The following is a 143846-nucleotide window of genomic DNA, read 5'->3' as shown; positions in this document are numbered from 1 at the left end:
TATGTTCACGTTGAAAAAAGAAAAGCCGTTTGCTTAATTTGATCGGAAAGTTTTGCTGTATTAAAGGAATAAAATCTGAATCATTCTATGAAATGATATTTGAAAGGGCCCAGGTAGGAAACGCATTACTAATCACAAGAGGTTATGGGCGACTCACGAAGAGAAACAGTTCACGGAATAGTTCCGTTTTCCGGGATTGGGTATGAAAATTAGAAATTTCGGATGGAGCGTTATTTAAAATCCGTTGAGCTGTTAGATGCGATAATCCAGGATGCACCAGCAGCTGCGGAAGACCAAACAAAATTTGAAAAATGGACAATAAGGCTGCGAACGTAATTATTTCCTTCATTCACGACGACCTCCTGGATCTGATACGCGAGAAGACTACAGCAAAGGAAATTTGGACCGTTTTGGAAAACGTTTATGCGAAGAAGTCGGTGTCGTCTCAAACATTTGTTCGGAAGCAACTCGCAAGGCTCAAGATGGCAGAAGGATCGTTGATCAAGGATCATTTGAAGGTGTTCGACGAGCCGGTGAGACAACTCAAGTCAGCTGGCGCAAAGTTGGAGGAAGGATGTTGAGCTCGGCCCCGACATGGCGCAGTCGGGGCCGAGCGAATATCCTTAGGACATCCGTCGAATATCTGCATTATCATGGGCTGTGTGCTCACAAGTATGCTCTGACAGAACGAGTAGCTCTAGTGATACATAGAAGATGTACACAATATTCGAATCAGTATCGTCTCGTTCTTTGATTCGTTCTGTCAATCGAGTTCATATTCGTGTGCTAATGGGCTCCTACTAGTCGAACGCCGATTGCTTCGATTTATAAATTCAAATCTCATTCAAATAACTCATGCTTTCATTTCGTATCTCCGATTATTATTTTAACACAATCCGCTACTACCACAATGGTGTCGCAGTTATTTGTAACATTGCCTGAATCCCATGACCCACTTGTAACGGCGTTGGAGAACCTAGGAGAAAAGCAGTTAACTCTGGATGTTGTACGCGAACGATTGATGGCTGAAGAACTGAAAAAGTCCGATAGAATGGTGGATACGGGTAAAGAGAAACCTGCAGCCTTCGCTGGATTTAAGCAGAAGCCACGGAAGTTCAACGGAAAATGCAACAGGTGCCAGAAGAAGGGCCATATGGCGAAAGATTGTCGTGTCAAGTTGCAAGCGGAAGCTAACGTAATTACGAATAACAAGGCTGTTGCATTCATGGTTGGAGTAAATGGAGCTGAGGATACCCGACGTAGTATGGTGACATTCAAGCTAGATTCCGGGGCGAGTCATCATCTTGCAAACGAAAAGAAAGTGTTCAAGTCATTAAAGAAGTTAGATGAACCTGTCGTAATCGGTGTGGCGAAGAATGACCAGTCAATGACCGCATGGTATAAAGGTACTATTTGTGGAGTTAATCGTAAAGGTGTGAAAATGATCATTTACGACGTGCTGTTTGTACCGAATCTTCGAGCTAATTTGTTATCAGTCAAGCGGATGACCAAGGCCGGTGTGATGGTAAATTTTGGACCTAAAGTAGGAGAAATTAAGCATGAAAACTCGGTGATCGCAAGATGTCCGCTTAGAGGTGATTCCTACGAACTCGATGTGTTCTACTCGGTTGACGGATTTGCAAACTTGTGTGCTGTGCAAGACATCAATCTTTGGCATCGTCGGTTAGGCCACATTGGAAGTGGTAATTTAGAAGCGCTGGTGAAATTCGATATGGTTATAGGCATTTCAATGCTGAATGGTAAACTGGAAATGTGTGATGCTTGTGTTTTTGGGAAGCAATGCCGTGAACCGTTTTATGGCACCCGACCTCGCACTTTTCGTCCGCTAGAAAGAATCCATTCGGATGTTTGCGGTCCAATCACTCCTGTAGCCATGGATGGATCGCGATATTTTGTGTCATTTGTAGACGATTTTACGCATTTTGCAGTTGTTTACCTAGTCAAGGCAAAGTCTGAAGTCTTTGAGAAATTTCGTTGTTACGAGGCAATGGCAACTGCAGCAATGGGTCATGCTATTTCCAAACTCACCGTTGATCAAGGCCGTGAATATTGTTCTAATAATCAAAAACGATACTACGAAGAAAAAGGCATACAACTTGAAACTACAGCCGCTTATACACCTCAGCAGAATGGAGTAGCCGAAAGATTAAATAGGACCATAATTGAGAAAGTGCGTTCGATGTTGGTGGAATCAAGTGTTCCTAAATCTATGTGGGGCGAAGCGGTACTTGCTTCAGTTTACCTAATTAACAGAAGTCCAACACGTGCTATCGTTGACCGAAAATCCCCTGCCGAGCTTTGGATGAGTGAAAAACCGGATTTGACGAAGCTTCGAGTGTTTGGATGCAAAGCTTATGCATGGATACCGTCGCAACAAAGGAGAAAGCTTGATCCGAAGAGCAAAGTTGCAGTAATGGTCGGCTATGCACCAAATGGCTACCGACTATGGAACATTGAATCAAGGCAGCTGTTCATATCCAGGGATGTTAAATTCGATGAATTCTCTTTTCCGTACGCTGATAAGAAACAATCGAAGACTCCTTTAATTGTGGTTCCATACGATCTGAATTTAGAAATCAATGATCAAATCCAAAACGAAATTCCAACTGCACCAAGGCCCGAGCAAGAGGGGGAGAACGCTGATCATGCCGGCTCCGGTGCGATGCTTTTGACCGATGATGAATCCGAAAAGATGAATTCAACCCTGGACCTTCAATACCAGCAGCGCTCCCTTCGCAACAAGAACTTGGTTCAAACCTTGATATGGAAACCACGAGGCACAGCGAACGGGAGCGCAGATTCCCTGGTAAGTTTAAAGATTTCTTGACTGGACGTATATTTTCTGCCGTACAATATTCACCTACAGACATTGGAACAATATCCACGTATCCTATCGATGTTCCCGAATCGTATGATGAAATCTTCGGACGTCCGGATGAAACGTTTTGGCTTCTAGCTGTGAAGGAAAAATTGGAATCACTTAAGAAAAACAATGTTTGGAGTCTGGAAGAGTGTCCCAAAGGAATAAAGCCTATCAAAACCAAATGGATTTTTCGTATCAAGGAAAACGAAGACGGAAACCCTGTCCGCTACAAAGCCCGTCTCGTAGCCAAGGGGTTCCAACAAAAGGCTGGCTTGGACTATGGTGAAACCTACGCAAGACTGGCAACAATTCGGACCGTCCTATCAGTAGCTGTTCAACGGAAGATGTACATTCAACAACTGGATGTCAAGACTGCCTTCCTGTATGGCGATCTCGAAGAAGATGTTTATTTAGCAGTTCCAGATGGTGTAAAAGCAGAGTCAAACTTGGTGTGCAAGCTTAAAAAACCGCTTTATGGGTTGAAGCAAAGTCCCCGTTGCTGGAATAATAAGCTCAACGAAATACTGCTGGCAAATGGATTTCTACGATCGCAACATGATTATTGTCTATATACCAAGTCAAACAAGCAAGACAACATTTATATAATAATATATGTCGATGACGTGTTAATTTTCGGAGATGAACTCAAATTTGTATTGGAAGCTAAGAACCACACATCCTTATAGGGAGCTGCTGCTGGGGAGTATGATGTACACGATGCTATGTGTCAGACCGGATATCAGCTATGCTGTCGGATACCTTGGAAGATATCAACAGAATCCAGAAGATCCCCATTTTCAAGCTCTGAAAAGGATTGCTCGTTACCTGAAAGGCACGAAAAACATCAAGCTTGAATATACGAGTAACAGGACCTCAAAAGCTTTAATAGGATTTGCCGACGCGGACTGGGCATCTGATACTGTGGACAGGAAATCAGTAAGCGGGTACGTTTTTCAAGTTTTCGGAAATACGGTTTCTTGGGCCAGCAGGAAACAACAAACAGTGGCCTTATCTTCAAGCGAAGCGGAATATGGTGCTTTAAGTCTGGCTGTTTCTGAAGGCATCTGGCTGAAAGGAATTCTTACAGATTTGAAGATTATATCATCGAATGAACCATTCACAATATATGAAGATAACCACGGATGTATAGCTATGGCAAAGAACATTGAATGGAAAAGGGCTAAACACATTGATGTGAAGCACCACTTCCTGCGAGATCATGTTGTCAAAGGAAATATCAAAATTCAATCGGTTCCATCAAACAAACAATTAGCAGACGTTTTTACTAAAGCACTCGATAATAGCCGGTTTCAAGAACTTCGAAAATCGCTCGGGTTGACCGATTGAGAGGGGGTGTTGATATTGTAATCGGAGTCCAAGCTACCATTGGTTCTCTTCAACACTACCTTAGCAACCTATTGATTAAAACTAAATAGAAAATTCTGTTCATTCTATTTTGCACTCTCCACATGACTAGTCCAATAAATATTTTGTTCTCTGTTAAACCACTGTGCATTACTAATCACAAGAGATTCAAATGGACCTCTAATGCAACGACGAAAACAAAATATACAATAAATATTGCTTTAACGCAATTAAATTGTGTTTAGTTTTTCTAGAAAATAGAAAAAAAAATTGAAAATATTTAGAAAGCTATGTACATAATATTTTCTGGCCCGCCAGCAAGTGTGAATTCTAAAAATTGACCCGTGGCTTGAAAAGGTTGGGCAGGCCTGAGCTACATCATTGTAGATGTAGACCATGTTTTACCTAATCTAAATGTTCAAGAATGTTGTGAGAAATCCAAAAGATTATTTAACTTGACATGATTAAATATGTTGTAGAAAAATGTTTCATTTCATTATTTTACTTTTACCATCAAAGGATCCAATTACAGAGTAGAGTGATCTTTATTAGATTGAAATAAAAGTGCGACAACTTAACAAAAGATCGACTACACTTAACAAAAGAAGACTACAGATCGACTGCTTATTGCTGCATTTAGCTATTTCTACTTATAGGTATAAGAAACGTAGTGAGTAAAATAATTTGTGTTTCTGCACACGCGTATCAAAAAGCCAGAATTAAAAAAATATAATAATACCCAGCTTACAGTGCTTTTGTATCAACCGATTTGGTAGTAAGTTTTTCCTATGCACCAACACGGCATTTAACAATCGTTACATAGGCTGCCTTAAAACGTTTAAAGAACGTCAGAATAAACTATTAAAATAAAAATTAAACGGAATTTCATTGAAAAAACGAATTAGGCTCACATATTACTTGGGCAATGATGTCAACACCAGGATGACATCCTACGCTGCTGAGTATGTGACCTAGCCGGCGGCACGCTAGCAACGGACTGGGAATTTCTACCTGAAACGTAAAACCGAATGTCTAAAACAGAAGAAATCTTTATCACAGAGAAACAGACGTCTTACTTAGAACAAAATGCAATTAAAATCATCGTCGAGGAAACATTATCGCCCAATGCTAAATTCACTGTAATTGGACAATCGGCAACCAGATGGCGGTAGTGTGGAAACGCCAAACACAAGCAAAATCGATGGAAGCGCCATCGGTGGCCGATTAACCACCTACAAAAAATTGAATCTACCGTTACGATGGAACTTATTTTGAGTGAGACGTCTGTTTATCTGTGTCTTTATTGTTTGTGGTACCCTACCTTGACGCGGTGGCTGTCTGGGCTTCGTTGGATTCAGCCTGCTCAGTATCTTCAGAGCATCTGACGTCGGAAGATAGTTGTCCAAGTCAACAACATGATCCTCCGATGGTCCATGATTGTGGTCGACGTACTGAGCTAGATACTCCAACTGCCATCCACTGCGCACCTTGGCCTCACAGTTTGAGGTCTTACACTGCCATGTAATATATCTATTGGTTGGTTGGAAACTGTAAAGAAATTGCCTGTAGACCAGAATGATTCCCCCGGAGATGTTCGGACATCGATAAAACTCGATTTGCGACAAAATAACAGGCGTTTTAGCCGCCGAGGTTGGCGTCTTCAATAACTTGTCCGGTCTCGGCGAAGCAGTCGATATCTCTCTGCGTTTCAGCGTATTCGCTGAATGGCAACGTATGGCAACTTGTCCCGCAGAATTGCCTAACGAGGAATTCGAGCTTGATGACCTCAAAGCTTCTGCCGTAGTCGGTTGCTGAACTGTTGACATTGAATGAGACGATCCGATAGTTGGAATCTGATTCGAAGATGTGATCTGTCGCATCTCAGAAATAAGCTGGGAAGAATTATCGATAAGATCAATCCTAGGCATAACAGTCACAGGTGGAGTGGGAAGTTTGATAATCGCGATGCCAAATGAACTGCTGTTCCCCGGAATATCAACTGATACAGGCGGCGACGTTACACCCAACAAGGGAGCAGTCGTTACCTTCACACAATTATTGCTTTCAGTCGGCACAAATGACTCATTCAATAGAGGCGCATGGTTGTGATCTTTATGCATTTTGGAATTTCGAAGATCAGCAGTAGTCAAAATCATACCCAGGCAATTCTTGGCACTGCACCTCCAGTAGATCTGCGTGGGGATGACACCATTAGACGTTGCTTCCTTGTGATAACGATGGCCATCGACGAGTATCGTAGGCCGATTACCTCCATTATTGAAGTAGTAGATGATTGATTGGTACGTGCTTGAAGAAGCCTGTTCCTGCTCATTTTCGGCGGAGCTTTGCTGTACACTTGTCGATTTGCTTTGCTCCGAAATATTATTATTGATTGTTCCATCTATTTTATCACGTAGCTTATTGAGATACGCACAGATTTGTTGGTTCATTTTCTTGAACACCCTACAATATTAAAAACACAAATAGATATTCTTTACGTTACAGTAGTTCAAAAATGCAAATGGATTTACCGCTTGTCGCCATCACCGGAAAGTTTTTCATGATTGTGGGTGCCATAAACCCAGAATTTAGCGTTGTCATGTTGGACCAGCAGCTGGCATGGGCATATCGGAACCTCGCAACGCCAGACAAGCAAACTTTCCGACTGATAAACGAACCCATCGAAAAACATTAGATGCTCTCCGGGCGTCACTTCGCAGTATGCCATCACATCGAATATTCCTCCGTATCGATCGCTTGTAGACACGGTGCTCTCTCTTGGACGCTCTTGGCTAACCAACGGAGGATTGGAGTTCCGCTCTGACGCAACCGTCTGCTGCTGGCGGAAAGTCCGGATTTGGCGAATCTGGTTATCGCTATCTCTGCATCGTCGCCGAAACGTCTCAAACTCCTCCAGCTGCTTGAAACAGCGAGAGCAAATGCGAGCATTTAGTTCTTCCGAAGGAACAATCTGTAACGGTAAAGAATGTTCTTAAAATATGTTTCAGGTACCTAATAGCTTTTTTTTTAATAGGAATGATTGGTTTGAGCGGTCACATAAAAAATAAAGTGGCCAATAGTTCTAGTAAGTAGAGCAAAGTGCTTTATATGTAGCTAATAGATTTCCTTATGACCTAATTAATAAATAACTTATAACTTAATTAATTTTATTAATCTGAGCTTATAGGGTAAAATGCCCAATAGTGGACCCCCTAGTAGCGAAATTTTGCTCTTGCGGGCATAATGAGTGGAAATTTTCAAAATATTAATTTTGCGTGATATCTAATATCAAGCTCTGCATCTCCTCTTCACGATACATACATAAAACACTCAAATACTCGACGTTATTCTTCGAAATTAACATTTTAAAGTCGGACTGAATTCGCCCTATAGTAGACCCCCTGGGGGTCCATAATAGGAAATTGCTTCCCTATAGGCCTTTTCATGTGACACTGCCGAGACTGCACTTGTTTACAACCGCTGAACAGGCCTGCAAGTCCGAAGCTGTCACTTTCATAGAAGAACTGTCAATTGACGGTAAAATCAGCTGATTTTAAACGTCTCGTGAAAAGGCCTATAGTCGACACTTCATTTGATTTTCATGTTTCGTTTCGGGACGTTCTTCTTCCCTATTATGGACCCCCCAAAATATTCCTATAATGGACACTCTCGTGTTTATTTTTTATAGAATTGTAAAAAATCATCTAAATTTACTTTTCATAGCATTTTCAATGCATGTGATCAAATCATTGGACTGTAAGGTAGGTTCTCCCGATGGAATTTCATAGTAAAATGTTTCCATTGTGCTGTAATAATGAAAAAATGGCTGGAGGGTCCACTATTGGTTGAGGGTCCACTATTGGGTACTTTACCCTAACAAAAGTGCTGTCCAATGAGAGCTTGAAGTAGCTCGAAGTTTCTCCCTGTCCTGCTCATGCCCATTTGTTGACAAGAAAGAACGAGCAGGACGGGAACAACTTCGAGCTGCTCATTGGACAGCATTAAACATAATCTACCATACGATTCATTTTGGATCACCCTATTGATTATGTACTTACAATGATCTCAGCCAGCAAGCTTATCTTCGTGACCATCATCATGTTGGTAGATTCATTTGCCTCCCGGGGGAACAGCGTGCGCAGTTCATAGATACTAGACAAACACAAACGGCAAAAGTCCTCTTCAAGGAAACGGGAAGATAATTCGAGATCCATTTTTGCTATAATAAAGGGAAGTATGAATAAAATTCGTTGCACACGCACCGGATTCACGTGATATTTACAAACAAGAAAATCTTCGTAAATTTGCTTTGCACTCAAACTTTAGGCCTACCTACGCGGAGCAAAGAAGAAGCCTGCCTGCGGACTCATGAGTGTCGGGAGAAATTTCAAATGGCATGCACTGTGCGAAAAATGTATTTAGATTTTTCTCGATATCAAAAATATTCGGTAAGCTCGGTGGTAAGTAAATATTCTAGCAATTATTATCCAACAATACGATTAATATATCCCTATCATACTTACAGCACCTGGTCCACCTGTCGTAGAGGAATTGGAGGTGGATGACCAAATTCCTCGGCCGATACTGCCAGTAAAGTAAGTATTCTAGCAATTGTTATCCAACAATGCGATTAATCAATCCCTATCATACTTACAGCACCTGGTCCAACTATCGTGGAGGAATTGGAGGTGGATGACCAGATTCCTCGGCCGATACTACCAGTAAATATTGACCCGCTATTCAACATTCTTTCACGGAACCAATCCCGAGTTTGAACTTTGAATATTGAGAAAGTTTTAAATCAGTTGTTCCGTTGTCCGTTGTTTTTCTCAGGGAACTAAAATGTACAGCATTTTGAATTTTAGGTAATTTTGAATGAAAATGATAATAAAATTAAAATGTATAGAAACTATTTATAATTGTTCACTATTTTTACTGAGATAAATTATGGATAAAAACAAGGATGAAAATATATAATGATATTGTAAGAATTTCATAATAACAAACTTATGAAATTGCATGAAGCAGCCTTATGAAATCAGTAAGGAAAACATAAGATAAACATATATGTTTATTATAGGCCTGGTTCATCCGAAGTTCATGCAGGTTCATAAGGCTACCTTACGTTTTCCAAACCGATTCCTTGTGGCTAATTTTCATAAGGTAAACTAATAAACTTCGGAAGGCTTTTTACGTGAGTGTAATGGGCCTTTTCACGAGACGTTTAAAAACAGCTGATTTTATCGTCAATTGACAGTTATTCTATGAAAGTGACAGCTTCGGACTAGCAGGCCTGTTCAGGTTGTAAACAAGTGCAGTCTCGGCAGTGTCACATGAAAAGTCCTAGAGGCCTGAATAAGAGAAACGCGGATAGGTATGTGCCGCCAATCGAACCGTCAAAAAACAGCAGCCAATCGAGCAGGAGACCTGTCAAGCAGCCAAAATGTTGGCTCAAATACTGGAAACGGCCAAATTCGATTTTATGTCATTTTTAGATAAACAAAATTGAATGTATTTTAATATAATATATGCAAGTCTTTTATAGATTATGAAATGAAATTACATTGTTTATTGGATTCTATTGTTATGTGATGTGGACATATAAAATAGCGGATTGTGAGATTTTATCTACATAAACCATTTCTTTCTTTTCATGTGTTATTCTTTGATGAAGAAGATTGGATGCAGTGTTGGCAGAGTCATATTTTCTATCCGCGTTTCTCTTATTCAGGCCTCTAAAAAGTCCTATATGGGGCACACACTTGTGGCAGGAACTAATATTAGTTCCTGGTAAGGGCACCTGTGATGCAGTGAACACTTTGCTCACCCCGACAAGCAACATGTCCAACCAACGACAACCAACATGTCTCAGAATGTATAGATATAGAGGTCATTGCGGTTCATGCGCGGTGGTTGTTGTCGGGGTGCTCGTCTCCATAACGTGAGATTATGATACGGACCGTTAGGTAACTATCATAACTTGCGATCGACGGGTGGGAGGTAGCCACCCTTGAAGTCGATGTTGTGTGTATTAACGTCAAGTGCGTTAGCATAGGCGTGAGCGTTCTCAATAGTCCTCCCTGGTGTATTGCTTAATGGCGGGCCGGGGGTACGGACTGGCGAAAGGGTTTTGGTTTTAGTGGGTCGGGTAAGAGTTACATGACATACCCATCCCCACACTACCTGATTTACCTCCTCAGGTGTCTGGTTGCAGATTTCCGTTTACCCTTGCTCAAGGAAAAAATCAGAAGGGTTATATACAAGACACGACCGCCCGACGTAAACTACGTAAAACAGATCATAAGATAAGTATTTTGGTTCCTCGTTTGTCGGGTGAAGATCACTGCGTCCAGATTTTAGGACTATTGTGATATACCCTTTTACTATGAAATACGCAAGTTATCTCAGTAACATGTTTGTCACTGAGATACCTTGGTATCGACTGAACTCAAGACCATCTATTATTGATGAATAGAGATCCTGAGTTACAGTATGTGACTCCCCCATTCTGGCGAGACTAGCTTTATGAAGCCAACCACGTCATTGGGGATAAGATCCATATGTCAGCAGGCCCTAAAAGGGCTTGCTGAGAACTTTGAACCTACGTTGGGTGAGTGCACTGCAATAGCAGAGGATGTGTTCTGATGTTTCTCTCTCCTCGTCACAGAAGCGGCAATTTGAGGTTTGGATTGCTCCGATCTTTTGTAGATGGTATCTGCAGGGGCAGTGTCCAGTTATTAGACCGGTGTAGATGTTGAGATCCCTTTGTTGAGACCTAATAGTTGTTGGGTTTTCTTGGGGTTAATCGTTACGAGCCTTTTGGATTGGCTCGTATGGGGAAGTGCATTCCAGTTTGATGTGATTTGACTGACCATATATTTGTTCAGTTCCATTTTACAGAGCAGTCTGAGATCCCGCAGAAGGGCTCAGGGCCAATGAACCTTTCATTAGATCCATTCCTGGCTAGCTCATCAGCAATCTCGTTTCCCTCTAGACCCGTATTTCCTGGGCTCCAATATAGGCACACTCGATAGCGTACGGATAAGTTTTTCGAAGCCCGAATTCATTCCCACACTAGCTTTGAGTTACAAGTGTAGTTATTAAGCGACTTATGTTGCTTGGCTGTCAGAGAAAATACATATTTTTGCAAATCTATACTTTCTCCTCAGGCATAATAACACGCATTCTAATATTGCATATATTTCCGCCTGAAATACTGTGGGCCACTGTCCTAAGTGGACAGAAATTTTTGTTGTAGGGCCATAGATTCCGGATCCTGTCAGATTATTCATTTTCGAACCATCTGTGAAGAAATTTATAGAGCCTGTTGGAACGTGGGTCCACCTCCTTCCCACTCCTGGCGGGAAGGAATGAACACATCGTAAGGTAAGTCATAATTGACTACCGTTTCCATCCAGTCACTACAAATTCCTATTGCGGGATTTATGGCAAACTCATTTAATATGCTGAGGTGACCCGTAAGGTCTCCCGACAGCAGTGTTTTTGTTCTCTTTAACCTTAGAGCACTTTTTTCCGCTTCCAGCTTTATGAATTGATCTAACCGGGGCAGGTGAAGCATTGCGTCTAGGGCCAAAGTGGGTGTACTACGAACTGCACCAGTGATGGCTATGCAAGCGGTGCGTTGGATTTTGTTGAGCTTAGCCCTTGCAGCAGCCTCATTAGTTTTAGGCCACCAGACAAGGGAAGCGTAAGTTGTCCTGGGACGGACAATGGTTTTATATATCCACATGATCATACTTGGTTTTAGGCCCCATCTTTTACCAAGGGTTTTTGAACAAACCCAAAGTGTATTGAGACCTTTCTGCACAACTGATTGGAGATGAGAGTTCCAATTAAGCTTTGCGTCGAGTATGACACCTAGATATTTTACTTCACTTGAATAAACTAATTGTGTTTGATTCAAGAAAAGGGTTTCAGTTGTACCTTTCTCCGTTTGGTGAAAGGGATAATGGAAGGTTTTGTGGGATTTATGCCTAGTTGATACTTTTGACACCAGGAAAAAGTGTGATTTAGGGCAGATTGCATTCTTTCCACAATAACACTTTCGAATTTGCCTCGTACAATAATGACAACGACATCAGCATATCCAACCACTTCGAAGCCTCTTCTCTCTAAGCTGTCTAGAAGCTCATGCACCACCAGTTACCACAACAAAGGAGAAAGCACTCCGCCTTGCGGACGCCCCGTTGTTGCTTTAACAGTGATGTATGAACCGCTAAGCTCATAGGAGTTTTTCCGTTTAGCTAGCATAGCATGTACCCAGGTAACAATGCATGGGTCGAATTTTCTCCTCAACATTGCTGACCCTATAGACGATTTTTGGTTAGAGTCTAGAGTGATTGAAATTTTGACTTTTGCGCTCCCTTGTGCTTGAACGATAACATTTGCTGTTTTGGTTAACCTCCTAAATTTTCAACTGAATTGGTTATAATATAACTGAGTACGAGCAGTTTGAAGTTTGTATGGAAATTACTATAGAAAACGTGAGAGATCGTTACGTGAGGCGGATCACTAACTATTTAGGGGAAGATCTCCCATCGCCGGACACCTCCCAATACCGGACACTTCTTAAAACGACACTACTTGCAGGAGTCCCTCCTTCATCTTATTAAGTACAAAAGGAAGCTATTGAACAGGCTTCTAACGGCAAGGAATATCAGATCTTCATGTGATTAACTTTGTACAAAACTACACTTACTTCAATTCAATTGTTTCTTCTGGCTGAGAAAGCCACAGAAATTAGCAGAAACAAAAATTGAAGAGGACATTGAAAAAGGTGCACTCAGCGAACTGGACTCTCAAAATTCATAACTGGCGCCTTATGAATCTTCGACTGATTATTCCACCAACAGTGATTCTTATACGCAGTTACCTTCCTGAGTAATCAAGCGTCGGTGGGCGTGTGGTCTACATACCGGCCTCCCGACCCCGACGTCCATGGTTCGAACCCAGTCTGCCGCACTTCACTTTTTTCAAATGAAAATCATCATTCATAAGGCAACTTATTGAAATCCATACCGATTCCTTGTGGCAAATTTTCATAAGGCATTTGATTGAAAATCATACGTCCATTTTCCTCAGTGTGGGAATTTGGATTAGGATGTAAAAAAATTAGCTGAAGAGTCAAATAAGCTCCACTAACAATTTTTAATATTTACAACTTAAAGCACGTGAATAATATTACTATTCTGAATCATGTCTTTACTCGTGTAACAGGAACTTAGTCACATTTAAACATGATGCAATAGTGTCCGGTACTAGGAGACATTTTTCTGAATCGTAAAATTTTTCACCAAAATTCATCGTCGAAAAACGTTAGTTTGTATGAATCATCAATGGTCAATAGGGGAGGAGAAGACCACCAGCTGTCATCGAGAGAAAAAGTAGAATCATTGAAATTTCACACGGTGTGGTATAGGAAATGAAGTATATTTTTGTTATAAAACAAAAATTAAGGACGTTTCTCGAGAAAATCTTTGTTTACGGGGTTAGAATTTCAAAAGCACACAAATTAGACATGATATCTCGATTTTTATATTGTTTTTCGAATAAGCAGTTAATGCTTAAGATTGTTGAATTTCTAACCCCAAAAACTAAAAATTGTTTGACAAAAAAAATTCTATAACGTTCTAGAGACATTTTAATTCTCATTTTCTATATCATGCCATGTCAATTTTCCATGGTTCTACTTTTTCTCTAAACTTTTCCAGGTGGCAGCACTGATGAAGGAACCTCCCCCATAGTCATATTTTGTGTTTCTTTCTTCTATCTATTCTTCCTTTGAGGTAATATAACTCACGAAGAGGATGACCGATTTGCGAGATTTTCTCACTAATCGATTCGTATTGGGATCAGCCTGTGTTTCTATATGCAAAAGGTTAGTAAATTTTAAAGGGAAAAGTTGGGAAAATTGTCAAAATACAATATTAGGGCGAGTTTGAAGAAAACCTAATGCGATCGCTTGAAAAATGATCTAGACTGCGGCGTCGTCGCAATCAACGCAGAAAATGACATCTCGAACGTTATTGATGTTATTCTTTCACGTGCTCAATTGAATTTCCCACGATTTAGTATTTCCTTAATAATTTTTCTTGCAAGCAGCGAATTGTTTCGCAATACAGACGATTTATTCACTTGCTAAGTTTCCTATGTTGCCAACGTACTCATATATTTTTAGATATTAATGTCCAACGTTGCAAAACGGTTTTCCGAAAAATTTACTGTTATCATAGTAATTCTCATACAAGCTTCAAACTGCTCGTGCGTGCTTAGTCAAATTACAACCATTGGGATGTTGGATATATGGGGTCGGGAGGTAGCGAGGTTTGTATATGTAAACGGTTTGCCGCGTGTAATGTGTAGTTTTTCCGCAAATCATGTTCAATCGCACACCAATCCACTTATGTTTCGAACAAAATTGGCGTAACTCACAATATATGAAAATGGTTGGATATGGCAATTTAAAATTTTCTTTTAAAAACCCCAAATTTATTATTCCGCAGGGTGATAATACCTTTCTCCGATTGTAATTCGACTTAAAGTGATTAATGCATTTCATAGTTAATTGCCTATTAAATAGCGATTAAATGCTTTTGAAGTGTTTTTTTTAAAGGGATGCTGCCTACACTGAAAATAATGTTGAAGTAATATTAACCATGGAATAACGTTTAAAACTACTATTTACGTCTGTTTTCGATTTAAACGAATGCATATTTGAAATAACAACACTGTTGTAAATTTTACCACACGCATGGTTCAATTAACAACAATGTATGGTGAAGAAAATTAACAAAACAGAGAACATTCGCAGGCCAACATCAAGAACGATCGGTGTACTAAGAGGGAAATTAAATTCACTGTGATTAATTGAGCACGAATTTCTTCATTTAATGGTAAGTTTTTATTGCAATTTAATATTTTGGTCGATGGTAAATACTTGTCGGTGGAAAAAAATACACATTTCTTGCATTTTTATCTTACAGGCCATCGGTACCATGCCAGCTTCAGAGTATTCCCAATCTTCAAAATGGTTTCCATCGATTCATACCGGCTCGATATATTTGTCAAAGATCTGCAAGTTATCCGGTACTCACAGCATCGAGAAAGCGGTCGCCAACGTTATCCAGCGGAGGTGCTGCCGGAAACAAAGAGAACCGGTGAAATCCTTTATGAAGAAGTGAGATTTTTGTTCATGTTTGAGATTTTTGTAGCCTACCATTTATTTTATTTCGTGTGTTTAATGCCAAAATAATGAAATCTAATAAATAAACCAAAAGGAATCTTTTATTATAATATGAATGACAATATCAATTGTTAATATTACTATGGATCCATAATGCGCCTGGTAAAAACTACTGCAATGTTTACAGATGCACATAGTAGTTTCAACAGAAAATATAGTAGAATTCGACAACAAATGTCAAAAAGGCACCATAGTAAATTCAACTGCACTCATGGTTAATACAAGTGTAACATGTAGTCTGCACAAATCAAGTGGTAAAATGTTTTTAATTTTACCCTCGATTTGGTAGATATTACCATGCCGCTTCTTTCAGTGTAAATAGTAGGATACACGCTAACTTTCACCTACTCAGTGACTGAGTAAAATTGCATTGCTCTCTCTTTCTATCCCACAGAAATTTTACTCAATTTCCTTCAAAAAGTTAGAGTGTTTGTTTAAAATTGATCAATTTTAATATCCACTTCTTGCTTACATGAACATGTCCAGCATCTGTAGCACTTTTCAAATACACTACTTTTTTGCTCCGACCGCGGTCATTGCTCTGGTTCTATTTTGTACTTTTGTGCGAATCATCGCACAAAAGTAGAGCGCAAAACCAACCGCAGACGGCGGTCGTAACGAAACTGTGAAATTTTACTGGGTTGGTGAAGATTTGGAATTTTTAATGTTTTTCGTTGACAATCAATAATTCCAATAGGCTTAAAAATTGCTGGAGAGTTGCCGATTCGATTGATAATAAAATCTCGAAAATCCATTGAAAGATAGGAGCTAATAGCGTTTGAAATCTATCCTAATTTCGTGACGGTCTCGAATTTGGAAATTTCCGTTTTACACCCTGTATCAGAGTCTTCCCCTTAGACGTAGTTTACGTCAAAAAACATCTGTTCGATATTGGACTTCCACATCGAGTGGCGTTTTTGTTTTGTCGACGCCCGATCCGCTCGACGCAAACGGTGCAAAATCGTTGGATATGAGGCGGATCGTTCAACCCTTGGAAGCCCCATATTGGGCTCAGTCGGACAAATCGTCAGTCTTCTAATCCGACTTATGCGTCCGATTTTTTCTTAGAGGGATGGGGCTTCCAAGGGTTGGACGATCCGCCTCATATCCAACGATTTTGCATCGTTTGCGTCGAGCGGATCGGGCGTCGACAAAACAAAAACGCCACTCGTGGAAGTCCGATATCGGACTGATGTGGAGCTATAGAGCTTGCTGACGTTTGATCATCTTTCTCCTGTACGCGCACAAAATGGATAGGATTTGTTTTCATCGGGAAACGCTTCGGAAGCGTTTCGTGATGAAAATAAAACCTATCCTTTCTGTGCGCTTGAAAGAGAAGGATGAGTAAACGTCAGCAAGCTCTATGAAAAACCGAACCGACGAATAACCGCAATTTACACCTCCCGGATCCGATGAACCGGATGAAACTAATATTGTACGTGGATTTCCCTATATTGGACCCGACCGTTTGAAATAGTCGCTCATTAAACAGTCGTTGAAATCGCCGTTTTCACACACCCGTTTTCGTAGTAAAATCTGTCAAAACTGACAAGTCTGCCACGTGCTTTTTGCTGTTTTCCTCGCACTTCTTTTCCTTTTTCCGATGTTTTGACATCTGTCTTGACAGACAAGGAGCAAAAAACAAGGCAATCTTTCAAACATTAATTAAGTTTGGCAAACCTAGGACAAACATTGCTGCCAAAGGGAACCTTTGGAATAGGCAAGTGAACCGACCTTCGAATCCATTGGTCAAATAAATCCAAAATAAAAAAAAGCGGAATTAATTGGAATTGTTTGATATAATCATAGATAGAATAAGTGGATCTACTCATTTAAATGAGTAAATCCACCTATTCTCCCGAATGGGTAAATTTTTCAGTAGAGAGAAAGAGATAGCAGAGAAAAGTGCCCATTAATGAGTATTTTTACCGGGCATGGAACTCTGGGAACTCGCAGGCCGCCATTACGGAGCAAAATATTGTCTGATTTTGTCAAAATTTCACGCGGCGAACCCTTCAGGAAAGGTACCACCGAGGGTACTGTCGTAGCCGAACTAAACCATCAGCCGAATCCACTCGCGTTGGACGCAAAAGATATTTTAGTTACTAGATAAAGATTGTCGCTACTGTTCCCTTTGTTCTGCTGTCCGAAACATGTGTGGTACATACCTGTCAAATCGTATGGATTTTCCATCTTTGACATTTAGCTCCCCTATCCTCGCCAGCAAAAGATGTTCCGGACAGCGACGACAGCGACAATCTTTATCTAGTAACTAAAATATCTTTTATACCAACCCAAGTAACCATGAAGCTATATATGCATGTAAAAAACACAGCCCTAAAAGTTGACTTAAAGTGGAAAAGGGCAATTATAAGATCGAATTAATGGTTCATTACTTTGGCATGTTGAAATAAAGCACCAGTAATGCATCGCTGCATTCGTACTGCTGATTTAGAGTATCGTTGTCTGACAGTTGATAAATAAATGCAACAACACATCGTTAAAACAGATCTAATGCAATTAGACGATCCCCACCGATGTGTATCCAAATGAGTGTCTAGTATAGGAACGAAATGCGTTCATATTTTATTTATGCACTTGTTCTCGCACCGGTTGTTTCTATCAAGGTTGTTGAAGTGCAATCATGCTTCGCACCGGTGGTGAATATCCGGTTGCTATTGAGGCAAACACGGAAATACATAAAATCGGGAAAAAATTATTATTTATTTTCAAATCTTTCAGAACGCGCTCCAACTTTTGTAATGTAAATATGTGCGTAATGCATTTTGTGATTATCAGATTAGCTAGACACACATCTGCTAGGTGGCGCTAGCTTATATGCAATAATTTAGTGAGGTGGATATCTCGAGATCTATAAGACTTAGAAAGATTTTGTCTTCTATAAAGTTGTTCGGGTAGCCATAACATTCATGATGGAGACTAGTTTAGTTTGGAATTCAACTAACTTCAACTAACGAACAACTTTGTAGAAGGCGGCAATATTCTAAAATTACATATTTTGAGATACCTGACGTTTCAGGTTATTTCCAATACACTAGCGCCGCCAAGCGGTCGTATTATTAACTAAACTTGCTTTCGTCATGATGGTTTTAATCATCCGAACAATTTTGTAGAAGACGGCAATATTCTTAAGATTTCAACTATCGAAATATCTAACCTTTTAGGTTATTTCCAATTCACTAGCGCCGCCAAGCGGTTGTATTTCAAATTAAACTTGTCTTCGTCATGATGGTTTTGACCACCCGAACACCTTTGTAGACCACACCAATATTCTAAAAATTCCAGATTTCGAGATATCTAACCTATCAGGTTATTTCATATGCCCTAGCGCCGCCAATCAGTTGAAATCCAAACTAAACTGACCTCCATCACAATGGTTTTGATGATGAGTACCCGAACAATTTTTCAGCAGACGGCAGATTTTTTATTTATGGGTTACTTTATATTTCCGTGTGATGGTTTGGCAACGGTTGGAGCGGGTCGCCAAATTTGCCAACTCGCAATTCACCGAAGGTTGCGTTTACATTTCCCAAACCCGTTTACCAACGGCCGGTGCGAGTTTGCGTCATGATTGAGGTTGCTATTTTGGCTTTATTTACGCACTGGTGGGGATCGTCTAATGAGTATTTTTACCGGGCATGGAACTCTGGGAACTCGCAGGCCGCCATTACGGAGCAAAATAAATACTATGGCTGTGAACCATTCCACCGATTCGTTTAACTTTTAGTTAAAATTTGACAGTTCAATGGTTATTTCGTAGTGGTTAAAAATAACCCTGCTCCGGAGCATGGTTAGATTTGACAGTTCGATAGTTAAACTTTGTTCGCGAGAAAATTGGCGCCAAATCTATTTCGTTTCGAATAACTATCAATCTGTCAAAACTCAAATGGGTCGGCTTCGGAGTAAAATTTTAACCACGATGGGAAAATAACCATCAAAGTGTCAAATTTTAACTAAAAGTTAAACGAATCGGTGGAATGGTTCACAGCCTATGGATAGATTCATTTCAGTGTAGAGTAGGCCTGAATGAATTCGCCTACCCCCGTTGGCAACGCATGCTCATCCACAGGGGTTTGACACAGATGCACTTTCGTGTTGTTATTAGTGCTGTCCAATGAGCAGCTCGAAGTAGCTCGAAGTTGTTCCTGTCACGCTCATGCCCGTTTGTTGACAAAAAAGAACGAGCAGGACGGGAACAACTTCGAGCTACTTCAAGCTGCTCATTGGACAGCATTATTCTTTTCTCGACTCGTCACTCGCCCTTGCATCGTTCGTGCATCCATTTTTCATTCGTACTCCATTCTTCGCCGTGAGCAGTTTGTTAGGACGTCAATTTTGTGGACTGTTTTAATCATTTAATTCCCTTTTAATTTCAATTTACGGTTCAGTTTAACAATCAAGAAGTTTCACCATGGCGTACCAGCTGACCAAGATCGGAACAGCCCTATCGGGGAACCTGTCCAAAACTGGTAAGCAATGATTGATTAGAATTTTGGGAGTGATTTCACATTGGCTGATCCCTTCACGTCACCGTACGAACTGGACTTTGGATCCGCTTGGGTTGAGCTTGAGTCACATAATTATTGAGTTGAACTTCGTGGATTGTAGACGCTCACTGTCCAATATCTTAGAGGTCTTAGGATTTCTGAATCTAAATCCTACAAAATCTAATTTCGTAATAAAGAAAACAAATTCAGCCGCAGCAGACATACACACAGAAATGGAACTGCAGCGGCGGGTCCAAAGTCCAAACTTCATTGTCGTTTTGCTATAACTTGTTTTGATCAGACGAACGACTGTAAAAAGATTCATTATCAGTCGGAATGCTCGTGATGAGTCTTTCTTTTTTATGCTATGCGTCTGTCTCTCGTTATTTAACAGGGCTGTTACAGTCGATGTTGGTTTACGTGTTTAGCTCGTTTTTTCGAAAATACAGAATTTTTGATACGTTAAAATATGATCGCGTCCAAATATAAACAAGTCTGATAAATGTTTGTCAATAATTACAAATTTTGCATATTACCTAATAGGATTATTATGGATAGTCGATCAAATTATTCAATTAAAACTTGTCGCAATATATTTTTGCTAGTTATTTTTGGGAGATCAAATGACCTCGAATGTAATTCGAAAGAAAAAACTTTACATAAAATAATTAGATTGGTATACCTACACTCTAAATCATATGAATCTATCTCGTAATCAGCCGGCTGATAACGATCGTCACGTTTTCCACCTGATAAGATTTGATAACTACCGTTGTTGCTCTGATTTTAGCTCTGCGAAGCATCAGCACTACCGCTGCCGTGTACGAACCCAGAAAGCTCCCCGATAAGACCGGCAAAAATGTTGTATTGGTGGATGGTGTCCGAACGCCGTTCCTTTTGTCTGGCACCGATTACTCGAAACTGATGCCACACGAGTTGGCTCGTCATTCGCTGCTGTAAGTATCCGATTTAGAAGCTCCTTCGCTTGTATAAAAATTCAAACCCATTTTTTTCTACAATTAATTTTTGTCTTGGGTCCTCTTTATTTCCTTAATTTATTCGTTTTATTATTACGATCACTAAAGAGAAGTGAAAAAAATATCTCAAAACTCGTTTCTGTTTCATTCGTCATCAGGAGCCTGTTGCGCAAAACAAAGCTGGATAAAGAACTGGTTGACTACATCGTCTATGGAACCGTCATTCAGGAAGTCAAAACATCTAATATTGCACGCGAGGCGGCCCTGTCCGCTGGATTCAGCAACAAAACACCCGCACACACTGTGACCATGGCTTGCATCAGTTCTAACCAGGCCATCACCACCGGAATGGGACTGATCGCCACCGGAACGTACGACGCGATCGTTGCCGGGGGCGTCGAATTCATGTCCGATGTGCCAATCCGCCACAGCCGAAAGATGCGTTCTCTGATGCTGAAGGCCAACAAGGCCAAAACACCCGTCCAGCGACTACAGCTCCTCGCTTCCATTCGACCGGACTTTTTCGTTCCGGAACTGCCAGCTGTGGCAGAATTCTCGTCCGGCGAAACCATGGGCCACTCGGCTGATCGGTTGGCCGCATCATTCAACGCTTCTCGTCAGGAGCAAGATGACTACGCTCTCCGCTCTCATACTTTGGCCAAGGAAGCCCAAGATAAGGGCTACTTTACAGATCTGGTCCCATACAAGGTGTCTGGTGTGGACAAAACCGTTGCAAAGGACAACGGCATTCGTGTCTCGAGCAAGGAAGCTCTGGCCAAGTTGCGGCCAGCTTTCGTTAAGCCATACGGCACTGTTACTGCGGCGAATGCTTCCTTCCTAACCGATGGTGCTTCCGCGTGTCTAATCATGACCGAGGAAAAGGCAAAGGCCCTTGGATTGCGTCCAAAGGCTTATCTGCGCGATTTCCTGTACGTTTCGCAAGATCCGATCGACCAGCTGCTGCTGGGACCTGCATACGGCATCCCGAAGCTGCTGAAGAAAGCCGGCCTTACTCTCAAGGATATCGACTCATGGGAAATTCACGAAGCTTTCGCCGTAAGTAGTCGCTTCTACCGATAGAACCTCATCAGATTCTCACATTTCAAACCTTATTCATAGGGACAAATCATCGCCAACCTGAAAGCCCTCGACTCGGACTATTTCTGCAAGAATTATCTCGGCCTTAGTGAGAAGTTCGGTTCGCCAGATCTGAGCAAGTGGAACAACTGGGGCGGATCACTTTCGATTGGGCACCCGTTCGCGGCCACCGGTGTGCGGCTTTGCATGCACACGGCTAACCGATTGGTGCGCGAAAATGGACAGCTGGGCCTGGTAGCTGCGTGCGCGGCTGGTGGCCAGGGCGTGGCCATGTTGCTCGAACGGCACCCGGATGCCAACGCCGAGTAAAAGGTAAGAGACATTTTTTTGGTTTTGGTTGAGGATTGTATTTTGATTTACATCGTTTTTGTAGAGGGGGATCGTCACTACCTAAAGGATGTTTATGTGATATCCGTTCTCGATAAGACTAGGGTCGGTCCCGTTTTGGCACGACAATCCGAATGTTGTTTGTTTAGGTTTCACAAAGTGCTAGATTATTTAATTAATATCAAGTATCCTGTTTATTTTTTATATGTTTTTGGTATCCCATTATATATGTATGTTTAAAAAATCATTGTATAAGTCATTTATCCGAACAACCTTGTTAATTTGCAGCTCTTATCTTCTTTACAAATCAAAATTATTATATGATTTTATGTCGATACATATTTGATATGTTGAGACTTATTTTCTCGCCACTGCGTGCGTTTGTCAATGCGATTGTTTTCTTAGTGAGTGAGCACTCTTAGAAGCACACCAATGCAGACTGTCTAATGAAAATCAGAGTGTAAAACAATCGAAATTTTTTAGTGAAGTCCATTTTTCTTCATTTGTCAGTTCACTTCCGACACATTCATAGTCGGCTCTGGACACTCAATATTGAGTTGAATATTAGTTATTGAATATGTATGCATATTTTACAAATTGATAAATTATCTGAAATCTGAACACGTTTCAAATGAGTAAAGTGATTTATCACACAGGACTGAATCCGATTTTCATCCGCGAGGCACTTTCAGCGGTAAACATCAACACAAACAATGCTAATTATGTTTTTTTTCTGCACATAGTAATCTGCCGTTCTACGCATAATTGTCCCATGTTACCTTTGATGAAAAATCTCAAACTCGAGTCAATTTGTCCCACTGAAAAAATAAAGTTGTTGTTTGATGATAATTGAGACTGAAAACCGTTTAAATAAGTAACGATTCGTTTTATGTCCTGAAATAGTATTGCCTACGCTCATAACATCCCAAAAATATTTGTTAAATATCAAGATCCAATCGTATCTGAAATTAGTGGGACAAATTGACTCGAGTTTGGATTTTTTCAGCAAAGTTAACATGGGACAATTATGCGTAGAACGGCAGTAAATCACATTCAGTGACAGTCGGATGATTTCGTGGAGTAGTCATCTGACTATGTCATTCTATGTTTTGAATATTCATGCGATGTTTGTCAAAATTTGGACCGAAGTTGCTTCGTGAAGATGAATATTTTAAGCTCTGAATGAAATACAATAAAACAAAATAGAGTTAGTAAAACGCCAATATTTCTTCAGGAAAACTTACAGAACCATCACACGGGAAAATAAAGTAGCTCATAAGTAAAAAAAATGTGTCGTCTAATGTAAAATTATTCTAGGTGGGCTACGATCTTAGCCCAACGAGCGAAAGTTGACTGTAATGCTGTCCAATGAGCAGCTCGAAGTAGCTCGAAGTTGTTCCCGTCCTGCTCGTTCTTTTTTGTCAACAAATGGGCATGAGCAGGACAGGGAGAAACTTCGAGCTACTTCAAGCTCTCATTGGACAGCACTTGTATTTAACGTATTCAATCTACCAGGTTCTCATACACTAGCGCCGCAATGTGTCTGAATTTCAAACTAAACACGAAAAATGAGAAAAACGCATTTTATGTTTCAAAATGTATTCATGCTGATGCTATCATCGCTAAATTTCACTTTTTTATTGACTTTAACGCAATAAACTATAGAAGAATATATTCAAAATCGTTGGGCCGGACTCAAACATTGGCAAAAACAACTATTTTTTCCACGTTTTTTCAATCAAAACCCGAATGTGACAATTATGCCGCCAAATTCACTGGCCAGCCGAAAAATGTACGCATATTTATCACAGTTCGAGAGATAGTTGTTGTTGAATGTTAATTTGTTTAAAATTTCGCGAGCGACGATTGTATTTCTTTGGTGTGATTTTTCTCTGTCGATCGAAGTGGCGCCGGAAATGCAATAACCAATACGGACAATCCAGTGGCGCGGAATCGGTAGAGGACTTCCTCGGGTTCGATTTAAAAAATGACACAAGTGATTGTTTTCCGTTCGCGGAGCCGGCAAACGTTCCATTACCGGTCCCAGAGGTTGACCAGCGGCAGTGGCGTAGTTTCCTTGCCCGGACAAGGACATGCATTACATCTTCAACGTCCAAAGGAATCACGACTGTTTTATCGAGATAATGGTGACAAAGTGCTACAGTGGAGCAGTTTTTTTTCTGGGGATTTGCAAAAAGTTCTCAATTATTTATAAGTTATAAACTTATTGTCTAGGTCATACGGCTTCCACGGTTGGATTGTTTCAAGAGCATTATTTTCTCGTAAAGGCTGCTGGTCTTTAATGAGAGCTTTGCGCTTGTTGGCCCCTACATACGTGCATTCACATTGCACACTGGGCCACGGGGCGGAGCTAGCCCGACAAAATACCTTGGAGCTTCAGGTATCAGGTATCAGAACGTCGGCTCCAGGGGCACGTTCACCTCAATTCGGGAGATTTGTGCCATCGCATTCACAGCCTTTCTCATCACGCACCTGACGGAAAAGGAAGTGAACAAAAAGGAAAGGAATATGGATGGGAGAAAAGTGGGAAGTTTGGGTAAGGGAACCTTGAAGAGGGCATACAACGTATAGAACACGTACAAAAGCTCATAGCTCCTTACCACAATGGGTTATGAACAACAGAATACTTTGAAGGTTCAGGTTTCTGTAGTCAATTTCACTTAGTAAGTGTACCAAATATTTGGAAACGCAGTTGCGCATAAACTGGGCAGTTACATATCAGATGAAGAAGTTCCATAATCGGATTCACAACCATCACAGACAAAGGATTCAACACGTTGAATATTTGCCATGTGGTAGTCCAGTCGGCAGTGACCTGTCAAGGCCTTGATTAAGACACTGCAATTCTGTTTAGACAGATTAGCTAAATAGTTAGCTACTACCGGAGATGGCTCTCGGATATACAATTTTGTTTGTCGACATGAATCCAAACTACTCCAATACCGTTTGTGCTGAGTGGAACCCCAAGAGCTAGTCAAACGCCTCACCCAACACTTAGATATTGGAGCCTGAGCCAGATATCAGGACCAAAAAAGTCTTGTGATGCTCCAGTGCGAGCTAACTCATCAGCCAATTCGTTTCCAGCTATGGAAGAATGGCCAGGTACCCATGTAAGGTGCAATGTATTAACTGAATTCAGTTCCTCTATCTGAGTTCGACATGCGATTACTAACTTCGACCTTGAGTTGGCCGAAGCGAGGGCTTTGATAGCTGCTTGACTATCTGAACAGAAGTATATTACTTTGCCCATTATGTGTTTCTGCAGTGCGGATTGCACTCCACACATAATGGCAAATATTTCCGCTTGAAAGACAGTGCAGTGTCTACCCAATGAGTGGGACTGTTCCAATCTCAGCTCACGTGAGTAGACACCTGCACCCGCTCTACCTTCGAAGAGGGAGCCGTCAGTATAACAAACAATGCTGTCCGACATACTTCTCTCCAAATAGTCAGATGTCCACTCATCCCGCGAGGGGAATTGTGTTGAAAATGTCCTATAAGGGAAACTACTAGCGAGTGTGAGATCACTTGGAGCAAGGACTGTTCTGTCCCAATCAACCATGAGTTGTAACAACGAAGTGTGTGTAGAACTGCAGTTTACAGGATTCTCTTCCATGAAACCGAGAACCCATAATCGGTAAGTACAAGAAAGTGCTTCTTGTTTGAGATGTATGTGTAGTGGGACAACGTCGAGAAGAACCTCGAGAGCAGCCGTGGGAGTCCAAGAGAACGCACCAGTCATTGCCATTAGGCACATCCTTTGAAGATGGCCTAATTTAGACTGAATTGTCCTCACTTCACCCTTTTGCCACCACACAAGACATCCATAAGCCAAAATTGGTCGTACAACTGTAGTGTAAATCCATTTGATATATTTAGGTTTAAGACCCCAAGTTTTACCAAAAGTTCGTCGGCATTGGCCGAAATCCATACACGCCTTTTTGACTCTGAACTCAATGTTAGGAGTCCAGGAGAGCTTGGAATCAAGAATTAGTCCCACATACTTTACCTGATCCGTTACATTGATTTCAGAGTCAAAAAGATGTAATGGGCGAATACCATTACGGTTACGTTTTTCCGTGAAAAGTACAATACTCGCGTAACATATGTTTACGGCTTATAAACCAAAACTATGATTTTTCATTTTCTAGCATAAACGATTGCTTTGTAAATTATTCTTTATCGTAGGTAAAACTCCGTACTTAATATCTCTTAAGAAACACATTTATTGCTATTTTTAGTGAACGTCTCATGAACCATTTGCACCATAGTGGTTTTTAAGTCCTTTGTTGGCGCCCTTAACTACCATGCGGAATGTTTGCTTTGGTTTTTAGGCCGTTCACTTTATATTGTTTATTTAGAAAAACTAGCTTCAAGTTATTTCAAAATGTATATTCTTACTAGGTTTTTGATATATCGCATAGCAGAACTACTCTGGCTAACAAATCTAAACAAATCCGATGATGTTACTAGCTTTGAGCAAACGGCTTAAAAACCAGACGTGTTGCCGGTAATGCGAGTAAACGGCGCAATTTTTGTTTTAGCTGAAATTTTGGAGATTTCGAATGGTTTTTCAATTAATCTTAATCTGCTGTTATAATATAACTATTTACGTATAGTATTGACATGGTTTTGGCCATGAAATGAGTTTCAAATTCAATAAATGAATTAAATTAGTCATAGAAAACTTGAACCTCATTTTTCTCGGTTCAGCATAGTTGGTTTTTCGGCCGTAATCATATGTTGCTCGAGAATAGATGTTTTATTCGGATTAACCGAAAGGCCATATTGGCGACACCAACTTTCAACTGCCTGAAGAGCGTTTTGCATCAGGTCGAATAGAGTAGTAATACACAAACCGACTATCAATATTAGATAGTCGTCGGCAAATCCATAGGTAGGAAAACCGCCATTATTGAGTAATCTCAAAAGCGTATATGCAACGATGTTCCACAAAAGTGGAGATAATACTCCCCTGCCACAGACACTTAATTTCCTAATCGCTGCTTGACGTAATGTCGAGTAGAGATGTCGGTTTTTAAGCATCTGATGAATCCATTTGGTAATTATATTAGGTAGCCCATGACAACGTGCGGCATCCAATATTGCATCGAAAGACACGTTGTCAAAAGCACCCTCAATATCTAAGAACGAACCCAAGCATGATTGCTTTTGAGCAAATGCGTTTTCGATTTCGTAGACAACCTTGTGTAGAAGAGTCTCGGTGGACTTTCCAGATTGGTAAGCATGTTGATTAACATGAAGAGGCATGTTTGCCAAACAGTCATCACGAATGTGATGATCGATAATGTGTTCTAAGCATTTCAGAAGAAATGAGGTCAGACTGATGGGTCTAAAACTCTTTGCTTTGCTCTTTGCACTTCCTCCTTTTGGGATAAACTTTACAGTGACATCCCGCCAGGATATGGAAATATACCCAGTAGCAAAACTGCATACTAAAAGTTTTTTCAAAACATGTTTGATATGCTCAAAACCATTCAGAAGAAGAACGGGATAGATCCCATCTTCCCCTGGAGATTTGTAAGGAGCAAAACTATTAAGAGCCCATTGAATCGATTCAATAGTTATGATTCTACGAGCCTGAGCCCAAGACCCATAACTACATGAAAAGACATCAGGAACATCCGAAGATGCAATATCTACACATCCAGGGAAGTGTGTATCAAATAAGTGCTCTAACGCTTCTTCGTCAGAAGAACATCTGACACATGACAATTCGTCAACTCGTGACTGATTATATTGGAGCAGAGAGTTATGTCTAATACTTCTGCTCTATTAGATACCATAAAGGTTGGGCGATTGCCTATGTTAAGTAAACCAAGTTCGGTACTACTTAAGTATTCCATCAAGCTGGAGCCTCTCAGATTGATATCCGAGCTACTCCAGATGATGTGATGAGCATTAGCATCACTACCGACAATTAGCGGAAGGCCTTTTGACGTGCAATAACTGACCACTTGTTTGAAAGCATCCGTAGGCAGTGACGGGAAATGTCAAAAAAATGTCGTGGGATTGCAATTACTAATTTGCTAATAACTTTTTTCAGAATCAGAAAAATATATTAAGCTCGAAATACGTATCTGCAAAGATAACGAAAATTAACTGGTGGAATTAAATGGACAGTACTTAATTCGTCTTAGACGGTTTTTTTCAGAAGTAATTAACAAATCGGATTTTTTTATTTACATTTAATGCAAGATTCCAGAGCTTTGTCGAACAGATCATTGCCTAAATACAAAGTCTAAGCCATGAAAGCGAAATTTAAAAAAATATCACGGAATGTCATGACATTAATGTCATTTGACACTAATTCGGCTCTCACGTCGCCAATATCCAATTTAGGGAAATGACCTATTAGAAAAAGTTATAGGGTCCTTTGAGGGCTACATGTTTATCTAAAAAAACATGATTGTAAATAATATGTGAAAAAAGTTATTAGCAAATTAGTCCCATGACATCGAAATGACATTTCCCGTCACTGTCCGTAGGGGATGGTTCATCATGTGGTTAATATTGTCGGCGTAGCACCAAGTTAGAATTCGGAAGTCGGGACTTCCGAACCGAACTTTCTTCCGAAGTTTTATTTGTCAAACAAATTTATGCGTTGTTTAGCGCATCTTTAGGCGAATCCAGCGCACTACTTCCGAAGTTGGGAAAGTTGCCTGCATCTGGAGAAAAATCCAACTTCGGTATAAAAAGCGGTATAAATTTATTCCGGATAGACAATAAACCGAACAATAGACGTTGTACGCCGTTAATGTAGAGCCAACAACATTGTATCGATACCTGTTTAAAAACTGTATTTCCCAAGACAACTTATTGATTAAATATACTATAGTTTCTGTGCAGTTGACGGTAGAAGAAACACGCGTTTTTCTTTCGCTACCGAATCCGAATATCGTCTATACAGTCCACTTGCCTTGTTGGACATAATTTGTGGTCCTTCTAGGCCGGATATTGTGATTACATCGCGCAGTGACCAATTGACGTGATTTTTGACGCGAAAATCGCGATCTTTCTCGGAAAAGATTATTCCAGAGCATTTGGCTGACGCAACAGCCGAATGTAGTGGGGCTCGGCCTCGTCGGCGCGGCTCGTAGCACTCGCTCGTATTAGTGTATGAAGTGCGTCAACCGGAGCAAACACCAGTTGTTACTGCTATGCTGCCAACACCATATTCCTCCACACCCATGCCAACAGTGTCCCAAAGCTTCCCTCAGTTGAAAGCACCACTTCCAACGTTTGACGGAACTTATGAATCGTGGTTTTCGTTCAAGTGCATGTTTCAAACGATTATGGCACGGTACGATAACGAATCGCCCGCAATTAAATTGTACCATCTGCGCAATTCCCTCATCGGCAAAGCAGCCGGCATAATTGACCAAGACATTATTAATAATAATGATTATGCAGCGGCGTGGGCGATTCTGACTGAGCGGTTTGAGGATAAACGTCTGATCGAAGATAAACACATCGAGGCGCTGTTCACCCTACCGAAAGTTCAGAAGGAAAACTCGGTAGATCTCCGAAAGCTTGTGGACACGTGTGTGAAAAATGTTGAAGCGTTGAAGAAACTAGGTCTGCCAATATCCGGTTTAGGGAAACGCATGGTATTGAATCTCCTGTCGTCTAAAATGGACACGAAAGCGTGGAAAGGAGAACAGAAGTCCGGTATTTTTCTGGATTACCTCGGAACCATAGAGTTCCTGAAAAACAGTGTCGGATCCTGGAGAAAATGGAAGCCAACTCTAAAACAGTGGACAATATGAAGCCGATTCGACCGGCAGTGAAATCGAGAACTCTAGCTATGACAAGTGAACAGAAGTGTACCATGTGTGACTACAAACACGAACTGTATAAGTGCGAACAATTTAAAAAGAACAGTGTTAATGAAAAGTACAACCATCTCCGAAAGTTTGGATTGTGTTTTAACTGTATGCAGAAAGGGCATCGTACGACCGATTGCTCTTCTTCGAACTCTTGCCGGAAATGCAGTAAGAGGCACCATACCTTGCTGCACCCAGAAGAGAAGAAGCATGATGAAACGCAGGTGAAAACGTCCCCGGATGATTCGAGTTCCCATTTGACAGACGAGCGTAGAGCTCGTTCTGAGCTGCCCTCTGCTGGCACGCCCGAAACCGACCGTAGTGAACAGAATATCACAATGTGCACAACGGTGGTTACTTCGAAGAAACAGACTCTTCTTTCGACGGCTGTGGTACTAGTTTACGGTCGAAGCAGTGTGCCATTTCTGTGTCGAACGCTAATCGATTCGTGTTCGCAGAATAATTTCGTCACCGAAAAGTTCGCCAATTTGTTGGCATTGAAGAAGCACGCTACGGATTATCAAGTTAGCAGCTTGAATGGTGGATCCACTAGAATCCGTCATGTTCTACGAACTACGATCAAGTCTCGCCAATCGGAGTATTCGGCGGAGCTTGAATTTCTAATCGCACCGAAGATCACTGATCACTCGTTCGACATTTCGCACTGGAATTTGCCTGCACATCTCGCACTGGCCGACCCAACTTTCAATAAGAAGAGTCGTGTGGATATGCTATTGGGTGCGGAAACATTCTGGGATTTGATGAAAGAAGGACGAATGAAGCTGGCTGAAAATCTTCCATTGCTCTCTGCTACCGAACTTGGATGGGTAGTCGGAGGTGTGCTATCCGAAAAGAAATCAATCATAGCAAGAATGTTCTGTAACGTAATCGAAGAAGAAGATTTAAATGCCACTTTGCGGCGTTTCTGGAGTATTGAAGGAGCAGACAACTTTCGTACTGTGACGACAAAGATACCAAATGACTGCATTGAACATTTCTTGCGTACCCACGAGCGAGATTCCGAAGGCAGATTTACTGTACGGTTGCCTTTCAATGAACGAAAGGATGAACTAGGCGAATCATTCGACATGGCGAAAAGGCGCTTCCTTGGTTTGGAACGTAGGTTAGACCATCATCCGGAATTGAAAGAGGAATATTCTGCGTTTATCAAGGAATACGAAGATCTCGGCCATATGCGAGAAATTGAAGCAAACGTGAATGAAATTCCAGGGTCCAATTATTATTTGCCACACCACTGCGTGCTACGACCAGGTAGCCTTACGACCAAATTAAGAGTCGTCTTCGATGGGTCAGCGCCAACATCCACAGGTGTTTCGATAAACGATGTGTTGCAAGTTGGACCTGCCATGCAAAACGATCTGGAATCTATAATATTGAATTTTCGAGTCTTTCGGTATGTCTTCACTGTAGATATTCTAAAAATGTTCCGACAGGTTTCGGTCCATGCTAGCGATACTCCATATCAACGTATACTGTACCGAACGAAGCGCACTTCTCCACTTAAGATTTTCCAGTTGCAAACTGTTACATACGGTTTAGCTTCATCGCCGTTTCTTGCCACCATGTCACTATTTAAACTTGCGGAAGACGGACAACAAGAGTTTCCAGCGGCTGCAGCAGTTATCAAGCGGTCGTGTTACATCGATGATGCTTTAAGCGGTGGCCATACAATTGAAGACACGGTAAAGCTATGCACAGAACTCGAGAAGCTGCTATATTCTGGTGGATTTGAAGCGCACAAATGGTGCTCTAACACACAGAAGGTCCTACAGCATATTCCAACTGATTTGAGAGGAAACGATTTTAATGTGAAGGATGGAAACACCTCTTATGTCATCAAAACACTCGGCATTTCATGGAATCCGGAAGAGGACTGGTTTACTATGCAGGTGGAGCCAGCAAGGAACGAAAGCGAAGGTATTTCCCGTAAGAAGATTTTGAGCGACATAGCGAAAATTTTTGATCCGCTGGGATTTGTGGGTCCAGTAATTACTGCAGCCAAGTTGATATTTCGGGAAGTTGGAATGCTGAACATCAATTGGGATGACGAAGTGCCCGAACATCTTGCAAAACGATGGCGTAATTTTCGAGAGGAGCTCTACGTACTGAACAATCTGAAAATACAACGGTGGATCATCTGCGAAAACATGGATCGTCTGGAGCTGCACGGATTCGGAGATTCATCTGACGATGCGTATGGGGCCTGTCTCTATACGCGCCTTGTGCAAAACAACGGTGCTGTTACCATGAAGCTTGTGTACAGTAAATCCCGACTTCTACCAAAAAAGGCTGGTAAGGCCAAAGCTATAACTACCCCTAGAGCGGAGCTAATGGCAGCTGTCCTATTATCTCGTATGGTAGCCAAAGTTATTGATGCCATCGATCTTCATTTCTCCTCGATAACTTTGTGGAGCGATTCTACGATCGTTCTTAGCTGGATTCAGAAATCTCCTGCTACACTTCAGCAGTTTGCATCGAACAGAGTCAGTGAGAAACAGCAGCTCACGAAGCAATACAATTGGCGGTACATACCTACAAACCACAATCCAGCGGATCTAATATCGCGAGGTGAGCGTCCTAGAAAGTTGATCGACCAATGCGTGTGGTGGAACGGTCCTGTAATTTTGCAAAGTCATGATGATATTATTGTTCAACCACTCGTGCTGCCTGAAAATGAATTACCTGAGATACGACCAAGTTACTGTTTGGCAGTAACAACTTCTGTAGAAAGGCTACAAATGTTTGGGAGGTTGAGCAACTTTATGAAGATGCAGCGTTGTATGGTTCACGTCGTGCGCTTTGCTTACTACATCATTTCGAAAAGGCGTAAAATAGTGACAGGGCTACCGACTGTTCAGGAAACAACTCAAGCTCTGAAACTTATTGTGCGACTGGTTCAATGTGAAGCTTTCCGACCAGAAATGTTGGCGCTACAGAATGATTCAGAAACTAAACCACGCTTACGAAGTCTGAACCCGTTCATGGACCCTGAGGATGGAATTTTGCGAGTTGGCGGTCGCATTAAGCGGGCGTTTATACCGTTTGAAAGTCGTCACCAGATCTTGTTACCTGCGAAACATCCTTTCACTGAAGCGTTGATTCGACACCAACACAAAGAAAACCTACACGCGGGCCAGAAGGCTTTGTTAGCAGTAGTCCGTCAACGATACTGGCCGCTCAACAAAATCCACCATCCGGAAGGTTATTAGAGAATGCATCACCTGCTTCAAGGTCAATCCAGTAAAAACTACTCAACTGATGGGTGACCTACCATCATATCGAGTTCAGCCTGCTCCTGTGTTCGCTCATACTGGAGTCGACTTTGCTGGCCCTTTCCACATTAAGTCACACACCGGGTTGAGAAAAGCGGTCATCACGAAGGGATACGTCTGCCTCTTTGTGTGTATGAGCACCCGCGCTATACACGTCGAAGTGGTGTCAAACCTTACAACAGAAGCTTTTCTTGCGGCGCTGAAAAGATTTATCGGTCGTAGAGGTTTGGTGATCAAAATCTATTCCGATAATGCCACTAATTTTGTTGGTTCGCAAACTGAGTTGGAGCAGCTTGCAAAGCTATTTGCCGAGGAGCAACATGCAAGGAAGGTGAACGAGTTTTGCTGCAGCAAGGGGATAGATTGGAGCTTTATTCCGCCGAGGAGCCCCCACTTCGGTGGGATATGGGAAGCAGGTGTGAAATCTGTTAAATTTCACTTGAAGCGTATTGTGGGTTCTCGCAACTTGACATTCGAGGAATTGACAACTGTGATGGTGCAGATCGAGGCTCAACTTAACTCTCGACCGCTGACGCAATGTAGTGATGACCCCAATGATCTAACAGCAATCACTCCCGCGCACTTCATCATTGGTAGAGAAATGCAGTGTATCCCAGAACCATCTTACATCAACTTGAAGGAATCTACATTATCACGATGGCAACTTCTACAAGCGATGCAGCAGCAGTTTTGGAAACGATGGACCTCCGAGTACTTACCAGAACTACAAAATCGTCAAAAATGGTTTAAGGTTACCAAGATACGACTCGGTGCACTAGTGCTAATCATCGAGCCAAATACTCCACCTATGTACTGGCAGCTCGGCAGAATCACCGCTCTTCATCCGGGCCAGGATAATGTTATTCGAGTGGTTACATTGAGAACGATGAAGGGAGAATGTAAGAGAGCAGTAACTGAAATATGCCTACTGCCATTGGATGGAGATTAGGGATTAAAATATTACATTTCAACGGAGGGAAGAAAAAGATATTTTAGTTACTAGATAAAGATTGTCGCTGTCCGGAACATCTTTTGCTGGCGAGGATAGGGGAGCTAAATGTCAAAGAAGGAAAATCCATACGATTTGACAGGTATGTACCACACATGTTTCGGACAGCAGAACAAAGGGAACCGAAGCGACAATCTTTATCTAGTAACTAAAATATCTTTTGGAAGATGTACGCCGTTAATGTAGAGCCAACAACATTGTATCGATACCTGTTTAAAAACTGTATTTCCCAAGACAACTTATTGATTAAATATACTATAGTTTCTGTGCAGTTGACGGTAGAAGAAACACGCGTTTTTCTTTCGCTACCGAATCCGAATATCGTCTATACAGTCCACTTGCCTTGTTGGACAGACGTATTTCCTGACGGGGGATCCGCCAGTTACATCAATTGTGACAGTACATACATCTCTGGTTGTTAGTTCAGAGATAAGCGTAGCAACGATAGCGTTGTTAACAAGTACACATGCACGCGGCATTGATCGAGAGTTTGCCATTTCATTACTGAAAGCAGCAAAAACCGGGTTCACTAGGTTACCTAGGTAAAAGCTACCCTTGCGAAAATAGGGTTCCTGCACCAAAGCCACTTGGGATTTGCCATTTTGCATAAGTCTACAAAGATTAATCGTTGCTGTTCTTTTGTGCTGAAGATTGATTTGAGCTATCCTAACTGTAGCCATTGGGAATTACGATAATACACTCCACAACTTCAACATTTATGTGGACAGCAACGATGAAACCAAGTCGGTATCGTATCAAGAACGTCAAAGACGAAACATAGAATACACTGTGAAAAACGCATAAAGCGAATCCATTTATTTAACCTCAAGTTGAGATTGAATAAGAGTAGCCGATTATTCCGGAGATGCAAAAAGTCAACTACGCCATAGCTCCGGTTAGCGCAATAAGGGCTCAATACTGTGAAGGGTGCCCTGGTGCTTCACAGGCTCCGTTAGCGGTTAGGTTCTTTTTAGACCCCCCTAACCATTCATTCATAGGCACGGTAAACATAAAGCCGCATCACACCAAGAATTAGGCGTCACCTGTATGGTGAACTTTTACCACTGGAACAGGCAATCCGTAGCGTTATATTTAGCCAGACACCACACGGCTATCTAGGCTGTTCGTGGAGAGAAGTTGACATTGACTTTACGTCAACTCTCAATGTGGCCGAACAGCCTTCAAGCGCTGTCTGCGTGCACTTGGTCCGAGTCAAGCCAACGATATCCTTACATAGCTGTTTTTTCAAAGTTATTATGAAGTACGCTGACCTGAAGACAATTATCTTTTGGTTGGATAATTGTTGTTCGCAAAATAAGAACTGGTATTTATCCCATCACATTACTCTACTGATAAACAATAATGAAATTCAGGTCAAGCGCATACTGTTGGAGAACTTTCAATCGGGACATACGTTTATGACCGATGACTCTTTCCATGCGGCGTTTGATTCCAAAATGCGCCATGAACATGTCGTCAGTTATGAAAACTTCAAGTCTGTGGTTGGCAATGCAAAGAACAATGTTGACGTACTTGATATGCAAGCAACTGACTTCTTCAAAGCTCACCGTTTTGGAGTATACGATAAACCACTGCAAGCCACGCCCGTATGTGGATTCCATGCAAATAGTGGAGTTTAAAAAAGGCCGTTATGAAATTGGATACGCAAACAATGTCAACAGTAAAGACCTTAAATACTGCAAGTTGTTTTCCAAGAAGTAATTTAAGTTGGTTGTAAAGAATTCATCCTCTTTTGATACAAATGTACGTTGGCAAAATGCTCCTCTAGGAATTGAAGAAGAAAAAAAAATTCTCTAATAAAAGTGGTTCAATCTGTTGTTACCGAAAAGGAAACATCGTTTTTTATTGATCTTGGGACGAAGCAAGAAGCGTCTGATTAATCTTTGTACTCGTTTCATACTTTGAATAAATTTTATCGCCATAACATGTCAAAAAAAGTTATGAGTTTTCGAAAAAAACAAGTTTGCTAAAGGGTTCCTCTTTATCACTTTTTTACAGGCCTTGAAAATTTAAATTATGTCACAGTTTCATATCGTCTACTCCCAAGAGGCCGTTCACGTTATACTTGGAGAGGTTCTAGACAATATAATACCTCCCTATTCTTTCATGGACAACCCTTCATATAAATTTTGAAAGTAGGGAAAGACCTTGCATGCTTACCAGCCACCCTCCTAAACTATCCACGTGGATTGTAGATGACCCTAAATGCATGGTATATTTTATGGACGGTCATCACGCATCACGCAGTGCTATGTGTCTTTTTGTGTGATTGTTATAATTATATGGGAACGTCCACAAATTACGTAACGCTTAGAGGGGGAGGGAGGTTCCATGAAGTGTGACGACCCATACAAAAATTTCAGATGCTTCATACAAAAAGTGTGACATAGGGGGGAGGTCGAAAATGCCCAATTTTTGCGTTACGTAATTAATGGATCTTCGCTATTATAGATATTATTATGTTATAGATATTATCTCCTTTTTTCAGTGTGACAAATATGCGTCCATTTATCCCGGTTTGACAAGTATGCGTGCATTTGTTCGAATGTGACAAATTACCTTCACATTTTTTTCGTGTTTCTTCTGTTTTGACAAAATATTTCGAAAATACGTATCAAATTATGACGTTGAACATCAAAACCTCAAAAATGTTAACATGTAACATGTGGCATTTATGCGTCCAACGGCAGTACATTGTTCTGTAACGTCTCCCTGCAAGGAACGCATGGGCTGCTACCGACAAAGAATTTTGAACGTCACAAAGTGATTATGATTTGCATTTTTTGCCATTTTTTTGTTTCGGCTCAACCTTCTCTCGTGTAAAATGATGATTTTGTTTCCAATAACGCGCCTGTCCAATAATAAACAGCAAGAATAACAAAATCAGAATCTTGGGAAAATCGCATTTGACTGCTAACGCATCTCAATGATGTGAGACGTCATCATTGTTTACTTCCCATACTTTTACTGTTACCTATTCCAATTTTCTACCGTCGCCAAGCGGTTATGATTTGCACTTTGAAGAAAATATTTCGGCTCTACAATGGTAGATTTGACAATGATCGATTTTGATCCATCCACAATGCGCCTTTCTAATCATTCATAGCAAACAAACGATAGTCCGTATCTTGCGTAAAAAATTCACTTTTCTGCTAAGTAGCCACTATTGCGAAAACATTTTCATTGGCGCCACTGGTATCCGGGGACCGTAATAGATGCCATTTTTGCAATCAACCCTTTCTTCTTATAAAATGTTGGTCCTAAGGAGAACCGATTTCCCACAACAGTAACAAAACGATAGTCCAAAGATTGTTGCTTTTGGCGAGGGCCTCTCGATGTTCCGCTTTCTGCTGAGACTGCTGTTACGGGCGTCATCGTTGTGTCCGCTCTCCAAGAAAACTTAATTGAACTGAGGATTGCCCGTAAGTTGCACGATTTTGATGTCTGTGCTTGCGATGCACATACGCGATTGGTTTCACCGATTTTACAGTGCCAAGTAAAATTCATTTTTTCAATAGTTCAGTACCTTGAATGCATTTTTTCGATACACACTTAGGGTCTGTCTCATTTGGAGAATTAAACTGAAATTAAACTTAAAAGTGACATTTCAATAATTATCGAATAACCCTGCTCGCAGAGCAAGATTACTTTTGACAGATATCGAATCATTTTCCATCGATGTCCTATTGGAATTGCTGGGTAGCACCAGCCATTCTTATAACGGGGTGATATTTTAATTTTCGAACTGTCACTTTTAAGTTTAATTCTCCAAATGAGACAGACCCTTAATTTATTTTAACGGGCTCGGTAGACGAATTACCGATTTCTCAACAGCTGAGCTCTCGGTAGTCCGCTCAGTAAAAAAGATCAGCATTTTACCGAGTCCTCGGTTTGCTTTTCAGATGGTGAAATGTCAAACATTACTGATAAGATCTGTAAAAACTACTGAGCGCTCAGTAAAAATAAACTGAAGAATCTGTAAAAAGAATACAGACCTCGGTTATGAATATTACCGATTTTTTTTTTAATATTTGTAAAAGAAGTAAAAAAAACGTTTTGGATCGAAATGTGTATATTTATTTTCAAAAATGGTAAATGTAGATATACAGCGTATAGAAACAAATTCGACCAAGCCGGATACAAAAACATCTTTAATGTATACAGGATTTGAGAGTTGGGCCATAGAGTTCATTCCAAATCCTGCCGCTACCAATGCCGTTCCGTTTCATTACGTTCGGTGTGGGTGGTCCAGCAGATACAACGGTGAGCATCAAAGCAAGTGGATAGATCAAAAGGAAGATCATTTGCAGAACTTCCGTTGACAGCTTGATTGGCCGCTTTGGACCGAACAATATACTGACGGCAACAATATACAACATTCTGTTCTTGGTCCCCGGCCTGGCGCTTAACGGATACAGCAAACTTCCTGAAAGTATGTTTATATTATATTTTATGTAAGCTGCTAGTTGGATCGGTTCTACTTACCGAATTACTCTCAAGAAAATAGTATTTGTTTGATTAAAACCTCGTGCACAAAGTAACAGTTTAAAACCCAGAAAAGTTTCAATATACAATATGGCGTCACATCAAAGTGTCATGTGAGTCCTGAACGGACCTCGGTAAAAGTATAACCGAAAGGTCAGCAAAGCCTATTTTTTTACTGTTTGCTCGGTATTTTGTTTTGACAACTACAAACAGAGTTTGTTGAACTGAGCAACTCGGTTATCTATTTTACCGATGGTCTACAAATTGCATTACATTGCTGAGAGGTTGGTATAATTTATTACAAAAATCAGTAAACTTTTAAAAATTAACTGACCTCTCGGTTCATTTTCATGTTTACCGGGTAAAACCAGTAAAAAATTTTACCGAGGTGAAATTATCGATTTAAGTGTGTAGTTGAGCAAAATCTTAAAGAGTTCGTCGATCGATTAATACCAAAATCTCTAAAATCGATTGAAAGGTAGCTGAGATACTAGCCCATACTTCCTGACAATTTTTCTTGACGGTTTTAAATTTGAATCTGCAGAAGGACCCCCTATCTTCCCGAAGGACGTGATCCTACGTTAAAAGGCAACACGAAGAGAGTGTGATAGCTGAAGCGCAGAAGAACATGGATAGAAACGATATGCGGAGGTTTTATGCAACGGTCAATGGCGCGCGGCATAAGACTGCGCTAGTGCCCGCCATGTGCAATGACCGAGAGGGGAATTTGGTGACAGACAAGACTTTGGTGGCAGCCAGGTGGAAGGAGCACTTCGAAGATTTGTTGAACGGTGAAAATGAAGGTGTATTAAGGAGCAGGATGGACATAGTCGACGATGGTCAAGCTGTGGAACCAACCAACAAACCAACGCTGGATGAGATTACGAAGGCTCTGAATGAGCTGAAAACCAGTAAAGCTGCTGGGAAGGACGAGATCCCGGTCGAGCTGAAGTGAGCAGCTGCATCAATCAATCCACCACATTATCCAGAACATATGGGAGGATGAAAAACTGCCTGCCGGCTGGTTGGATGGTCTCATATCCCCAATCTATAAGAAAGGGGCAGGCTAGAGTGTGCCAATTACAGAGGAATCACCCTTCTGAACTCGGCATACAAAATCCTGTCGCGTATCCTGTTTAACAGACTGAGACCGCTTGAGGAGTCCTTCGTCGGTGAATACCAGGCAGGTTTTCGTGAGGGCCGATCAACGACGGATCAGATGTTTAGCCTGCGGATGATCCTTGATAAATTCCGGGAGTACAACTTACAGACTCACCATCTGTTCATTGATTTAAAAGAGTGAATTTCAGTGAAGAGAAATGAGCTGTGGCAGATAATGTCCGAACATGTTTTTTTCGGCGAAACTGACCTTCAGCGTCAATGAAGCAATGAGTTAACTCCACCAAAAAATTCACAAAAAATCAAAGAAAATTCAGGGGGTATTTGAGAAGCTGTAAAACTTCAAGTTAATCGAGAAATTCGGATTGCAGACGAAGTGTCAACCTCGTTTGTGACCTTAAATGGATTGAAACAGGGTGATGCACTTTCGAATTTATTGTTTAACATTGAACTCGAAGGCGCTATTAGGAGATCTGGCGTGCTGTTCTGAAATGACCTCTCCGTATCAAAAGGGGGATTAGTCGGTCCGGCTAGCAACAATAAACGCCACAAAACATAATTCAGTGTGCAAACATATTTTTATTTTAACCCATCCATACGATACCTCATTCCTCTTCTACTTCCTTATTCTCCTGCTCACTGTGCATGCTCTTCTTCTTCTTTCTTCTTCCCTTCTCATCTTCTTAGTGTTATAACTCACGTCCGCCGCTCCCGTCTCTACCTCCCGCCTGCCAACAGCAAGAACAGTTCCCGTCGCGTGGGATTCAATGACCTTTGCTCTCCTCAAGAAGTAGGTGATCGATGTGCACCTTGATCGCTGTCCGCTGGAAAGGGGATTCGGGCTGGCCACGTCACGACTGCCAGATCCTCACGGGGTCAGATTCACTGTCACCGTCTTTTCCTTTCCGTTCCGTGGTTCCCGCGATTCTGAATCATTCAGATCCGCGTCTTGAGCGCGATCCCGCCGGCGCTTCTTCTCGGTCCGTCTTTCGGAGTGTTCGTTTTGCGGCTTCTGCCACACAGGGGGTTGGTTGATCCCGGTCTTCACGCAGTACACTCAAACTGCAAAAAAAAAAAGACAAAAGAAGAGCCCTGAGGCACGTTTCGGGTCAGAATGAATACGCCCAAAGATTGTTATTCGTTCTTACTTCCTGGGAAGGCTCTTCTCGTTCTCGAATGCGACAGAGACCAAGGAATTCAGTACCGGTAGCGAACCTGTGTCGAAGGTTTTTTCTTATTAAAAACGTGTTTTTGATGGCTTCTCGATGTTCCTTACCTTTCTGTGAACTTTTCGATTGGCAAACACTTGGTGTGACCAACGTATTTGTCGCCACCGTTTGAGTCTGAATGCCACTCTCGAGGATCGTGAGTCATTTTTCATTTATTTAGTCTACATCTATACAGATAACACTGAATCAACAATTTGACGCCACAATACACGGTTCGAGGCCGCATCTCTCCATCCTCGAATACGCCCCACGCTCGCCAAGTCGTTCTGCACCTGGTCTGCCCATCTCGCTCGCTGCGCTCCACGTCGTCTCGTACCTGCCGGATCGGAAGCGAACACCATCTTTGCAGGATTGTTGTCCGGCATTCTTGCAACATGCCCTGCCCATCGTACCCTTCCGGCTTTAGCTACCTTCTGGATACTGGGTTCGCCGTAGAGCTGGGCGAGCTCATGGTTCATTCTTCGCCGCCACACACCGTCTTCTTGTACACCGCCAAAGATGGTCCTAAGCACCCGTCTCTCGAATACTCCGAGTGCTTGCAAGTCCTCCTCGAGCATTGTCCATGTTTCATGTCCGTAGAGGACTACCGGTCTTATTAACGTCTTGTACATGACACATTTGGTGCGGTGGCGAATCTTTTCGACCGCAGTTTCTTCTGGAGCCCGTAGTAGGCCCGACTTCCACAGATGATGCGCCTTCGTATTTCACGACTAACGTTGTTGTCAGCCGTTAGCAAGGATCCGAGGTAGACAAATTCCTCGACCACCTCGAAGGTATCCCCGTCTATCGTAACACTGCTTCCCAGGCGGACCCTGTCGCGCTCGGTTCCACCCACAAGCATGTACTTTGTCTTTGACGCATTCACCACCAGTCCAACTTTTGTTGCTTCACGTTTCAGGCGGGTGTACAGTTCTGCCACCTTTGCAAATGTTCGGCCGACAATGTCCATGTCATCCGCGAAGCAAATAAATTGACTGGATCTGTTGAAAATCGTACCCCGGCTGTTACACCCGGCTCTCCGCATGACACCTTCTAGCGCAATGTTGAACAACAGGCACGAAAGTCCATCACCTTGTCTTAGTCCCCGGCGCGATTCGAACGGACTGGAGTGTTCGCCCGAGATCTTCACACAGTTTTGCACACCATCCACCGTTGCTTTGATCAGTCTGGTAAGCTTTCCAGGGAAGCTGTTCTCGTCCATAATTTTCCATAGCTCTACGCGGTCTATACTGTCGTATGCCGCCTTGAAATCAACGAACAGATGGTGCGTTGGGACCTGGTATTTACGGCATTTTTGAAGGATTTGCCGTACAGTAAAGATCTGGTCCGTTGTCGAGCGGCCGTCAACGAAGCCGGCTTGATAACTTCCCACGAACTCGTTCACTAATGGTGACAGACGACGGAAGATGATCTGGGATATCACTTTGTAGGCGGCATTAAGGATAGTGATCGCTCGAAAGTTCTCACACTCCAGTTTGTCGCCTTTCTTGTAGATGGGGCATATAACCCCTTTCTTCCACTCCTCCGGTAGCTGTTCGTTTTCCCAGATTCTGACTATCAGTTTGTGCAGGCAAGTGGCCAGCTTTTCCGGGCCCATCTTGATGAGCTCAGCTCCGATACCATCCTTACCAGCTGCTTTATTGGTCTTTAGCTGTTGAATGGCATCCTTAACTTCCCTCAAGGTGGGGGCTGCTTGGCTTCCATCGTCCGCTGAACTGACGTAGTCATCTCCTCCGCTGCCTTGACTTTCATTGCCTGTACTCTCAGCGCCATTCAGATGTTCCTCGTAGTGCTGCTTCCACCTTTCGATCACCACACGTTCGTCCGTCAAGATGCTCCCATCCTTATCCCGGCACATTTCGGCTCGCGGCACGAAGCCTTTGCGGGATGCGTTGAGCTTCTGATAGAACTTGCGTGTATCTTGAGAACGGCACAGCTGTTCCATCTCCTCGCACTCCGCTTCTTCCAGGCGGCGTTTCTTCTCCTGAAAAAGGCGGGTCTGCTGTCTCCGCTTCCGTCTATAACGTTCCACGTTCTGCCTGGTACCTTGCTGCAGCGCGACCGCCCGCGCTGCGTCCTTCTCCTCCAGAATCTGTCTGCACTCTTCGTCGAACCAATCGTTCCGTCGACTTCGACCCATATACCCGACGTTGTTCTCCGCTGCGTCGTTAATGGCTGCTTTGACTGTATTCCAGCAGTCCTCAAGAGGGGCCCCATCGAGCTCATCCTCTTCCGGCAACGCTGCCTCGAGATGCTGCGCGTATGCAGTGGCGACATCAGGTTGCTTCAGTCGCTCTAGGTCGTACCGCGGCGGTCGTCGGTACCGAACATTGTTGATGACGGATAGTTTTGGGCGCAGTTTAACCATCACCAGATAGTGGTCAGAGTCGATGTTAGCGCCACGATATGTCCTGACGTCGATAATGTCAGAGAAATGCCGTCCATCAATCAGAACGTGGTCGATTTGTGATTCTGTCTGCAGTGGCGATCTCCAGGTGTACCGATACGGGAGGCTGTGTTGGAAGTAGGTGCTGCGAATGGCCATATTCTTGGAGGCGGCGAAATCAATTAGTCGTAGGCCGTTTTCGTTCGTCAGCCGGTGAGCGCTGAACTTTCCAATAGTCGGTCTAAACTCCTCCTCTTGGCCAACCTGAGCGTTCACATCTCCTATGATGATTTTGACGTCGTGGCTTGGGCAACTGTCGTACTCACGTTCCAGCTGCGCGTAGAATGCGTCCTTATCATCATCAGTGCTTCCGGAGTGTGGGCTATGGACGTTGATTATGCTGAAGTTGAAGAACCGGCCTTTGATCCTCAACCTGCACATTCTCTCGTTGATCGGCCACCACCCGATCACGCGCCTTTGCATGTCGCCCATCACTATGAAAGCTGTTCCCAGCTCGTGTGTGTTGCCGCAGCTCTGGTAGATGGTATGATTACCTCTAAACGTTCGCACCATTGATCCCTTCCAACAAACCTCCTGCAGCGCTACGATGCCGAATCCACGGTCCTTGAGCACATCGGCGAGTATGCGTGTGCTCCCGATGAAGTTGAGAGATTTGCAGTTCCACGAACCGAGTTTCCAATCGCTAGTCCCTTTCGTCGCCGTGGTCTTCGCCGATGGTTCCGGTCCGTACTCTCCTGTTGATTGTTCCTTGCTTATGACTTTCTAAAGGCTGGATTGCCGGGCCTGACACCAAACCCCTAAATTTCCGGAGGACCATTCCTCCTTATTTCCGGTGGACCATGGTGCACAGTTTCACTTAGAGTCCCTCGCTGGCACTCGGACGATGATCAGCCGCCCCTAACATGGAGAACAGACGCTGTTGTGAGCCGATCCTGACATGGAGAACAGACGCTCAATAAGATTTGCACCTCCGGAGAGGAGCAAACCCCCTTCCCTGTCAGCATACGACCATAGTTCCCACCGGGGTTGGTTACCCGATCTTCCCTAAGGTTGCTCGTATCCCGGCCAGCACCGCGGGAGGTAGGGATAGGAGTTGCTGGGTAAGAGGCTAAGGACCGCGAGATGGGGTCTATTTTATTCCTTCAGGTACGCGAAGTACCAATGGTACGCTTTACCCAGCATTTGCCGTGCCGAGGATCGTGAGTCGTTCTGACCGAAAAGCTGGACACTCGGGGATTTAAAATTCCACCTGCATGAATTGTCATGTTAGCACATTTCACTGGTATGTCTGCTAAAATTGCTTACCGGGTAAAATCCTGTCGTGACTTTTGTCCACAGCCTTCCCAGATTATCTGCTTCCGATTTTCTCGTGAGATGGGCTGATTGCTGACGGTGGCAATTTTGACGATTCTCGGGTTTCTTGCCTTTTCAGCGGTCTTGTCAAGCCGATGAGTTTTACCAGCGACACTGTCTTGCAGCCGCAAGAATCACACGCGAAACCGTTATTGGCGAGAATGACTGAGCTCCCGTTTTCACAGCCTGTTCACGAACTTTTATTTTCTTTGTTGGTTCCAATCTTCTCGATGTTGCTTTTTTCCCCACAGCGGATGTTGCAACTGTCATCTTGTGCGACAGGAAAATCTTCAACCGGTGCATCATTTTCAAGTTTGTACCTTTTGTACTTGCGATTATTTACATTCAGGACAGTTTACACTGGGATGAATGATCGAACTTATTTGCACACTGGACGAAATTTAGTCAAAATAAAGCAAAATCATAACTTACGTAACAGTGCAGAGGAACGGCACTATCATCACACGGTCGCATATGCTCCTGGACTTTGCGGACGACATCGACCTTATTGGAATCGATCGCAAAGCAGTAGTGGAGGATTTTGTCCCACTAAAGAGGGATACGGCGAGGATAGGCTTAACCATTAACTCTACCAAAACAAAGTACATGGTGGCAGGTAGACATAGGGAAGACCTAGTGGTGTTGGTGCAGAGGTAGTGCTTGATGGGGATGTGTTTGAAGTTGTTGAAGAATTTGTTTACCTTGGAACGCTTGTGACATGTGACAATGACGTTTCCCGTGAAGTGAAAAGACGTATTGCTGCTGCGAATAGGGCCTTTTACGGATTTCGTAACCAGCTTAGGTCCCGCAACATGCAGACGGAAACGAAATTTGCTCTATACAAAAGTTTGATTCTACCAGTGGCTCTTTATGGACATGAAGCATGGATATTAAAAGAGGCGGACCGGAGAGCTTTCGGGGTTTTCGAGCGAAAAGTGCTGCGTACAATACTTGGAGGGAAACTAGACAATGGTGTGTGGCGCAGACGCATGAATCATGAGCTGTATCAAGCATACGCTGGCTGCACGCGGTGTAATCGGACCTGGGGACCCTGAACGTTCGGGGAAACTGGAAGAACATCGCCCAAGACCGACGATTATGGAGCTCTGCCGGAAGCAAAAGCACACTCAGAGGTGGCACGGCATAGGTGTATCGACGTTGTAGCCAACCAGGTATCCAGGTAGGTAACTCCATCTCTGAGTGTGCTTTTGCTTCCGGAAGATGGGGATTCTGCAAAATTATGTCATTTGTAATGGTACAGTGGTCCATGCGTCATGACTCGCTTAGAAATAGGGTTATCCAAGATATTTCACAATCACATGTGCTCTCAATTCTTTATTGGTTAAAGGTAGTTATTATATAGTGATTAAAAGGCTGTTCGGTCTAAAAAACATTGGTCAATTTAATACTATGATGTTTATTTAAAAACCAAATTAACATATATTACAAAAAAATATCCACCTATTTAACAGTCTCCTCCAAGAACTATTCAGGCTTATCTGTTCTGGGTTTGAAAGGATCACTCCACACTCTCATATCTGAAATTAAAAGTATTTAAATATATTTTTCTTTAAATATTTTGCTTTCCGGTAGAAACTGAAGTAGGCACTCCAGAACATCGAAAGTTTTTTTTAAGGAAGAAAGAAGTAGGTTTATGTTAACAAATTCCATTTAAAAACCTAAGAACACTACAGAATTTTGTAACTTTTTTATTCTTCAAACCCGATCAATAAATTCACGAAATTCAATTTCGCTACCGCTCAACACTACAAAAAATATGATAAGATGATGATGATACTACCACAGACAAACAGACATAACACTCTTGAAATTTCCATCGTTCACTGATTTACTGGTCAATTCAAATAATCATTAGTTGGCCAATCGATCACCCGTGGCGCGCGCATCGGATTTGCTTTAGTTTGACGTTTGCTCACTACCGCTATCTGGTTCGTGATTTGCCCAACTAACTGAAATCAACAGATGTCGTTAGTGTTTGAACGACGATGAATTTGATGAGTGAATGTTCAATGTGTTATGTCTGTTTGTCTGTGATACTACCATCCGCCTATATAGCACTGGTCATATCTGACAAACGATTTGATCTTACTTATATTATTGTTTATATTAAATCAATATCCTGTATGAAGGGCCAAAATGGTTGTGGTGGATCTATAAGCAGAGACATTTATGCGAAATCCACGGAATGAGTAGATAATCTCTACCCAAAAGAAAGTTCGCACAATTTATAGTAAAATAAAGCCCTCGTTTCCCAGATTGATTAAGGTACCCCGGGGCAAGTGGGACCTAAAAAAACGCTAGTTCAGCAAAATCGCTAACGCATACTTAGAAAACAGGGCATTTCAGGACATTAACCACGGATACATCATTATGTGCTTCCGTTGTTGAAGTGTAGACGTGTTGTAAGCCATTCATTCAGTTACAAAACGTATTGGTAGTGACAGAAATAAATTTACCTGTGGGACCCACTTACCCCTTCAAACGGGGCAAGTGGGACCTATTCTGCTTTATACTGTCGAACGAAACTAACTTGAAGAATGTAGATATAATGTTCATGTAATTTCCGAGTCGTAGTATTTCAGATCATGGATGGGGGTTTATTGATTGTCAAAAGAAAGGGATTATGATGTTAGCAGATATAAAAACAAGACAACAGCCGGTTTACTGTTTAATTGTCTGTTGTCTGGCTTTACATTAGCTTATTTTCTTACCAAATGTGTAAGATGGAAGAGATAAGCAAATCTTTGTTTACTTTTCGAATAAATGTTTCTCTGTTTAACACAAATTATTACATAAACTAACTTCAAAACGTCAAAAGGAACGTTTTTATTCAGGCGGTGTTGTAAATTTGTAATAGAACGAAATAGCCAATGTATGCCTTAAGCACTTTATTTATCTGAAGATCGGTTAATCTGATGCGAAGTTTAAAAATAACAAAACACAAGACAAAACCTGTTGATCTATCTATATAGAATAAATTGATTGTTTGCACTGTAAACAGAAAATTTTGCATAGTTATTACCATTGCTCTTTTCCATTAGGGAGATAATTTTCAGAAACTAAAATTCACATTTGGTAAATCAACTGTACACTACTTCTTAACAACTAAACCAACGATATCAACTGCATTTGATTCAGATCGATATGATATATGAGTGTTGAAGTTATTTTTACTAGACAACAATCTAGAAACAGGTAAAATGGCTCTTTCGAAAATGTTGTTGAAATATGTCCCACTTGCCCCATGTATGTTAAAAATCAAGGGAAAATTAAAATTGCAGATTTTAACTTTAATCAAAACCTTTAAAGCGTTTTTGATGTCACACAATTATTCAATTGCTCTAAATATTCACTTTCCAAATCAATGATGAATTTAGAAACGACTATTTTGTTGGAAATCCATTGAATTAAAATAAAAGTAATAGATTTTATTCATGATCAAGTCATGATTAAACAATACCATTAGTATGGTGCCGCATATGGTTTTGATTCCAATTTTTTGTGTGTCAGGCGAATTCGTTGATAATTCTGCTTCATCTTTCTAGAACATTGTTACCATCAAAAACGTTCACCTATTTATCTGTAGCCATAGTACCCACTTACCCCGTATTTTCACTTGCCCCGGGGTACCTTACTACAAAAAAATATAGGCCCAAAAAATGGACGAGAATGATGAATAGCGGGTCGATAGGTTTATTAGAAGAAACTGAACCTTAGCGATTTGTGGCTCAGCGTCCAAAAGCTCAGGTTTGAATAGAAAACTATTTATTCTCTCCAAACACTTCGACCAGTTCGGACGATCTTTGACGAGGATTGTGACACCGCGTTTCGCGAATCGAATTTTCTAGAAGAAAAAGAGGATTAGTGAAAAAAACTGATTAACCTAAAGTGTAAATTACTGTAAATAATAGTGATAAGATTACAATTAGTTACTGTAAGTATTCTCCATATAGTTAGTTTTATTGGGTATCAACTTGACGGACGTGTTTTCTGGGCGAATTTCTTGGAAAAAGGGTTGCTCTAGGGGACGGTCCACATGTGGGAACGTGATGGAGGCGGGAATTGAAGACAAAATGGAAGACGATGATTGGGGCAAATCATAAGAAAATCGAAAGCTAGACATAAATATTCAGATGACGAAAGTGAGAAGGAAATAAGAGTGAAGCGCAGCAAACAAAATGGCGACAGAAAACGGAAACAAGACAAGTATCAAACGACACGTGACATTGCTGATGACGATGAGGCGAAAAAACAAAATGGCGACGCCGACAAAAACGCACACGCACAAATACAAAACACTGAACAACCACATACAATGTCAATGGCAAGTACAAAACCAAAAACAGACTTAATGACAAAAAGACAAAACAAAGACAAGACTGACGGAAATTACAATGACAGTTGGACCAAAAACCATCACTACACGACTTTTATCATTGAAAAGGAAACTAAAGAAAATGACAAAGAGAAAGGAATCAAACATCCACATCCGATGGAAGTGGCAAAAATGCTCAAAAACATAGGTGTAACCAAGTACAGCTCAATGAAAGGAGTAGGCCGTGGTAAATTTCAGATAAGCTTCGACAAACCGAGAGATGCAGAACAATTACTAAACTCAGATTTATTGAAGAATAGTTTTGGGTACACAATCTTTGTTCCAACCAGATTTAAGGAAAGCATAGGAGTGGTAGGTGATGTGCCGCCATCAATAACAGACCAGGGGCCTGTAGCATAATCGAAATTTTACTAATAATATTAGTAGCGTAGCTTGTAACTTGTATTTTTTCTGTTGCATAATGAATCTACAAGTATGAATTTACAAGACTAATATTACAAGTAAACCGCACTAATAATATTATTGGAACTTACAAGTAACTGTTGCATAAAAAAAAAAAAGAAGAAATTATTAGCGTTGACTTGTAGTTTCTTTTACAAGTATGAATGGTGCTGTAATTCAATTTACAAGTTGATTTTATTTTATTATTTTAGCTGTGCAAAGTAATTATGCATCGTTTAATTGTTTTTAACGACTTAACAGAGAAAGAAACTATTATTCTAGTTGCCTCAAATGACCATATAATGAAATACTGTGCACTAAGAATAATTTTCTCGTTCCCATATAATACTGAGAATTATGAAAATTTTCAAATGACTTTGGTTATAGTAGAAGTAATTTAAGTGGTGACATCAAGTATACAAATTGTGGAGCGCTAAATATCATTAGCAATTATGCAGTACACAGAAACCCAAAACTTTGTTGTTGTTTTAGCTCAAATCCGTACTTTGGACCAATAACCCAATTTTGAGTAAAATGAGTTTCCTATTAACACTTAGTAGTTTAACTTAATCCACTTAAAACATATTAACCAAAGCTGAGCTTAGTTTACCCAAAGTTTACTTTATTCATCTCAAAATTGAGAATATATTAATTTACTTAAATTTGTATTATTGTAGAAATATTTTATTATTATACTAAACAATCTCGTTTAAGACCATGCATATTGCTTTATGTTTGACACCAATCATGGGAAAGAAAGGAAAAACGGAAAAACTACCTGAATTCTGAGTAGAATTTATTACGATATTTTCATCAGTTAGTAATATATGTTGAACTAAAAAAGAAATTGTCCAAATTTCATAATCGAATTAGAGGCAAAATCTAAACCCGCATAAGTCTTACAAATCACGTAAATTAAACCCTCTTCAAAAACCCACACAAAGTTTAGCGGGATTCAATTTATCATGAAGGATACGTTCGCGTAACTTACAAATCGCTTTAAATAAAACTTAAATCAATCCCAAAGACCACGTAAAAACGACTCCAGTGTGCATTACTTTGGCTTGGTTAAAAATGCCATTACCACGAAGCCGGCTTAAACCGCGGAATCAATCAATAAAAGAGAGTGTTCCGTGCATACCTATCGCAGTCAAAATATATATTCTATCCACAAATTTGCAAACAAACATAAACAAATCGTTTACCTCCGCATTGACAGTGAACTGTCGGATGAATTTTGACAGTTAAATGAACCTGACGGACTTGTAATTTCAACCTTACTAATAATACAAGTACTAATATTATTAGTTGGCAAAACATTATTATGCGACGCAAATTACAAGTACTTGTAATTTGTTGACTTGTAACTTGTAACTTGTAGCCAATATTATTAGTCTGATTATGCTACAGGGCCCAGGAGGTAATGGAAAATGTTGTATGTGAAAACAACATCAAAGTGTTCAAGGTGGAAAGGATCAACAAAAGAATAGGAGAAAACAGATTCCAACCAACATACTCCATTAAAATTTTCGTCAGGGGTGAAAAACTCCCGAAATCACTTGAAATTTACGGAACAAGGCGGTCGGTAGAACCGTATGTGTTTCCATTAAAAATCTGTGTAAAATGTTGGAGATTTGGTCATAGGGACAAGTTTTGCAAGTCTAGGGAAGCAAGGTGTTGCAACTGTGGTCAGGAACATACTGAGGACAAATGTGATTCAATGGAACCGAAATGTGTTAACTGTGCTGGAATTCATAAAGCGTCGAGTAAGGAATGCCCAGAAAGATCTAGACAGGACTTAATTAGACAGGATATGGCCATCAATAAGACATCATATTTTGAAGCATCGGACAAATACCCAAGACATACGAAACAAAACCTACAAGCACGATTAGACTCAATAAGAGACTTTCCCCAACTAGAAAATAACAAACCCAGGAACATCCAGAATAACACCCAACAAACTAAACAACAAAGAAGGCGTAACGATATCCTAACACCACACTTCCAAACTCCTCAGAATTTATTCAATACGCAAAACATCCATCACGAGTTTTCACCAAATCCATACAGAACCACCGAAATTGAAAAAATAACACAAATAATAAAAGACGATCTGATCCGACAATTCAACTTAAACAACCTTTTCGACAAGATTAAAACCATTCAAAAAACCATCATCCAAAGTGCTAATAAAACGGACAGTATTGACCAAGATTTATTACTAATAGATATCAGCGAAGAACTTAATAAAATAATAAATCCGGAAGTAAACGAACTAATCACTAGCATAGATAAACTGTCAACTAACAATGCTTAATACATTAAAAAAACTTGAAATAATCCAAAACAATATCACAAGCTTAAGACCAATAGACACTAGAGAGACCTTAAAAAACTTCCTACTAAAAAACAAAACTGATATAGTAATCCTCAGTGAAATCTGGTTAAAGAAAGACGAACATTACAAGTTTCCAGGCTATAAACTTCTGACTGAAACCAGAGCCGCCGCCTATGGTGGGGTTGGTTTCCTCGTCAAAATGAAATAGAATTTAAATCACACAAACTACCCAAATTACATCCCATTGAATCAATTGCAATAGTCACACAAAACACACAACCCAAAATTTTGTTTATCTCAATTTACATTTCACCCCTACCTGTTAACAATAATGATATAAAAGAACCCTTTAAAAACTACTGGACACAATATATGACTTTAATGGCTCAGTTATATCAGCAGGTGACTTCAATGCCCATAATCAACTACTGAATCCATCACATGAAACTGTCCAAGAGGAGAACTGCTCGAACAATTGTTAGATAATAGGAACTTAGTATTTCTGAATGATGGTTCAGGTACATTAATTAGGGCCCCAACACTATACCATCTGCCATAGATTTGACATTTGCAACACCAGAACTAGCTAGTAAAATAGATTGGAAGGTCACAGAAGAAGACTTTTTTAGCAATCATAGAGTTATTCATTTCAATATAGACAGCACAGCATACAATTACAAGTACAAACATGATTTTTTCAATAAAAACCAAGCCATACAAAAACTAAATACACTACAACCTCATGCTTTCCATACACCAGAAGACATAAGTGAAATAGTTCAGGAAATAGTTCAAGATTGCACATACAAGATAAATTCGAACAAAAATAGAAACCCAAAATCATGGTGGACCATCAGATCAAAGACATGCTAGACGAAAAAACAGTAAATTAAGAGACTTCTTAAGAAACCAAACAGATCAAAACTTTACAGAATTTAAAAAAAAAGTAAAGCCATACTGAAAAGAGAAATAAGACGAGAAAAAAGGAAGAGTCGAATAAAAAAGATAGACTCAATTGACAATACTATGGACAATAAAACACTCTGGAATACAGTAAGAATAATGAGTGGAGGTCGACCAGCTAAAAACAACTTAAATCTCTTGAACAACAATAGTTTATCCCAGCAGTTCATGAACTTAAATTTCCCTCCAATAACAGACAGAATAACATTTACCCAAAAACCAGGAAAAGAAATAGAGGTAAATTACACAGAAATAAGTAAAATAATCAAATCCAAAAAAGATCATTCAACACCAGGTATAGATAAGTTATCATTCTTTATCTTGAAAAACATCAAATTTAACTTAATAATTCGATTTACGGAACTCATGCAGGAAGTATTGAATACAGGACGAATTCCAAAAGACTGGAGAACAATAAACATAATACCCCTACTAAAACCAACTAAGGAACCCGACAAACCACAATCATATAGACCTTTAGCTATGATAAATGTCCTAATAAAACTAATAAACAACGTAGTTAAAAATAAGCTTAATGATTTCCTAAAAGACAATAACGTCATACCGCTTAATTCATATGGTTTCAAAAAACATACCTCTGCTATAAATTGTGTAAACACACTAATTTCAAAAATTTATGAAGCTAAAAGAGAAGGTATGGTCCTTGCGGCAACCTTCCTTGATCTTACCAAAGCATTTGACAATGTAAACGTTAGTAAACTCCTTTCAATCATGGAACATCTTAGAATACCATCTGAAATTGTCAATTGGGTTTATAACTATTTAAAAGAAAGAAAAATGATACTAGAACTAAATGATGGTACACGAATAGTACAAACTACAAACAAAGGCTTACCGCAGGGATGTCCTCTATCACCCATCCTTTTTAATATTTACACTCATATAATTCACCAACTGATTAGGAATGACGAAATACTCATACAGTTTGCAGACGATTTTACAGCTGTAGTAACAGGATTTAGTGTAGCAACAGTAGCAGAAAAAATGAACATATTCCTGACCCGATTATCACTAGAATTTGAAAAACTAGAAATGGAAATAAACCCACTAAAATCAGCAACAATAGTTTTCAAAAATAAATTCGACCCGTCTATTAATATACGCATTAACAATTCAATAATACCAGTAGTACCAAATCATAGAATACTAGGAGTTCATTTAGACCATAAATTGTCGTTCAAAACACACATTAATAATAGTATAATAAAAGCAAAGAATAAAATTAATATTTTGAAAATGATTAGTCGAAAACGTAGTGGCGCACACCCGGAACAAATGTTGAAAATTTATAAAGCTATAGTAAGACCCAACATAGAATATGGTTTAACAATAATCGGAATAGTATGTAAAACAACATTTAAGAAATTAGAAACTGTTCAAAACTTAGCTATTAGAACTTCTCTAAGATATCTACAATCGACACCCAACCATGTAATCCTATGTGAATCAGGAGAAATACCTTTGAAAAAAGAGCAGATATGCTAGCCCTGAAAGAAATAAGTAAAACACTGTTCCATAGAAATAGTCCAATAGTAGAAAGTTTGTATGCCATCATGAATTTAGACCATCTTCCAAAACATATATCTTTTCTTGAAAAACAGCATCACTGAATAACTACCTACTTTTACAACTACTACCAAAATTGACTCCAGTTCACGATAACAGATCAAACAATAGAATAACTATCAGAAACAATATAAAGGAAATCAAAAGAAAAACATTAATACTAACACACAAAAACAAATAGTATTAGACTTAATAGACAATTACTACAAAACTGTTACCAAATTTATACTGACGGTTCCATTTCAAACACACTAGTAGGATGTGGATTCTATGATGCTTAGGAGAAAATTTCTTATAGTAGCAAACTAAGAACTGGATACACTATTTTGAGCGCCGAGATAGTAGCCATAATCAATGCAGTAAACTATGCTAAAAACAAAAATATAGATAATATAGCTATACTAACTGATTCCAAAAATGCTTGCACACTACTCCTAAAACCAATGGAAACTGATAATAGTTTAATAGTAAAATTATGGAACGAAATACAACAAACAGACTTCAGTAAAATATACATACAGTGGATACCAGGACATATTAATATAATAGGAACGATCGAGCTGATTATGCAGCTAAAATGGGTACAACTAAGACTACAGAAGAACAAATAGGATACTCACTACCGGACTTACTAAACATATTCAAAAACGAAACTAATAAAGAATGGCAGGAACAATACGAATTAATTTCAACGGAGAAAGGCAAATTTCACTATGAACATTCTAAAACAATCAGCAATACACCGTGGTTCAAAGGACTAAATTTAACGACAATAGAAAAAAGATATTTTAGTTACTAGATAAAAATTGTCGCTGTCGTCGCTGTCCGGAACATCTTTTGCTGGCGAGGATAGGGGAGCTAAATGTCAAAGAAGGAAAATCCATACGATTTGACAGGTATGTACCACACATGTTTCGGACAGCAGAACAAAGGGAACAGTAGCGACAATCTTTATCTAGTAACTAAAATATCTTTTCAATAGAAGTAATACAAATCGGACGTATCAGAACAGGACATGTAGTAACGAAAGAAAAACTAGCAAACTGGAATCTTGTCTCAAATTCTCGTTGCGACCATTGCGGGAACACAGAGGACTTATCACACATTCTTTATCACTGCCCTAAATACAATTTAAACAGAACAAACACCCCCATACTAAATAATAATACACCATTGATTAATATTCTTCAAAAAATGACCCCAGAGAACACAAACAAATTGTTGAATACCTGAGAAAGATTGACAAATATCTCGCGTAACATATGATTACGGCTTATAAACCAAAACCATGATTTTTCATTTTCTAGCATAAACGATTGCTTTGTAAATGATTCTTTATCGTAGGTAAAACTCCGTACTTAATATCTCTTAAGAAACACATTTATTGCTATTTTGAGTGAACGTCTCATGAACAATGTGCACCATAGTGGTTTTTAAGTCCTTTGCTGGCGCCCTTAACTACCATGCGGAATGTTTGCTTTGGTTTTTACGCCGTTCACTTTATATTGTTTATTTAGAAAAACTAGCTTCAAGTTATTTCAAAATGTATATTATTACTAGGTTTTTGATATATCGCATAGCAGAACTACTCTGACTAACAAATCTAGACAAATCCGATGGTGTTACTAGCTTTGAGCAAACGGCTTAAAAACCAGACGTGTTGCCGGTAATGCGAGTAAACGGCGCGACTTGTTTTAGCTGAAATTTTGAAGAATTCGAATAGTTTTTCAATTAATCTTTATCTGCTCTTATAAGTTATATGCCAGTGGAATCTGCTATAGGATAGCGCACCGGAATATTGCTGCGAAGAGCTTTTTTGGGAGTAGTTTTTTTGTTATTCTGGGACTCCTGTTTGGGGCCCAGAATTTAAAACTAATTTAACGTAACCTCAATGGCTCAGCGAAAAAAAAAATATATAAGTACCAGGGAAAACTTTTCAAACATCTTTTCATTGCGCTGCGTTTCTAAAGTTTCGAAACATTTTTCTTTTATAATTTTGGATCATAATTGAGAAAATATTTTTCACTGAAAAATTCAGCAAACGGAAAGTAAACAAAAAGTTTACCGAATAACTCAGTAATAACATGTACTGACTTAATCGGTACTTTTTGACAATTCCGGACCAATTTTGTATTACCGAGTTTTCAGTAATTGAACTAATTACCGACTTAAGTCAGCTGTTCAAAAACTCAGTAAAATTTTACCGAGTTCGGTGATCAAAAGTTACTGTGTATGATATAACCATTTACGAATGGCATTGACATGGTATTTGCAATGAAATAAGCTTCTACTTCAATAAATGAATTAAATTACTCATAGAAAACTTGAACCTCATTTTTCTCTGCATTTTTTCTCAGCATTGTTGGTTTTTCGGCCCTAATCATATGTTGCTCGAGATATGTTTGAGATTTAAAAATAAATAAAAAATAAATGTAATCAAATCACGAAAGATTATCAGTAAAATACTGAAGGGGCATCAGTTTCGGTATCCCGAACGATGATTTTTAAAACACCACAAATGTCACAATCCTTGGCTTTATGGATCAAAAGGTCTGAGCCATCAACAAGAGAGAAAAAAAAAAGAAAACTATTTAGAGCTTTTAACGGAATGTATTCACTTTTCTTAAAAAGAGTTAGTTGTACCACCAACGTTGTACTATTCTATTGAATAAACTCGTCGTATGAAGTGAGCTCAGTGATGCAGATTTCTGGTTTCTCCCTCCCTGTTTCTCCAAATATAAATATGTATTTTTATTACTGGAAGAAAATGTCATCAACGTTATTAGCAATCGAGAAAGCAATCAATACAGTGATTCATCCAATTTTGGTTCGTCATTTTATGAGCGAATTAGAGGAAAAAACGTAAAAGATTTGTTTAGGCTTGCCAATCCGCTTCAGATTGCATTTTTTTATCCAATGGAAAACTACAATAAGTATTGGCCAAACGAAGGACACATACACATTTATACTGGGGGTTGCCGTAGGTTCATATTATTTTTTCAGGAATTTTGGTCAATGTTACTGGAGCTATATTATCACACTATGCTATGAATGAATAGAAAAGTTAATTCAATGTGCCAGTAAAATAGCTTTACATTCGAAGATACAAGGACAACGCACACAAGAAATATGTATGTTTTGTACGTACCTACAAAATATAATTTCTAAGTTTAAAAGTTGATTAAGTATTTTTACTTGAACGGAAATAGAGCGTGTAAGGACCTTCATCCAGCTAAAAAGAATCGAAATTGATCGAAAGAAAACCTCACCCACCACCAAACCCCTGACCACACTCTTTGGATAGACCCCTGTTTTTGCCTATTATTGATTAGGACTAAAATTTATTATGTGGGGAGCATGAAGCCTGATCCTCATTGGAATTTGGATACCTAGTAATTATGTAATTTGTGAATGGACCCCTAGGTTGTCAATTGTTCGAGTATATATTTGAAACTTACTTCCCGGTTGAATTTCCTCTTGTTGGAGGTTTGCTCGGTTAATTTTCTGAACTTTTCCTACAAAGAAAAGATACTCTGAAAACAGTTACATACAAAATACTGAGAAATGTACTTACGATATTCCTCCGGATACAACATTGGGTGAACGATGATCGGATAGCAAGCTAATCCAATCAGCCCCACAAGTCCGCCTATGAGGAAAGCGTAGTTTTTTCCCCGCAATCTTATCGGTGCCATTTCCACACAAGTCGAATCCCTATCTTCTGTCCTATATAAAAATGTTTCAAATTATTGCACAATTTCACTGCGAATAGCCGATAAATCTCGCGGCACGCTTCAAGTCACATCAATGTTATGCAAAATGCACCTCGGACCAAGAGAGCAAAACACATGATTTTGACATTTTCTTCTGTGTTGCATTTTCTTGAAGATGCAATGCATCCCCTGAGACTGATCTCAGAGTAAATATTCTTCTTTGCCGACCTTCCCGGGAGATCCGATGCGACATAAACGTTTAGGTGCCTGCCAGAGTAGACGCGTCTACGCGACGCGGCGCGAAAATTGCACACAAAGGAATAACAATCAATAATAAGGAGCTGTCAAATCGTATGGACGCTTCGCTTCGCTTCGCACTTCGCGTCTACTCTGGCCGCACCCTTAGAATAGCGAGCTGGGTGGTGCGGATAGAATCGATTTGGTTGTCAAACTGAAGCCAAAATTTTCTATTGTGCCGGAGCCAAACATTGAAGATTGTAATTAATTGCATATTATTCGGCAACTCGGCCGTACGAAAACCATTTTTTTGTTAAATATCTTGGCTGTGCATATGCACAGCATATGTTTCGAAATGGACAAATTGATATGAAATTTGCGAAAAAGAATCCACGTGTCTTGGAGGGACTCGAACCCTCAACCTCCTACTCTCTAGATAGGCGTGATAACCCCTACACAACAAGACCACTTAAAGGTCACGTTTGCGGAAAAGCCATCAGAATCCGAGTACCAACCTCCACCGCGGTTAGCTCTCTTTTTTGCAAATTGAATATCTTTCGGATGCTTGATTTGTCCAATCTCCACATGTGCTTTACTATTGTATACCCACAGCCAAGCGAGTGCACATTGTTTATGATTGATGATTGTGGTTATGTTCGTTTCAGATCCTACACGTAAAAAAATAACCTTATATGTTATGGCAAAAAACCATTCGAAAATACTTATACTCTTCATTATGCCACCTAATGAATGATCCCGTATCAAAAAGCTAATAACATTCATAAGTTAATGAAAAGTATAAGTTTCCAAATATATGTGACTAATGCGATGTATAAGTTTTTCTTATACATGTCATTAAGCGCCGGCTTTGGCAAAAAAGTATTAGAAATATTAATAATAAACAACATTAAATTTTTTTACGTGTATATTGAGAAGTATTGTTATTATTCGGGAAAAAAATAAAAACAAATTTAGTTTGAGTTTTATATTCTTTGTAACAAATAGGTTTAGGTATATTATATTTCGAGTGGAAAATTAGTAAGAATGCAATTAAAAAGTACTCATTACGAAATTTTACGAGATTCAACAGCTGATTGGAGCAGGAATGTATGTAAACCATCGTAAAGTCACGCAGAGTCTCGCGCATTTCCCGAATAAAAAATACAGTAGAATAACAATAAAATTTATTGTAACACTACTATTAATAGCATTAATTTAGCAAAAGATTATATTGTAAATGAAACCATAGAAATACATTAGAATGCATTGTTATGAACCATTTACTCAAATGTAAATGAAGTTTTCGCAATAGAATATATGGGTTGTTAAGTATCGTAACTATACAAAATCTGAGATTTTTTCATACATTTTTTTCGACACACAATAGAGTGTATGGTTAATATATTGTTGAAATATCCGAGCAAAACTGTTCAAAATACAATGGATTGTATTGTATTTGTATAGTAAAACAATACGATTTTTGATTTCTCAGTGGTGACAGCTTTACTGTTCAACAATGCAATTTAAAGGGAAAAAATGCATATTTGGCGCTATGAGGTAAAAATTGTTATATAGTTTATATGCAATGTAAAGAAACGTTTCAAAAGTTATCAATGTATGAATTTTATGTACGAAAACGTTTCAAAAACAATTGCAAGTATTGTTACGTTAGAGATATATGTTGATGTATTGTATCCTCAGTGTTGATACAATCTGTGCAACCATCAAGAAACAATATATCCTATTGTATACTGTACATTGTATGGTAATTCAATTGTTTACACTTTTGAACCAATAGTACATTTTTATCCGGGTAGTGCGCCCTCATGAAGCTTGGAAAGAGAAAATCGAAGAACGGGAAATGTTTGACAGCCAAGGAACTGCAAAATAATTTTGCTTATGTGATTGATTTCAAAATATCCCTCTACTCTCTTGAGAGCAGAAAATCGGCTCTATCCGCAGCACCCAGGTAGCGAGGACAATAATTCATGTTTACATTGTGCTAATATTGCGCTAGCATTGTCGGATAGTGCATTGTCCGCTAGAACTAGCGCATATGTAAACGGGCCATTAACTATCGAACTGTCAAATCTAACCATGCTCCGGGGCAGGGTTATTTTTAACCACGAAGAAATAACCATTGAACTGTCAAATTTTAACTAAAAGTTAAACGAATCGGTGGAATTGTTCACAGCCTATGTAGATATTATTGGCAGTGTAGTATTACGTCGGGGTCGGGAGGCCTCGCTCTCGCTCATCGATGCTTGAATACTCGGGAAGGTAACTGCGTAAAAGAAGCACTGTTGGTGGAATAATCTGTCGAAGATTCATAAGGCGCTAGTTATGAATTTCACTAATCCAGTTCGCTGAGTGTAATGCTACGTTTTGACAGGGCAAGTGAATAGGTCATTGCGCGCGGCAACCCTAACCTCACTATTTTGACAGGTGCTGGTCCTGTTGTTTACGTTTCGGACTTAGAATTTTTTTTATCCAAATTAAATCTGCATATTGCACGATGTTGAAGATATTCTGTACATTCCGCATTCAAATATTGGTAATTATCGATAAGTTTAGGTAATTATCGATCAGAAAATCCAAAGAATCATAGAAGAATCTAAAAATTAAAATAAAGTCGTCTGTAAACAACAGGACCAGTACCTGTCAAAAGTCGTGCGTGACGTCACTGTGCAATGGAGTATTGAACAACTCAGTTGAAATCAATTCCCGAATAAAAAATATTATAGAAAAACAATACAATTTATTGTAACATTACTATAAAGCACAATAAATTTACAATAAATTTTAATGTAGATAAAATTAGCAACTCTATAACCCTATAACCCTATAATAGTATTTCTAGATAAAATTATTGAAATACATTACACGTAAAAAAATGTAATGTTATTTATTATTAAGATTTCTAATACTTTTTTGCCAAAGCAGGCGCTTAATGATATGTATAAGAAAAAACTTATACATCGCATTAGTCACATACATTCCGAAACTTATACTTTTCATTAACTTATGAATGTTATTAGCTTTTTGATATGCAATCATTCATTAGGTGGCATAATGAAGAGTATAAGCATTTTCGAATGGTTTTTTGCCATAACATATAAGGTTATTTTTTTACGTGTAGAATGTATTGTTATGAACCATTCATTAAATTGTAAATAAAGTTTTCGTATTAGAACGTACGGGTTGTTAAGTATCGTAACTATACAAAACCCGAGATTTTTTCATACACTTTTTTTTGTCCAACAATTGAGTGTATCGTAAATATATTGTTGAAATATCCGAAAAAAACCGTTCAAATTACATTAGGTTGAATTGTATTTTTATAGTAAAACAATACGATATTGGATTTCTTAATTATGACGGCTTTACCGTTCAACAATGAAATTTTAAGAAAAATAATGCATATTTTCGGCAATAAGGCATTTTATGAGACGTTCCGCGGTGGCCCGTTTATTTACTTCTAATGTTTTGTTTTGGTATGATTCTGCGTGAACATTCCGTTAGGTCCGAACACAAAATAATGTTTGTAACTTTTTACTTTTCATTCGTGTTTTCTTCAGCATTTCATGCTTAGAATGCAATGGTATGAATTATCTAACGCTACATTTTAGGAATCATATGAAAAACTATGTTCTAAAACCCTGGTAGACGAAAAGTAAAACAGGTTGAATTGATGATGGGACCCATCGGAATGTTCGGCGGGAAATTACCAAACAAACGGGCTCCCACTAATTGTCAAAGTAGATAAACACGAGAAAAACAGCTGTTTCGATCTGTCTCATAAAATGCCTTATGGGATAAATATCGCGTATTGCTTATATGCATTTTGAACAAAATCTTCAGAAGTTATCAATGATTAAAATTTATGCACTAAAATGTTCTAAAAACAATTGGAAGTATTGTTACATTAGAGAACAATGTTGACGTATTATATCCACGGTGTTGATACAATATGGACAACCATCAAGAAACAATATATCCTATTGTATACCGTAGAGCATATGGTAATTCAATTGTTTATACTGTCGAGTCTATGGTACACTTTTATTCGGGTTGCCAAAAGTTGAACATGTTCAACTTTCTTTTCGTTCAAGTGAATTGAATTAAGGTGTTTACACGTTCAATTTGCGTTCGATTCAAGCGACTTGCTCAATTCACTTGCCTTATTTAAACCACAGAGAACAGACGTTGAAGCTCCACTTGCCATGTTGTGATAACTTTTTACTGTTCATTTACTTTGGAATGTCGCCGTGTATCCCGTGCATAATCAGCGCTAGCGTCATCAAAAAATGCCACTGTGCGCTAGTGTCGTTATGCAAGCAAGAGCATACCAGCGCCATCGTGTTGTCAAAATGAGATTGTGAGTTGCAATGTCGACGTCGATGGCGTTGAGGTTCGGTGTGTTTGTTTACACATGTTTTGCAAAAAAAATTGTTCGAGCCTCCATGTCTGTTCTCTGTGTTTAAACGTAGCATAAAGGACGTTTGTCATACTCATAATTGGGTTGTTAGGGGTATATATGTTTTTACATATTCTAAATGTGCATAAAAAACTGAGCCTAACCCCAATTTTTCAGAATTTTTGGAGCCCCGGAACAATTTTTAATTTGCATTTTAAATTTATATGGGACTAAAAATTTGTTCTTATGCTGCATGGGCTAACTGTCATTCTATGAATGTTAGTGTCATTCTATCGATTGAAATGGCTTATTTCAGAAAAGCATGCTCTTTATGTTAAACTATAAAAAACCTCATATGTTTCTTTGCTAAACAACCCAATTCTGCCTTCTTTATATGTCATGGGCTGTTTCTTGGGGTTCTTTCTAAAATTACGTAACATGGGTCATTTTAGTTGCCGGAAGAGGGTGAGCTCGATGGGGCCCCTCTTGAGGACTGCTGGAATACAGTCAAAGCAGCCATTAACGACGCAGCGGAGAACAACGTCGGGTATATGGGTCGAGGTCGACGGAACGATTGGTTCGACGAAGAGTGCAGACAGATTCTGGAGGAGAAGGACGCAGCGCGGGCGGTCGCGCTGCAGCAAGGTACCCGGCAGAACGTGGAACGTTATAGACGGAAGCGGAGACAGCAGACCCGCCTTTTTCAGGAGAAGAAACGCCGCCTGGAAGAAGCGGAGTGCGAGGAGATGGAACAGCTGTGCCGTTCTCAAGATACACGCAAATTCTATCAGAAGCTCAACGCATCCCGCAAAGGCTTCGTGCCGCGAGCCGAAATGTGCCGGGATAAGGATGGGAGCATCTTGACGGACGAACGTGTGGTGATCGAAAGGTGGAAGCAGCACTACGAGGAACATCTGAATGGCGCTGAGAGTACAGGCAGTGAAAGTCAAGGCAGCGGAGGAGATGACTACGTCAGCTCAGCGGACGATGGAAGCCAACCAGCCCCCACCTTGAGGGAAGTTAAGGATGCCATTCAACAGCTAAAGACCAACAAAGCCGCTGGTAAGGATGGTATCGGAGCTGAGCTCATCAAGATGGGCCCGGAAACGCTGGCCACTTGCCTGCACAAACTGATAGTCAGAATCTGGGAAACCGAACAGCTACCGGAGGAGTGGAAGGAAGGGATTATATGCCCCATCTACAAGAAAGGCGACAAACTGGAGTGTGAGAACTTTCGAGCGATCACCATCCTTAATGCCGCCTACAAAGTGATATCCCTCGACAACGGACCAGATCTTTACTGTACGGCAAATCCTTCAAAAATGCCGTGAATACCAGGTCCCAACGCACCATCTGTTCGTTGATTTCAAGGCGGCATACGACAGTATAGACCGCGTAGAGCTATGGAAAATTATAGACGAGAACAGCTTCCCTGGGAAGCTTACCAGACTGATCAAAGCAACGGTGGATGGTGTGCAAAACTGTGTGAAGATTTCGGGCGAACACTCCAGTTCGTTCGAATCGCGCCGGGGACTAAGACAAGGTGATGGATTTTCGTGCCTGTTGTTCAACATTGCGCTAGAAGGTGTCATGCGGAGAGCCGGGTGTAACAGCCGGGGTACGATTTTCAACAGATCCAGTCAATTTATTTGCTTCGCGGATGACATGGACATTGTCGGCCGAACATTTGCAAAGGTGGCAGAACTGTACACCCGCCTGAAACGTGAAGCAACAAAAGTTGGACTGGTGGTGAATGCGTCAAAGACAAAGTACATGCTTGTGGGCGGAACCGAGCGCGACAGGGCCCGCCTGGGAAGCAGTGTTACGATAGACGGGGATACCTTCGAGGTGGTCGAGGAATTCGTCTACCTCGGATCCTTGCTAACGGCTGACAACAACGTTAGTCGTGAAATACGAAGGCGCATCATCTGTGGAAGTCGGGCCTACTACGGGCTCCAGAAGAAAGTGCGGTCGAAAAAGATTCGCCACCGCACCAAATGTGTCATGTACAAGACGTTAATAAGACCGGTTGTCCTCTACGGACATGAAACATGGACAATGCTCGAGGAGGACTTGCAAGCACTCGGAGTATTCGAGAGACGGGTGCTTAGGATCATCTTTGGCGGTGTGCAAGAAGACGGTGTGTGGCGGCGAAGAATGAACCATGAGCTCGCCCAACTCTACGGCGAACCCAGTATCCAGAAGGTAGCTAAAGCCGGAAGGGTACGATGGGCAGGACATGTTGCAAGAATGCCGGACAGCAACCCTGCAAAGATGGTGTTCGCTTCCGATCCGGCAGGTACGAGACGGCGTGGAGCGCAGCGAGCGAGATGGGCAGACCAAGTGCAGAACGACTTGGCGAGCGTGGGGCGTATCCGAGGATGGAGAGATGCGGCCTCGAACCGTGCATTGTGGCGTCAAATTCGGTTTGACGAAGGCGCGCAGCTGCCATCTAGTGGAGACGGACGTGTGCGTGAAATCACTGTATTTCAACATGGTGAAGATAGGAAATATATTTTAAATTGCTTTTAAAATGTTTTTAAAACTGATTTACCAAAAGATTTTAAATACGTAGCATTAGAAATTTGGAAAACTACATGTTTGACTACTTATCAATACATGTTTTTTTAATCAAAATAATTCAACTTTAGTGTTGCTAATCTGAAAGTAAAAGAAATTTCTAACTCGAAAAATCTAACTATTTCCGGCTAAAATGCGTTTTAACGGTTTAACAAGAATTTTAAAATTGACGTCCTATATGCCTTGCCGGGTGAAATAAAAAAGCATCACCCAACCCCCATTTTGTTTTCTCGCTGCCGTCAAGGCGAATTGTTGATTCAGTGTTATCTGTTTAGATGTTAACTAAATAAATGAAATGAATGGGTCATTTTATGCCTAACGTCCATTATGCCTAAAGTCCGTTATGCCTAACGGGGTACACCCGTTTTACTAAGCTTCTTTACCGACCTTAAGCGTAAACATCCAAACAAATAACGAAAAACGTCAGCGGCGTATCAAATCATCAAAAGTTTTCTTTTGTCGAACAAGGTGTTTTTTTTTAAATAAATAAATTTAATTTTCATGGTAAACGGACCATGGCTAACGTGACGGTGGTATTCGAGTACGAGGAGCCGGAATATTGCCGCCTGTGTCTGGCGGAACCAACAAAACATAATGAACTGACCACGATCAGAGATGCTGCTGCTAGCGACATCCACAAGGACATTCTTCCAATCATACGGGAGCTTTTGAAAATAGAGGTTCTGGGCTTTTCTACTAATGGCGTGTGGAACAAATCATTTGATGTTTGATTTTTATTTCAGCTTGATCCAGAAAAGGACGCGGGTTCGTTTATCTGTTCCACTTGCCTGGAAAGCCTTGTGGAATTCCACCACTATAGGTCCCGCTGTCAAATCAATAACGACACCCTACAGAAGAAAGCTATTGAGCGGAAACAGAATCAAATCGAATTGGCCAAGAGTGCAATTCACAATACAAATGTCCTAGAGCATGTGAAGGATGGTGATCCGATTAAAGTGATCATTCGGATGAATACCGAGGGAAAGGGGTCCATCAGGCTACAAGTTCAATCGAAACAACCGGTACTGGATGCATCACCACCTCCTGAACCGCCCACGAAAAAGCCCACTGCAGCCCCAAGTGCAACCACCGTAAAACCAGTGAAGCTGCAGAAGCAGGAATTCTTCTTTTACAAAACTCAAAATTCCAAACGTGGTCTAATCTATGACGGATTCCGCTACTGTGTATCGATTCCCCGATTGAATGGCACCCATTGGGTTTGTGAACATCGTAGGAGTCACAAATGTATGGCACTGCTCTACGTTGATAAAACGTACAGCGCATTCTATCTTCACTCGAATCATACCCATTCGCGGTCGCAGCAAATTGGAGCAAATTTACCTAACGTCTACAAATCGGTTGATGTACTAAACGAAGTGATGGAAAATGAGGAACAGATACGGAAAACGCGAGAAATTGAGAAGGTAATTGCTTATGCAATGTTATTTATTACTATCCAGTAATATTTTAGAATGTTTTAGGATTCTGTTTTTACACGATTTTTTTCGCTCGTATTTTTAATCGTGTGACTTCAATTTACCACCAGAGCAGCTTTTAATTCGAAATAATTTAGTGTTTTTTGTATATAGTGAAAAAGTGTTACAGCCAGAAAAACCTTATAAAAAGAGTGTTGCTTATTTCAGAAGTGAATCAATTATAGACGAGGAAGTAGTGAAACCTTTCAAGATTGCTCATTTTCATGAAAACGAAAATTCGGTGAGTTCTATCTAATTACAGGGACCATTTGGGCGGCACCCCCCATTCCCGTTCGCAGCGTTTGTCGCTCGGGCGCATTACAACCGAATTACTTGGTTTGTAGTACACGGTAATTAATTGAGAATTTGTTTGAGTCGGGAAATAACCTAGAGTTCGGCTGGAACAAAATTATTTACAAGTGTAAGTAATTAAATTTTCCAATTATTCCCATCAACCCAAAGCTTTATTTTGCTGTTCCAACAAATCGCTTATTAAACGACTTCAATTTTTTCAAGTACTTTTCATATAAAGTCAAAAGAAATTTTGCCTTATAATTTACTAGGGATAACGATTAACAAGCTCAGTCAACCACCTTGCGCATGATAAAATTTACCATAAATTGTTATTTCTGTTGTTTTTTTTTGCAATAGTTCACAAAAAAATACCATAAAATGTACAAAGCTTGAACATATTAATATATTTGTTTGTAACCCGAGCAACAAAAATCAAACAAAATTGATTACAACAACTTGAATGTGACTAAATCAGGTCGTCACATATGACCTATGTGGAACATGTGTGCTGCTATGCAAAGGTTTATTTGGTGAACGTCTACGCAAAGTTCCATTTTTCCAATAAATAAATCATAGTATTCCGCCAAAATCAATTTAATATTCCATCCATCCATTCCATAATATTCCAATGCTTGAAATAAAGCCTATTAGGATTATTTGACATGATCCAGAAAACCTCTGTGCTGAATGGTGGAAAGTTCTGAAGCTTCTTAGAAGACTCGGTGAGATCTATCCTTGTTCTCTCATAATATTTCAGTTAAATAAACTATGTGTGTTTTTCATGTCTCTTGAAAACCTTTTGTAGAACATTTGTTTATGATCATAATTATATCTCTTGACAAATTATTTGTTGTTCGTTCTATCAATACTAGCAGTATTAATTAACGTCAATGGGTCTAAAGTTAGATTGGATCATCGCTTTCACCGACAGTTTGGAGGTCGGATAACAATTTGTTCAAAAAGGTCTCTTACAATTTAGTTTTCTTGCCAATCAATCAATTCCTTTGTCTTAAATAAATTGCATTTGCAAGTAACTTTCACTCTTATATTCTTTAGCTTGATATAATCTCTGAACCTTTTAATATACTTATTGTGAACATTGTATTCTTCAAATTTATAAAATGGTTATATTTGTTTTGTTTCCTATATTACTTCTTTTTCCTCATATGTTCATGAATGGATGATCTCTTAATTAGACTCTTGCAGATCTGACTGTATTTCTTGTAGTTCTATTTTTGAAGCCAATAAAATGTATTTAGAAAACTTACTATTATATTCATAACTAATTGAATTTGACTTTATAGTGGATGACCTAAATTGATGTACACGTAGTAGCTGTTTATATTTCTAACCTTCATCGTTTTATCAATTTAAATACTCATAAAATAACCACTAAATACGTACAGGGCATCGTTTGCTGCTATTGCCGCGGATATTGTGGGAGTCCCAGGTATCCGGTTCACGCTTTAGTTAGCAACGGTGGCTCTTCTTGACCTTCTACTTCCTTAGTAGATAGTACGAATAAGGGCGTCCTTGTGAAGTTTTGCTGTACCTGTTATGAACAACTAGTACATCCCATTCCCTACACTTTCTGAAGAAACATTTCGTGCTTCAGAAGTGAATCCTTTTTGTAGTACTAGTCTTCGTAACAAAAGGGCACCATAACGGAGCATGCGATTTGATCAAATTATTCGTAGTACTACTTGATCAACGCCCCCAGATGGGTGAGGAATAGAGGATGACGCACACACACGTGTGACTTCAATTTACCACCAAAATCTTTGCAACATGTTTCAAAAAATTCCGAATAAATCAAAGAAAAATCACATGATAATTAATTTACGTCAAACATTTAGGATGGGTGCAAAATTGAGAAAATGTAAATCGTGTAAAAACAGAATCCAGTGTACATATTCTATTTTTGTGGGAGTGGGAGATCCCTTTTCCTACAAATAAAAACGTACAGTAATTAATCAAATCAAGTACTTAGGTAATTATTGATTCAAATTATATTATTTTATAGTTTATACCATGTTCGCACTACGGCCAGAATAACATGTTATTCAAATTATCGACAAAAGAAAGCTCACCAAGATAGCCGAATAACATGTTACAAGGCCCTAGTGCGAACATAGTATTAAAATGGTAAAATATCAATAGTGTTATGAGTTATTAAACGAACTGAGCAGATGCCTAACTGTCCGTGTATATGCCTGTGCACAAAAGACAAGATAAAACATTGATCAACTTTTCATAAAATACTCCTTAACTCAGTGGCGTTTCCCTAACCTCAATCTACCTGTGCACTGGATTTAAATTTAAGAAATTTGTACGCGGAAATGCATAGAATAACTAGATTTTAATTAGTTTAAACGTCTCTGAAATTTTATTTTTCATTTGGGCTGTCAAAATATCAAAATTTTCATTTTTTTGGGTCAGTGCATAGGTAAAAAGTGAGGTTACGCGATGCCATATACGCCCTTTTCAAATGTTGGTCCACTTTAATGTTAGATTATGATAAATTGCTGCCTAAACAAATTTTTATACGTCCAAAATGTGTTGCTGCTGAACCTATGATTGCAGTGCAAAGAGATATATAAATACATTCGGAAAAACATCGTTGGAGAGTTCAGAGTGTTTTGTTCACATGTGAACTGAATTGAGAATAAATTTGGAATTGTTTAATTGGAAATCAAGTTTACCGTTTAGTGTTAAAAGTTTAACAAATATATCGACTACGTAAATCTGTAGATAGTTTCTTCTTCTTCTTCTGATCGTGAGTGTTGTCATAAAAACACCCACTGTTAAATGGCACAGCACATTCGCTATATAGAGATGAGTGACGTTTAGCGCTCGCACACTAATGTGCAATCCGTCATGTGTAAAAACATGTTTGTTTTCCTTCTGCTCATAACCTCAAAAATGATCGGGTCATCACAATGATATCAAAAGAGTCAAAAAATATATGGAAATATACTCATTTTTACCCAATCTTTCGCCAGTCGGTTTCGCCAATCGCCAGTCGGTTTTTCATAGGGAGCAATTTTTGTTTATGTTTTATTTGTCGATTTTGGTTGTCATGTATTTAGTGCGTTTATATGTTTAATTTTATTTCTTTTAGAAACTTACATATGTTTTTCAGAGTTTCGATGTTTTTATCTTCGTATGCCTCTTGGATTGAGAAAAATTTGTCAAGGTGGTTCTCGAGACATCAAATAGAACCATAATAGACCGAAAGTTACTCGCTGAGCGAGTAACATAACCTCAACATGCCGCCGGGGGTTAAAAACCCCGATACAGGAGACCCTAATCAAAAACGAAAAGTCTACGAAAAATTCGAATACACCAAAAATGACAAAGGACCATATCGCTTAATTGCTGAACTAATCGACGATCAAAAAGGAGAAATTCGCATCAACAAATTAACAGTCGGCAAACTTCTATGTAAGAGTAAGGAGTACAAGGACAATATCATTAACATGCGACCCATGGGCCAGAAAAGACTGCTTGTCTTCGTCAAGAGCTACACGATTGCAAACCGACTACAAGAGGATGAAACCATGAAGGGAAACAACTACAGTTTCTACGTACCGCGAAACTTTCTAACGATCACTGGAGTAGTATCAGGCGTGCCAGTCGAAATGTCCAATGAAGAAATTATGGAGAATATGACATGTGAAGTACCAATCGTGAACATTTACCGATTGCATCGATTCGTTAACAACATGAAAATACCAACCAACCGCATCAGCATCATGTTCAGAACAAGCCAATTACCCGCCGAAGTAAAATTGTACTGTTGCAACAATAGCGTTCAACCATTCATCAGCAAACCCGTACTGTGTGAAAACTGTCTACGCTACGGTCATAAAACGGAAACATGCCGGTCCAAAAAACGATGTCCAGTCTGCGCGACACACCACGAAGGGGTGGAAACAGGTGACTGCAATAACAAAAACGCTTGTCTCTACTGCAAGAGAGATCACCGCACGAATGACCCTAATTGCCCAGAGAGAGAGAAACAACGGAACATCAAGAAGATTATGGCCAAATCCAACATGAACTACCTAGAAGCACGCGAGATTAATCCAATCATGACGCAGAATCGGTATGACATATTGGAAAATCTAGCGGATTTCCCAACACCATCAGAGAGTTTCGCAACGATGACGGCAGGCAACTACAAGCCAAAGGATCCACAACAATACAAACCACAGGCAGTACAAAAAGTAAAAGAGCGCTCAAAGAAATCAACATTGCTGACACAGTGACAATCTACGCGGAGAAGAAGAAGAAAACATGCGATGGTGCACCGGAGACAACAGGAGTAGCCTTGTTCAATCGCTACCGTGTATCGGAATTCGATAGACTCGCCACCCAGGTAGAAAAGCACAGACAGCAAACTCTTAATCAGGAATTCCAGCAGGAACAGCAACAATTGCAGAAACAGGAACAACGCCAAAACGCCGTTTATTGAAAGATGACATATACACATACTCGAAGTGGGAAGATGCAACAGACACTATAGAAAACGAATCGTAGCAGACACGTAAGTAATCGTAATGACAATGAGTAATAATTTCAAAATACTACAATGCAATATACAAAGCATGTATAAAAACAAAGAGGAACTAACCAGAATTTTGTTACAAGACAAGTTTGACGTAGCAATCTTATCAGAAACATGGAGTAAGTTAGAGTTGGAAAAAACAAAATATAAAATAACAAATTATCATACTTACCTTTGCTCTAGAACAGACGGGTATGGCGGAGCTGGCATACTCATAGATAAAAGATACAAATCAAAGGAAATCAGAATAACTAGTAACGATCAAATACAATGTTTAGCAAGGGAAATCCTAGGCATAGATATTGTAATAGTTTCTATATACATATCCCCTAGTATTAACGCCAATGACCTAGAAAATAACCTTAAGCAAATTTTCAAAGAAATTCAACCCTATCCCAAAGTTATATTTGGAGGCGACTTTAATTCCCATCACTACACGTGGGATACGAACCGTTCGGATCGCAAAGGCGCAAAAATTGTGGACCTCATCACCGAATTTGACTTCATATTGCTGAATCAAGGAGAACCTACTTTCGTGCCAACAGAACTCAATAAGAATCCATCGACAATTGATCTAGTGCTTTCAACGCCAATTATCTTCCAGGATCTGAAAATGAAGGTCTTGGAATACGGTATAGGTGGCAGTCGTCATCTTATAATAACAACGGAGTATGCAGGGAAGAACAGCAAACCAACGGGATACTTCATAAACAAAAGGATTCTCAAAGAGGAACTGGGAAAAATCACTTCGTCGGAAACAGAAACCATAAATGATCTGCAAGACAGGATAAAAACGGTTAACAAAACGGCACTACAAAGAAACAAACATATTCCGAATCATTGGTGGAGTGATGAAGTTGAGAAGGCTTGGATACATAAGAAGGAAACGAGAGCGAGATTCAACAGAACCGGTGGAATGGAAGACCTAATCATCTTCAAAAAAGCAGAATGCATTTTCAACCAATTGAAAAGGAAGAACAATACAGAAAACTTTAGAAAATTCGTTGATTCAATTGATCCAAACACTCCATCGAAGGTGATATGGGATAGCATTAGAAGGCTCACTGGAAGAAAAAAATCAAACAAAGAAAACGTAGTAGTACACGAGGATAGTCAGATGGCGCAGCAATTTCTGAACAAACACTTCCCAAACGTGGAAACAGAGTACATAGAAACCCTACAATATCAAAATAAAAACGAAATAATATCCAAGGCAACATGGAATGACATCCTTTACGCAAAAAGAACATCCGCACCCGGGCCAGACGGAATCAGCTACGATATTGTCAAATTGCTACCTAACGAGGTACAAGAGCAACTAATCAAAAATCTGAACATCTGGAAAACGGGGCGTTTTCCATGCGATTTGAAAAACATCAGAATAGTAGCGATCCCCAAACCGGGGAAGAATCCCGAAGTGGTAGACGGAGCGAGACCCATATCGCTAATAAACTGCAGTCTGAAAATCTTAAATACAGCGGTACTACATAAGTACCAGGAATTCATAGAACAACATCAAATACTACCTACGTTATCGTTTGGCTTTCGCAAGCGAATGTCGACTACAATGTGCTTGAATTTCGTAATTCATGAAATACTTAGGATAAAACGATGCAATAAAGTTGCAGCAGTGGTATTTATCGATTTGTCTAACGCCTTCAATATGGATCAGCTGAATACCATGATAGAAATTCTAGCCGAACAAGGTACCCCAAGACCTCATAAATTACTTTTCCGCCTTCTTGTCAAACAGGAGGCTACTGATGCAGGTAGGTTCAGAGTCTATAGAGCGCACAATAAGTAATGGCTTGCCACAGGGTGATACCCTATTTAATGCATACACAAGCGTCCTACATCACATATGTGTGGAAGGCGTTACACTCGTTCAATGTGCCGACGATTTTGCTGTTATTATAGAGGGTAAGAACTTAGAAGACGCTAGACTCGAAGGACAGGATTTTTTAAATCAATTTGAGGCAAAAACCAAGGATTTGAACTTCACGATAAATGCAACCAAAACTAAAAGCATAATCTTTCAAGCTAATAGAAAGGAACTGAGAATTAAGATCAACGACGAGATAGTGGAGACAGTTAGAAGACATAAGTATTTGGGCATAATACTAGACAAAACATTAACCTTTTCAAGTCATATCCGGAAGTGAAACAAAAACAGAAGAAAGATTGAACATGTTGAAGGTGATTAGCGGGGTAAAATCAGGTGGTCATCCAGAAATGATGAATCTGCTATACAATGCCTTGATTAGAAACTACTATGAATACGGATCGACAATCTACAGTATGGCTTGGTATATCAATAATCAGTGTCTTCACAAAATCACTGGTTGCACCAAAAGCACTCCTCTAAATACCCTCCACGCAATAGCTGCACAGGATCGGCCGCAAAGTCGTCGGATTCTTATAGCAGGCAAAGAACTTGTTAAACACTGTTATAATCGAACAGCAGTATGGCAACAACTACAGGATCAACACGTTGTACAAAATGCTCAGAAAACAACCTTTCTTGAAGAAATTTTGAGTACGCATAGGGAAATATTCACTATAATGTCTAACTCGACAATCTCAACCGAGAATTGGGACTCAGTAAATATTCAGACAACACTACACGAGGGAACTTGGATAAAAAACAATACTCCAGTTAAAGTGCTGAAGCAACTCACGCTCGGTTTAATACACGGGAAGTACTCTGGAAATCAAATAATATATACGGACACGTCCAAGTACGGAGACATCTGCGGAGTTGGAATGTATCATCCCAACAGGAACTTCAAACTGTCGCTTAAATTGCAAAACACAGTATCAATTATGTCAGCTGAAATAGAAGCAATGTATATTGCCTTGCAATATATAAAGAAAAACAAGATTTCAAATGCGGCGATTTTTACGGATTCTTGATCGGGCTGTGAATTTTTACAGAACGCCAAAGAAGATAAAACACGAGATAGAGTAGTCGAAGAAATGCTGAAAATGGCTTCTGAATCCAATACCTACATACAATGGATTCCAGGACACACTGGCGTTGCCGGAAATGAAATGGCAGACACGTTGGCGAAACTGGCGCTGAACCAAACAGCAATAGCAGAAAACAAAATATTCAAACATGATGCAATTAATTACTTCCAAGTCGCGGCAGAACAAGATTCACAAGACTGGTACGTCGCCTACACTTCAGAACAAGAAAAGGGCAGAAAATACTTCGAACTACAAACTACTATACCGCGAAACCATGGTTCCACGGACTTGGGTTAACCAACAAACAAGTTCGATCCTTGAACAGAATTTTCTCAGGTCATGACTATTCCAAATATGGTCTGTTTAGAATAAAACTGGAGCCGGAATGCATATGCGAGTTATGCGACGATGTTGAAAATGCTAAACATGTTATTCTGTTTTGTATCAAATACCTAAATACTAGAGCCAAGTATGATTTAGATAAATTCAACTCACTTCAAGAAATCTACGCAAAGAAAGAAAGATACTCAATTACTCAAGAATGTCATACGATTCCTGGAAGAAGTCAACATAGCGTTATAATCATTTTCAAAATTTACTGATTAAGATGTAATCGATGTAACACCATGGTAACTACCGTCAAATGTCATGCTCGACCGCGCAGCTGACGATTGAAAAATAAACAACTCGCTGCGTGTCGAAGATAAAGTCCAAGAGACTATAAAGAATACTAGGTGGCGATATAGCATCTGTAGCTGTGCCAGTTGAAGGAGAAGAGAAGAAGAAGAAGAAGAACCTATGATTGGCGCTGTAGGCATAAAACACGCTGATAAATTTTCACTCAATATGGATGTGAAAAAAGTTGTAGTTAGAACAACTTTTTTTCCTTAAATATGTCACAGAAACATTATTCCCAGAAAAGTTTTTTTGTATTATCGATTTTAATTTTAAAAACTTTTTTTTTTTCAGTGTAGAAATCGGTTTTTTTTTTTGGATATTTTTCCAAAAAACTTCAGGGAATTTCGCGACAGTCCGCCATACAACACTTTTTTGTAGGTCTTGTATTTTTGAAGTAACATCGCTTTAAAAAAAATCAATGAAAAAAAAATTAGGCCCACGTCAAATGTTACTCTTGACAATTTTTGAAAAACTAAGTATGCAGAGTAGCTTAGAAATACCATATCCTTATGCCCACTAAGTTTCATTCGATTCTGAGATGGTGCTGCCAACCGCTGGTCGAGTTGGCGCGAAATTCGTCCACTGCCTTAACTGATTTTTTAGTATTTTAGTAATGAACGGCTACTCAGTCTTTAATTTAGTAAAATGCGTATAGCAGGGTGGCCACTCACCCGGGAATCCGGGAAAACCCCGGGAATTTGATAAGCTCACCGGGATTTTTTTTTAATTTATATAAAACTAGCAGACCCGACGAACTTCGTTTCGCCTAAAATTGATTTTTTTCTCTAATTAGTTCTCGAGTTATGCAGAAACTTCTGGTTCATTTGTATGGGAGCCCCCTTTCCAAAGCGGGAGGGGTCTGGAACCATCTTAAGAACCTTCCCGGCCCCAACAACTCCTGCATACACACTTTCACGGCGATCGGTTCAGAAGTTTCCGAGTCTATAAGGTTCAGACAGACAGAAATTCATTTGTATATATGTATATAGATTTATAATAAATAAAATATATAATCCAAAAGTATATCTTAATTTTTTAATATAGCAGATCTTATTAAAATTATAGAACACTTGAATTCGAGGCTGTATATTTGAAATGAATTATGAGCATTACTCGAGAAAAGCATCTACAAACCAGAACTGATTTGCGATTTGGGCGTAACTTATTTTGTAAACAAACATTGGAATGCAAACAATGTTGTCCTACATTTGTGCAAAAAGTTCTGTTCTTTGATTTTACAACATCTAAACGATTATATATTCTTAATTCATTAAGTGCAACTAATTGAGGGATATTTGAATATTAAAAATGTCATATCAATCTAAGTATCTAAGTATAAATCTAAGTAATATATTTCTATCAGAATTCTTTTAATTATGTACTTTCTTATAAGTTTTCACCAATATTTAACCTCTTTGGATTTTGATAATGACTTACACTGCCGTGAATCGCATACTTGTCCCATATGAATAGGAAACCCAGCAAAGATGGTCACCCCCTGCTGCGGGGTGACTTGCAACACATCATCGAATTCAATCATAACATGTTTTAGAACAACTTAATCATAGTGATTTTTCATCCTGGGTCATTCTTCATCACTGTCAATGCAGGGGCCTTACTTGAGGGATCCCCTCTCCCCTCATTCCGCCTTTTTTTACGATTTCAACGCATCGATTGATATTTTTAAGTCATCGGTTTGAAAGTGCTCTATGTCGGCTTAAGAATGGTGTGCACCACCAGTCATTCCCTGGATAGTTGTTTTTAAAAGTATTCCTTTCATTCCCCATCATCCAATTTACCACAATTATGTTAAGATCATTATTTTGAAAAGGCATTTCCGCATCAAGCAGCAAACCATCCACAAGTGTTGGATCTTCTTGGGGATTCAACACTGTTTGACCACCGTAAGTCTTAGTTTTACTGTTTTCTGTATTAAGATAATGTAAAATTGTTGTTGGGGACAAATCATACCGCCAAGCGGCTTCCCAGATAAACAATTTGTTTTTTATAGGGCTGGGACGAGGTAGTGTTTATCGATAATATCGATATCGGATTCACCAAATATCGATATCGTTTCGATATCGGATTTCGGTTATCGATATCGGATCCGATATCCGATAATGCATAAAAAATACAATAATAATAATTTTATCACATTTTGGCTTTTATTGCACATTTTCAACAAAAAATAATCAACGATTAGTGTTGCATAAGTTACTTTGCGTTTTTAAAAGTCGTACTATCGACATTGTGCAAAAAAATGATCCTATTCACCCTTTCAGGATCAAGGCTGGTACGTGTTTCGTTCAGGATGCGCCCTGTTTTTGAAAACAAACGTTCGGATGGAACAGACGTTGCGATTCGTGGTAAAAGTTTCAGAGCGGCTTGGTATAAGAATGGAAATAAGTTTTTTTTCTCATCCCAATATCGAAAAATATCGCAATCCATGGATTCAACGGGGCATTTCATGTACATGTCGATTTCCTTCTGCACTGTATCAGATTTCCGTATGGTTATCCTTCGGGTGTTATGATGCTGAACCATTCCCTCATGGTAACCCCATACACTTGTATTGGCAACCTTCTTCGGTGGCTGATCCTCTCCGAAAAATTCTTCGTCATCATCAGAACAAGATCCGTCAGCTGAAAAAAAAATCAGAAAATTTGTAATGGAAAATATAAATACTATATACCACTTGAGCGAAATTTACCTGGTGGTAGAACCAAGTCGATTATTTTCTTCTGAGCAGCGTTACGTTCATCGGTGGTCTTGAAATGTACATCTTTGAATCGAGGGTCCAAAAACATACTTGGTCCGTAGATTGGTGAGACTCGGTAACTATCAAATCGAGACTGGATTTCGCACAACAAGGATCCTTGGAGATTTTTCCCAATCGACGATAGTGGTTTGATGGAAGTGAGGCAATTGGTAAGACAATTTATAATGGGCAACACTCGACTTACTGTTGCATAACTTTCTCCGCTCAAATCCTCTGTCACCTCATTAAGTGGTTGTAGCAGCCTCACAACCTCCTCCAAATTCCTTTTACTATCTTGCTTAACCATTTCAGATGCGCGATCCTGATCCAACATTATGATTTGTACATAATCGTAAAGCTCGAGAAACCGTTGAAACATGATTAACTCCGAGTTCCATCTTGTTGGTACGAAAGATGTTATTTTCAGAGGTTGTTTTCTTGTGCCATCCTCGATCTGCAACTTATGCAACTGATCAGTGGCGATAGTAGATCTACGGAAAAAGGCAACAATCCTTTTTACTTTGTCGATCAGTTCCGGTAGTCCTTTTGTAGTTTCAATGGATTTTTTGGCAACCAGATTGATTGCATGAGCTACGCAACCAATGTGTTTATCTTCAGAGAATGTATCAGCGACGGATTTAACAATGTTTGCTGCGTGGTCAGTTACAACCAAATTTATTTGGGTTTTTGAAATCGCCCACTGTCTCTTCGTAGCATGTTAAGATATACGCGCTACTGTGCCGCTCATTGAGGATGTAAACACCCAAATCAATTTCTTGGATATTCGAAGAAATCTGTGGGCTTTAGGGGCATGTCACTCCTAAATAACTTCTTGTCGTGTGACAGTCCGTCCAAATGTCGGCAGTAATTGTCAAATCTTTATTCTCAATTTTATGTTTGACACATTCGACAACTTTTGAATATTTGTCATCGACAATTTTGGTAATTAGCTTGCGATTGGGTATTTTGTACTTCGGAGCCAGAATCTTAAGAAGATTGACGAAACCTTCATCTTCGACGATCGAATAAGGTTGGTAATCTTTAACGATCATGAAAGCAATCGCATCATTTATCTCGCGGCTCTTTGGCCCATCATCTTTAAGGGGGAAATGAATGTTAGTTGTTAGTTATAAGTACTAAGTAGTAGCTTTTTTTAGATTATTTCTATGTCAAATAAAAATAATAGAAATAATTCAATGAAAAATGTTTTGAATTTGACTACCAATACGATTTGTACGAAGTGGATTATATTATTACTTTTAAAGTCTCGTCTTATTCGAACTTGATATTTTTTACTAATATCAAGTCCAGACTATGAGCTATTTCATTTGATATATAGTAGCTCTATATCATATATAGTTCATAGTCTGGCAAGCACAACTACCGTATACAACCCAATCGAAAAAAATAAGCAAAAGATTATTTACGGAATTTTTACTATTATTATTATCGTACCTGACCACAATTGCGCGTCCTTGAACATTTGTTCAATTTTCGATGCTGGTTTTTCTTCAGCCGCATAACTGGTCCTGGTACTGGGAGAAGATACTGGATTCTGTTCCTGAGATGTCGATGCACTTCCTGACACTTTATTCTTTTGCGGGTGTTTTTGTAAGTGGACTTTTAAATTTGTGGTATTACCACGCCGTGGTACGTCCACGCCACATATTTTGCACTTCGCGGAAAGGCTGGAGGTTTTAACGAAATAATTCCAAACTTCTGACATTTTTACGGTAGTGCGGTAGCCTTAAGGCCGTGCCACAATGGTGAGCGCAGCGTCGCGTTTTGAGATAAAATACATGGGTTAACTGGGTCCTTAGTCATATCGGCGATATTATCGAGTCAATTATCGTCGATATCGGATTTTAAAATATCGGTTATCGTATCGATAATATCAATCCGATATTTATCGATATTATCGGATTTATCGATATCGTCACAGCCCTAGTTTTTTAACTTCTACCGCTGTCTTCATCAAAGTTTTCTTTGAAAAAAATAGAAGTGAATTTATTTTCAATTTGCTACACGAACTTACGATTTACGACGTTCGACTTTCAATTAACGAAAATGTTTCACAAAATAATACAAAAAAAAACAACAGTGAGTAATATTTTCACCTAAATACCAACTAGGCACAACAAATATAATGTAACCTAGGGATGCGTGAAGAAAAGTTCGATGTTTGGGCATATTTTATTGTAAAAAAAAACAAAAACTTGTGGCAAACCCAAGTCACCCCGTTTGACGGTACTGCAAAAATAAAAGATTTACCGAGTACAGAACAGTGGAGGACCCTTTTTAAAAGATAGGTTTACTGAAAATAAAGTCTTAGCTTGCCGTTTACAGCAAAAGACTCACTTGTCATAAGACGGGTTTGTACAAGTCGAGTCAAGTACGAGACACTGAAGACGGCCTTACTGTTGAGGTCGAAATACGTATCTGTCAAGATACATTTAAGTGGTGGAATTCAATGGGATTGTACAAACTCGTCTCATGACAAGTGAAGACATTCTACTTAAAGCTCAAAATAATTTTCTTAGCAGAAGACTGTTAGATCGTTAGAAGGAACTAACTTAGAGAAAACATTAGACATATGAACATTATTTATGTAATTTTTTTAATGACTCATCAATTAACGATTTTGTAATCTTTTAAATATTTTTTCCCTGTATCAACTCAACGGTTTCGTGCAATACAGGCACAACTCGAAATCTGAAAATGTTCAGAAACAACGTTAAAAAATCTCAATAAAAAAATCTTTCATGTTTTTGTAAATATTTCGAATTCCATGGATATTTTTGCATGTTTTGATACATCAGGATTACTTTTATGTGTTTCTTTGTCTTTGTCAAGTGTTACTTCATACTGTTTTCTGTGCTTTGCAATCAAAATGTCAAAAATGAAGTATTTTGAGTTGTGCCAGTATTCCACGAAACCGTTGATATGTGTACTTTTCATTATTTTCCTGCCACATAGCTTCTAGAGCGCAATCAATATCTCAAAACCTTTCGGACTAAACAGTAGTCAGAACTTTAAAAAATGTACAGCGGGTCATAAGTCTGTAAGAATGTTAGAATTCAATGCTTATTATCAAATAACTGAAAATTAAATATAATGTTGTACATTTTATATACCAAGAAACTATTCTCTTTGTTTGTTTAACATAATCAAAACCTTCTCAGGCACTTAAAAATTTCCGGGAAAATTTTGAAAAGCCTACCGGGAAAACCCCGGGAATGTACATATTTTGTCGACTAGAGTGGTCACCCTGGTATAGGGGGAAAGACGGTGTAGTCAGACAATCGTCTTTAATTTAGTGAAATGAGTATGTTATTTACTCAATGTACATAAACATAGGGAATGTTTCATTTTCCCCCTATTATTGGCAGGGGGGTCTTTGTCGACCAAATTTTATGAAATTTGGCCACAATGTTCTTAGAACAAAACCTGCCAAAGCCGTCATTCCCCCTATTATATACTCAACATTTTGACACGAGGATTGTGTCTTCCTCAGGGGGAAAATGAAACATTCCCTATGTCGAAACATTGAGTAAATAACATACTCGTTTCACTAAATTAAAGACGATTGTCTGACCACAAGTTGCATTCGACAAAGAACAGAGTCTTTACGATCAGCTATATAAAAGGCTGATTCAACGGGTTCAACAACTAAATACCTACAAAAAGGTAGTATCGCCACTCGATGAATTATCTTGATTTTTTAAATGTAAAATAAGAGCAAAGATAATCTGCGAAACAGAATTTCTAGAAAAACGTTATTATCCAAACCGCCTTCTCCGCCAATTAAAACCGAGCTCAATATTTCATTTTTTCATAACAGGCAAATGCTCAACAGGACAATACTCGGCCAAACTCTGCTACACATATTCTGGCCGACAGCACACCCAAGAATGTACAAGTCAAGGAAGAATCTGATTCGGATAGTGAGAAAGAGGATGATGAAATGAATTCCAACATCTTATCGAAGGATGCACATGTACAAGTTAAAGAAGAATCTGATTCAAATAGTGAGGAAGAAGATGATGAAATAATTTCCCTTTACGGTTTATCAACATCGGGTGCTTCTAAACCTGTACAGCTTCAGCTACCCTTTGTTAAAGTCAAGGACGTGCCACCCTCAACAACAGTTGCTGTCACACCACCACCCACAAAACGCATCAAGATAAATGCAGGAGACAACACATATTTTATTAAAGAGCTGACGTAAGCTCGAGAAAAGTTTGTCATCTGTAAATTAGTCTACAGTATATTCATAGACAACCAGATATAACCGTTGAAATTTACATGTCTGTTTGTCTGTGAAAGCGATATGTAACATTTTTTTTATTATACGCTAATACATTAAAATACACATTTAAAACCATCACAATGTTCAGTTCTTAACCGTTGTCTTTCGAACTAGCGACGCACTCCCGAATTTGATGCACCATCCACTGGACGCCATCCTGCAGGCCCTCGCCGGTCAGCGCATTGCTCGAGCTAATGTGCCACGGTTTGTCTTTCAACTTCTCCAGCCCGAGGCCGGCGGCAATCTTCACGCTGCTCAGCGCATCGGTGCAGTCCATTTTATTGGCAAAGAAAAGAATCGGTACCCGCCGATTGGTGATGTCCGGATGCTGCAACAGCAGCTCTAGCTCGTCCTTCACCACCACTGCAGAAGAGAGGAGCAAGTCGGTTAGAATCGATTTCAAGTTTATATTGAGGTTAATTTTTATTTTATTTTTTTTTTTAATTCTTTATTGAAGTGTTTATAAAGAATTAAAAAAAAAAAAAAAAAAATTAACCTCAATATAAACTTGAAATATTGAGGTTAAGGGCACTAACCTAGTCGCATCCGATCGCTCGAATCGATGACAAAAACAATTCCCTGACAAGATTTAAATTGGTGCTCCCAGAGGCTGCGGTAACGGGTCGCGCCGGACATGTCGAAAGCGGTGAAAAATACTCCCTGATCTGTAGGAAAAATAAAAAAAAGTTAATTTCTTATTTTTTAAACTTAAGATCCTATATTTGCCTAGAAATTGCATTGTTTTTCATGGGTACTGAATTACCCATATTTCAGGTGCATGCTATTGTTCACTACTGGAACTATATATTCGTCATTGCGACCCGGATGTATGGTCAAACAATAAAAAATGTAGTTATTTAGTTCCAAAAAGAGCGATAATTCGAATGTAACCGAATGTAATGTCTTGTTCCAGGTCGCTCGTTCTTGGGCCGGCAGTCGCCAGTCTCCCTGCACGCCGGCCGCTAGCGCATCTTCCTCGTTTGCACACAGCTAGCGAGTGCGAGGTCCGGAGCCAACGTCCTCTTCCAGGTTCTCTGCTAAACATGACTTTTGCTGGTCCTCTCTACCGGCATACGCACTATACATGTGCAGTCCATCTGCCGTATTTTATCAGCCTGCCTATGTCTGCATTTTTTGTACCCTTGGTACAAATCGTGATTCATGTGTCTGCACCATTTTCCACCACGCCGCCAAGTATTAAGCGCAGTATTTTCCGCTCAAACACTCCGAGAATTCGATAGCTGTTCAGAAGATTCGCTTCCTTACATTGAGCTGATGAACCATGGCTCTTTTTTAAAGAACCCCAGCTCAGCATATATTTATTTATCAGACTAAGGCCGGAGTGGCCTGTGCTGCACATAAAAGTCTTCTCCATTCAGCTCGGTCTACGGACGATCCGCAAATCGTCTTCCACCTGATCGATCCACCTTGCCTGTGCACCTCGCCTTCTTGTTCCCGTCGGATCGTTGTCGAGAACCATTTTCACCGGATTACTGTCCAACATTCTGGCTACGTGCCCGGCACATCGCAGTCTTCCGTGTCTTCGCGGTGTGAACGATGGATGGTTCTCCCAACAGCTGATGCAACTCGTGGTTCATTCGCCTCCTCCACGTACCGTCCGCCATCTGCATCCCACCATAGATGGTACGCAACACTTTCCTTTCGAAAACTCCCGGTGCGCGTTGGTCCTCCACGAGCATCGTCCAGGTCTCGTGTCCGTAGAGAACTATCGGTCTTATAAGCGTTTTGTAGATAGTCAGTTTTGTACGGCGGCGAACTCTATTCGATCGGAGCGTCTTGCGGAGTCTAAAGTATGTACGATTTCCAGCCACTATGCGTCTCCGAATTTCTCTGCTGGTATCGTTATCGGCGGTCACCAGTGAGCCCAAGTACACGAACTCTTCAACCACCTCAATTTCGTCACCACCTATAGAAACTCGTGGTGGGTGGCTTACATTGACCTCTCTTGAGCCTCTTCCTATCGTGTACTTCGTCTTCGACGTGTTGATGAATAGTCCAATCCATTTAGCTTCGCTTTTCAGTCTGATGTAGGCTTCCTCCATCCTCTCAAAGTTACGTGCCATGATATCAATGTCGTCGGCGAAACCAAATAACTGGACGGACTTCGTAAAAATCGTACCACTCGTGTCAATCCCTGCCCTTCGTATTACTCCCTCCAAAGCGATGTTGAATAGCAGACATGAGAGACCATCATCTTGCCGTAACCCTCTACGCGTTTCGAAGGGACTCGAGAATGCCCCTGAAACTCGAACTACGCACATCACCCGATCCATCGTCGCCTTGATCAACCGTATCAGTTTATCCGGAAATCCGTTTTCGTGCATTAGCTGCCATAGCTGGTCCCGATCGATTGTATCACATGCGGCTTTGAAGTCGATAAATAGATGATGTGTGGGCACGTTGTATTCGCGGCATTTCTGCAATACCTGACGTATGGCGAACACCTGGTCTGTGGTAGAGCGTTCACCCATAAATCCCGCCTGGTACTGCCCACGAACTCTCTTGCAATTGGTGTTAGTCGACGGCATAAAATTTGGGAGAGTACCTTGTAGGCGGCGTTCAGCAATGTGATTGCGCGGTAGTTGCTACAATCCAGCTTATCGCCCTTTTTGTAGATGGGACACACGACACCTTCCATCCACTCCTGCGGCAGAACCTCATCCTCCCAAACCTTGGTAATCACCCAGTGCAGCGCTCTAGCCAGTGCTTCACCACCGTGTTTAAGCAGCTCTCCTGGTAGTTGGTCAACTCCAGGGGCTTTGTTGTTTTTCAGCCGGCCGATCTCCTCCTGGATTTCCTGGAGATTCGGAGCCGGAAGTCGCATGTCCTGCGCGCGTGCTCCTAGGTTCATTACCATACCGCCACCGTTGTCTGCCATATCGCCATTCAGGTGCTCTTCGTAGTGCTGCCACCACCTTTGGATCACCTCACGCTCGTTCGTAAGAAGGTTCCCGTTTATGTCCTTACACATATCAGGCTGTGGCACGTGGCCCTTACGTGAACGGTTCAACTTCTCATAGAACTTTCGTGCGTTATTAGCGCGGTACAGTTCCTCCGTCTCTTCACGGTCTCGATCTTCCTGCTGGCGCTTTTTTCTCCGGAAAATCGAGTTTTGTCTGTTCCGCGCCCGTTTGTATCGTGCCTCCTTCGCCCTCGTGCGGTGTTGCAGCAATCTCGCCCATGCTGCATTCTTCTCCTCAACTAACTGCTCACATTCGCCGTCATACCAGTCGTTTCTCTGATCCGGAGCCACCGTGCCTAGTGCAGCAGTAGCGGTGCTTCCAATGGCGGATCGAATATCTCTCCAGCCATCTTCAAGAGATGCTGCTCCTAGCTGCTCTTCCGTTGGGAGTGCCACTTCCAGCTGCTGCGCGTAGTCTTGGGCTAGTCTACCGTCTTGTAGCCGCCCAATGTTAAGCCGCGGCGGACGACTCCGACGCGTGTTGATCACCGTCGAGAGTTTTGAGCGCAGACATACTGCGACGAGGTAGTGGTCGGATTTAATATTCGCACTGCGGTAAGTGCGTACGTTCGTGATGTCGGAGAAGAGTTTACCGTCGATTAGAACGTGGTCGATTTGGTTTTCCGTTACTTGATTAGGTGATTTCCATGTGGCCTTGTGGATATTCTTGCGTGGGAAGAAAGTGCTTCGGACTACCATTCCGCGGGAGGCTGCAAAGTTTATGCATCATTGGCCGTTGTCATTCGATACGGTGTGCAGACTATTCGGTCCGATGACCGGTCTATACATTTCCTCCCTTCCTACCTGAGCGTTCATGTCACCGATGACGATTTTGACGTCCCGCAGTGGGCATCCTTCGTATGTCTGCTCCAGCTGCGCATAGAACGCTTCTTTCTCGTCGTCGGATCTCCCTTCGTGTGGGCAGTGCACGTTGATGATGCTATAGTTGAAGAAACGGCCTTTTATCCTCAGCTTGCACATCCTTGCGTTGATTGGCTGCCACCCAATCACGCGTTGGCGCATCTTTCCCAGCACTATGAAGCCGGTTCCCAGCTCGTTGGTGGTGCCACAGCTTTGGTAGAAGGTGGCCGCTCGATGCCCGCTTTCCCACACTTTCTGTCCTGTCCAGCAGATTTCCTGCGGGGATGTAATTCATCGTAGATTATCCTGTCGCAACCTGCGAAGCCTAGCGACTTGCAGTTCCATGTTCCAAGCTTCCAATCGTGATCCTTTATTCGTCGCCTAGGTCGTTGCCGATTGTATCGAGTCGTATTATCTTCTATGTCGTTCGTAATGGTTGTTTTTAAAGGCGGCTTATTGGGCCTGCGCAAACCTCCTGTCTCGTCGGAGGGCCGTCGTGTCAGGGCTGTTTAGCGTCCCACCTAACACCAGGAATTGGGCTTGTGCGCTTTGAGCGGCACACGGTCGCTTTGGCGGAGCCTACTTGCGGATACATGCAGCTTTTTATAGAGGTTTAACAGGGCCAACTGTCAAACCCAACCACATCCTAGGCAGGCGCCACAACTCGTAGATGGCCGGGGGAGGGATCGTCAAGCCCTTAGACATAGTACCTGCTGCCCCCAGCTCAGCAGCTCACTTTAAATTTATGACATCATTGTCATCAGGGGGCAGCAGGGACCATGTCCAAGGGCTTGACGACCCCTCCCCAGCTGTCTGCGAGTCAGGGAGAACTGCCTAGGGCGTGGTGGGATTTAGCAGTGGGCTCTGCTAAAATCCCTAAAAAAAAAACTACAAGTGCCAGTAAGCAGACTCTATCAAAGCGACTGTGTGCCGCTTCAAAAGCACAAGCCCAGGGAGTGCTACTGGCACATCAGGGTTGATACCAGTAAGACTATGATTATGGCATACTGGTTGCGTGTTATTGAACTTTGTATTTGGATATTGAAATATTGTGAACGCGAATGCTGGTAGTCTGGTTATTCTATTCTCTTAGTAAGGCCGGGTGGCACCGACCTGAAACAGCGAATGGGCTAATGTTCAGGCTGTCTTGCGTCCCATAAAACCGTGGCGGGCATTGTAGCACGCGGTACAATCCTGTGGGGTAGGCTCAGATGCTCTCACCTGACTAGCGCTGATCTGGCTCTTAACACGAAAGTGTCAACCCTTGCATGGCCTCCCTGCATGCCGCAAGGTATGCATAGATAACCATGAGTTCACGAAGGCGACTACACCAACAGGATTCGACAGCAGCCGCAAGGGGGACCCAATAGCAATGATTAATCCACCAACAAAAACAAAAACTACGAAGGAAGGAGGTGAGGCGAATGGTGACAAGGAGAACCCTTTCGCCAGGCGCAGTGGTCTTGATCGGTCACCCCAAAGGTCGCTGGGGGGAGGCGATGGCGGAGCCCGTGGTGGGTCAGACGAGGTGCCGGTGGACGTCAAGATGGACGGCCCCACTCTGACCAAAGTCATTAACTCGGTGATGACTAACCACGGGGAGGATGGAGTCCAGATCATGGAAGTGATTACGGACGTATCGGACGTAATCATGTCCTTCCTGGACAACCGGGTGAATTACAGTAAGGACTTGAAGCAGGCCGTACTGACCCTCTGCGATCTAGTCGTGGAGGCGAAGTCGGAATGGAAGTCTTTGCTGGAAGCCAGTAAGAAGGCGGAGTACAAGATCCGCCGGATTTGGCGGTTGGCCAAGCAGTGAAGGCCTCGAAGGAGGCTGAATCGAAGATTCGGCTCCTTACAGAGGGGAAGCAGCTGGCGGAGAGCCAGACTGCAAAGCTTCAACGGCGAAATCGATGCAACTCTTAAGCTAAGTAAGGTGACGCAGGAGGCGGACCTGAAAGTAGCTAATAAAGCCTCGGCACGGACCGTAGAGAAGGTCCGGGTGGAAAAGACCGAGAGGAAAATGGTACCTCCACCTAGTAAGATACCAGAGGATCGCCGGGAGGAAGACCTGCCATGGACAGAGGTCGTGAATCTAAAAAAGGTGAAAAGAAGTCGTCAGCAGGTCGCAAGGAGTGCGATCAAAGGTACGGAACAGGTCCCCGCTAAAAAGGGTAGGGCCAGTGTGAAACAGGGCGCGCCTTCCAATGGCAGCGACAAGCGGAAGGACAGAGGCGAAGCGATCATTGTCAAGGCTGACGATAAAAGCTATGCCGAAGTCCTAAAGACTATGAGAGGCACCGAGAAGCTGTCTAGTCTAGGAGGGATGTCAACTGCATCCGAAGAACGCGCAAAGGCGAGATGATTCTCGTCTTGAAGCGGGATACTACTCGGAAGAGTTCCGAGTATAAAAAGTTGACGGAAGAGGTCCTGGGTGACGGGGTTCAGGTTAGAGCCCTGTGCCCAGTCTTGAACATCCAGTGCAAGGGCATGGATGAAATAACCGAAGCCGGAGCTATGGCTGAGGCCAAGAAGGTGCTGGATAAGGTAAAACTGAAGGTGGGCTGGTCGGTGTGCTCGCTGAGCACAAGCCAACCCAATCAGGCCTGTTACAGGTGCCTTGGCCACGGTCATAAGTCCTATGACTGTAAGGGACCTGTGCCGAAAACCACCAGGCTCGCACCTGCCAGGCTACACCGAGATGTCTGATCTGTCCTCCGGGGGCAGACAACAGGCATCTCACCGGTGCTCAGGCCTGTCCGGCCTCTAGAAGGTTCCAAACATGTAAGTAACACAGCTAAACTTGAACCACTGCGAGGCGGCCCAGCTGCTGCTACAACAGTCGGTTATCGAGTGCAAAGCTGATGTTGCCTTGCTGTCCGACCCATACCGCATCCCTGCCGGAAACGGCAGCTGGAGTGCGGACTAGTCCGGTATTGTGGGAATCTGGACTTGTGGGCGACACCGCATCCAGAAGATAATATCTTTTCCCGACGATGAGGGTTTTGTTGGTGTTTACGGTGTTTACTTTTGTAGCTGCTATTGTCCTATAGAGCAGTACACTAGGGTAGTTGATATTCTTGCGACGAAACTAAATGGCCTTAAACTGGACTGGGGTTCCCGGTTTACTAACGCTAGAGGTTATATCCTGCTAGAATCACTAGCGATATTGAACGTAGTTCTGCTGAACGAAGGTCAAGTGCCAACGTTTAGAGGACCGAGCGGTGATTCATGTATCGACGTTACCTTCTGCAGCGCAGAATGGACTGAAGAACCACGGAAAACTACGACGAGAAGAGGTGGTGCAACTGATCCCGGATGGCGCACCTCACAGTTCAATCAAGAACTATTGGAGGAAGCGCTGCGCTGGGAAAGCAGGACTACAGGACTGAGCGGTAACGAACACCGAGGTACTAACACGTGCCTGTGACATTGCGATGCCAAGGAAGACAATCGATCGACAACCAGTGTACTGGTGGTCTGACACGATTGTAGATCTTCGTAGAACCTGTCTTAGAGCTAAAAGAAGGCTGCGACGTTCTAGAACGGACGCTGAGCGACTCGATAGACGTGGGGTATTCCAGACAGCGAGCAGAGCTCTGAACTACGAGATTAAATGTAGCAAGTGAGCCTGCTTTGAACAGCGAATGACACCCCGTGGGGAGATGCATACAGGATAGTGATGTCTAGGACCAACAGCACACCTCCTGAAAGATCCCCAGAGATGTTGCCGAAATAGTAGAGGGATTGTTTCCGAGTCATGAACCATCGGACTGGCCCGCTACCCCGTACGAGTCAGTTGACGTGGTACCGCTAGTGACTAACGAAGAGCTTATCGTAGCCGCAAGAAAACTTAAGCTCAATAAGGCGCCAGGCCCGGATGGTATTCCAAACCTGGCCCTTAAATACGCCATTCTTGCTAATCCAGATATGTTCAGGAGCTGCCTCCAGAGATGCATGGACGAAGGAAACTTCCCAGATCGATGGAAACGGCAGAAATTGGTGCTATTACCGAAGCCTGGCAAACAGCCGGGGGATCCTTCGGCATAGAGACCAATTTGCCTACTCGACACAGCTGGGAAGCTGCTAGAGAGGGTCTTTCTAAATAGATTGTCGGCTTATACAGAGTGTGCTGGTGGCTTATCCAGCAATCAGTATGGCTTCCGTAAGGGCCGTTCTACAATCGAAGCAATTCGATCGGTAACGGATACGGCCAAGATAGCGAGAGGTTGATGTAAAAAACGCGTTTAACAATGCTGGCTGGGCAGCAATTGCTGACTCCCTGCACCGATTGAGAGTTCCGGATTACCTGTGCAGGATACTGAAAAGTTATTTTCAGAACAGGGTGCTGCTATACGACACTGATGCTGATCAAAAGTCGATCGTAGTGTCTGCGGGTGTTCCACAGGGATCGATCCTCGGACCGGTTCTGTGGAATATTATGTACGACGGAGTATTACGCTTAAGTCTCCCGGTCGGTCTGAAGATATAAGGCTTCGCGGATGACGTAATGCTAGAAGTAGCAGGTGACACTCTCGACGAAGTCAGACTGAAGGCTTCATACGCGATTGGCAGAGTAGAGGAAAGGCTCAACTCGAGACGGTTGTCCCTTGCACACCACAAGACGGAAGTCGTGGTAGTGCATAACCGCCATGGGTTGCAGCAAGCGAGGATAAGAGTAGGGACCTGCACAGTTAACTCCGTGAGGTCTCTCAAGCATCTGGGCGTGATGATCGACGATAAGCTCAATTTTACGAGCCACGTTGGTTATGCATGTCAGCGGGCTTCATTGGCGATAAAATCTTTATCACGAATGATGTCCAACAGATCGGCAGTGCATAGTCAAGTGCGTAGGCTGATAGCATCACTGGCGTAGCATTGTCTATCATCCGTTATGGCGGCCAGCATGGGCCGTAGCACTACAAGCCGAGTACAATGTAAAGAAATTGATCAGAGTACACGGGCTGATGTGCCTACGTGTCGCGAGCGCATATCGCACCATATCATATGAGGCGGTGTGCGTTATAGCTGGGATGATGCCGATAGACATACTCCTAGAGGAAGATGTGGAGTGCTACAACGAAAGGGACTCGGTGCAAGTGCGATGTGTCAAGAGAGCAGCTTCGTTGCTTAAATGGCAAAGAGCATGGGACACTGCAGTCAAAGGCCGTTGGACCCACAGACTAATTCCGGACGTGTCCAACTGGGTTGATAGGAAGCAGTTGTCTGAACATGGTTGCTTTAAAAAATTCCTACACAGGTTTGGCTTTGCAGATTCTACGGAGTGTCCTGAATGTGTAGGTGAGGAAGAATCGGCAGAGCATGTGATGTCCGCGATTCGCCCGCGATTCGAGGTAGAACGCAATGCCATACTGCTTATTAGTGGTATGGATACAACCCCGGACAACCTCGTCGAGAGGATGTGCCGGGAGGAAGCTATATGGAATGCGGTGAACACAGCATCTCAACAGATTATGTCGAAACTGCAGCGGTGGTGGCGTCTTGAACAAAAACAACGAGTGCTGTAAGGGCACCTGTGATGCAGTGAACACTTTGCTCACTAATCAGAAATGAGTTGCAACGTCTGATAACTGCAGATATTTCATTTTATTGAAAACAAATTTTGATTTTCTACTATACACGGAATACAACACACATGAAAATACCGCGCTTGCGGCACAAACACAAGCGAGCTTGTATGAGCATTCCAGTCCAGTACCGCGCACGTGTTGATCGATTGTTATTTGCACCTCAAGCACCAATGAGATAGATAGAAGGTGAGGAAGAAGACCAAATGCAAGTGTATTAGTTGATGGTGGAAAATGTAAACAGCAAATGGTGACGTGCATATTTGCACGGCTTCTTATGGGAGCTCGTTTGAATGTAGTAGTGAAAGCTTTTTCGCCATACACGAAAGGCACGCACACAAAATATGGATTTCCATACCTTAGCATCCCTAGCAGCACACATGTTCCCCATTTGTTACTGCAACTTATATGTGACCGAATTCAGTCACAATCAAGTTGCTGCAACCGTTTTTGTCTGACTTGTGCTGCTCGGGATTTATTGTCATTGCTCATGCACCATCAAGCTAAGCAACAGAAATCATTTCTGCTACAGAAAGGAATAAAAAACACACAAGCAAAAATAATCCAACTAGCCTGCCGTCTACATATTAAATCCTAAATTTAAAAACATGCATGCAGCCCGATAGATAGACACCCATATTACATGGCTTTACATTTTTTTTTGCTCAAGCGGCGGCCATCTTAAATTTTTAGTCCGTTATTTTGAAATTCAAAATGGCGTCAAACGTCGATTTTCATGTTTTGCTCATCGAACCCGATCGATAGACACCCTATTTCATGGTTTTATATAACTTTTGTTGCCCAAGCGATAGCCATCTTAAATTTTTGGCCCCCATTTTGGAATTCAAAATGACGTCAAACATCAATTTTCATGTTCTACTCATCGTAACCGATCGATAGACACCCATACTGCATGGTTTTATATGACTTTTGTTGCCCAAGCGGCGGCCATTTTAAATTTTTGGTCCGCCATTTTGAAATTCAAAATGATGCCGAAGAATTATCTGTGGAATGGTGTCATTAAAAAATCTAAAGTAATAGATTTAGTCGAATCTATCACTTCCCAGAATTCTTCCACGAACTGGCTGTTGTAACATGTGCCATGTCCGACAAAATTAAAATTATTCCTAAATAAATGTATTTTTTCTTAATGATAGCAGATTAGATATGTTAAAACTCCCTATAAAATTGTCCACTTGACACACCGTTACTACGTTCTGTCCCCAAGATACGGCTACGCGTACGCCTAAGCATACACTCTGAAAAAAATTTATACTAAATAGATTAGAAGTCATTCTAATCGGCTATTCACCTGGTTGACCCCGGCTTCGTTTAAGTTTAGGCTATACTCTGTTAGTATAACTTTCATATATACAAGAATAGTATAAGGCGACGTTATCGAAAACAGTATTATTGGTTGGTTTTTGTTTTGGTTTGAATTATTCATCATTTCAAAATAAATAAATAAATGAGAACAGCTTAGGGAAACAATTTCGCAAGCAATATTTATTCTCTATATTTACATGCCAAACGATTTTTGGGCACAACAATGTATCCATCGAAACCAGCAATCTCTGTATTTGAGGAGAATACTTTCGCGGTGTCTACTGAAAGAACATCACCATCGCATAGACGCATTGTGGCGGTAGTTACCTCGTACGAAAAGTTCACATGCCCTGGAGTGTCGAATAAGTTTATCGAGAAGATCTTGCTTTTCACGTCCGCCGGTATCGCCTAGACGCTTACACCGCGTTCATGTCCAGCAAATAAATATTGTGTCCGTGGAACTTTGTATGCGTCTGTCTTACCAAACAGTAAAAAAAAAACGTTTTCCATGGCTCAAATGGCCAATTCGAAGCACATTTTTGAGCATCGGAGTATCCATAAAATCCTGCTAAGAATTCCAAATTGTTTATCATGTTCGGAAGTTCCTGTTATTTGAGATGAAAGTTCACTTTCTTTACCGGTTCAATTAGATGTTTACCCAGCGGTTGTGCATCTTCCTTTTGCACCATGATTTTGACTTCTCCGTATGCCTCCAGTGCCGAACCACCGCTCAAGAAGTAACAGGATAATCGCTTTGCACGGTTTATTCCTCTATGTCATTTGTGGCATTCCAAAGAGAAATTCAGCAGGATTCTTTTACCTCTAAATAGCGCTTATACGGATCTTCGGGAAGGGTATCGGAACGAGTTTCTAAAATCACAATATTCGCAATAAGCGATATTTCATCGGAAAATTATTTTATAACCCACCTTCAATATGTCATCCGCAACACCGTAAATCCGTATCCGTTTTTCTGCAAATTGTTACATTTGCGGACGAGGATTGGCAGCTTCCAAACAGAGAAATACATCCGGGACCAAATTTAACAGTTTTTTTCCGAGCTGATAGGGAAAAAAATATGATCACAGCAAATTGGAGAAAAACTAATGCACCAGTGGAATAGTTGTGCCGAATTCAGCGATAGATTAAATCATAAACTTGAAAGGTATACTATTTAAACAAAGCTTAGAATAAACTCAAAAAATATAAAAACGGATTTGTTTTTATACTTTTTTAGGATTATTCTATTTCTGAGTGTACACTGAACCCAAACATCATCCTGAAAACGACTGACAACTGATTTGCTCCCGCCCCTTAACGAACGTCATTCACGTTTCGAATGATGCTCATTCGTTTTTTTCTGTTCCAGATGAAGAGCTTCCGAAAGAGAATCATCCAAGGGGTGGGTCGCTGAGCACAGTTCAATTTGTGTTCATTACATTCCTTGTGACTCAGTGTGCCACAATGTGCCATAAAATGTGCCTCACCTTAAATATGACACATTGTCATATTGACAGTCAGAAATATCTGGCAACGCTAACGACAGTAAACATAAGCAGAGTGAAACGCATGTCATTAAGCGATATCGCGCGAGACAATAGACCTGTGCAGGAGTTCATCAAATTCACTCACCTGATGGATTTTGACATTTGAGCGGGTCGTCTTCTCGAACAAAAGTTCATTTTGCGTTCATTATGCGACCCGCTCAAACGTCATAATTTCTTGGGGGAGTTCATTTTGCGTTAGTCTATGGTACGCTTCCCAACATCGTTGTTGTCCAAGTTTTTGCCTCTTGCTGTGATGGGATCATTGAACGCTCAATGCGGTTCATTCGCATCGGTTGCAGTATATCCGGATGATTCGGTGGTGACAAAAATAAAAAGTAGATGGTTCAAATGAAGACAATTATTTAGGCAAGGGCTTCTTCAATACACTGATTTTACGTTTCCTATTGGGGAAGATCCACACACGCTTAGTTCAATTTACCTATTTATTGGTATCCAATTCACCCATATTTGGGTATTGTTCACTTCACTCATATTATTGGTAAAGTTTACTAAAAAAGTTAGTGAATTTCACTTATATTATTGGTAAGTCGGCTTTACCTATATATGAGTAAATTAATTTACTCAAATATGGATGAAAAAATAATGTTTTCATTAGATTAACGAACCTGTAGTGGCGATAAGAGTCCTTCAAAACAGAAACGCAGAAACTGTTCGTTGGCAAATAATGGTCTTTCGGTAAGTAAAATAAATACAGCCTCTTATAATTACTCTAGTATATTATGCTACCAAATATTTATAACTGAAAACAATCGCAAGAATGTACCGCGACCACTGTTGTCTTCAAGCGCAGCGAGTTCGTGAAATTATTTCCATAATCCACAGCCGGAGGTATACACTATACAAGATGATAAAGACCAATACCGCTTGCTAGGTATCCAGCACCCTAACAAGTAGCTGCCGCTTTTCCCAGAGGCCCCGAAGCTAAAATCTAATCAGATACAACCGGTATCCAAATCAGAGGAAGCTGAATTTTCCCACTCAGGTAAGTTCAAATTTTATTCTCTTCTAATCTCACAGTGACTATTTTTTTCCTCTTAACAGTTGGCTCGACGGTATGGCCTTTATAACAACTCATGCACCGTGTGACACACGGGTATTGACCTAAGGACTGCATCTACTATTCCGTTACGAGTGGACCAAATTCCCCAGTAGGTACATGAATGGATTACTGCTGATTAATTAGCGGGAAGTACAGGATTGCGTGCACGCAACAGGTGGGATATTTCATCATATCGAACAAAACCAATAGTAAATAATTGTGAACAATAGTCTCCAGGTGTACGACAGGATCTCCAAGGATCTCTCAAGTCCAACTGAACGCGCTGCATCCCAGAATATGTCCGCTATACCTTGAGCCTCTGAGAAGGTTTGGCATCCTGATTCTCGTTCCAACTCTTACTAATAGTGGACCTTGTAAATTTCTCCGTCAGCTCATGCTGCAGCGGCTGTTTAATGCATTGTTGATTTATAATTTGCTTCATTGTATATTTGTCTTGCTTTAATAAATCGTTTTTTTTCGTTTCTTAATGTAATTATTAGTAAATGGAAAGTAGTCTCTGAAGGTAAAAACAAACGACGAACAAATCACCCAAATATGGGTGAATTTTACCAATAATTTTTTCGTATTCATGTACCTATATATGGGTGAAAACAGTTTACCCATATATGGGTGAAGGGAATTTCACCCATATCTAGGTATGTGCACTTTTTGGCGATTTTAGGTACTAATCACCCATATTTGGGTGAACTGAACTAAGCGTGCAGAGTACGTTACGCAAAAATCGGTTATTTTCAACCAATCAGCCCCATCGTCACACTTTTGTATTGAACCTCTAAAATTTTTGTATGAATCGTCACGCTGCTCGTAATCCCCTCCGCCAGAAAGCGTGGCGTACTTTGTGGATGGCCGTTTGTTGGGCAAAAGCAATGTTCTTTTGACGAGTTTCTTTCAAGAAAATCAATGATTTGCATGATCGACCTCGTGATCGACAAGTTTATGATTTCCAAACAGCCTCTCCGAGAAGCAAATAAAAATCTACACTACAAATTTTAACTTCCTTTTCTTTAGTTATTTTGTTCTCAAAACTTCATATAAAAAATTATGAACATTGCCCCCACGTGTATTCGGTCGCGGCCGGAAACATGTAAATATTGTCCTAATATGATGTCAGGTGACGTCACGCTGCATTCGTCCATAAGTCAACACAAAATTTGGCAAGGTTGCCGGTATTTTTTGTTCTGATCACTTAAATGTCAAAAGTGTGCCGCAGAGTGTGCCACACCGTGCCACACTTACGAATAAAATCCTTAAAATGTGTGCTTGGAACATTGTGCTCAGCGTCCAACCCCTTGGAATCATCCGATAATCGTATGACCCGGCAATATGAATGCGAATGATTTGAAGTACCACTTTTGTCTTATATTAATGTGGAAATCGAATTAAATCATTTTGGATTTCAAGTAAAAAGCAGTAAAAAAGGCAAAGTTTACAGATTTTCAGTTGCAGTTCCTGTTGAAATTGAAAAAAATAGATGCACTTGCATAATAAACAGTATTTTTATTAAATCCATAATAAAATGCTGAACATTTATATTAATATATCATGCCTGCTATATATTGCACGATAGCTGGTGATTTATTATGATTCCGTATTCTCAAGGTTGTTCTCCAGTAGGGATCTAGGCACGAGTTTATATAAAGTTCCGCGTTGCCACTTTGTCGCGTGTCAAAGTACGTTTTTAAACATCCGGGGTCCACTTTGGCAGCTTTCCGCCGCCCTCTGGGGAATATTTTCTTCTTCTTTTGTTCTTCATCGGGTCACTGTAGGTTCCGTAGGTTCGAATCTGCTCCGTTCCCGTGAGAAAATATCTCCACTGACGAAAGCATTCAAGCTTACCCGCAAACAATTACCTGTAAAAGGAATAAAAATTCCACAAAATCAATTATTAGATGTATTTTTATTAAATAATCTCAATATATTAACTCACCTTATTTACTTTCGGTGCAGCCATTACGAGATTTTTAGCGGCCGGTAAAATGTGAACTAGAAATAAAAAAACAACCGTCACTCACAGAGCTTTGAGAAAAATGAAATTTCAACCACAATACCAGCCGCACAAAGATCAGCAACTGAGCATCATCTCAAAACCGGATGATAATCGTTATGGTCCAATGCACCGAGTTCATCATTGACGTTTGAGACGGGCGCTGTTTACTAAGAATGAATACTTTTTTATTCATCGAGTTCATGCAAGTGTTCATTTTAGTAAACAGCGCCCGTCTCAAACGTCATTGTGTTCATTCGGTGCATTGGACCATAGGGCATAGTCAAAACTTTCGTCATATGGTTATGCGATGACATTCCGATGCAGTGGAGCGATATGGAAAGCGAATGACGAAAATGACTGCTACAAAATTATAAACATTAGCAAAGTGACTGTTTTTCTTATGATAAAATGATAAACTAACATTCGCTTGTTTCCATCACTCTAAAAAATCATCACGTCATATTCACGTGAAAAATCACGTAACTGATCTGTCTTGAACAAACGACGATTGTTACGTGATGTTAGTAATGTTCACCCGAAATTCACGTAACTTGTACTAAAAATCATGGTGAATATGTTTGTATGTACTCGTAAACAATTTAAGTGAGATTGTGTTCGTGTGATTGCAGCTTCGGTATTTGCGGAAAAACAGCATTGTAAACAAACTTCACGTCAGATTTACCTGAAAACAAATATGGTTCTCATCCACCATACTTTTCACGTGAGATTGACTTGACACTCACGTACGAATGAATGACACATAACCTAAACATATTTAGGCTTCGCAGAAGTAAGCGATATTTCAGGTGCAACTAGGCGGGGATTTTGAAAAAAATATCAACGGAAGTCGGATGAAATTTATAAGATTCGTAGTGATATGGAAGAAGACGAAGCTACATGAAGATAGAAATTACAGTTTTTCGATAGCGTTAATTTGAAATGTTATTCCAGATTTTAGTCTTCCAAGGGTGGACTACTTTTTGAATGATTTTACAGCGGAAATAGCAGCAATTTCCGAGAAAGAATAGTTTCATCATTTCTCAACAAATCTGATAAATTCCATTCGATATTCGTCAGTAACTTTGATTTGTTCTCCAACAGTGTTTTAGCGATAACTTCGAAGCGTAATGGCCGAATGACAGCATTCTCTGTCTAATGATAAAAACATCGTTCTGCATCAAATGCATTTCAACACATCAACATGCGAAGAGGTCTCCGTTTTACGGCTGCGGGCGTCACTAACTTATTTTGTATTCATTAAAAAAACATTTTTGCAATATATTTCAAACCATGTAGTGGTTGCCTGATTTCATGTAGCTTTCACTAAAAGTTCACGTAACCGGTACGTAGAATTCACGTAAGGTTCACCTGATCAAACACGTAACTACTTTCAAACTTCACGTCATTAGTACTGGAAAATCCAGTCAGATTCATCGGATAAATCACGTAACTCAACGAAGCTAAACTTTGTTCAGGTTACATGTCATTCAGGTCACTCTTACGTGAAAAGTATGGTGGATGAGAACCACATTTGTTTTCAGGTAAATATGACGTGAAGATTTTTCAGAGTGATCATTTGGAAGCGGTATTATTAATCTCGAAAATGGAGGGGATGACAAATCCTATGTTCAAAGGATGATGTTTGGGCTCAGTGTACGCACCGGGCGGTAGCGAAAATGATCTATGAAGATGAAACGCAAAAAAGGGAGTTTTTTTTTGGGCTGGATATATGAAAAGGGCAAGGAGGCATACCGAGTCTCTTCTGTCTTGAGCCTCCGTTCGAACAAGGTGCGTGAAAAAATTATAAAACGTCGTTAGCGAGAAAGTGTCTAAACACGTGCTGGTGCTTTCTACCTTAATGGAGAGGATTATACCCTCAAGAATCCGGTCGTGAATTGTGAGAACGCTGAGGTATTCGTGAATCTGCTTTGGTGGTGAATCGTGTTCGTGCTCCCGACGGGGATTGTAAATGTAACAGATCGAACCCCGTGAGTGTAAAGAACTTGATCGCTGAAATCGAAGTGCAGAACTAGGTCCGAACCACCTCCCAGGGTTAACTGCCCTCCACGCCGAGCGGGAAAATTATTGTGTCTGAGCCGATACCCGCGAGAAGAACCCAGCGGCTAAGGATGGTGTGGGCCATCGTAGCTCGCCTTAACTCTCATCAGGCTAGGTGCCCCTGAGATGGGACAAAGGTATGTCCATGCTCTACCGCCTATTAGTACCTAAATGCTAACTTACACTGTAGAACTTCAAAAGCAAGGCCAATTTTGAGGTCCTACGTCTATATCACGATTATGTCTCAGATTTGAGTAATCGTTTTAATTTTTCAATTGTCCGCATATGTTTTTCGTTTCCCTATTTATATTTAAATTTTCTTCATCAACAAAATGCATCTTGCAAAAAATCCTGCAGCCAAGTGTTTATGTGTAGTCTGTTTGGATAATTTAACAACTTCCGGCCCTAGCTACTCCTCAAGCTTGTCAAGAGCTATGATAATCGGTGTTCTTGATATTTAACTTTGAAAAACAGACAGATAAGGGCTCTCTTATTTCTGGTTGGCTATTTGAAATCGTGTGTGAATTAAACTCGTAATAAATTGAAATTTCTGCTTGTCTCTCAGAGTCGCCACTCAACCCGCCAACAATAACGAGTCTGAGCGTGATTACGTTCGAAACAATCCCATATTGACCAGATACATAACTTGTCTCAGACTCTCAGATCTGATCTACAGTTTATAACTTTTGGAGGTCACGCTGCGCTTGCCACTCAGGTAGACTTAAGTAGCTATCTCCGTTTATATTGTAGTCGCTCTCAACTTCTACCGGTTAGTCGTTTCGCGGCATTCCACCTGAAGTGTTGTGTGATCAGTTTGCAGTGATAAAGTGAGTGCATTGTTCTAAGATGCGTATCGGAGCTACCATCCCAAACTTCAAGGCCGATTCGACCAAGGGTCCGATCGACTTCTACGAATGGCTCGGGGATTCGTGAGTGTCCTTTCTGCAGGATTTTACCCACAAAAGTGTTTATCAAAATATGTGATGTGCTTTCCAGGTGGTGTGTCCTTTTCTCCCATCCGGCCGACTTCACTCCGGTTTGCACAACGGAGCTGGGTCGTATTGCCGTCCACCGGGAGCACTTTGCGAAGCGAAATGTGAAAATTTTGGCCCACTCGGTAGATGACCTCAAGTGCCACGTCGATTGGGTTAATGTGAGTGTTTTTGGAGCCTTGCGGTGACCGCTGTCGTGGTGTTAAATTTCATTTGTTAATTGTACCCACGTAGGATATCAAATCATACTGCCCGGATATCATCGGAAATTTTCCCTACCCGATCATTGCCGATCCGACGCGGGAGTTGGCTGTGAAGTTTGGAATGCTGGACGATAAGGACAAGGACGATCCGGAGTTGGCGCATACCGTCCGCGCTTTGTTCGTCATTAGGTGAGTTTATGTTAATAGTCGTGTTTAACAAGCTCTTGAAGATTACCTCCCGATGCCCGCTGTCGGAACATTTTTGCTTGATCGGATAAATACTTATGCAAATCTTGCATGAAGTATTTTCCTGTTAACAATGTAATGTACTTGTCATAAGACGAGTTTGTACAATCCCATTGAAATTCCACCACTTAATTGTATCTTGACAGATACGTATTTCGACCTCAACAGACGAAGTCGAGTCAAGTAGACACTGAAGACGGCCTTACTGTTGAGGTCGAAATACGTATCTATCAAGATACAATTAAGTGGTGGAATTTCAATGGGATTGTACAAACTCGTCTTATGACAAGTGAAGACATTCCACTAAAAAGCTCAAAATAATTTTCTTAACCAGGGTTTCGACTTTTCATTTCAATGAGACCAAAGCAAGCGTTTTTCGGGCCAAGGGAAAATCTTGTTTCGTTGTTTATGTTAAGGATCATCTTTCACCCATCAATCTTTTGTCTAGAATTAGCATTGAAAGATAAACGAAAATCTTGCCAATTAGATGAAAATCCTTTTTCGTTTCATTACTTTTACTTCTCACTCACTTTTCGCGAGAATTATCGCAGAACAATTACAAAATTGTATGGCCGCGCCGGGATTCAAACCCAGAATAGTAACAATAATAGCTGTGGGGATGCGCTCACTCTAGCCACACCACCACGCTATCTGTATGAAAGCAATAAGTTATTTGTTCCACATAAGCTACTACAATTTGCATTTATGATGCCACTAAAAGACTCGAATATGAAAGAAAAAGAGCAAACCAACGTTTAGCGGCAATCGAAGTGAGCGAAAAATTGTTATCACTCTTCAGGCTGTTTTTCTTTCCCGAAAAGCGATTTCTCCCCGAAAACTTTCGTGAGGGAAAATCATGTGCTCCTGAGATTGAGTGAGCATTACGAACCCTGTTCTTAACAAAATGTAATGTAATCGGGTATACGATATGTTTCTGTACGATGATACAAAATCAAGAGATTTTTAATACGAAGAAGAATGTTTTTCTATAACATTTGAAAGAGTCAGAAAGCTTCCGATTGTAAAAAACCTGTTAGAGTCTATCATTAAAAGTCTTCGATCATGAAACCGTTTTGATTGATATTCCGAACACTTGAGCACATTTTTCACTTCGAAGGTCTTTATGGCACATGAATCAGCAATTTTGTATAGATCAATTGTTTCCATCGGGTAGCGCAAAAATAGAACTTTCATATAAGAGCTTGAAAATCATATTTTATTGATTGTAATTATCAATACTGGACGATTTTATTCTGCCAAACTTTGTATCAAATGCCGAACATGCATAGTAAAAATTGTCTTAAATTCCAAACACTTTGATTCAAATTCCGAACATCACCTTAAATGCACTAAAATGCAAAATTTCAACGTTATCTCATTGTTGGACAATTCTAATGTCCTTAATCTGTACGCCTGGCGTGAAAATTCGTTTATTTATGCAATATTAGCGGAATATTTTCGATAAAAATCTCCATGGATTGAGTATTCGTGATTTGAGTCAAAACGGTATTTCGCGTTTAAAATATCAGCTGATTTGGTTCATGATTTTAAATTTACTTTATGTCGAATTCGTTTTTAAACCTGGGTCAGTGCCAACCCGAACCCTGAATAAAAAAACATTTTCAGTTCCATCTGTCATTGGATATGTTGGTGTGCGTAGCATCGTGTTTGTTTTGATTCGAAACATATGATCCAGGACATCCAGTGCACTGGCAGTGCGTTGGCGTTGACTATTAATTAGATCATGATAAATAAATATGTTTAAGTTTGTGAACTGATTTTTGCGGATAGTGGAATTTACTTTTGGGTGGATATAAACAGGGAAATTGCTCCTGGAATTCATCTCATGGCTCCGATATTCATTACATAAAAAAAAGCAATGGAAAGGAATTTGGAATGATTATTATTTTTGTGATTTTTCTCAGCACGCATGTTGACAAAAAGAGGCGACGAAATTGGTGCTGCATTTCTTTGTTTCCCGTTGAGATGAATATATATTCAGTGAGATGAAGATCGGAACAGTTCCCCTATTTAATTATATTCAATAATCCCGTGCATTTTTACATTTTTATACCAAGAATTCCGTATTTCCGTATTACCGTAAATTCATCTATTTCTGCAAAAGTTTTTTTTTCGGATAACACTCAGAAGCATGTAATAAAAATTCTCCAGGATTCGCTAATTTTTTTCCCCGCTACCTCTCCTGAATCCTGATAAAGGTATCCTCACACCTCGGGAAAATTTTCCGCCGAATTTTAGGCCCCGTGCATTTTCAATTTTCAAGAATCTTCCGGAGGAATTGCTCAAGGTACTTCCGGGGGAATTTATGTACGAAACTTGCGGAAATTCCTGAAGATACTTCGAGTAAGTTCCTGTATTCTAGAAGGATTTCCTGAAGAAATTATATTGTAGGAATTCCCAGATAAATTCCTGGAGCAACTTCCAGAGAACATCCTAGAAGAGTGCTCAAAGATATTCCTAGAAGAATTGTCAATGGAATTCATCTCGAAAGGATCCCTTGGAAAAATATGGAGGAATGCCTGAAAGATATCGCCCAAAATTCAAGAAAGAATTACTGAAAGAATTTCTGAAGTAGGGTAAAATGCCCAATAGTGGACCCCCTAGTAGCGAAATTTTGCTCTTTTTCTCATAAGGAGTATAAATTTTCAACATATTAATTCTGCTTGACATCTAATACCAAGTTCTGCATCTCCTCTTTACGATACATACATAAAGCACTCAAATACACGACGTTATTCGTTGAAAATCACATTTTAAAGTCTGACTGAATTCGCCCTATAGTAGACCCCCTGGGGGTCCATAATAGGAATTTGCTTCCCTATAGTCGACACTTCATTGGATTTTTATGTTCCGTTTCGGGACGTTCTTCTTCCCTATTATGGACCCTCAAAAATATTCCTATAATGGACACTCTCGTTTTTATTTTTTATAGAATTGTAAAACATCATGTTATTTTACTTTCCATAGCATTTCCAATGCATGTAATCAAATCATAGGATTGTAAGGTAGGTTCTCCCGATGGAATTTCAGAGCAAAATGTTTACATTGTGCTGTAATAATGCAAAAATGGCTGGAGGGTCCATTATTGGTTGGGGGTCCACTATTGGGCACTTTACCCTAATTTCTGGCAGAATTCCCGAAGAAAATTCTGAAACGCACGAAAGAGTTTTTGGAAGAATTTCAAAAAAAAATCTGCATAAGAAATAATTCTATTCCGTATTCCTCAATTATATTTTTCTGACAATTCTTAGCGGATTTTGTGAACGGGTTTCAAAGGGAATCCCCAAACTACATAATAAAGATTTTCAACGCGCCTTTTATTTTAATTAACAGACAGTTTCGTTTCTCCCTTCTGCTTGTTTATTCCGCCCAGTCCCACCCTCCCACGTGGTTTTGACAGCTGTAGTACAGTTGTATTGGTGAACCCGGTGCGAAACCGTGAAACAACACAGTGCGAACCCGACAGCTTTGGGGTTGGAACTAGTGCGAACCTAGTTCCAACCTGAGCGAATAAAAAAACACTTTGACAGCACTTAGGTTGGAACTGGTTCCAACCTAGGTTGGAACTTTTTAAAAACGAATTCGACATTAGATTCGAGTGTGTTCGGGAGGATAATTAACAAAACGAAAAAAGTTGCTTCCATCTATTCTTGTTTCCATGAAAAATAAGAATAGTTTGTTCTACAAAACTCGAGAACACTATCAAGCTGATTAGTCACATTGCGTAATGTGACCGTCCAATAGCATGTTCAGATTCCGAGGGGGGGGGGGTTTGCTGTTAGGGACGGCTGATCATCGGCCCAATGCCAGCGAGGGACTCTAAGTGAAACTGTGCACCATAGTCCACCGGAAATTAAGGGGGTTGTTGTCAGCCCCTGAATGCCATTCGTAAAACACCAAACAACGAATAATCCTACTTTTACCATAACCTTCCGAATCACAAAACGATCACTGATTGATTAACGGCACTTCTCCGATATTTTCGAGGTCAGGTCATATCGTTGTGCTAATCTTGACTCTGCCCACTATCTGGTGATATACAAAAACAATTCGTCATCAACAATGTTCGGTATCGACGGCCGCCGCTGTACGACCTAGAGCGACTACAGCAACCTGATGTCGCCACTGCATACGCGCAGCATCTCGAGGCGGATGAGCTCGATAAAGCCCTTCCTTGAGGACTGCTGGAATACACCTAGGTTTTTTTACGCGGTTGGAATTAATTAATTTCTTGGTTAACCTGGACTTTAACAGCTTTTTAAATACCCCCTGAATTTTCTTTGATTTTTTGCGTGGGGTTAACTCATTGTTTTATTGACGCTGAATGCCTTAAACAACTAAAACCAAAACGTGTACAAAAAAACTGAGTGTACATACATGAAGTAGCCATTAACGACACAGCGAAGAGCAACGTCGGGTATTGTCCCAACTAACATTTAAGGTCACTCCTGACGGAATCCAAGATTAAGACTGCTCGCGTTTTCGGGGGCACACCACTCGATACGGAAGCAACGCACAACTGTCATTTTTATTATTTCATGCATGCTGCGACGCAGCAAAGCTAAATCAACAAAAATGACAGTTGTGCGCCTCCTCTGAATCGAGTGGTGTGCCCCCGAAAACGCGAGCACTTTTAATCTTGGATTCCGTCAGGAGTGATCTTAATGACAACTAGTTGACCCGGCAGACGTTGTCCTGCATAGTAGGCGAAAAAATGCGTTCTGAACTGCCCAAGCGAAATTGCTATACAAATCTTAATTTTAGTATTTCACAATTTACTCAACCTTATTCGTAATTTTCCCATTAGGAAATATCATATAAACCCGTCGGAAACTATAACGAATGTTTATGCTGAAGAAATGAAAAAAATCCATCCAGCCGTTTTCGAGTTATGCGGATACGAACACAGACCATTTCATTTTTATATATTTATAAGAAGACGAAGACAAGAAAATGTAAATGTTATTTCAACTCGTCTATACGGCTTCAAGCTGAATATGTGTGCTATACATATGATCAAGAACTTCTATTCAATTCTTAAACCAGCAAATCTGGCGAATCTATTCAGCTGTTTTTGACGTGCCTGCACAACTACTTTACAGCATGTTATACAATTTTTTCTCAATCTTTACTAAACCATTCAGTAATATAATTCGCTTCAATGGCGCTTATTCAGATTTTTTGAATCTGTTAAATAAGTTTTATACAGCCACTGAATTCAATTTAATTAAATATAATTTGAGAGAAGAGTAAATGTCGGTGTTTATTTATTGTTTTTTTTTTGTGAAAACTGAAATACTAATTTTGATGCTACCTAGATTCGAACTCCGGATCTGCTGATTCAATGGCTGCTGCTCTGTCATCACCGTCACTTTGACATATGTAAATAACAAAGGAAATTATGGATGTGCTTCTTCGCATATCCAATAGGTTGTTATACTAACGCAATTTTCAGTTTCGTGCTGTATAAACGTTAGAAAGAGTCCTACGTGCTGCTTTTAGCACATAAGCTTGAATATTATACTTTCAGCATTATTTCAACTATTATTCAAACATCTATCAGCATGTTCTGTTGGCTAACTTTTATGCATCATCAATCGCTGAAATTGTTTTTAGGCAACATTTTCTCGACTTGCATACAGTAGCATCCGCTGCTAATCCTTTAACAGTAACCGTCAACAGAAATATTGCTTCTAAATGGCTTGTTTTCTTACACTATCTGCTAGCATCAATGACAGCGCTTTGTCAGTTGCTATAAGAGCAGGTGAATACCTTTGAAGCTGCATTACAGAAATCAATAGCTCATACACAGCTCCGGCAACAAAAATCGAATGTAAACATTGCGGTTTTGACGTTCCATACTGATAAGCTATTCAAAGAAGCAGTATAAGGTTTATTTAAACGTTGTGCAATCTTCGAGGATACAGAAGTTGCCTAAAAGCTTCGTTGGTTCATTTATAGCGCCATTACGCTATATTGTTAGTGCTATAACAAGAGCGAAAACGTTTTCAATGTGAATGCTACTCACCGTAATATGGGAAGTTGCTAACAAGCAACACAATTGCATACATGAGCTCTTAACCGATAAGCTGGATTGCTAATTCAGACAGAACTGTTTTATGACTATATGAAAGCTGCATAAACGATAAAAGATGAAATATATTTGGCACAAACTGACTAGCTGATAGATATTTGGGTAATAGTCGAGTTGAAGTTTAAGGGATTATTTGCGGAGGCTTTTATTTTATTCGAATGTTATACAGCCTAAGGCTAGAAGTTGAAGCTTTTAGCACAAAAATTGTTAGTTGGGTAGCTTCAGCACGATGGCCGTACAATTCGTAGTTGCTACTCCCTGATTGACTAGAACCAGCGAAATTGCACCGGAACGAAGAGCTTGGATTTATTCTCAATATGCAAATTAAGAGAATTCGATAGTTAGCATCTTTAAATATCCATGCTTCATGGCAGTACAGGGCAATTGGACGAATCAACGATGTGTATAGAGCTAGTTTTGTCCGTGTCTGTAGCCTGCGAGACATTAGCTGGCTATGCAAACCGTAGAAAGTCCTACTTGCAGTTGCGGCAACACGTCTTTTCACCTCGCGACTAACGTCATTATCACATGTTATGATGAGTGTTCCAAGATATACGAATTCGTCGACAACCTCAAATCGCATCCCATTCATTTTCACCTCGGGACCAACACCGTTTGAACTGCCACGTTCTCTGCCGTCTGTCAGTCTTTATTGTCAGTCCTATTCTTCCAGTCGGCCGTCTCAAAAGCCACGAAAGCCTCTTCCGCTGCTCTGTGATCTACACCAATGATGTAGATGTCATCCGCAAAAGGAGGAGCAAGTAAAACTTGGTGATCACCAGATATTCGAATTTCACCTTGCAGTGCTAATGTTCAATAGCAGATTAGAGAGCGCATCCGTCTAACGTCACGAACAAATTGGATGTCTCATCGATATTCCAGGAATTTATCAAGGATTTGTCGCAGAGTAAACATTTGGTCCGTTGTTAATAGTCGACTCGAAAACCGCTTTGATATTCGCCGACAAAGGCCTCCGCAGACGGACGCAATCTGCTAAACAGAGCTCGGAAGATTACCTTGTAGGCGGTATTGAGGAATGATATACTTCGATAATTAGCACAATCGAGTCTGTCCCCTTTCTTGTAGATAGGACATATGAGGCCATCAAGCCAGCTCAAAGGCATTTCTTCTCCCTCCCAAATCATTTCAATCATGTGGTGGATTTTTTCGCTCAGCCGGTCACTCCCAACTTCTAGAAGCTCGGCCGGGATTCCGTCCTTCCCAGCGTTCTTACCATTCTTTAGCTCTCGAACAGCTTTTCTCAGCTTCATCTAGCGTTGGCGGATTCACTGCTTGTCCATCATCCTCAATCATGATACTGCTTGTGCTCTCTCTGTCCGATTATTATTGTTCAACAATAACTCAGAATGCTCCTTCCATCAAGCGGTCCGGTGCGGCTAAGAGTCTGTTTTTTTTCATCTGTCGCTTTTTGTCACTCCACATCAGCCACCAGCCTTTCAGTTGGTTTCCTCGTGTGGTACCAAGTACCCCTGTGGCTGTTGAAGTGATCGCCTGGTAGACTATTGCCTCAATGCGTTCAAATTTTCGCCGTAACGCCGTAACCCAACAATCGCTGTATGTTCAGCTGCATGGTTCTCTCACGCCTAGAACCGGTAATGCTGAACAGCCTTGCGCAAATCTTGCATACCACCAGAGTCGATATTTAGGCCTCTGAAGGTCCGCATAACTATGCCATCTGAGCAATGCCGACCGTCCATCAAAACATGATCGATTTGAGAACACGTATCTTCATTTGGGTGTTCCCAGCCAAGCCATTCCTCTGGCTGCAGCAAAATTGACTAACCTCAGGCCGTTGTCATTGGTTGTTTCGTAGAAGCTGGGCGAAAGAACCTTCCCTTCCAACCTGTGCATTATTGGAGTCGCCAATGATGGATTTCACGTTTTTTGGCATTCTTCGTAGGACTTGTCTAGACGCTCATAATTCTCGACACGCAATATGAAAATATCCTGCTTCTGTTTGATTCAAACCTCGGACAGCAGCTGGCATTGGAATCATATTTCGAATACAAAGTGACTATCTCGATCATGAACCGTTTATATTTCCATAGGTACATGATTTTACTTACGTGGGTCATAACTCATAAGACAGAAAGAGCAGTAGTCATTTTTCTATTAGGAGCACTAGGCTCCGGGAACGGCAAATGCTGGGTAAAGCGTACCATTGGTACTTCGCGTATCTGAAGGAATAGCTGACACTCTTTCTGACGCACCATATGAGTCTTACTTGGATGCTCACCACTGACATACCGTGTGAGTCTAACTTGGATGCTCACCCTTTACGCACCATGTGAGACTAACTTGGAGGCTCACCCTACCACCTGATTCACGCTCTAGCCCACAAATATGAGACTTATTTGGGTGCTCAGTGCACTGCTCACTCTAGCACACCCTGCCACTCCACAGTGCGGTCCGCTCTTTCATCCTCGGTGCGGGCACGTTGCATCCTTCGTCTAGCCTTGAGGCAGGTTGATCGAAGGGCCGCAATCTCGGGACTCCACCAGTATACCGGCCGTCTACCATTTCTAGGCAGGGCTTTCCACGGCATGGTGGCGTCACACGCGCGTGATAGGACAGCTACCAACACATCTCCGCTTAGACCTCCAGTGTTGGCTTCCAGTCCCAGGGCCGCGGTGAAAACTTCGCTGTCGAAGTGATTGGTTCTCCACCCCAGGACCTGACAGGGATCCCCGGACCTCGGATGTTGCACGCCATAGTTGATCTTAAAGCGAATTGCTAGATGATCACTATGGGTGTAGCCCTCGTCCACCAGTCGTGTTAGCCTCATGATATACGAATGCAGAAATGGTACCTTGGCTTAGAAACCTCGCAGTTAATAACTGTGAAAGTGCTTAATGAACACTAAGCTGCGAGGCGGCAATGTCCCAGTGGGGGATGTAATGCCAATGAAGAAGAAGAAGAGTGTGCAATCCAGCCTTTAAAGAACTTACGCAACGAATAATCAACAAGAGAGTACGGACGGGAACCATCGACAAAGACCACTGCGACGAAAAATGGCTAGCGATTGAAAATTCGATTCGTGGAACAACTTCATCGCATACTCGCCGATGTGCTCAAAGACCGTGGATTCGGCATCGTAGCGCTGCAGGAGGATTGTTGGAAGGGATCAATGGTGCGAACGTTTAGAGGTAATCATACCATCTACCAGAGCTGCGGCAACACACACGAGCTGGGAACAGCTTTCATAGTGATGGGCGATATGCAAAGGCGCGTGATCGGGTGGTGGTCGATCAATGAAAGAATGTGCAGGTTGAGGATCAAAGGCCGGTTCTTCAACTTCAGCATAATCAACGTCCATAGCCCACACTCCGGAAGCACTGATGATGATAAGGACGCATTCTACGCGCAGCTGGAACGTGAGTACGACAGCTGCCCAAGCCACGACTGCAAAATCATCATAGGAGATTTGAACGCTCAGGTTGGCCAAGAAGAGGAGTTTAGACCGACTATTGGGAAGTTCAACGCTCACTGGCTGACGAACGAAAACGGCCTACGACTAATTGATTTTGCTGCCTCCAAAAACATGGCCATTCGCAGCACCTACTTCCAATACAGCCATCCGTATCGCCTGATGTCGCCACTGCACGCGCGCAGCATCTCGAGGCAGCGTTGCCGGAAGAGGGTGAGCTCGATGGGGCCCCTCTTGAGGACTGCTGGAATACAGTCAAAGCAGCCATTAACGACGCAGCGGAGAACAACGTCGGGTATATGGGACGAAGTCGACGGAACGATTGGTTCGACGAAAAGTGCAGACAGATTCTGGAGGAGAATGACGCAATGCGGGCGGTCGCGCTACAGCAAGCTACCCGACAGAACGTGGAACGTTATAAACGGAAGCGGAGACAGCAGACCCACCCGATCTACAAGAAAGGCGACAAGTTGGAATGTGAGAACTTTCGAGCGATCGCCATCCTTAATGCCACCTATAAAGTGATATCCCAGATCATCTTCCGTCGTCTGTCACCATTAGTGAATTAGTTCGTAGGAAGTTATCAAGCCGGCTTCATTGACGGCCGCTCGACAATGGACCAGGTCTTTACTGTACGGTAAATCTTTCAAAAATGCCGTGAATACCAGGTCCCAACGCACCATCTGTTCGTTGATTTCAAGGCGGCATACGATAGTATAGACCGCGTTGAGCTATGGAAAATTATGGACGAGAACAGCTTCCCTGAGAAGATTTCGGGCGAACACTTCAGTTCGTTCGAGTCGCGGCGGGGGCTAATAAGACAAGGTGATGGACTTTCGTGCCTGTTGTTCAACATTGCGCTAGAAGGTGTCATGCGGAGAGCCGGGTGAAAAGCCCGGGTACGATTTTCAATAGATCCAGTTGCTTCGCGAATGGTATGGACATTTTCGGCCGAACATTTGCAAAGGTGACAGAGCTGTACTGAGCTGTGAAGCAACAAAAGTTGGACTGGTGAATGCATCGAAGAAAAAGTACATACTTGTGGATGGAACCGAGCGCGACAGGGCCCGCCTGGGAAGCAGTGTTGCGATAGACGGGGATACCTTTGAGGAATTCGTCTACCTTGGATCCTTGCTAACGGCTTATAACAATGTTAGTTGTGAAATACGAAGGCGCGTCATCTGTGGAAGTCGGGCCTACTATGAGCTCCAGAAGAAACTGCGGTCAATGAAAATTCATCACCGCACCAAATGTGTCATGAACAAGGCGCTGATAAGCCTAGTAGTCCTCTACGGACATGAGACATGGACCATCTTTGGCGGTGTGCAAGAAGACGGTGGTGTGTGGCGGCGTAGAATAAACCACGAGCTCGCCCAGCTCTACAGCCAGTATCCAGAAGGTAGCTAAAGTCGGAAGGGTACGATGGGCAGGCCTTGTTGCACGAATGCCGGACAGCAACTCTGCAAAGATAATGTTCGCTTCCGATCCGGCAGGTACGAGACGGCGTGGAGTACAGCGAACGAAATGGGCAGACTAGGTACAAAACGACTTGGCGAGCGTGGGGCCCATTCGAGGATGGAGAGATGCGTCAAATTGATAATTCTGTGTTATCTGTTTAGATGTAAACTAAATAAATGAATGAAATTTGGGTTCATATGATGCGCATTTGCTTATTGAGTGCGTGTTGGCTCTTGTTTCGGACGGCAGAACGATCGCGCGATTTGCCGAAATTTTGTGTTTTGCATTGCGCGGCTGGTAATAAAGTTAATTAGTTCAGTGCGTGTTGGCTCTTGTTTCGGACAGCAGAACGATCGCGCGATTTGCCGAAATTTCGACTAAATGCTGATGTCATATTAGAAATTTGGAGACAGCATTCGTCGATAGAAAATCCTTCCGGACGCGATGGCATATGAGCAAATCAAACCACCTTCCTTTTGCCAGTGTGGAGTGTAGATATATCAGCTTCCACACTGATATTCTTCCCTGCCCCCACCATACGGGAGTTTGGCAGAAGGAAGGTCGTGATATGTGCCATCGCAAATATTGCCCTCCGCTCGCTTTCAAATCCACTTCTATGAAAACATTCTTCATGCCTGCCGTATCCTAACGGAACTATCAATTCTATACTTTCGCCTCTAATTCTATCATGAACATGTGCGTCTAAGTTTGGAAGATGATATTAGCATTTCCATATCATTGATGAATATATTTTAATATTTTTTCAGCATATACTGTTATTGACAAACGCTCTATATTGTCGAATAGAGCTCCCTATTATTCACCTTACCCACTAACACAAATTTTCCTTCCCGAGACATCTATGAAGGTAGTATCGGTACCCAGCATCTTCACTAGTAGATGTTGAACTAACATTCCTTCCCCTCCTTCCGTGATTGTAAGGACGTGGCCAGGTATACAACTGCTACTGTATAGGAAAAGGTACTAATCCCAAGTACCAATTTGCGACAATATACAGTAGATTGCTCAATTGAGCATTGTATAGCCACCCACGATTTGTACAATCACATATGCTATGCTATGCTATGCTATATGATGCGCATTTGATTATTGATCCAGTTTGAGTATAAAGCCTGTCCACGTTAAATTTCGGACACAGAGACAATGTCCAACTGATTTTTAGCCATTTTATCTCTTTGGATAAGAAGGAAAACCCGCTGAAAAAATAACATAAAGCGGAGAGATTCAACTGTCGTATAAATTGATCTCCTCAGTGGTTTGTGAAAATTTTAAAAAATCGCATTGTATGATGGGTGTCCGCAATTTAACGTGGACAGGCTTTATGCCGATGATAAAGACATTGCAAAAGCCTTGGTTAATCTGTTAGGTGTCGTGGGCTGAACTCAAAAATCTTATGGGCTACCTTCGACATCTCATATTCAGTAAAATTGGATCCATTTCTTCTTCTTCTTCCTATTGGCATTACATCCCTCACTGGGAAATTGCCGTCTCACTGAATAGTGTTCATTCAGCACTTCCACAGTTATTAAACGCGAGGTTTCTAAGCCAAGTTACCATTTATGCATTCGTATATCATTAGGCTAACACGATGATTCTTTTATGCCCAGGGAAGTCGAAGCCGAAAATTGCCCAGACCGGCAATCGAACATCTCGCATTCAAGAAAAATCAGTTTACATAATGCGCATATGGTTTTTGAACCGGAACGTCGGTATGATGAGGATATTAGCAAAGGCTTGGTTAATCTGGCAGATAACGTGGTCGGAATTCAACGGACGTTTAGGATAACTTAACTTGATTGAGTGTTCAAAATTATCAAACAATGCGATATAGGATTCAAATATTTCAGATTCATTTGCATGCTCTCAGAAGCGAAATCTTCCCAAGGTTTCAGATATCTGGGTCTTCAGTGTATAATAATCACACTTGACTTGTTAGTGGGGGTCATACAGAACCTGTTGAAACAAATATAATCATACATATCTAGTCTGAAACTATTGAACATTAGTACATAATCATATTCATACTTCTGCCGCACGTTTTGCCTTTAAAAATATATATTTTTACTTTGTATTCATTTTCGTTTCAAGCCCTGACCATCGTGTCCGTTTGACGATGCACTATCCCACGTCTACTGGAAGGAATGTCGAGTAAGTAAATTAGTCCCAACTACATCCAATAAGCTTTGATTTATCTCCATTATAAACAACCACCTGAATATTTTATTCGCCTATTTGTTCCAATTTATCAAACCAGTGAAATTCTGCGGGTTATCGATTCACTGCAGCTGACTGATCGTCTGAAGGTGATTGCAACACCCGCAAACTGGACGGTAGGTGGTCCAATGTCTTATCAATCGACTTCAATTATAACTTACTATGAATGTATGTATGTACTAACAATTGAATACATTTTTTTGCCCAACTGGTTACACAGCCCGGTACCAAAGTGATGATCCTCCCGAGCGTCTCCGAAGCGGACGCTGATAAGCTGTTTTCCAACATTGAGCGCGTTTCGATGCCATCCGGAAATGTCTACGTGCGCACGACCACCGATTACGAGTGATGTGGGCAGATCATTCAAGTGCATGGGTTGGGCGCGTATGAGAGCGGCATCGGCACAAACCGGTAGAATCGGACTTGTTTTTCGCTCGCAAGCCATATCGTATTTCAGTCACATCTCGACAAACAGTTTATGTAATCATTTCAATAAAAACATTCTATTATTGTTTCATTACTTATTCTTCTACAGTGTTTTGGATTACTTATTTGTAAGTAGTTATATCACAGTCATGCTAGGAATTAAATTTCAATTTTTTATACCTACATGTGTAAGGTGAACAAGTTTTTTCATCGTTTAGGTTTCTGGTGCACTTCTACCCTGAGATTCTGCCATGTCATGCAGTGCCAGTTTTTGATGCGATAATGCCAATTACCTATTCTCATTTACCATTATCAATCGATGATGGCATTTTACCGTTCAACAATGCTTCTTATAGATAAGGCTTTTTAATATCAAATTTATGTCCTTAGCGACCAAACGAATAAACATTGGAAACAGATAATAGGTAAATGGAGCGCAGAGTTTGTTTTCCATCGCAATCAATGAATGCCAAAGTACACAACCCCATTCAATAGATCAGGCGAAAACTAATTAAAAGTTCATTAAATCATAGCCTATAATGTTCTGTGGAATTGTTCTTTAACATGCCATCTGTCTTTTTATTTGCAATTCTGGGATCAATCGAGATTTCGTGGTTTTCGGAACTGGCATAGTCATTTATTTTAACCTATTTTAACTGATTGCTTAAAGGTCTCTGTATTGCACGGCTCATGAAAAAAATATTCACCCGACTATTTTCCATTGCATCATTTGCTAATTTTTGCCACCACGTGGTGAAACGAGGCAGTGAATTTTTGATAGCTCGTGCTATTTGTATTGCGGAGATTTTTTTCTCATCTAAAGGAGCCATGGTTGTAATTTTATTGCAATGCACAATACTGCCGTCCCAAGCATCGTTGTCCCATGTCGTTTTTAGTTGATGACCTTCTTGTTGCCCCGGTGGCCAACAAAAGAATCCATCAATGGTTTTAAGAACTAGAACGGATTGCTGGCAAGCCTAGCCATGCTGTCTGATAGAGAAATAATTTGTCTGGGAATGGCATCGTAATAAAACAATATGGGACAACTATGCTTGGCACGGTAGAATAGGCCTATGGCAAATGACCCAATAGTGGAGGACTTAAACATGTCTCATAATTAGCGTGATTTCTGATGACAATAATACAAACTAATGTACTTTTGATAATATTCAGATCTAATGTGGCTTTGTGCATCATCCTAAATATTGATGTACGTGTACCGTGATGTACCCTAACTTCACGCGCGTCCTAACTTCGCGCATCATTAAAATAATTAATTGGTTTAAATTTTTAAGAGGATTACAAAATATTATTGTTGCTAAATGTTTTTCACGGAAGAATTTGAAAAACAAACTTGGTTTAGTACACCATATAAAATCACGGAGATAAATCCACTTAGTTTGAAACAACCAAAATGTTGGTTGTTTTTCAACCTTAAATTTTGGTTATTTTTAAACTTGAAATATCAATTTCAACTAAATTTTTTTGTTTATAACAAACCACATAACCAAGTAGTTTCTAATTAAAAAAGATTCTCAATTAAAACTTTAAAATAGTTACTTCAACCTAAAATTCAAAATAATAACAACTTAAATTTAGTTTGTTATTATCCAATATTAGGTTGTTTCTTATAGCTTTGTATTTTCGGATCCTTAATTTTTTAATATTATTTGCATGCAGCTGAGTGAAAATCAATCACCATTTTTAATACTGTTCTCCCAACTGATTTTACTAGTTTTGGTCTAAACGTGGGAAAATTGTTTGGATGGTACGTCGTCAATTTAAATATTGGTAAATATACTATAGATAGGTAATCTATAAATTTTGTATGCTAATCTTTGATATATTTGTATAACTCAATAGGAAGAATATAAATGATTCCGGAAAAATGTACCTGCGAAATCGAAGAGCGATTATTGCTTCGCCCGCTGTAACCGATCCGACTATCGACATGGGCAGAATGCCGATTTCATTTTCCTGCTGAAAACCCACATTACCACCAAGTAAGTAAATTCGATTTAATGTTGCGGTACATCCATTGAGCAAAATGAATGCTTATTAATTCGTGTTATAATGAAGAATATGAAAATATTAATTCCTACATTTATTTCAATTCCAGCTTCTATCAGCAAAAGGACACATTGAGCAAAAAATCATCTAAAAACCCTGGCAGTACGAAAAATAATGTTTACATCCACTGTCGTTTTACTATTATATAAGCTGTATAGCTATGTAGTTGTATGGAATTATTATTATTATATATATTGTTTTCAATATTTTAAAAATAACTATGAATTTAATATCGAATGTAATAAATATCTAAACCATGAATTTTGCTGGAAAAAAAAAACAGAAAATTATCTCCAAAACATGGGATGAAAAAACATAATTCATTTGGTTGTATCAAACTTGATTTCCATAACAGCAAACGAAAACATTTGGTTGATTTAACTAATAATTTTGTTGAATTTACCTGCTGTCAAAATGAAACAACCATCATAATAGTAGTTTCAAACAAATTTTAGTTAAATTTACCTACAGAAATCCCAATTCTTCAACATTGAACTTTAGTTAGATTCAACCAAAACACATGGCAAAAATAAACTAATTTTTGTTTGTGCATATTTCAACCTAGAATTTTGGTTGAATTAAATTGAAATTTGTTTGTTTCTACCATATTTTTTTCTCCGTGATTATTTCAATCGGCCGCCATATTTGCTTATGCTTAGCACAGAGACGAAGAACATGACCTAAGTAAACAAATGATTTTACTGTACAAAAGTGGCTACCTTTTTGAAATATTTGTATTTATTATGCTCTGTTGGATATGTTTATTCGTCATTACTATTGAAAAGTGTGAAATTTTGTGTATTTTGTATTTATTTAGACTTTAGCTTTGTGCGCGTATAATTAGGCATATGAGAGTAATTACGGTGCCTAATTTCGTTTATTGTTGTTTCGTAGTTTCATTTGCAACATTCTAACGAAACAAAAGCAATATGATGCACAGGAATCGATAGTTTTACACTGAATAGAACCCGAAGAGTTCATTCCATACGCTTTGTATCTAATTTTCTGGCGGATACCCACGACATCGACAAATGTTGACTTGACAAATCTTATAGGTTAGTGCATAGCAATAGCTTTCAAATCCGATGTGAAGCATAAAAGTGATAAAACTATTGCAGCATTTTCGATAATCTATATATAATCTTGAATATATCTTATGCACATATTTGAAGATGTCCTATGTGAAAGAAAGCGGAATTTAGGACTTTCGAACAAGACAAACTTTTTTCAATACACCAGTTAAACATTGTTCATACAATGCCTTTTTCCTTAAAATATGGTTCATGTTACAGAAGGAAACGATATATTAGGAATTATGACTTGTGTGAACTAAAAATCATAAAGCAAAGTTCCAGGGTCGAAATATAGGGGCATACAAAAGATATTTTAGTTACTAGATAAAGATTGTCGCTGTCGTCGCTATCCGGAACATCTTTTGCTGGCGAGGATAGGGGAGCTAAATGTCAAAGAAGGAAAATCCATACGATTTGACAGGTATGTACCACACATGTTTCGGACAGCAGAACAAAGGGAACAGTAGCGACAATCTTTATCTAGTAACTAAAATATCTTTTGGGCATACCATTCCGACTAAATAATCGGTACTGACGGGTGTCGGATACCGTTATCTGCATACATATTTTCAACAATGGATGCATGCTTCTATTGGTCGATTGATTATATTTCATCAAACCAATAACTAAATTCAATTCCAAACATGATCGAAGTTAGGGACACTTTTGCGCAAAATTTGGAATCATCCTATTTTTATGCGCGAAATAAGGAACATACATTTTTTTATACAGTAGCAAAATTTGCAAGAAACATTTTTTTTGAGAACCCACAATCATTCTTCTACGTGATGCATTAGCAAATGTTCCCAGATTTCCACTACATGTTTTTCTATGAACGTTTCAACTTTGTCAAATCTTAAGTGCACGAAATTAGGGTACTTCACGGTACAAAGAAAATTTGCATTTACTTCGCCAAATATCATGAAAAATTCGGTACAAAAATCTACTTTCAAGGTAATTGCCAACATCACGGATAAAAATCTGATACGCTACAATGATGGATTTTCATCCGTAGTGTAGGCACAGGTATCTGGCAACCCCAATCCTACCCCCTACGTTTGACAATAGCCAACATCTTTGAGTTTCCCATTGTTCTATTGTAATTGAGTTTCCCACTGACAATTCTATTTTGTAAACAAACCTCTATTCCGAAGTGATTTTTTCCAAATAGACGAAATTATTTTTCATCATTTTTCAAGAACTTGTGCGAAAGTATGAATGCGAGGTGTATTTCAACAAGAATATTGATGTCTTTAATAAATTTTCATATTTCAATCGGCTCCAAGCGCTCTACTTTGCCAAAATATTGTGATATTAAAAATATATTTTCAATGGCAGGTTTCAACGATTATGATTACGCCTTCATATTAAATTAATCGATGATTTTGATGCTGGTATCAGAAACATGGCCGCTTGGCAGATCCCTGGTAGGCAATCTACAAAAAAATATTTTGTGAAAACATACATAACTAATGTTGTTATAAATTTGATATGAAATCAAATTGGCCGAAGACACATTTTTATCGAATCATCCAATTATAACACACGTTGTTTTAAATAACAACCATTGATAGAATCCAGTTATAATTTTGTTAAACATTCCTGATCAGGGTTTTACTCTAAACGATCAATATAGACATACACAAGTTATTGCGATTATATCGTAATAGCAGTACATGTTTGTTAATTTCTTGATACTCACTAATTAGAGACCGTACACATATTACGTAAGCACTTATGGGGGGAGGAAGTCCAGTCTATTTTTTACGCAAAACCCACGAAAAACCCACAAACATGTCTTGTGTAATAACTGTACGACCCCTTATATAACACTGCAAAACGAGATATGTATGAATTGGACCAAGTGCTGTTCTGAACAAGAAAAAATCTCAAAACATGACAGCACCGTGAACCAAATTTAATGCTGATCTTAATGTATAGTATGATGGCTGATATCTCTGTTGGCAACCAAGATCTATAGATACTGGAAGACCAAAATGCAATAAGGACCGTTCACAAATTACGTAATCCTATAAGGGGAGGGAGGGGGCCAGTGTAGCTAGCAGGGCCGATCCGCCCTTAAACACGTGGCTTAAGCGCCACTCCACGGGGGAGACCACGTGTGCTGATTTATTGCCCGGACGAGACTCTCCTTAGGGCGAGTCCATTTAATCTCCTCGAAAGGAATTTTACAGATCGTTTCAGCTAGCTAGCGAACCAACGACCGAACGGGTTTACCCTAGTTATCGCAACTTCCTCATTCAACCAGAAGGCACTCAGAGATTTCGGTAAGGGATCCACCCATACTCAAATGCAATGCAACAGGTTATGCTGCTCGCAACATCTCATCATCGGAGATCCGCCGATCGTCGCGCAACAAACAACACATAGAAGGTGGACTGACTGCCCCCTACGTCACACTCTTATATGGTGGACGGGACTCGAAAACAACAAACGCGATGTGACGTAAAACACATAAATCAATTAAACAGCAGGGAATTGGACAGAACTAACATTTATTATAATAAGAGTCGAAGTAACTTTTAGGTTTACATGTATTTAGGTTTACTTTTCAGTTTCATTCATGTTTGGTTTTGTGTTCGTCCTCTCTTCTCTGTCCCTACTATGTGTGCTTGTTCTCTCCCTGTCTAACTCTCTTGTGCTCACGTGCTATTTGTGTTCTTGATGTGACGTCACTTTTCTAGAAGCGCATCGGTCGGCAATTCTGCGCTCCTGGTGACAAGAATTTTCAGCGGCGGCAATTCGTCACGCACGCTTCACGGTGTCACCAATTTTGTGAATGGCTTTTATGGGCACATTCCTTCAGTCTTTTGACTGGACAAAAAAAACGACTACGAGGCGCCCTCAGCGGACGCCCCACTCCACAAAAAGAAAACTTCCACTGGATGGACTCACCGGATTCTGATGGCTTACCGGCCCAGTCGTTGACCTACGGGCAGGTCAATGTGCCCGTCTCGAGCGGCGACGATGACGCCAAGCGCCTGCTTGGTCGATGGCGGTTGGCTTGCCCGCTCTAAACGGCGGTGATGCGGTGATGGCGACACGCGGTGGCAGATCGCGATGGCCGTTGACGATGGCTGAAGCGGACCGATTTACAGACCCTGTCCAAGTGGAGGTCCCCTGGGCCTCGCCCGGACGATATGTTGGTGGATCGTCCGGCTTCCAGCGGGTTGACGGTTGCTGGGAATGCTTTCGTCCGTGGAGGGGAGGAAATTCGCACGCTTGGGTGCCAGTCTGATTGCTGCGGATGAAAATAGCCAAACGGCTAAACAGAACACTAAGCACAAGCACAGCACAGCACATACCTTATATCGTCGGCTATATCATAACTATCGCACACAAATCCTGACTACGCACACTTTACTACTAATCTAAGGACGAACAAATATTTAATTAATCTTATGCACTTAACGTCACTCTATTTAACATACTTATTAGACAAACGAATAAACTAACAAACGCGCACACTTCCTATACACTGGCGGTTCACAGACGAAATGGCAGAATCTATGTTCCCTCAGATTAAGGAAAGTGAATCCCGGACAATCCTGAGATTCGCCATTTCCCGAAATTTCTTCGTGCACATTCGTGATTGCACAATTCCGAAGGATAACTCGGTACGCTGGACCTGCTGCCGTCTCTTTCCAACCTTTCGAGGCGACAACTAAACTCGCCCAAGGAAAGATTGGGCAAAAATTTATGGCTTGTTGCCTATGCTAAGGGACAGTTAAACATTTAAAACATTTTGAATGGCATTTTCGCTCATTCACATATAAACAGAAACACATTTACTATTTACAAAATTCTGACCGTTACACCAGGCCAAACGTTACGGTTCATATAAATAAATTAAATCATCCATACAAAAACTCAATGGTGCAGACCAATCGGTAAAGGTAACCGAGGACTGAATCTGTGTCAAAAGGTCGAAGGACAAAAGGTCGAAAGGAGAAAAGGTCGAAGGCTCAAAAGGTCGAAAGGACAAAAGGTTGAATGGACAAATGGTCGAAAGGTCAAAAGGTCGAATATGTGTCATAACGTTGAAGGTCAAAAGGTCAAAGGACATAAGGTCGAAAAGACAAGAAATGAGTAGTGAAAAGTAAAATGTGAGAAGGGAGTAATGAGCATAGATAAATGAGAAGTGAAAAGTGAGAAGTGGGAAGTGAGAATTGATAAGTGAGAAATGAGAAGTGAGAAGTGAGTAGTTAGTAGTGAGAAATGAGAAGTGAGAAGTAAAAAGGAAGAAATGAGAAATAAAAAGTGACAAGTGAAGTAAGTGTGAGAAATAAGGAAGGGAGAAGTAAGAAGTGAGATAAAGATGACAAGTGAAAAGGTAGAAAGAAGAAGGAAGAAAGTGGAAAAGAAGAAAGAAGAAAGAAGCAAGTAACAGGGAAGGAAAAAGAAGAAAGATGGAAGAAGTAAGGAATAATAAAGAAAGAAATAAATAAGAAAGAAAAATAAAGAAGAAAGAAGAAAGGAAGATAGAAAGAAGAAAGAAGGAAGAAAGAAAGAGAGAAGGGAGGAAGAAGGAAAAAAGAAGGAAGAAATAAAGAAGAACGAAGGAAGAGAGAAGCAAAGAAGGAAGAAAGATAAAAAAAGGCAGAAAATAGGAAGCCAGAAGAAAGAAAGAAGAAAGAGAGGAAAGAACGAAGAAAAGAGGAAACAAGAAGGAAAAAAGAATAAAGAAGGAAGTAAGTAGAAAGAATGAAGGAAAAAGGATGGAAGAAAAACAGAAGAAAGAAGAAAGAAATAAGGAAGAAAGAAGGTGGAAAGAAAGAAGAAAAAGAAGGAAGAATGACTGAAGAAATAAAGAAGGAAAACGAAAGAAATTAGAAGGAAGGTAGAAGAATGAATGAAGCAAAAGGAGAAAAGACACAATGAAGAAAATATCAAGAAAGAAGAAGGAGAGAAGACACAAGGAAACAAAGATAGAAAGAAGAAGCAAGTAACAGGGAAGGAAGAAAGAAAGATAGAGGAAATAAAGAACAAAAAAGGAAGAAATAAGGAAAAAAGAAGAAAAAAAAGTAAGGAAAAAGAAAAAAAGGGAAGAAAAAAGAAAGAAGGAGGAAAGACGGAAGAAAGAAGGAAGAAAGACGGAAGGAAGAAAAACACGAAACAAGAAGGAAGAAAGAAAGAAGGTTGAAAGAAGAAAGAATGAGAGAAAAAAGAAGGAAGAAAGAAGGAAAAAGGGAGGTACAAAAGAAAGAAAACAGGAAACAAGAAAGAAAAAAAGGAAACAAGAAGAAAAGAGGAAAAAAGAAGAAAGTATGAAGAAAGAAGGAGAAAAAAAGGAAGAAAAAATGAAGAAAGACGGAAGAGAGAAATAAGCAAGGAAGAAAGAAAAAAGGAAAGAAAAAGAAGAAAGAAGGAAGAAAGAAGTTAGGAAAAAGGAAGGTGAAATATGGAAGGAAGAAGGAAGAAAAAAGCAAGAAATAAGAAAGAAGGAAGGATAATGGAAGGAAGGAAACATATGAATTAGGAAGGAAGAACGAGGGAGGCAAAATAAAGAATGAAGAAAATAGAAGATAAAAGGGAGAAAAAATAAGAACGATGCACCTTTCTCCCTTTCGACCTTTTGACGCAGTTTTTTTGTTTCGACATTTTGTCCTTTCGACCTTTTGACCTTCGACCTTTGTCCTACAGCCCCTAGGACTACGTAGCTACGGAATAGATGATATTTGTCATCATAGTTTAGGTCTTTCTGATAAGTCAGTCTAAAACTGTCATTTCAAATCAAATTATGCCAGTAAAAACATGAACACAGCAAATGTATTAAATGAAAACAGATACGAATCTTTCTTTTGTACATGACGTCACATAAAGTCCAATAATTGCGTGTTGTTGATTTCTAATATTTTCTTTACTTGTTGACAAATTTCATAACAAAAAGTATTCCTTTTAGCTAAGTAGTTCTTATTTTCAACGACGCTTAATGGGGAAGTGCAATAATCAGTTAATGAAATTTTTATTTCCCCATACCAATTTCCATGCAAACTTAAAACGGCTTGTGCTAAATAAGTTTTTATCCAAATCAGCTCAAATTTTCGGAGGACGCTAAGAACATAAGATAGAATCAGATAAGCGTTGTGAGGCAAATCGATTTTTAGGACCTCCTCAATAGGTATCCAGTTTTCCGCGAGCGGTAATGGCCGCCAGCTTGCCTGCGGGTTATTCTCTGTTTTGACGTCTGTGGAGGTCAACTGCACTCACCGTTCCAAGCATTTTGATCAATGTGGTATACCCGGTAAAAATCGTTTACTCATTAATGGGTACTTTTTGTCTGCTATCTCTTTCTCCCTGCTGAAAAATTTACCCATTTTGGGAGAATAAGTGGATTTACTCATTTAAATGAGTAGATCCACTTATTCTCTCAAAATGGGTAAATTTTTCAGCAGAGGGAAAGAGATAGCAAAGAAAAAGTACCCATTAATGAGTAAACGTGTTTCTCCGTGTATAAGAAGGCTTGAATTCACTTCATCAGCACTCTCTTATATGCCACATTGGTCAGAATGCTCAGAGCAGTGGGTGTAGTTGACCTCCACAGACGTCAAATCGGAGACTAACCCGCAGGCAAGCTGGCGGCCATTACCGCTCGCGGAAAACTTGATACATTGCCTTAGCTGCTTAGCTTATCATCTAGTTCAATGAGAATGAATACAAGAATGGCGTTTTTCGTTACTATATTTTACAAATGAATTCCCATAAAAAGCCATCACTATTTTTTATTACACTTTTTGATCATTTACTAATTTATCACCGTCTTCGACACTACACCATACAGACTGTACTTAACTATTAATATAATCTATCTTATAACTAAACAATTCTGTTTGCCCGGTGTTTGATAACATTTTAGGAAATAGGGGAACGGTTCGCCACTTCATCTCATAGCTCCTATTTCCATCCCATCAAAAACAAAGCAATGGAAAGGAATTGGGTTTGTTTATTATTTTTGTGATTTTTTTCAGCAGTGAGCACGTATGTTGACAAAAAGAAGCGCCGAATTTGGTGCCGTATTTCTTTGTTTAGCGATGAGATGGATATATGTACAACACGGAGAAAAAAATATGGTAGAAACAAACAAATTTCAATTTAATTCAACCAAAATTCTAGGTTGAAATATGCACAGACAAAAATTAGTTTATTTTTGCCATGTGTTTTGGTTGAATCTAACTAAAGTTCAATGTTGAAGAATTGGGATTTCTGTAGGTAAATTTAACTAAAATTTGTTTGAAACTACTATTATGATGGTTGTTTCATTTTGACAGCAGGTAAATTCAACAAAATTATTAGTTAAATCAATCAAATGTTTTTGTTTGTTGTTATGGAAATCTAGTTTGAAATAACCAAATAAATTATGTTATTTCAACCCATGTTTTGGTGATAATTTTCTTTTTTTTTCAGCAAAATGAATGGTTTTCATATTTATTACATTCGAGATTGAATTCGCATATTTATTTTTAGAATATTGAATACAATATATATAATAATAATAATTCCATACAACTACATAGCTATACAGCTTATATAATAGTAAAACGACAGTGGATGTAAACATTATTTTTTCGTACTCCCAGGGTTTTTTAGATGATTTTTGCTCAATGTGTCCTTTTGCTGATAGAAGCTGGAATTGAAATAAATGTAGGAATTAATATTTTCATATTCTTCATTATAACACGAATTAATAAGCATTCATTTTGCTCAATGGATGTACCGCAACATTAAATCGAATTTACTTACTTGGTGGTAATGTGGGTTTTCAGCAGGAAAATGAAATCGGCATTCTGCCCATGTCGATAGTCGGATCGGTTACAGCGGGCGAAGCAATAATCGCTCTTCGATTTCGCAGGTACATTTTTCCGGAATCATTTATATTCTTCCTATTGAGTTATACAAATATATCAAAGATTAGCATACAAAATTTATAGATTACCTATCTATAGTATATTTACCAATATTTAAATTGACGGCGTACCATCCAAACAATTTTCCCACGTTTAGACCAAAACTAGTAAAATCAGTTGGGGAGAACAGTATTAAAAATGGTGATTGATTTTCACTCAGCTGCATGCAAATAATATTAAAAAATTAAGGATCCGAAAATACAAAGCTATAAGAAACAACCTAATATTGGATAATAACAAACTAAATTTAAGTTGTTATTATTTTGAATTTTGGGTTGAAGTAACTATTTTAAAGTTTGAATTGAGAATCTTTTTCAATTAGAAACGACTTGGTTATGTGGTTTGTTATAAACAAAAAAATTTATTTGAAATTTATATTTCAAGTTTTAAAATAACCAAAATTTAGGTTGAAAACAACCAACATTTTGGTTGTTTCAAACTATGGATTTATCTCCGTGAATGAGATGGAGATCGGAACATTTCCCTATTAATATTAATAAAATAGATAGCATGTGTGAGACATGGTACGGAGTCCAGATTGGAGCTGCGGGAGCTGCATATTCTAGGACGCTACGTAGCAACGGGCATGTATAGCGATATCAGTGCGTATACGTTAGTGAATTCGGAGGCGTGACGGCAAATGAACCCTAAAGTTGACTAAGCTCTGGCAGTCGTTATCATCACATGCTCCTTGAATTGAAGCTTACTGTCGATGATTACTCCAAGATCGCAGATAGAAGTAACGCGTTGCAGTACCTCCGTTCTTAAAGTATATTGGAGGTGTATTTGGGTTGTTGGAACGAGTGAACGATATATAACCTTGCACTTATTGTTGTTTACACTATAAATAGTGGAATTTATAGATGAGCGAAGATAAATCCTCTGTCTCCAAACGAACTGTCAAACGTGTCTCCAAACGAGCATGACGTCACGATTTCAATGGAAATAGGAATGGGCGATACCGATACGATATATCGGGAATCGATATTTTCGCTCCGATTAATCGATATTTCGTATCGATTTTTTTAAGTTCGATATTTGACTGAATCGATTTTTTCTAGCGGATATCGGATTTCAATTTTTAGAATTCCAAAAATATAGCACATTAGGCACAATCTGTTAAAAACTGCGAAACAGCGAAACTTTGATGTGCGATTCGATGACCTGAAATGAAAAATCTAAACTAACCCTGTTTTTTTTTTTTTTTTGTTTGCTCGTGCTTTTAATTTTTCGGGCGTATCGATATATCGGAATATCGATGTTTCAACGCCGATATTTTTCGGTATCGATTTTTCGACAATAAAAACATCGATTCAGCAGTATCGATAATTTTTCCGAAAAACGCCCATTCCTAAATGGAAATGTTAAGGGCTGTGAAGTCATATGCGCGTGTGCACGGTAAAAAAACGACTCAGCTATGCTTTCGCTCATCTATAGATTCTACCTGGGAGCTGCGGACTCAATCGAATCCAATTTTCAAGATATTTTGCTTGAAACTCGCAAATTTCCTCTCAGTGTTCACTGTACACGTTACGATTTTCTCACATTGAATTATCATTATGTTTATCTTCAAAAAAATAATTACAAAGATTTCGTCAATTTGCCGCATCGTATAAACTAACGTGTCGAATGTTAAATTAATTCATACCCTCCACTTATGTTGAATCCGTCGATATATTTAAAATGACGCCGTAAAATTGAAATTTGTTAAAAAGGAGCTATATTTAGTATGAGTTGATTTATACGTGTACTCTCTCGTCTGCGCTCAGAATGCACAAAACCTCTCTCGATGCGATGGATACTTTTTGACAGCTTACTTTGGAGATTCTTTGACACTCGTTTTGACTCTATCCGCAGCTCCCAGGTTTCTACTATCTACCCGGTAAAAATCGTTTACTCATTAATGGGTACTTTTTGTCTGCTATCTCTTTCTCTCTGCTGAAAAATTTACCCATTTTGGGAGAATAAGTGGATTTACTCATTTAAATGAGTAGATCCACTTATTCTCTCAAAATGGGTAAATTTTTCAGCAGAGGGAAAGAGATAGCAAAGAAAAAGTACCCATTAATGAGTAAACGTGTTTCTCCGTGTATAGTTTACACCTGGGAGCTGCGGATAGAGTCAAAACGAGTGTCAAAGAATCTCCAAAGTAAGCTGTCAAAAAGTATCCATCGCATCGAGAGAGGTTTTGTGCATTCTGAGCGCAGACGTGAGAGTACACGTATAAATCAACTCATACTAAATATAGCTCCTTTTTAACAAATTTCAAATGTACGGCGTCATTTTAAATATATCGACGGATTCAACATAAGTGGAGGGTACACACTTACCTCATTTCACCGTAATCGGTAAATTTTACTGAAATCTCAACAGCTGAACTGTTCGGTAATTTATTTTACAGATTTTTTGTAATTTTCTCCATTGCTCAACTGTCAACATCACCGAAAATCAGTTAAATTATTTACCGAACAGTTCAGCTGTTGAGATTTCGGTAAAATTTTACCGAATCCGGCGATTTATTTTAAGTGTGTATGAATTAATTTAACATTCGACACGTTAGTTTATACGATGCGGCAAATTGACGAAATCTTTGTAATTAATTGTTTAAAGATAAACATAATGATAATTCAATGTGGGAAAATCGTAACGTGTACTGTGAACACTGAGAGGAAATTTGCGAGTTTCAAGCAAAATATCTTAAAAATTGGATTCGATTGAGTCCGCAGCTCCCAGGTTTACACGCATGCCATTATCACTGCACCAGATCAACATGTTGTTGGTATCTTCCTGCAGAGCGATGCAGACGTTAGGGGATTCTTTAACGCAAAAAAACTTCAAGTCATCGGCGAATGAGAGCTTAAAAGAGGACAGTTTAATGCACAGGTCGTTCACAAACATGTTGAATTGTGGACCCATTACACTGTCTTGGGGCACTCCGGCTGTAGTACAGAATGAGTGCGAGCTTGTTGAGTTGACTACTACGTACCTACGAGGAACGACCAGAGAGATACGAGGAAATCCAGTTTAGGAAGTTTTGCTAGTTCAGCGGAGCACTTTTTCAGGAACAGTGTAGGAAATCCGTCCGTACCTGACCTTTTCTTAGAGTCAAGCTCTTCAATGGCTAACAACACTTAATCTAGAGAGAACTGTGTGACGGGTAGGTAGATGTTGTACGAGGAAATGTGGGCGAAGCAATTTTGGTGAAGAACTGGAGATACCTTGCTGATTCTTCTTCTTCTTCTTCTTCTTATTGACATTACATCCCCAAACTGGGACAGAGCCGTCTCGCAGCTTAATGTTCATTAAGCACTTCCACAGTTATTAACTGCGAGGTTTCTAAGCCAGCTTACCATTTTTGCATTCGTATATCATGAGACTAGCACGATGATACTTTTATGCCCAGGGAAGTCGAGACAATTTCCAATCCGAATATTGCCTAGACCGGCACCGGGAATCGAACCCAGCCACCCTCAGCATAGTCTTGCTTTGTAGCCGCGCGTTTTACCACACGGCTAAGGAGGGTCTCAACCTTGGTGAATAGGCTCTCGAAAAACAGAAAGAAGAGGTTGGCGAGTTCATCATTTGAACAAGCTTGCGTATTGTTGTAGCTGACATTTATACTTTTGCATTCGGTCTTAGCACACTATTTATGAACTGTATTTGAAAGTCTTAATGCCTTAAACAAGTTAATTTTCTCACGCTTTGAAGTGATTCTTTGTTCTCGATTTGCTTAACGTAAATTTCCTCGCTCCAGTTTTCTAAGTTCTAATTCCTTTCGTCTCACGTATTTTCGCTTTGAACTGGTTTAATTTTCGAATACTCTTTTTTCTGCTCCCGGGAAACTGCCTTTAATTTTTCACTTCTATTTCCTTCGCGGCCCGCTTTTCAGCATTTTATTTTCGTTGCCTTATTTTGCCCTTCTTTTCTTCTTCAATTCTACGAAGCTCTTGAAGACGTTCACCAGCGGTAAGAACATGATAGAATGTACGTTTTTAATTCCGATGTTTGCAACTCCGTTTTGGTGGTGTTTGAAATGATGTTTCATCGCCGTTGTATACCCTTGACGGATTTTGAAGGATTTCTGAAAGTCTTTGCTCTTCAAAATACGAAGATACTCTATCTAACCAGACAAAGATGTCAGATTTGGAGTCTTTTGTTTCGAAATGGATTGGGTTTGGACGTACCATTTATCATTTTGCTTGAGGAATTCTAATTTCTTGAAACATTGGTATTATTATGGGTTTTTTTTATATTCTGCAGGCATAGTGGAAGAAAAGTGTTAGTGGCAGGTGACGCTAATTTCACAAAATCTCTTTTTGAAATCCATATGATATATTTTTGCATGAAATGGTTGCTTTAAAATATACAAATCTAGACTATATGCGCTCTGAGTACTATCTTGAGCAACTATTCGCTATAGAATGAACCAAATATTTGTTCTTTAGGTATGTACCGCAACTATTGGTACTACCCTAACAATGGGATCACTTACCTTTTCATGTTAGTCAAAATAAGGCAAGCAAAAAAAAGTAAGCTTCATAAGGATAATCGAGGATGGCGAAGGATTTGAAAATTCTAATTTGTTGAATCGAATGGAACTGGTACCTATGTCGGGACGTTGACGTTACTTACAATGTAATATATTTTTTGCATTGTAAAAGTTTGTGTATACACATAGCCATAACCAACAAATCGCGTGATTCGTGAAATTATGTCGACACTCGTTTGAAGCTGACGAAAATCGATAATCCTTGACTAGGTTCATGCAGGAAGGGCACATTTAGATGGCACAGACATGATAAATATTCGGCGCCATTCATAAATAACACAATGCTGTAGGCGTAGGGATAATTCGCATGGTCAATATGCAGATTTTAAATACACATAAAAAAGGCAAAAAATTAGAGTCAAAGATTTTAATTCGAATGTTACACAATAAATGGATACTGGTTTAGGGCATAGCAATCCACCCGATTTTGTTTTTACACGGTCGTGTAAAAAACCCATACAAAATTTTTGCATGATCGTCGAGAAATCATAAAACTATTTTTACACGGATTTTCAAATTTTGAACTGAAAACTTTTTTTACACGCATCCCCCGTGTAAAAAAAGAATCGTTAAACATTAAAGCTATACTGCCTGTATCGCTTATTTGACCCAGTTCTCTATTCAACTAAGCAAAGATAGGATTACCATGCCATATACTCACAGACAGCATACAGTAGATCATTGCAATCAGCGTCATCAAAAAATCAGCGTTAATTTAAATAATTTTGCAAGTAGTTACTTACTTTGAAATCGTTCCACGTTGAACCCCACTGTTGGCACTATGATGGATGCCCGCTCGTCCGGATTCTTGAAATGGTTCACGATAGTCGATTTCCCGCTGTTGTTCAACCCTACGACTAAGATGTTGATCTGCTCCTTCTTGATCTTCAACATGTTGGCCAGCTTATCGAAGAGACCCATGTTTGGCTCCCCGTACCGCTTTCAGTGGTCACACGAACGGAAATGGTGTCAAGGTCACACCCTGAAGGATGTGCCTTCGGTGTTGTTGATTCACACGTCCGTCTACAAGTACGACCGAAACTGAAGCGTCGATTCGCAGGACGGCTGCATCACTGACTGCTGCTGTCTGCTGGATTGGTCATGGCCGTCGCGGTATATCGATCACACACGTGTAACGTCGACGTCTCCTCCCCAAGGTAATTTTGAAGGCCTTGGTTTCCTTCGTTGCACAAGTATCCTTAGAGCGTGCTTTGTTCTTTACAAGGCCACAGTATGAAGTAGACTTTTATTACCACATGGTTCCTAATGGCAGCCAGAAAGTTTGTTATTTCCCAATCTGTGCAAGTTTGCATGCTCTCAATCAATTTCTACTCGGTCACCGGAAGCCACAATACGTTGTTGTTGTTGCAACAAACTTTGCGAAGAAAAACTTAGATAAGTTTCATTGTTTGCAATCGATTACAGAAATAAACTTATTAATAACAAGAAGATTTGCGCAACCAAACCCGATTGCCAAAGTTGGAGGAGAACACATATTGCATAACTGTACCACGAACCCACTAATTGCCCACCAGGTTTACTTCGTCGTAGAAGGGAGGCTAAAATATTGATGGCGTTAAACTTTCGTTCGACACACGCGGGACGTAGAAGTGGCCGCAGTTACGTGAAGAAAAGTTCAAAGACGGACGATTGAAATCAGGGAACGAAATGAAGAGTGCTACCGTATTGGTTGAGATCTCACTAACTACAGCCATCACCGCAATAGAATTTCACGGACTGGGCAGGCCTTGGGCATAGGATATTGTTTGTGTTGTTTCGGTTGCCGTGGTAATGGGTGAACTTGTATGCAAGATACCAGTCCACAGGGAAGGGATAACCGATAAAGCTTGTTAAATAACTACCAAGTGTCAGCGATAATTCGCTTTAGATAATTTCAAATTCTGGCGGTTGAAATATATGCTTTGGCAGGTTCAGTTAGTGAGATTTTCGTTAACCAAACATTTAAAGATTTATAGAAAAGTTTTATAGAAGTGCAGAGGATTTTAAAGCTGGATTTGAACAAAGGATGTCATTGAAAATTCTTGACAGTAGACCTCACTATTAAGTTGGCTCAAAAACACAATGTTCACAATGTTTGATGGGCCCGCCCGTTTATTCCGTTCTAAACAAAGCTCTGGACGAAATTTCAACTAAACCGGCCAATTTTTGGGCGGTGCTACTCATTAGAAATTGCTCATAAAAAAATCTACTCCATCGCTTATTTTTAGTCACAACGAAAAATATGTAAGCGCCAGATAGTCTCTTAAGAAAAATATAGTTCCAGAAAAAAAAGCTACTTTGATATTTTTGAAAAATTGGCGCCACGTGGTGGATTCTGGAGAGAAATGCTTTGATAGCTTTGTACTGTGGATAAATTTTACACATCTATGAGAGCCTTGGAAAATATGATTACAAAGGTTGTCATTTCATTGCTAGACACAATGAATACGAAAAAAATGTATGAAGAAACATCGAAAAACATTCATTTGGAGCTACGATGAAGAACTATGATGTTCATTCAATTCGTGCAGAATCAAATACAGAAACTTATGCTGAATGCCGCGAAAATATTAGAGTTTATCAGTTTTATCAGGTTTATCAGTCCGAGTTTTAGCAGTTTATTGAAGTGTTGCATGGGTGAATTGATTACTTTTCTAATGTAAAAGAAATGAAATTTGCTCAAACTACACTTAAGAAAAGGGTCAGTAACTTCGCCGGGTAAATTCATATCTTCTCGTGGCTTTCAGAATAACATTTGGTATGTAATTCTGAACTAAACGACAAGAACTAAATGAACTGCAAAAACTTTATTGTAAATTTTCCATACAAAACTTTCAATTCTTAGGCTTTGGTCCGATTTGCTAATTCAAATCAAATTAAACTTAAAAATGACATTTAGAAATATGTGAAATCTCCTGGTCATAAGAATGGCTGGTGCTACCCAGCAAGACCAACAAAACATCTATCAAAAATGATTCAACATCTGTCAAAAGTAATCTTGCCCTGCAGGCAGGGTTATTTGAAAATGTTTGAACTGTCATTTTTAAGTTTAATTTGATTTTAATTCGCGAATCGGACCAAAGCCTTAGAAAAAGTATTTTAAGCTCTTTTTAGTGGAATGTATTCAGCCGTCTAAGACGAGTTAAGTATTCTCCATTTCATTCCACCAATTATTTCGATATCTTTGCAAATACGTATTTCGACCACAACTGTGTGGTCGCCTTTAGTGTCTCGTCGAGTCAAGTACGAGACACTGAAGACGACCACACAGTTGTGGTCGACATACGTATCTGCAAAGATATCGAAATAATTGGTGGAATTAAATGGAGAATACTTAACTCGTCTTAGACGGTTTCAGTTCTTACTTATAAACCACCTAAACGTTGACCATCCAAGCAGTCCAAGTAACCACCTAGCATGTTGCATGTTATCAATCACAAATCAGCATACTAAATGCTAATTGTATTAGATCAGTTTTAAGGATGTAAAGATGCATATATTCATAAACTGTCAGGCAACGATACACAAGTTCAGCATTACGAATGCAGCGAAACATTGCTTACAGGGTCCGGCAATTGAATTGCTACATAAATGAGTAAAAATAATAGGTATAATACAAAATACGAATTGGGAACCAGTTCTACAAAACGTGGTCGAACCGTGGGCAAGTCGTAATTTTGGTACCAGGAGTTGGGTCTTACGACAGGATTAGACGCCGGCTCAAAAAGTGAAGAAAACCCATCTAAAGGGGTTTTCAGGGTTCATTTCGAGCTAAGAACGGCCAACGAGTTCACCAGTCCTGCACCCTATGAATTTTACTGTCTGGAGTATGCAGTTGAAGAGGACTTGAGCTGAGGGCGCTCAACTTTCAGGGCGACTGGAAGCGATTGGCCCAGGATGGAGTCCAGTGGACAAGGATACTCCATTCGGCGTAGGTTCTTCGAAGAGCTGTAGCCCATCAAGTAAGTAGTATTCTAATTAATGATTTGAGTGCATTACTTATACGTGAAGTTAAACGATTTACAATGATACGGCAATGCCAATATCATCTTCCAAACTTAGACGTACATGTTCATGATAGAATTAGAGGCGAAAGTATAGAATTGATAGTTCCGTTAGGATACGGCAGGCATGAAGAATGTTTTTATAGAAGTCGATTTGAAAGCGAGCGGAAGGCAATATTTGTGATAACATATATCTCACGACCTTCCTTCTGCCAAACTCCCGTATGAAAGGGGAGGGAAGAATATCAGTGTGGATACTGATATATCTCCACTGGCCACTGGCCATGAACATTAGACCTCTTCATGTTTTCAAAAAGTATCAAACATTTAACCGGTCAGCCCATAATCACAATTCTTATGCTAAAATAAGCCTACTGTCAAAATTTCAGCTAATTCGGATAAAATTTCGAGGTGGCTCAAGTCGATTTAGTGTTTTTGGGCTATTTTCAATTTTGAAAAAAAAATCTAACACGAGATATAAACGCCGAAAACCATCGCAACAACCTCATTATGAAAGCTTTTGGTGTGCTCTACAAGTTTTGTGAACATTGCGATTCGTTCCGTTTACGTTTTGACCATGTTAAAGTGATTTTCAAGCTTTATAGTGCATAGAAACACTTTCCCCTTAAAGTCGTTGTTCTACAAAATTCTTGAATTTATGACAAATCATTGCTAATTTATTATTTTTATTCTCCTCTTTTTTCCCTGAACATCTGAGTATTATAATTGCTAATGTTGTCGAACCTATTGATTTCGTGTTCTCCCCAATTTCCCGCACATTTCCAAAGAGATCATTTTCGGTAGTTCGGTTGACGGAACCGTGTGTAGATCTCATTAGACGTAATTCAGTGTAAGCGAATCTTATAAGACTTTCTAGAAACAAATATTGGCAAGAGGTTGAGGGTGACGAGTTCTGATTGAACCAGGGTAATTAAAAGTATCTAGTCTCGACCGAGTAGCACACTTGTCACATACCAGTTACTGTGACTCATATGCGACCAAATCCAGTAACATTGGAGTTGCTGAAACTAAATCGATCCGAATTGTGTTACTAGAGTCCGGTTAGATTCCGGTTTAATCCACTTCTATCTAATAATAGCTCCTAATGCGTAACCGTGCATAGGGTTTTGAGCTAGTTTGTCCGTAGTTTGAATTATCGTCAAATAAATTAACTCAAATTTTCCACTCTTTTATCCGAAGGCCCAAAAGAAAATTTGAATAAGATGTAGTTTGTTTAAAAATGTCTTTCACATGCAACGCTGATGCTATTAAATGAGGGTCTTTAGGCAGAAAATGTTCTATTCTTGTCTCTTATCGTTTAAACATTCTTGGTTTTCCAAAATAAACCAAGAGAACCAGATTTTTTTTAAAAACGGGCTACATATAACCGAATATCCAGGGAGGTTTTAAAACCCTATTCAACGCAGGCCAAAGACCTTTTTGACAAAAGGATGCATGGACGAGCCGAAACGACTATAAGGTCCGCGAATTGTCTATCAAATTGAGCAATATGGTTTTTTTTCCAGGATGTCATGAAGGTCACTGCGCAATTCATATCGAAGCAGAAGAGTATGCAAGAGTTGCCCGATTATGCTCCCTATGAAGATGCAAGTACCCAGTCGGAGGGATTGCATCGTCTATTTACCACCCATTGATCGCGAGCAGTAGATAGTCGGATATGACATAAACCGTGATTTCCCATGGAGTAATGACTGAGCAGACACGAGCAAACGAAGAATTAAGAAATTTTAGTCCGCGAAATGGCAGCACCGTTTCGAACGAAAAAATAGCTGAACAAGCGGTGCTGGAAATAGAGCTATGATAGAACAAAGGGGCAGATAGCATACCCGGGTAGAAGTGTTTTTGAAAAGAAGTTGTTGCACATTATCTGCGGGGTGGGGTGCATTAGGAGACTGTATATTGACAACTACGGTAATACAGATCTTTGATTTTTTGTATGCCGTGATTGAGAACTAATATGAATCATGAGATGTTTCATTAATCGGCCTACTATTCCATTATATCCATAAACTACCCTTTTGCCTCCCACAGGTTGTAGCACAAAAGGTCGAAGGGACGGAAGGTCGAAACAAAATATCTGAGTCAAAAGGTCGAAGGGTCAAAAGGTCAAAAGGACAAAAGGTCGAAAAACAAATCTGAGCCAAAAGATCGAAGGACAAAAGGTCAAAGGTCAAAAGGTCGAAGGGACAAAAGGCATGAGCATGAGCATGATTGACTGCCCACGGTTGCTACTCCGTTATTGCCAGGTCAGCTGTACAGCTGTACATTACACAGAGAACCAACAGATGAAGTTTGGGACTAACATCATCTTCAATGTGTAAGAACTGGTGACCCAAAAATAAGCAATACCAGCGCCGGCCGTGTCCGAATGCAGGTCAATTAGGGAATAGGTAGGAAATTGTTGACGTGATGCTCGCTTTGATAGAAGCCGACGAGTCATCTGCACTTCCACGAGAAATCACTGGGATGTTGGATATATGGGGTAGGGCGTGTAGCAGGGTTCGCTTTGGTAAACGGTCTGCTGTGTATAGCGTGTAGTTTGATTTAAAACAAAAACAATCGAATGTACTCCCCCGCACAATGCAGAACAAAATTTCGGTGACCAGCCGATCGTTTTGCTTTCCGCACAAAGCAAAACTAAGTTTCGACGACCGGCCGATCGCTCTGCTTACTGGAGAAATACGACTGGACAAGAAACAAATTATCACTTTCTGATTAATTTACTCACTCGCACAATGCAGAACACAATTTCGGTGACCAGCCGATCATTTTGCTTTCCGCACAAAGCAAAACTAAATTTCGACGACCGGCCGATCGAACTGCTTATTGGAGAATCTTGGTAAACGGTGTGCAAGGTGTAGTGAAGCAAAAAAAAACATTCGAACACGCACTAATTATTTTAGTTTTCAACCGACTGCACAACACAAAGCAGAACAAAGCGATCCACCTTCCGCGAACATTCGGCATGCTTAGCGAAAACACATTGAACGAGCACTGATTAATTTATGTTCCGATCGACTGCAGAAAGTAGAAAAACGATCCGATTTCCGCGAACGTTCTGCGTGCTATACGAAAACAAGATCAAATTCGCACTAATCAACTTAATTTCTGACCAATTGCACAAAGCAGAACAAACCGATCAGATGCAAACAAAATTAAGCGCGCAAGGATTGTGATAAATTTGAAACATTTTTTTGGCACTATTTGACTTTATTGATTTACTGACATAACGAAAGATAAGTTCGGAATTACACCCAACTGTCAGACCCTCCAACAATTCCTTACAAGAACTCACAAGCCTGTACAAGAACTGGGCATCTGCGAAACCGCTAGACTCTCACACAAAATGTAAGCTCACAATCAAATATTGTAACAAAAGCTTGAAAAGCTGTAAGGTCCCATACAATACTTGTATGGGAATCCAGCACCGTCGCATACGCCCAGGTCCCATACAGACAGGCTCCTCCACAGAACTGCTAGAAAATCCAGCAATCACAGGATGAGTGTTAGTAATTACAGAAACTAGATCTCACTGACAATGTTTCTATTAAACCTATGGACAGGAGCAGATAGAAATCTAGCATGATTTTTGAAAACGTCGCATGTCCAAAAGAGAGACTCTCTTTCATTACGCTCTCTTTCTCTAATATCAAAGCTAGTTTTGCATTTATTACAATGTTTTCACCTCAGCACGCTAGACAAAGCTATTTTCTTCAGAACTATGTGAAAAAATCCGATGTATATGTTAGTATGGCTTCGTAATAATCGAAAGAGAAAGTAAACAAAGAGAGCCCCTCTTTCGGACTCACGACGCACGGTGCCCCCCGATGCGAATATTATTTCACTTTCATGAACCTCCGTGGTTTTCTCACGAAAAGAAAGCTTAGAGCACCAGGAAAAGGATACGGGGTGTTTTAAAATCTTTCATCGGTGAAATTTTGAATACGCCCTATTTTAAAATTGTATGGGTTTTCCCATATACATACATGTTAGCTGCAAACTATAAATATATAGTGCTTACCTTTTCAATAGTAATTAAATCAAGTATTGTTAAAATGCCAGTAGCAATACGAAATCTTCCAAATAAATGAATGTTCTTCGACATTCATGTAATGTGTCCAGCCCACGTAGGTCTGTCATACATTAAGATTGGTCGAACTATGAATCTGATGGAACAACAGTGCTGAACGCGTAAGTTTTTGCTCTTAATTGCACAGTTTACTCTCCAGATTAGACAATCCAATGTTTTCAAGGGAATAAACCCATACGTCAAGACATGTTATAATATTCAGTAAGTGACAAGGTAAGTGATATGTTCCCAATAGTCATGAACATCGATCACGAAAAGCGCCGCAACTTAGTTTGCGTGCTATGCTTGGAAAGGAAATCCTAATAAAAGATGTGTGCAAATGCCAATTCACTATTGCATTATCATGATAAATTCAACGAATTTTATTGGATAATAGGTATTGTTAGAAAAGTGTCACATGTAAACATAATTAATTAAAACAAGCATAGAATATTCGCTTTCCTAATGCATCAGTAATTGTCTGGGCACAGAGATGTAAAATTGAATGATTATAATAAAAACAAATTACTGGTTACAAAAACCTACACGGACAGATAAATCAACCCAAAACTTGAGTTCAAAATATTTACTGATGAGAATATCGCGACAAAATTTTCTCAAAATTTGGGCATTTTTCCCTTTCTTTCTAATTATTGTTGATAAAACGAGAGCAAGATGCAAGCGTCTCGCCGGGGTAGTTCGGCCTAACAACCCAAATTTTGAGTATATTTCTCGCTTAACTTTTCAAAAGGTCCTAAGTAACATTTTTTTCATGAATTAATTTGAATACAGCAATCAATCGCTTAAATGTTGTTCTGTTGATTGCGCTATTCAAATTAATTCATGAAAAAATGTTACTTAGGTCCTTTTGAAAAGTTAAGCGAGATTTGATATTCTACATATTAATGAGTAAATAACTTTCTCCGTGTATTAGAATTAGCCATAGCAGGAAAGCAGCTGAGTAATAAACGCTAAAAATAAGAATAATGAGGAAATTGTTCGCTTTTGGACAAATTTTAGAATGATTGAAATGCGATATTTTCAGTGTTAAACAAGAGAACTTGCTAAGCTAACCGTGTACCGATTGCATAGGTATTAAGCCTTTTGTTAGATTATTGTAACCAGTGACTTGTTTTATTATAATCATACAATTTTGCATATCTGTGCTCAGGCTTTAACAATTGCTGATGCATTATGAAAGTGGATATTTTATGCTTGTTTTAATTTATTAATTTACCATGATAATGCAATAGTGAAATGGCATTTGCACACATATTTTATTAGGATTTGCTTTCCAAACACAGAACGCAAACTAAGTTGCAACGCTTTTCGTGATCGATTTTCATGACTATTGGGAACATATCACTTACTCAATATCATAACATGTCTTGACATATTGGTTTATTACCATGAACACATTGGATTGTCTATTCTGGAGAGTAAACTGTGCAAATAAGAGCAAAAACGTACGCGTTGAGCAGTGTTGTTCCATCAATTTTATAGTTCGATCAATCTAAATGTATGACCGACCTACGTGGGCTGGACACATTACCCGAATGTCGAAGAACATTCATTTATTTGGAAGATTTCGTATTGCTACTGGCACTTCAACAATACTTGATTTAATTACTATTGAAAAGTAGATCACTATATCTCGGGTACTTATTCAAAAGGACGTATGTGATTTTGTAAACAAAGATTCAAACGTCGATTTGTCCAATCTGATGGCACTCCCACGCAAACCAACATCACCAACAGGTAGCCGAAGGCTTCCCCTACCTGTCTGTGGTGATGGTTTGCGTGGGAGTGCTATCAGATTCGTCAAATCGACGTTTGAATCTTTGTTTACAAAATCACATACGTCCTTTTGAATAAGTACCCGAGATATACTTATTTAGATTTTGCAGCTAACATGTATGTAGGATGGGAAAAACCATACAATTTTAAAATAGGGCGTATTCAAAATTTCACCGATGAAAGATTTTAAAACACCCCGTATCCTTGTCCTGGTGCTCTAAGCTTTCTTTTCGTGAGAAAACCACGGAGGTTCATGAAAGTGCGATAATATTCGCGTCTGGGGGCACCGTGCGACGCTTTCAAAAATCGCGCCTTAAATGGTCTTAGCCAACGCAAAGTCGCATATGCAAGTGAACAAGTGTCCAAAGTGAAGACGATATAGGCGCATATCTCCATTTGACCACATGCAAAGTGTACTATATGGTATCCACTCCAGACACGCATCAGTCAATAACGACATACGACCCTGCGTCTGCACAATCCCACTCAACTCCACCACTCAACCGCACCCTGACAGACACGTACCTCGACCCCAACAGCAAGGTCGTCCTCAGTGTCTCGCACTTGACTCGACTCGACAAGTCGAGTCAAGCACGAGACACCGAAGACGACCCCACCGCCGAGGCCGAAACACGCATCCGCCAAGGCACAATCAAGTGGCGGAACCAATTGAGACTGCACAAACTCGTCCTATGACAAGTGAAGACATTCCACTAAAAAGCCCAAAATAATTGCCTTAACATTTCTAGGATTTTTTAAAGAACTCTCCAAAAATGAAAACTAGGAATAGCTCCCGAAGAACATGTTATCCGTTCCGAATTTCCTTCCCTTCCCCTGTGAGTCCTGTGCTAATTTGGAACGGATCGAATTAGCAATGTATGAAATATTCGATCATGTGTTAGATATTTTTGTTTGCGCTTACCTTGATGTTGACCATTATGAAATTGTCCGCTGTCTAGCTCTTACATGAATAATGAAGATTGGTCCTGTGTTGCAAGGCCCACAAGGATTCTTACCGTCAGTATGCTGTTCGTGCATGTTAAGCAGCGTTTGATCCGTCGTTTAGCTCACCCGATGAATTAATCGATTACAAGCGGAAGTCGTCGCACCACCAGCATATAGTTTCTGCTTCACAATCTGGCAGGGTTAAGATCGACTTGTGCGTGCATCGAGAGATTGAAAATTAACAATGGGAAGAGGTTTTGATCGGCATTGAAAACGGCTTGAGTTTTCCATAGCTTTTGGGATTACTTTCAGCCAGTTCACCATTTCGACACTGGAAGGTTCTGGTCGATCTCACTTTAAGAGGCTGCATCAATGCAGGACGGGTTCCAACTGACATTTGCAGTAACGTTACTGGAGGCATTCCGGTCAACTTCTGGTTAGTTGCCAAGGAGACTCCGGCTAGCATCGAAGATGGGAAAAAGATATTTTTCCGTAACAAAACCTAGACTTCGCTTGGCACCGTTTTTGCTTTGCTCAGCTTATCCTTAAATCTTTTTCCAGCAACATCCTGTCAAGTCCAGTCCAAAACCCAAAAGGTCGAAGGGACAAAAGGTCGAAACAAAAAATCTGAGTCAAAAGGTCGAAAGGACAAAAGGTCGAAGGGTCAAAATGTCGTCAAAAGGTCGAAACAAAAAATCTGAGTCAAAAGGTCGAAGGTCAAAAGGTCGAAAGGTCGAAGGGACAAAAGGTCGAAACAAAAAATCTGAGTCAAAAGGTCGAAAGTAAAAACGTCGAAGGACAAAAGGTCGAAAGTAAAAAGGTCAAAGGACAAAAGGTCGAAAGTAAAAAGGTCGAAAGAACAAAAGATAGAAATTGTTGTTGTTGGACAAAAGGTCGAAGGCCAAAAACACGAAGATAAAAAACTCGAAGGTCGAGTGCCAGGTCGAGGTCTGTAAACATTTATGTTTTCCTGATAATATTTCAGTGTTGAATTATTCCTTCTTTTAGTCATGGGCCGTTCTTTCGAGATTCGCATATTTATATTTTTTTGTATTTCACCTGATTATATTTTATTGTTGGTTTTCTTCTTCTTTTAATCAAAGGCTTGTTATTCGAGTTTCGCACATTAATATTTATTTGTGTTTAACCTTATTTTCTTTCGAGTTTCGCATTTTTATACCAAAAACACTTGAAAACTTTTCATTCTAGAATTTTTCTTTTTTTAAAACATAGGGTATTCTTCAGAGTGTATTGTCAAATAAATATTTTTATCAAAGTATTGCTAGGCTTTATTAACTTTAATTATAATTCCTAAAAATACTTCTTCAAAATTATAATTCAAAGTTATATGATTTTAGCTTAACATACCATCTTCTAATGGTACGAGACGAGAAAGTCTCGTTTATAAAGACACAAAAAATCTTCTAATGTAAGTATTTTTAATTTTATGTGCTCAAAAGATGATACGTTTTTGTTCACAAAATTTGTTTTTAAGTAACTATAAACGAATACAGTCGAGATTCGCTGGTTGGGATTTTAATACTTGGGTCACTTTTTAGTTGGGACTCCGCTGGTTGTGTCATGGCTCAACTAAAAAGCAACCGTACATCAAAATTCAATGTTAACACGGAAAACGGGATTGGGCGTCACTGGACATCATTTGTGATGTTCAAGTCGAAACACACTTGTTCAAATGGCTGTCAGTTGGCCATACTAAAAAACCTTATTCGTTACTTGGGTCGAGGTCGTGGCCCAACCAGCGAATCGCGACTGTCTACACCCAGGTTTTTTTTACACGGTTTGGTGTTGGCGTCAATGATATTAGAAACCGTTACGTTACGCTGTAAGGTTGGGAGAGGTATGGAATTGCCAAAATTTGCGTTAGGGAATATTCATTAATTACGTAGCGCAAAAATAGGGTATTTTCAACTCTTCTCTTTATG

The 143846-nt window shown here is 40.2% G+C and overlaps 11 protein-coding genes and 3 long non-coding RNA genes across 17 annotated transcripts; 8 read left to right on the top strand and 6 right to left on the bottom strand.

Annotated features, from left to right (window-relative positions):
* Positions 1–4775: 4775 nt before the first annotated feature.
* On the bottom strand, positions 4776–8599 carry LOC134223575 (uncharacterized). 3 transcript variants are annotated; one of them, XM_062702756.1, is made up of 5 exons: positions 8532–8599; positions 8308–8468; positions 6781–7220; positions 5571–6712; positions 4776–5256 (listed from the first exon to the last, which is right to left on the bottom strand). In XM_062702756.1, the coding sequence occupies exons 2-5, from the start codon at positions 8461–8463 to the stop codon at positions 5135–5137; spliced, it is 1860 nt and encodes a 619-aa protein (XP_062558740.1). In that variant the 5' UTR covers positions 8464–8468; positions 8532–8599; the 3' UTR covers positions 4776–5134. The 3 variants fall into 3 exon arrangements, with proteins under 3 accessions (XP_062558740.1, XP_062558742.1, XP_062558739.1); XM_062702758.1 differs by lacking the exon at positions 8532–8599 and having other exon boundaries at positions 4776–5260; positions 8308–8523; XM_062702755.1 differs by lacking the exon at positions 8532–8599 and having other exon boundaries at positions 8308–8523.
* Positions 8600–19821: 11222 nt separating this feature from the next.
* Positions 19822–22677, top strand: LOC134226429 (trifunctional enzyme subunit beta, mitochondrial). Its single transcript, XM_062707195.1, has 5 exons — positions 19822–20002; positions 20811–20976; positions 21156–22053; positions 22117–22407; positions 22469–22677. The coding sequence occupies exons 1-4, from the start codon at positions 19945–19947 to the stop codon at positions 22402–22404; spliced, it is 1410 nt and encodes a 469-aa protein (XP_062563179.1). The 5' UTR covers positions 19822–19944; the 3' UTR covers positions 22405–22407; positions 22469–22677.
* Positions 22678–29759: 7082 nt separating this feature from the next.
* Positions 29760–33065, top strand: LOC134222881 (uncharacterized). Its single transcript, XM_062702025.1, has 3 exons — positions 29760–30074; positions 30182–32929; positions 33039–33065. Exons 1-3 carry the CDS (start codon positions 29760–29762, stop codon positions 33063–33065), a joined length of 3090 nt encoding a protein of 1029 aa, XP_062558009.1.
* Positions 33066–33569: 504 nt separating this feature from the next.
* LOC134222880 (uncharacterized) lies at positions 33570–34532 on the top strand. The gene has a single exon (XM_062702024.1). It carries the CDS (start codon positions 33570–33572, stop codon positions 34530–34532), a length of 963 nt encoding a protein of 320 aa, XP_062558008.1.
* Positions 34533–40789: 6257 nt separating this feature from the next.
* Positions 40790–41592, bottom strand: LOC134223572 (uncharacterized). The gene is made up of 3 exons (XR_009982622.1): positions 41494–41592; positions 41366–41432; positions 40790–41309 (listed from the first exon to the last, which is right to left on the bottom strand). It is a non-coding gene; the product is annotated as an uncharacterized LOC134223572 (long non-coding RNA).
* A 5013-nt stretch (positions 41593–46605) lies between these two features.
* LOC134223571 (small integral membrane protein 20) lies at positions 46606–58738 on the bottom strand. The gene is made up of 3 exons (XM_062702752.1): positions 58470–58738; positions 58354–58410; positions 46606–46744 (listed from the first exon to the last, which is right to left on the bottom strand). The coding sequence occupies exons 1-3, from the start codon at positions 58588–58590 to the stop codon at positions 46692–46694; spliced, it is 231 nt and encodes a 76-aa protein (XP_062558736.1). The 5' UTR covers positions 58591–58738; the 3' UTR covers positions 46606–46691.
* A 7496-nt stretch (positions 58739–66234) lies between these two features.
* LOC134226421 (uncharacterized) lies at positions 66235–82971 on the top strand. The gene is made up of 3 exons (XM_062707190.1): positions 66235–66522; positions 66586–67266; positions 82429–82971. The coding sequence occupies exons 1-3, from the start codon at positions 66358–66360 to the stop codon at positions 82813–82815; spliced, it is 1233 nt and encodes a 410-aa protein (XP_062563174.1). The 5' UTR covers positions 66235–66357; the 3' UTR covers positions 82816–82971.
* On the top strand, positions 70633–71882 carry LOC134221391 (uncharacterized). The gene is made up of 2 exons (XM_062700584.1): positions 70633–70699; positions 70754–71882. The coding sequence occupies exon 2, from the start codon at positions 70881–70883 to the stop codon at positions 71880–71882; it is 1002 nt and encodes a 333-aa protein (XP_062556568.1). The 5' UTR covers positions 70633–70699; positions 70754–70880.
* On the bottom strand, positions 78044–78966 carry LOC134223569 (E3 SUMO-protein ligase ZBED1-like). The gene is made up of 2 exons (XM_062702750.1): positions 78540–78966; positions 78044–78471 (listed from the first exon to the last, which is right to left on the bottom strand). The coding sequence occupies exons 1-2, from the start codon at positions 78964–78966 to the stop codon at positions 78044–78046; spliced, it is 855 nt and encodes a 284-aa protein (XP_062558734.1).
* On the bottom strand, positions 79278–81040 carry LOC134223570 (E3 SUMO-protein ligase ZBED1-like). The gene is made up of 2 exons (XM_062702751.1): positions 80043–81040; positions 79278–79683 (listed from the first exon to the last, which is right to left on the bottom strand). The coding sequence occupies exons 1-2, from the start codon at positions 80311–80313 to the stop codon at positions 79391–79393; spliced, it is 564 nt and encodes a 187-aa protein (XP_062558735.1). The 5' UTR covers positions 80314–81040; the 3' UTR covers positions 79278–79390.
* LOC134226423 (ADP-ribosylation factor-like protein 6) lies at positions 82774–132759 on the bottom strand. Of its 2 annotated transcripts, XM_062707193.1 has the most exons (4): positions 132585–132759; positions 131811–132442; positions 83433–83561; positions 82774–83259 (listed from the first exon to the last, which is right to left on the bottom strand). In XM_062707193.1, exons 2-4 carry the CDS (start codon positions 131986–131988, stop codon positions 82988–82990), a joined length of 579 nt encoding a protein of 192 aa, XP_062563177.1. In that variant the 5' UTR covers positions 131989–132442; positions 132585–132759; the 3' UTR covers positions 82774–82987. The 2 variants fall into 2 exon arrangements, with proteins under 2 accessions (XP_062563177.1, XP_062563176.1); XM_062707192.1 differs by having other exon boundaries at positions 131811–132759.
* Positions 95202–96732, top strand: LOC134226424 (uncharacterized). The gene is made up of 4 exons (XR_009983474.1): positions 95202–95536; positions 95936–96204; positions 96264–96436; positions 96492–96732. It is a non-coding gene; the product is annotated as an uncharacterized LOC134226424 (long non-coding RNA).
* LOC134226422 (peroxiredoxin-6-like) lies at positions 100925–115556 on the top strand. The gene is made up of 6 exons (XM_062707191.1): positions 100925–101256; positions 101324–101480; positions 101554–101711; positions 114899–114958; positions 115065–115140; positions 115245–115556. The coding sequence occupies exons 1-6, from the start codon at positions 101174–101176 to the stop codon at positions 115371–115373; spliced, it is 663 nt and encodes a 220-aa protein (XP_062563175.1). The 5' UTR covers positions 100925–101173; the 3' UTR covers positions 115374–115556.
* On the top strand, positions 116692–117600 carry LOC134226425 (uncharacterized). Its single transcript, XR_009983475.1, has 3 exons — positions 116692–117241; positions 117314–117453; positions 117570–117600. It is a non-coding gene; the product is annotated as an uncharacterized LOC134226425 (long non-coding RNA).
* Positions 132760–143846: the final 11087 nt, after the last annotated feature.

Source organism: Armigeres subalbatus, chromosome 3, assembly GCF_024139115.2.
Source record: "Armigeres subalbatus isolate Guangzhou_Male chromosome 3, GZ_Asu_2, whole genome shotgun sequence".
NCBI lineage: Eukaryota > Metazoa > Arthropoda > Insecta > Diptera > Culicidae > Armigeres > Armigeres subalbatus.
This window is presented reverse-complemented; position numbering and strand designations above follow the sequence as displayed.

Excerpts from the sequence above, each read along its gene's own strand:
- LOC134223575 (XM_062702756.1), bottom strand. The coding sequence starts at position 8,463 with ATGGATCTCGAATTATCTTCCCGTTTCCTTGAAGAGGACTTTTGCCGT. Across the intron at positions 7,221-8,307 it reads GCTTGCTGGCTGAGATCATT|ATTGTTCCTTCGGAAGAACT; the intron begins GTAAGTACATAA and ends TTACCGTTACAG. Across the intron at positions 6,713-6,780 it reads TCCGGTGATGGCGACAAGCG|GGTGTTCAAGAAAATGAACC; the intron begins GTAAATCCATTT and ends TTAATATTGTAG.
- LOC134226429 (XM_062707195.1), top strand. The coding sequence starts at position 19,945 with ATGGCGTACCAGCTGACCAAGATCGGAACAGCCCTATCGGGGAACCTG. Across the intron at positions 20,003-20,810 it reads GGGGAACCTGTCCAAAACTG|CTCTGCGAAGCATCAGCACT; the intron begins GTAAGCAATGAT and ends CTCTGATTTTAG. Across the intron at positions 22,054-22,116 it reads AAATTCACGAAGCTTTCGCC|GGACAAATCATCGCCAACCT; the intron begins GTAAGTAGTCGC and ends CCTTATTCATAG.
- LOC134222881 (XM_062702025.1), top strand. The coding sequence starts at position 29,760 with ATGGCACGGTACGATAACGAATCGCCCGCAATTAAATTGTACCATCTG. Across the intron at positions 30,075-30,181 it reads CCGGTTTAGGGAAACGCATG|TGTCGGATCCTGGAGAAAAT; the intron begins GTATTGAATCTC and ends CCTGAAAAACAG. Across the intron at positions 32,930-33,038 it reads GCGTGTGGTGGAACGGTCCT|AAAGGCTACAAATGTTTGGG; the intron begins GTAATTTTGCAA and ends CAACTTCTGTAG.
- LOC134222880 (XM_062702024.1), top strand. The coding sequence starts at position 33,570 with ATGGGTGACCTACCATCATATCGAGTTCAGCCTGCTCCTGTGTTCGCT.
- LOC134223571 (XM_062702752.1), bottom strand. The coding sequence starts at position 58,590 with ATGGCACCGATAAGATTGCGGGGAAAAAACTACGCTTTCCTCATAGGC. Across the intron at positions 58,411-58,469 it reads GTTGTATCCGGAGGAATATC|GAAAAGTTCAGAAAATTAAC; the intron begins GTAAGTACATTT and ends TTTTCTTTGTAG. Across the intron at positions 46,745-58,353 it reads AGAGGAAATTCAACCGGGAA|ATATGAGAGTGTGGAGTGAT; the intron begins GTAAGTTTCAAA and ends TTTTAATTTCAG.
- LOC134226421 (XM_062707190.1), top strand. The coding sequence starts at position 66,358 with ATGGCTAACGTGACGGTGGTATTCGAGTACGAGGAGCCGGAATATTGC. Across the intron at positions 66,523-66,585 it reads GGGAGCTTTTGAAAATAGAG|CTTGATCCAGAAAAGGACGC; the intron begins GTTCTGGGCTTT and ends TTTTTATTTCAG. Across the intron at positions 67,267-82,428 it reads AAACGCGAGAAATTGAGAAG|GCAAATGCTCAACAGGACAA; the intron begins GTAATTGCTTAT and ends TTTTCATAACAG.
- LOC134221391 (XM_062700584.1), top strand. The coding sequence starts at position 70,881 with ATGCCGCCGGGGGTTAAAAACCCCGATACAGGAGACCCTAATCAAAAA.
- LOC134223569 (XM_062702750.1), bottom strand. The coding sequence starts at position 78,966 with ATGTTTCAACGGTTTCTCGAGCTTTACGATTATGTACAAATCATAATG. Across the intron at positions 78,472-78,539 it reads CGACTTGGTTCTACCACCAG|CTGACGGATCTTGTTCTGAT; the intron begins GTAAATTTCGCT and ends TTTTTTTTTCAG.
- LOC134223570 (XM_062702751.1), bottom strand. The coding sequence starts at position 80,313 with ATGTCAGAAGTTTGGAATTATTTCGTTAAAACCTCCAGCCTTTCCGCG. Across the intron at positions 79,684-80,042 it reads GGACGCGCAATTGTGGTCAG|ATGATGGGCCAAAGAGCCGC; the intron begins GTACGATAATAA and ends TCCCCCTTAAAG.
- LOC134226422 (XM_062707191.1), top strand. The coding sequence starts at position 101,174 with ATGCGTATCGGAGCTACCATCCCAAACTTCAAGGCCGATTCGACCAAG. Across the intron at positions 101,257-101,323 it reads TACGAATGGCTCGGGGATTC|GTGGTGTGTCCTTTTCTCCC; the intron begins GTGAGTGTCCTT and ends TGTGCTTTCCAG. Across the intron at positions 115,141-115,244 it reads CAACACCCGCAAACTGGACG|CCCGGTACCAAAGTGATGAT; the intron begins GTAGGTGGTCCA and ends CTGGTTACACAG.
- LOC134226423 (XM_062707192.1), bottom strand. The coding sequence starts at position 131,988 with ATGGGTCTCTTCGATAAGCTGGCCAACATGTTGAAGATCAAGAAGGAG. Across the intron at positions 83,562-131,810 it reads CAACGTGGAACGATTTCAAA|ATCAGGGAGTATTTTTCACC; the intron begins GTAAGTAACTAC and ends TTTTTCCTACAG. Across the intron at positions 83,260-83,432 it reads GAGCGATCGGATGCGACTAG|TGGTGGTGAAGGACGAGCTA; the intron begins GTTAGTGCCCTT and ends TCTCTTCTGCAG.